Source organism: Lycorma delicatula, chromosome 7, assembly GCF_047948215.1.
Source record: "Lycorma delicatula isolate Av1 chromosome 7, ASM4794821v1, whole genome shotgun sequence".
Classification (NCBI taxonomy): Eukaryota; Metazoa; Arthropoda; class Insecta; order Hemiptera; family Fulgoridae; genus Lycorma; species Lycorma delicatula.
Window position 1 is genome coordinate 8,139,968 of NC_134461.1, and position 105,540 is coordinate 8,245,507.

General features: G+C 30.9%; 2 protein-coding genes across 4 annotated transcripts; one reads left to right on the forward strand and one right to left on the reverse strand.

Annotated features, from left to right (window-relative positions):
- Positions 1-12,824: 12,824 nt before the first annotated feature.
- Positions 12,825-17,684, reverse strand: COX8 (Cytochrome c oxidase subunit 8). The gene is made up of 2 exons (XM_075371497.1): positions 17,479-17,684; positions 12,825-13,068 (listed from the first exon to the last, which is right to left on the reverse strand). The coding sequence occupies exons 1-2, from the start codon at positions 17,587-17,589 to the stop codon at positions 12,964-12,966; spliced, it is 216 nt and encodes a 71-aa protein (XP_075227612.1). The 5' UTR covers positions 17,590-17,684; the 3' UTR covers positions 12,825-12,963.
- Positions 17,685-23,878: 6,194 nt separating this feature from the next.
- Positions 23,879-83,654, forward strand: LOC142327334 (BTB/POZ domain-containing protein 7). Of its 3 annotated transcripts, none has more exons than XM_075370279.1 (16): positions 23,879-24,286; positions 28,074-28,286; positions 30,508-30,640; positions 33,410-33,645; positions 37,397-37,579; positions 40,730-40,966; positions 42,712-42,844; positions 46,033-46,235; positions 49,745-49,932; positions 52,120-52,285; positions 52,542-52,692; positions 63,415-63,571; positions 65,109-65,287; positions 73,406-73,564; positions 75,401-75,756; positions 79,419-83,654. In XM_075370279.1, exons 2-15 carry the CDS (start codon positions 28,093-28,095, stop codon positions 75,707-75,709), a joined length of 2,628 nt encoding a protein of 875 aa, XP_075226394.1. In that variant the 5' UTR covers positions 23,879-24,286; positions 28,074-28,092; the 3' UTR covers positions 75,710-75,756; positions 79,419-83,654. The 3 variants fall into 3 exon arrangements, with proteins under 3 accessions (XP_075226394.1, XP_075226393.1, XP_075226395.1); XM_075370278.1 differs by having other exon boundaries at positions 23,879-24,203; XM_075370280.1 differs by having other exon boundaries at positions 23,879-24,120.
- Positions 83,655-105,540: the final 21,886 nt, after the last annotated feature.

The following is a 105,540-nucleotide window of genomic DNA, read 5'->3' on the forward strand; positions in this document are numbered from 1 at the left end:
CAGGCATGGCATTTCACACGCTACTTGTCATTCATCTCATACTCTGCAGCAATACAAAACAGTGGTACCGGAGGTAAAAAAAAAAGTCATTGAGAATGCTTTTGACTTGCCCAAAAATTCAGAATATAAACTCCCAATTTTAATCAAAATCAAAAAGTGTGGACAATGTAGTTTTGGCAGTTAGTGTTATAAAGTAGGTAAATAATTATTATGATCAACTTAAATCACGGCTAGTAATTTATGCAACAACCAACGTAAGGATAATCAAACAAAAGCAATATTGGAAGACAGAGAATGCTGAACAGGTTTAACAGGAATGCGCAGAAGAATTCGATACACCTCCTGCAATTAGACTATCAATTTACAGATGCATGATAAATCTGATAGGAATGGGTCCATCTGTAATATGCCAGAGTGACCGAATGTGCCATTCGGTGTTACTACCTAAGAAAATGAAATGTTAGTTGCTCAGGCATTTACTCAAAGTCCAACAAAAACAAAAAAGAGAGCTACTGTTGAGTTAGACATTTCCCATAGATCTCTGGTTCATCAAATGCAGTGTTTAGGTTTGCAAATGCATCAGCCAAGATTACCTATGGATTAACAGAGGATAATCCAGATTGCCTTTTAAATTCTACAAGATACTTTTAAATGAAGAAAGACAAGGTGATATTCTAAAAGTTTGTTGGTTTGATGAAGCAAATTTAAAACTGTCCTAACAGTTTTAGGTGTTTAGCAATTACATTATGCAAGTAGCGGCGAACGCCGTCTCTGAGATGCACAAGCTTAGGAGGATTGCTCGAAGGGATTACGGACTGTCGGGCCATCATTTGTTCATGGTGTACCGAGGTGGCTTCGAAAGTATGATCTCTTATGTGGCGTCCGTTTGGACGCATAGGTTGGAAAGAAATCGAGTACTTATTCAAAATTTAAGGAATGCTCAGCGCAGAGCCTTAATTGTATGCACTGTTGTTTTAAAAACAACCTCGTATGAGGCTACCAATGTATTGGGATAGGCTCTGCCAATCGATTTAGTGGTGCAAGTTCGGGCGGCCATGTGGAAATTGCGAAGAGGCAGGGAGGCCGAGGTATTTGGGATGCGGTTTTGAGCCAGGCCTGTACCGGAGCGAAACGATGATCTCAATACATTGGTTCTAAATTTCGAACAGTTTCCCATCTCCCTCCTGCGGAGGAGGCTTTACAGCCTCGCGATGGAAGCATGATAGCAAGAATGGCACGCCACGAATAAGGGAAGGTCCTTGTATAGATTTATACAGGATCCGGGGGGGGTGGTATGCCTCTCCTTCGTTTTTAAGGACAACGGGAGCCCAAGTACTCTCCAATCATGTAAATTTAAACCAATATTTGTTTGGGTTCCACCTGGCAGCTGTGCGTCTGCGGGGAGGTCCAGTCGAACGAACACATGATGTTCGACTGCCCAGCTTTTAGGGGGGCCAGAACTCAGGCCACCCTGGAACTTAGAGATCAAGGGAAAAAATGGCCACTCACAAGCAGCGAGTCAATGTGGCGAGAGCCGCATTGTTGGACCGTGTGGGAGTTCCTTTGTACAACTGACATCAATAGTTTACAGAAGGAAAAAGACTTCTACCGCATTGCTGTAGGAAGCTAATCGAGAGATATGGCTGGCTACCAGCCAGATTAAGGCTCCAAGCGCTGTAATGGTGGACAGGTACTTGCTGGCATTCAGCGGCCTAGGCGTGGCAGTGAATTGCTTCTTTGACGAGATAAATTAATTATTGATTAATTATTAATTATTGTCATATATGTTTTAGTAGTTGACGGGGTGCGCCTACCCATTTTAGTGATATATGACAAGTGGACGGTGGGACACACAAGCGAGTGGTGTATGGTACCACGCTTATGCTTTTAGGTTAGCTCTAGAAGCTATTTAGGACACTGGTCGCTGAACTGTTTCGTGGCTTAGTAGCCAGCTGTTTGTGGCAGAGACATTCAGTCTTAGGCTTTAGGGTGACCTAATGGGGTGGTGGCGGGAGAAAAGTCAAGCAAACCAAATGCCTTGTTCTGTTTGTCCAAACAGGTGCTGCATAAAGCATAATCACCTCGCATACACCTTTATAAAAATTTTCATTGTTTTAAAATCTAGACCCAACCGAGATGGATCACCCTTCTATTGCAGAAGAAGGCATCACAGGCCTTCTTAGTGACACTCTGAAATGGTCCTTGAATCTGAAATTCTCATCAGTGATTATACCAAAATATTATTGCAACGAAAGATAACGAATAGAGTGGCCGATCATCGAAACACGGGCTCGCCGCGTAACGACCAAACGGCCCTTCAGCAGCATCATGGTAATCTTCTCTGGGCTAAATACAATTTTGGGTTGATTGCTCCATACCTCTAGAACTCTACATGCTTGAGTTGCCCGGAATTCGATCCCGTTCCGTGAGTCTCCTTTAATCAGTAGAAGACCATCATCGGCATAAGCGATAATGACACGACATCCACTGGGCAACCTCAACCGCATGAGAGAGTCAAACTCCTCAACCCAAAGCAGAGGGTCCAGCACACTTCCTTGGGGACATCCTGTTGACAGCATCTTACTTGCCTCAGTGTCACAATCACAAAGCAATACATATCAGTTACAAAAGTAGTTTTGCAGCACCCCGATCTCGTCACGTGAACACGCCCACCGTTGTAATTTATACAAGGCCACCCACAAGTTGTTAAATGCCCCGAATATATCCAGGACATACGGAGAATCGGAGTTGGTAATGATGTCAATCGCTTTTAAAACTGCATTCTCTGTACCTTTCCCCGGTCGAAAGCCATACTGGTCTTCCATCAAGAGATTTCGCGAAACCAACCTTCCACATACAGCACCTACTCAAACACCTTACCAAGCACTGGAAGAAGCGTCAGAGGTCTGTACGACAAACTCACAATAGGATCCTTGTCACCACCTTTAAAGTGAAGCTTAATAACACCTCTTATTCAACCAACAAACCGGAAAATAACCAGCAAAAAACATTCTATTCAGAACCTTCATCATTACATCTACACTTACACCCACTGTGGAACAAGGAGTTCCACAGTGATCCTGTCATAACCAGTAACCTTATGACTTGCAAAATTGCAAACAACCTGCCTCACCAAAGGCTCAGTAATATTCAAAGAAGCTACACCCAAATGAAAAGAAGCGACCTCACGCAGATAATACTGACACTCACCTCCACATCATCATCTAGCAGTAAATCATTCAACTGAGTGCGCAATATTTCTGTCATGTCAGTCAGTGCCCCTTGCCAGGTCGAGGGAGCAAACCCAAAATCCGACAACCCAGGGAACCTTTTTTCTCTGATCCTGCACAAGAGAACGCCAAGGACCACCCTATTTTGATGTTCGAATCATACGAAAATACTGGGTCCTCAAATCCCTACACTCAGAAGTGAGTTCTACTAGTCGCTCAGGTCACCCTGAGAAATTTGCCTAAGACGATTCACAAACTGCTTCACATCAGAAAACTCTCTTGTCCACCACGGATTAATTCTCTCCCGCCCAGAACTTCGTGATGTGCAAGCTGAATTGGATAATTGTAGTGTTGAACATTCTGATCAGTTATGTGAATATGTTTTGGTTAATTACTACTATCTCGATTTAGCTAAATTTTAGTGAGCGATACCATTAAAGGTTTGTTTTGTCTAGCTTTGTGCAAAATTATCAAATTATTTTTTATTTTATACATCAAATGCTACTTTTTTATAAATTGGAGATATGAATAAAATGAAATATTATTACATTAAACATGAATTATGTGATAATTAATTTTCTTTAATTCTCCTTGTATATGACTTATTATTTGTAATGGGTGAAACATTTCAACAAGTTTTTATTACTTTTTAATATTAGAAATTAAATTTTTGCTGTTTTTTGAAAGATATTAAATATACTGTAGCAAATAAAAAAAAAAAATTCGTTAAAAATTACATCTTTTCTGAAAAACACATACCTACATTAAGGCACTGTAGAAAGCAATATTCATCACCTTCAATATGACATCCTCCGTGCTCATGCCGAGCCAGAAGCCATATTGGCTGTCCATCAATAATTGATCAGTAGTTAACCTACTATGGAGATACAAAACTTTTTCAAAGACCTTTCCAATTACAGGCAAGAGTGTCAAAGGCCAATAAGAAGAACTAATAGGGTCCTTGTTGCCACCTTTAATAAACAATATCAATTCTTCATGCTTCCAAGATGCTGGGACATATCCAGCAGAAACCATCCTATTAAAACCCCAATCACGGGACCAAGAATCATGGGCAACAAGCAAACATGGAGTTCCACCATGATACAATCACACCTGGGGGCTTTATATTTTGCCATATTACAGACCACCTTACAAACCTCCGCCACAGTAATCTCAAGAGACTGTACTTCAGTATGGAACTCAGCGATTTCTCGCTAGACATGTTGGTGATACAAAGTCTTACCAGCCTAAGTATCATCAGGAAGCTTATCATTTAACAAAATGTGGAGGACATGACCTTTGTCCATCACAACACTCTTTTTTCCTGTTTAACCTCCGGTAACTACCGTTTAGATAATTCTTCAGAGGATGATATGTATGAGTGTAAATGAAGTCTAGTCTTGTACATTCTCAGTTCGACCATTCCTGAGATGTGTGGTTAATTGAAACCCAACCACCAAAGAACATCGGTATCCACGATCTAGTATTCAAATCCGTGTAAAAATAACTGGCTTTACTAGGACGAACGCTGGAACTCTCGTCTTCCAAATCAGCTGATTTGGGAAGACGCGTTCACCAATAGACCAACTCGGTGTGGGTTATCCATCACAACACTATTCTGAGCCAAAAGAGCTGATGATAAAAGGACTTCCTTCCTATGCTCATTATGTCCAAGGACTCTGTACACAACACCCCAAGAGTAAGCTTTATTTCCTTGCTCCTGAACCAAATGAACACCAGGAATTATGCTTAAAGGATCCAGTAAAAGGTAGATGAGCTAATTAAATATGTATAAGGCACTTCATTGGATGGTAATTTAATATTACTAGATTAGAATGTTATAGCAGAAAAAGTACAAGAGAAAATGCTTGGGGAGTATGGGCTAGATCAGAGAAATAAATGAGGATTTAAGTCTTCAGAATTTTGTATTAAAATAAACTAATGTTTTTGAGTAGCATTTTTAAAAATCATAAAAGAAAAACATTTTTGAATCAAGAGATGTAGCAAGGGTTATGCAGGGATTTTGAAACTAAAACCCTAAGATTGTAAAGTGTACCCAAGAGCAGATATTGATTCTGACCATAATTTAATTATAAGAAACTGTAGACTACCAGTTTTTAGAAGATAAAAAAAAGTGACTAAGAAATAGAATACAAAAAGACTAAAAGAGAATAACAAGAAGTGAAAATACAATCAAATCATGTATACAGAACTAAATACAAATGTTGATTCAACAAAAAATTAATTGATCAGTTTAAAACGAAATTAAAAGAGAAACTTTTAGGTAGAAATGTAACATTTTGTCAAAAACCTTGGCTAATAAAAGATACAGCATGCTATAAAAAGTATAAAAATGGAGGTAGGAAACTATATCAGCTCTTTAGAAATATAATTAATAAAATGAAAATAACAGCAAAGTAAAACTGGTTGATGTAAGGGTGTAGTAAAGTAGAAAATCTATGATTATTATTAAAGTAGATTCACCTTGTAGGAAAAAAAAAAAAAAAAAAAACAGCAGGAAATTTTTTAAAACATTAAGAGTATTCCTGGCTTAGAAAACAAAAGAGAAAGGGTGAAAACAAAGAATATATTCTTTGTTATATTTAACAAAGAATATAGAATCAAAGTCAAGCACACCATCCTTAGATAAAAGGGGAGATATGATAACAGACAAACACATTAAAAGTGAAGCTGTTCATGATCTTCCCTAAGTATCAGTTAACCATAGATCGAGGCTTTAGCACCCTTGGGCATGAAGTTGTGAATTAAAGATAATAATTTAAGAAAAAAATTGGTACTTTTACTTCATTACATTTCTGTCACCATGGCAACAGAAATATAATGAAGTAACAGAATTATTTTTAAGGTAGATTTCATAAGAAAGTTACCTATTGTAATGGGTACCATAATTCGATTTCAGGAAACTTTTGACATATCTTCGCATTTCACATACCCGAGACCCCAGAACCACCGTCAGCTCAAACGTTTATATATACAGGTGATTCAAAGAAACGGGAATTTTGAAAGTTGTGTTGGTAGCCGTGGGTGATTGGTACCACTTGATAAGTGGCGCCAGCCTCTCTAACCTAACCTGCCATTTAGTTGTCATGGATCCTTGGAGTGGTGCGCAATGTGCATTTGCTATCAAAGCGTTTTACAAAAACAGTGACAGTGTGGAGGGAGCGCGTAAAGAATTTCACCGCCATTTTAATCTGGGATGGCACGACCGTGTTTCATCAGCACATGCAATAAAAACATGGATATCTAATTTTGAGGAAACCGGTTTTGCAATGAAAAAGAAACCTCCAGGCCGTGAGTGACCGTCCGTTCACCACAGAATGTTCAAGCTTTACAAGATGCTGTCACACGAAGTCGGTGAATCCGTCGTCTCTCAGCATCTTTACAATTGCACAGTTCAAGTGTTCGAAGAATGTTAGTGAAGGACTTGCAATTACATTCATACAAGTTGCAGATCATTCAGGAACTGAAACCGAACGATGCAGTTGTGCGAGCACAATTCTGTAATGTAATGCTTCAGAAAATAAATGATAACCAAGAGTTTGTTCATGAACTGTGGATGTCAGGCGAAGCGCATTTCCACCTCAGTGGATTTGTTAACAAGCAAAATTTCAGATACCGGGCACAAGAAAATCCTACGCAGCTACACCAGCGTCCGTTGCACAGCCAGAAAGCGACCGTGTGGTGTGCTATGTCATCTTACAGTGTTATAGGCCCTTATTTTTTTGAGGATGACAACGGTCTTGCGATTACAGTGACGTCGACTCGTTACGTAGCCGTGCTTGAAACCTTTGTTGTGGAACAACAAAAGAGACTTCTACCGATTCTTAACACAGCCTTGTTTCAACAAGATGGAGCAACATCACATACTGCATGAATATCGATGGCAGCTGTACGCCGATTGTTTGGACAACGTGTCACTTCACGAAACGGTGACATTGGATGGCCTCCCAGATCGCCTGATCTCTCGGCTTGAGATTACTTTTTGTGGGGTCACCTTAAAAGCAAAGTGTTCCACAGTAGATCTGCTACAACAGAAGAACTGAAGGCAAATTCCAGTTGAGATGTTACGTCAAATCACAAACAATTTAACGAAGAGACTTCGTGAGTGTTTACGTAGAAGAGGAGGTCACCTGGAAGATGTCATCTTAAAAAAATAAACTAAAATGTATGTATCCTAAAATGGCAACATTTGTACAATTACATGAAATAAAATTCATTTTCTAAAAAAAATTTTTCATTAACATTTAATTTGTAAATTTCCCGTTTGTTTGAATCACCTGTACAATAAAACTTTAAAGATAACTCATGAAAAGAGACATGGTAAAGAAAAATACCACCAAAATTGAAAATGTAGAAAATAAGAGTGATTATAGAGAAATATGATAAGCACAAGCATTTTAGAATGAATAAATATACTATTATATAATTAATATTTCAATTATACGTGAAATTGTTTGTTTTCAATCAAACTGTTTTGTGCACGTCATTATTCTACTGTAAAATAAACTAAATAGCAACATAATGTATTTGAGTACTACACATGAGCAGCTATTCATAACAATAACAAGGAAGACCTATAACAGTAAGCACTTTAGCTGAAAAAAGTATGTATTACACAACTTGTAAGAGATAAAATATCTAATCCCCATTTTTTATTTATTATTTTGATGTATTAAATTGTACAGATTATAAAATCTGAACATATAATTGGTATTTTATTAACACATGAGCTGAAAGTTTTTTCCTCACAAACTACTGTGACTACTAGTCACTGTACTGTACTGTCTGTTGTGTTTGCATTTTATATACAGATGTGTGATAGTAATCGGATGATGTCATCTAGTCAGATAGTACAACAAACCCCACTCGCCCATCCTGCCTAAACTGATAAACATATAGTATAAGATCTTATGGACAGTAGCGAGTCTGAACCTTCTATTCTTCAAGATTCTGGCTCAGAATATAAATAATCAGAAAATAACAATTCAGGTAAGTTTTTAATAAAATATTTTGACACTAACTTATTCACAAACTGTAAGCACTTTGCTTTACAATCCAATATGTTTTGTTTTACAATGTGAGTAAAAAGTTTGTAGCTCTAAAATAATTATTTAACTTGTGAATGCGTTAATGCAGTCGACCTCAAAGATTTTCCTGGCTAATGTCAAACAAAATATGTTAAATTACTACGCAACTGCACTTCAAATGGCAAAATAAACTGCAAAACAGATTCTCATAATGAACAGTATATTAATAAAGATAATAGTTTTACAGTAATATTATTATAACCATAAAAGTAGGCTATATTTCTGTAGACTAGGACAAATTGGCCCCACCCGTTTGTGTCAATAAAGATATGATAAGAGTTTAAAAGAAAAAAGTTTCAATAACATGCTAAAACTATTAATTTTAAAATATTTTTTTATTACACCAGTATTTTGAGCTAGTAACAGCTTTAAAATATTTTGAGCATCTTTGTACTGTCTTTATTATGGAATAAATCAAGTGCTAATGTGTCAATCTTATAAATTAATCTTTATACCCAAACTACTGTATTTTAATTTTACTAAAATTTATTTATTTAAATAAAAATTCTAACAGCCTTTATGTTAACAATTTTTGTTACAGATAATGTAGATTATCTGAATGTGAAGATCCAAAAGCAGCAAAGCGATATAAATGTCAAATAACAGCGTAAGCGAAAATGTAATTCTGATAAAGAGTATTTTACTTAAAGGAAAATTATTGTGATAAAATATTTTTTAATTCACCATGCCTGCATAAATTAAAGTATGGTGAGAAAATTACTGAAGTGCAGAGAAATTCCATGTTCAATGCATTTTACAAAATGAGAAATTTTCAAGCTCAAACTGCTTACATTACTGAAATTTGTCGTCAAACTGTGCCAAAAATGCATTGTCTAAGAGATGGTAGTAGAGGTACTAAACGGAATCTCCATGACAATATAAATTTTTGTAAAAAACATTTTTTAGAAGCATTTCAAATATCTGATGGCTGGTCACATTGCTTCTTTTTTTCCTTGTTTTCCGTCACACTATACGAGAGCTCATAATTCAAATAGACAATTCCAGCCAGACACTGAAAATTCAGTTGATGCATTATGTACACAAAGAACATATTACACTTGTAATATGCTCAGTGGCTTATACGCCACTGAGTGACACGGCACGTTGTCGTGGTGAAGAAGGAAGCCATTGGTCCATTTTTCTGGTCGCTTTCTTCGTATGTCATTTCGTAAACCCTTATAAAATTCACAGTTTACAGTTGTTCCCCTTGGAACGAACTCTGATCGCACTATGCCCTCACCATCGAAAAAACAACGAGCATGACCTTGATGTTGAATTTTGACTGATGTGCATTTTTAGGGCAAGGAGATGAACTGGTTTTCCATTGGGAACTCTGCATTTTGGTCTCAGGGTCGTAGCCATAGACCCAACTTTCATCTCCAGTTACAATTTTGGCCATGAAGTCCGGATCTGTATGAAGATGACCCTTCAACTCCGTGTAAATTGACACATGATTTTCCTTCTGTTCATCACTCAGAAGTCTGGGAACAAATTTTGCACTCGCTCGTCTCATTTGCAATTCATTAGTTAAAATGCTTTGAACGGATCTGTACGAGATGTTAAGGTCTTCTGATAGCTCTCGAATAGTCATTTGCCTGTTTGAACGAACCATTGTTTCCACTTTTTGCACATTTTCAACTGTTTTTGAGGTTACTGGACGTCCTGCACGCTGCTCGTCTTCAACAGACTCATTTCCGTTTTTAAATCGGTCATACCACTTGTACACAGTTTTCAAAGTTACCACATTATCGCCGTACACTGACTCTTAACATTTCGTGAGCTTCTTTGGCACTCTTTTGCAACTTAAAACAAAACTTAATGTTAATGCGTTGTTCAAAATCCATGTTGCGTGACTGACACGATAAACACAACCTCACTCTAGCGGCTCTGGCAGCTGACTGGCAAGCTCGAATGTTACAACTTGTCCCTGCCTGTCTCAGTTGATCAAGCTATTGGACAAATTACAACATATGGATGTAGCGTAGGCAGTTGCCGCTATAAAAATTTATTCACCGTATTTTTTGATCACACCTCGTATGTCTGAGATGAACAAGTAGCCTCAAGAGGGTCTCAAGAAAATAGGTTCCTGCATCGTTAAACATTTACAATCATGTTTAGCGATTGTTGCCATTAAAACTGAAACATTAAAGATTGCACTAACTTAGAACTTAACATCGTCCCATCAGCAAGCAAAAAAAAAAGTTTACATTTCATACCACCAGTTCATGGCAGATTAGGACTGGGATACAGCAGAAGGTCCCCTTTTATGTTTAATTACTGATTAGAAGTATTTTATATTTGTTTATGTTAACTTTATTTGATTATAGTACATTATTCTAAAATTTAATATGCAAGTTATTTTTCCTGCAGTGTTGTTACACGTACATGTGTTGCACCACAAGTACATGTGGTGCAACTTAGTTTTACATTAAAGAAAATTCAAATTTAAAAAAATTAACAAGATAAAACCATTAGTTTGGAAATATTTAAAATAAATAACAATATTCCAAAATAATTTTTTTATTTATAGTATCATTTCTTATAAAGGGCTATATATCTCAAAACCATGTAAGCATGACTTTCATCACTTTTCCTTTCACTGGCACATATAAACAGCTTCAGGTGAGGATTCAATAACTGTGCAGCTTATAAAGTATGATCTATTAGAAAAATTATTTGAAAACATTTACAAGACAGAAAAAAATCACACAAAAATGGCAGTCTGTCCTCCTAATTCATCCTCTACCCAAAAAAGGAGAAAATATTATTTAAATAAATACAGAGAAATTTCTTTTCTTTTAGTAACTTATATATCAGGGTGGTTTAGAAAGGGAAGATCTTGTGCGGAACAAATAGTTTGTGTAGAATTAATTATCTGAGATAGAATGGTGAAAAGCAAGAATTATGCAATTCTTGCAAATTCAAAGAGGTATATGATTCTGCGGGTAGAAATGAGAATAAATGTTTTAACTGAACAATCAATTTCCAATGCCTTTTCTAAAATTAAATTTATTTGGAATTATTAAGCTATTAAAATAAACAAAAAAAAAAAAAAAAACAAGGTAACAAGACTATTAAATGTGGTAGAAACAATAAGTTTAGGTTACAAGGAGAAAATTCGATTGTGAATTTGTGTATCAATTTGACAACTGATACAAGCACAACTGGGCTGTGCTTGTTAACTCGGTTTTTGTTGCAATATTACGAGTCACATAATTCACAAAAAGGGTCCTGCTGCCATATTACGATGCTCAGTTTTGTCCGGTGTCATAATATTATGACATATGCTTTTAGTATTTTTTTTAACCATTATTAGCACTAGCTAATTCATAGCAACAAGGATACAAATAGCTTTGTTTACCTTTAAATGGTGTAGCACATGAAGAGTTTTACCATGGTGTTCATTTTCAGTCACGTGATTATTTCTGAATACTGTTTATTTTTATTTGTTAGTGAATTATCTTATTATTGGTATTTGATGACATATTTTAGCCATCAGATTTGGTAAAACTTTTAATAAAATTATTTTCAGGTAACTTAAAATTTGTTCACCTGTCAAAGTAACAAAGCATTTTTCACACTGTAAAGAAATTTTAATTTTGGGTAAATAAAAAACTATAAATTAATGTAAATAAATGTAAGAAAAAATATTTGTTACTTTAAATAAAGACTGGTGATCTAAAAAGTAAAAAAGACTAATTTTATTTCAATATTAGAATAAGAAGGTATGTTAGGTTTATTATTTGCTTATACAAATTAAAGGAACATTAAGTGAATGTAAAAAATTTTGGTTTTTCAGATTTCAATGAAAATATCCATTTTGACTAGTTTCATCTGTAGATACTTATATATGTGCAACTCAAAAATGATTAGCTGTAGGAAGTTGAAATTATGGATTTAGTACTGTTAACATCCAGTTGTGCACCACTCCCCTTTTGATTGCAATCAACTGAACCAAAAGTGTAAAAAAACACAAAATTTCATTATCTACAGTAATAAGTCCCGATTGAAAGCTTTTCAAAAATATATCATAAGTGGTACTTATTTTTATTGATTCCAGAGTTACAGCCAAATAAGATTTTAATTAATGAAATATCTGTCTTACAAGGGGAAGGAACATGGGTTCAAATTCAATTTCTTCTCCTTTTTTTTAACTTAAATGTATTGGTTTAGTAATTATTAACCTCAGCTTGTACAAATTTTTTACAATAAATAATAATTCAATAACAATAAAAAAATCAGAAGTTATTAATGAAATAAAATTTATGTACTTCATTTTATAATAATTCAATATATTAATATTAAAGCTAAAAAAAATATCAAAATAACAATTTTCATAAATAGCTACATTTAGTGGGCGTAAAAAAAAGTACAGATAATACAACAAATTACCCTCACTATCTTTCAAAAAATACAGTACCATAGTTTTTTATAATGTTTTCTCAATGACCAATACATGATTTTAAAAAAATGACAAAACAAAAAATAAATCAACATTGTAATTTATTTATCTTTAATAAAATTACAATGATAACAGAAATATATAAACATACAGTTAACAAATTAGTTAAATTACGTACTATAATCTACAATTTCTAATAGAAATAATTTGCTATAATAGCAAATTATTCTTCAACTGCACTCTTGTTGTAGTATTTTAAATTTACAAGAATATAAGCTGGAACAATGTATCCACTTAAAACCATTGCACTGCCAATTATAAGTTTTTGCTGAAAAAAAAATTATAAAATATAAAAGATATCTAGCAAAAATTCTAACAGTTTTAGAAATACCATTTCCTTTAATTTTTTTTTTTATTGACCTTTTTTCGGCAGTGGATACCACTTTTTTTCAAAAATAATTAAAAAAATCAAATATTTCATTTTAATCAATGTAAAATAACAATTAAACATTACTGCATTTAGTTTAAATATTATTAGATTATGTTAATTCCATGTAATGATGAATCGTATGTATATCAACATAACCTACACTCGCTAACCTCATCTAATTAATGTTAAATATACAAATTATATGCAACTTATTAATAAATTATATAATTTATTTTTTTTTTAAAAAGTAGTAGTACCAGACTACTGAAAAAGGTTCTTTTTTTTAACATTTCACTTTTAATTCTGCCCAATAAATCTGTCTCAATGTTTTATTCTGCGAGGCCTTGAAGGAACAATCATATGCTTTAATGGAAGAGCAAATGGGATATTTACAGACACATTTTCCTACACAACAATTTTGTGTTCATACTATTTAAACTCAATCAAACATGCCAATTATTTAGGAGGTGGAATTGATGGCTAAACAATTTGGCCAGGCCATCAAGACTGGCTGCGATAGGGTCCTACGGCAACCTCAGCCAATAGATGAACCCTTAGGTGAACCCCTAACGAGGATCATCATTGATGACATGCGCGCTGTCATCTACTGGAGCACCTGTAATGTGTATGTTCAGGCCATCCAGGAAGCCATAGTCAAGTTATGGCAAGACTCCATGCGCAAGTTGGCCAAAGCCATTGCAAGTGCTGTCCGGTGTTTGATATAGGTTCGGTGGTCATGACCACACTAACATCTGTGGCAACTTACCAGGTGTTCCTGAATACTCTGTTTCCAGATATTCCAAGAGAGAAGCAGAGGTCAGCATTACAGCAGGTGTACAGGCTGTTGATCCCATAGATATACACAGAGTGGTTTCTCGAATGGCACTGTAAAAGGCACCGGGGATTGACCAACTTGACCCGGATATATTATTCCATCTGCTTGTCATAAGAAAGCAGCTTGGCAGGCTGTTCTCAGGGTGCCTAAGCCGGGGCTGCTTCCAGACTTGTTCAAAAGTGGCTTTGGTGAGGGTACTCTTAAAACCAGGAAAGGATCCTAGCGACATCGGCAGTTATCGACTCATCAGCCTCTTGCTGGTAATCGGCAAGTTGCTTGAAAGGTTGGTTGTGGAATGTCTCTGGGAAAACACTGAGGTGAACGTTTTCTAAATCAAGGCCAGCCAGTATGGCTTCATGAAAGGGGTTGGCACTGAGTATCTTAAATGCTATTGCCGAGGTGGAAAGTGCCTGTGTTGGAATTCTGTCCTCTATGAGTTGGAACGCCACATATTCCATAACCCTGGAGGCCGTGGTATGTGACTATTTGTCTAACCGTATGTACGGCTCAGTTGTGGAAAAATCCATTACCAGGGAAAGTCCACAGGGTTCCATTCTCAGCTGTGAATGCTCATTCCCTGCTGTGGAACCTGGTATTCAATGGATTTCTGGGACTGATATTTTCAGACGGGATCGCAGCCCAGGCTTTCAAAGATGACCGTCTCCTTTTAGTTCATGGTAATTCACGACCACAGCTAAAAGACTGGGTGCAGGCGGCCTTGTCAACCACAGAGGGCTGCATGCATATTCAAAGTTTAAAGATTTCTATGCCCAAGATGAAGTTTATGCTTCTCAAGGATACAGCAAATTGTCATACAGTTGCAACCCCCATATTAAGCAAAAGGCTGTGTAATCAGCCGGGCTAGAATTCTTAAGTACCTAGGTGTTTTGTTTGATGAGAAGTTGCTGTATAGCAACCACATTAGGAAAGTAGCAGTGAACGCCATTTTAGTGATGCACAAACTTAGGAGGATTGTTCGGAAAGATTATGCCGTCAAATGAACATGGTATACCAAAGTGGTCTTTGAAAGCATCACCTCATACGCAGTGCCCGTTTAGGCGCATAAGTTGGATATGAATAGAGTACTTCAAAATTCAAGGAATGCCCAGTGCAGAGCCTTAATTGTATGCACTGGTATTTTTAAAACAACCTCCTATGAGGCTACCACCATATTGGAAAAGACTCTCCAAATTGATTTAGTGGTGAAGTTTAGTGGATTCATGGTGTAGAATGCTGAAGAGATTGCAAAGAGGCCGAAAGGCAAAGATATTTGGGATGTGGTTTTGAGCCGGGCCAGTACCGCAGCGAAACAGTAATCACAATGCACCAGATCTATATTTCATTCAGTTGCTCATCTCCTGCCTGCAGAAGAGGCTACAAAGCCTGACAATGAAAGCATGACAGCTGGAATGGGGCACCACAACTATGGGAATATCCTTGTATAAATTTATACAGGATCTGGGGGGGATGGTATGCTTTGAGCTCATTTTTAAAGCAACATTTTTAAACAACAGGTGCCCTGCTCTTGGATGGGCCAGAGACCAGGCCACCCTAGAACTTAAGGGGAAAATTGGCCATTCACAAGCAGCGAGTCAATGTGGTGAGAGCCATATTACCGAACCGTGTGGCAATTCCTAGATGCAGTTGCTTTGTTCAACTGGCATCTGTAGTTTACTTAAGGGAAACTTACCATTGTTATGGAAAGCTAACCCTGAGTATGGCTGACCACCAGCCTATTATGGGCTCCAAGCACCATAAAATGTTGGACAGGTATTTGCTGGCATTCAGTGACTTAGGCAGCTTATTATTTTTAGTAGTTGACAAGGTGCACCTACCAATTTTAGCAAATGTATGACAAGTGGTGACAAGCCAGTGGTGTATGGCACTACGCTTAGTCCGCTCACACTGTTAGGCAAGCTCTAGGAGCTATGTTAGGATACTGGTCGCTAAATTGTTTGAGGCTCAGTTGCAGTTTCAATCATACTTCAGACATTCAGTTTATGCTTTAGAGCGACCGGATGGGGTGGTGGCAGGATAAGTACCAAGCACACCAAATACCAATTATTTGGCTACAAATAAATTAATATAGAGCAATTGTGAAGCACCCAAATTTACTTTTTGAAGGCTTTTATCTCTTCTGCATTTGAGTCTAAATGGCACAGATACTCTAAAAGAGTAGTACAGTATTAATTATGGTTTTGTCTTCTCAAATCAATTTGTATTATAACTAAAAAAATTGCCCTAGATATCAATGCCTTGATTTAGAGTATTCATGCCAATTGTTAGCATACAGTAGTGCAACGGCAATGATAAAAAGACAAATATTTCAGTGAGGTTTGCATAAGCTTAATGTCAGTAATGGGTGTCCACATTGTTAATTTTTTTTTTTTAAATCAACTATTTAAAATAGCTACAAAAATGCAGATACTTTAAATGGCAGTTACTTTTATATGGGATTTGAATACTTATTAACTAGATCTGAGATACTGATGTTCTTTGGTGGTTGGGTGTTAATCACCCATCTCGGGAATGGCAGACCTGATCATTATCATTCAACCTTCTTTAGTAATACCTTAGTGGTTTCTTTAAAATTAATTCTTTATTTAAACAATATTTTTATACCAATGAATAACAGAAATAATTTGTGGGGAAATAACACAAAACATCTTTTTCTGTTGTAGCCTCTGAAACCACTGAAAAACCTCTGAAAAAGAAGATGTTTCGTGTTATTTCCCCACAAATTATTTCTGTTATTCATTGGTATAAAAATAGTTGTTTAAATAAAGCATTAATTTTAAAACAGATTTTCTGAGATATGTTTTCACACAGATGTACCATATTTTGTCTTTTAAATACAAGCTTTTGTAATGGAAAATTAATTAAATTTTACAATGAAATGTTTTGTCAATATTATGACCATTGTCTGATTTGCAGCACGAATTTCGGAAAAAATCTTTTGAAGTTAAAACATTTTATTACAAAATTTGGTACTAGTATTTTTCAATCAAAAACTAATTAACAATTACGAAATTGGCTATAACGTAATTATTATGTAAGTAAAAAAATATAATTGTAGCACTTTCTATAAATATAAAGTAGCATGAAATAAGGCTGGTCTCCCACCCTACACACGAATCTACGCGTATCATCCGGTGCAAATCTTTTACATGGAGTTCCATAATGATATTTTAAGCCTATTTGTAGCTAACCTAAAATTATTTCTATTCGTAACCTTTTTCTCAAACAAAAAAAGGACTTTATTACAAATACCTGTACAGTACATGTACTTCACCCTACATAGAATTCCTTCCCAGATTGAAAACTCCTCTATTATTTCCAGAGACCCTCTTATTTCCAGAGAAAACTAACTTTACTTCCTCTGCAGAAAACTAAATTGTAACTATTTTAAAATAAGACAATTAGGGATGAAAACCATACTACAATATCAGACAAGGTCATATAAAATGGCTTACCGCAAAAGGCATTCTCCTAAGGGGAGGAGAATAAACTATATTCCTCCTTTGTGCACATAACACATTTCTGCCAGCAAGATTTACAGATTTAATTAAAGCACCGTTTAACATTCTGAAATTAAATAACTTTTAACCAAGCATTAACCAGTAGCTGGTAGACCGCAGAATCTGTTCAGAGAAATTAGTGGTACCAACGTACCTATGCTACTCTTTATATTTTGGAATTAAAATTTATTAAAGTCTAAAGGATTTTATTTTAAATTAAAATTTTATATATCACCGGTTATCAATGAAAAGTCTAGTAAGATTTTTCCTTACGAACATTCTCAAATATTTTTTTCTAAAATCTCGTAACTTCTATTTAACTCATTTTATATATTTCATGTTTATTGTATTTGAGCATTATTGTTTGACTTATCATATGACGTTATTACTTAAATCTGATTTGCACCAAAGTGGCGCTATTTTGGGATCTTACACTTGATTTACAAAATTGATTTATAAAATCACGTTTTAACTTTATAGGCTTACACAGTTATTGCGTACCGATTACAAAATTTTAAATTTGGGCCCATTTGTGTATTTTTGTAATCATCTAACGATGCTTAACACAAATCCGAAATAAAAGCTGAAGAAATTCAATTTAATGAACTGTTCATTGAAAACAATCTGAAGCCACATTAAATGTTAACATAAATATTAAATTCTTTCAATTAACTTAAATTGCTATAATTTACCAATATAAGTTAATTATCAGGCAATTCCTTTAGTAATTAAAGTAATTAGTAATTAACTTTCTACCTACCTGGGAATTGAAATTATTTGTTATTAAAAATTCTAATTGTTTTCTCAATCCAATTTGAAACAATCCTTAAATTTTTTTTTTTACCACTTAAAATATTTTACTAAAATTCATCCACACCATATAATTCACAAAATACTAAATTCTGTTCTTGTAAAATGAGATTAGCAAATTCCAAAGTTAGCATATTCAAGTTATGTGGTGCATATCAGTTGCAAATAGCACATCAGTTACTTCATTAATGATAAATTGTATAAATATCCTCTGAAAAAGCTATTTCTATTCCATTGTTTATAAGAGGACTTTTGTTCAATGAAGAGTAGAATTTCTTAAAAATTTATTTCATTTCAACATCATTGATGGTTATTGAAGTGGCATAAAAACGATCATTTGCAGTCACAAAAAACAATTTGCCATTTTTTCAGATTGGTTATATAACCACCAAAGGACATGAATTTGAACATCATGAGAATAACCTACAAGTTCTCTCAAATTTAGCAATTTTCTAATTTATTTAACAAAATTTATCTGCAAATACACATTTCATTTGTAAAGTATGTACAATTTTTTTGTATATAATTGTATAAAACAATGATCATGGGGGCCTGATTTCTCACGTGACAGATCCAAGCAAGCTGCAAAGCTGTGCAAGATTGAAATTTTATTTGGGAACAAGTAAAAATGTTATTTATGAAATAATTACTACTTACCTTGTTATCCCTCCATTTAATAGAATAAGTGCCAATATCACTCCGATGCTCCTATGTGGTCAATAAAGATATAACTTCAAAATTATAGAAAAAAAACTTTCTTATTTCCATACAATTTTTAAAAACCTATCAAGTTCATAAATTAGCTCATTTTGAAGGTTTCATTTGGATTTGAATACTAGATATGGATACCATATTCTTTGGTGGTTCAGTTTCAATTAACCAGGAACTGTATTTGTAAATGTCTTGAATAAACTCTGGTCAACAGTTCCTGGTTAATTGAAACTGAACCACCAAAGAATATGGTATCCATATCTAGTATTCAAATCCAAATGAAACCTTCATACAGTTACAGTACTAAAATTTACTTAAATGGAAAAAAATAAGTAGATTTGAACAAAAGTAGTCAGTTCAGCTGGATTTGGTCTACATTCAAATATAGATACCATCTTTGGAAACCAGACCACTAGTTTTGAGTTGTAAATATTTGTAAAAAAAAATACAAGAAAAGAAATAATACAACAGTAATTTTTATCTCATTTGTAATTTATTAAACAATCAAACTATTAAACAATCAGATTAGATATTTCATAGATGAATTATTTAAGTATAAGCATATCATTTTTGTTTGGAACCATTATAATATTGCAAATTGGTAAGAACAAAAATTGGAAATATAAATGCAGCCAACATACATCCTCCCCCCATCAACAGTTTTTGCTATAAAAAAGAAAAAGTTAAAATGAACAAAATTTTCAGTTCTTGAATTGCTTATTGATTAGCTTACAAAATAGTTTTATAACAAGATTATTTTTCATTTTACAAATTGTTATTCTATTATCTTTGGATAAAGACTATGTTCTGACTACAAGTTTAAGATTAAATGCACAGTATAAAGAGTAAATAAACACTAGTTAGGACTTCAAGCCCTTTCTTGAAAAAATTATATACCGAATTAAACTTTAAAAGCAGATGCAAAACAAAATTGTTTTTTGTCTTGCAATTTTGTTAATTTAAATACTTCAGAAGTCTATGCATAATCTTTCACAGCATATAATGTTACAGTAATAAGACTTCAAATGAAAATCTTAAAACAATACTTGTACATCCAACACTCCTTTCTCAGGGGCTTTTATGTAAAGTCACTGTTACAAATCATGAAATGATTAACACCATTACCTGTCTGCTCTTGGCTGTGATCCCAATGAAATCTAAGTATAGAGTAGTGATATCCATCTTGCCACTAGTTCACACAATCATAAAGAGTGAAAAGTGTAATGAACAAGGACTAATGAATAAGCACCAGAAAATATTCAATCCTATTTTTATAGAGATAACTGCTGATCAAATCTACAGATTTATTATTACAGGATTGATAACTGAGCTTTTGCGAGGAATAATCTAGGAAAGTAAGTGTGAAAGATACTAGAAAAAATAACCTAAGTACCTAGGTGTACCTAGGTGTACCTAGGTTTTGTTTGATGAGAAGTTGCTGTTTAGCAACCACATTAGGAAAGTAGCAGCATGCACATGTTTAGGAGGATTGCTCGAAGGATTACAGGCTGTCATTTGTACATGGTTACAAAAGTGTCTTAAAAAGTATTACTTTTATAGGTTGGAAAAAACTAGCAATTATTCAAAATTTAAGCAGTTCCTAGTGCAGAGCCTTAATCGTGTGCACGGTGTGCTCTGTACTGGGAAAGGCTCTCACAATTGATTAGTGGTGAAAGTTCAGGTAGTCATGTGGAAATTGCAGAGGTAGAAAGGTCAAGGTATTTGGGATGCAAATTCAAGCCAGTCCTGTACCAGAGCAGAACAGTGATTGCAATGCACCAGTTCTAAATTGTGAACAGTTCCCCATATACCGCCTGTGGAGGAGGCTTCACAGCCTCGCGATGGAATCATTGCAACAAGAATGGCACGCTACAACTAAGGGTAGGCCTTGTATAGATTTATATAGGACTTGGGGGGAATAGTATGCCTCAGGTTCATTTTTAAGGGCAACAAGTGTAAAAAGTGCTCTCAAACCACGCGAATTTGAACAAATATTTATTTCAGTTCCACCTGGCAGCTGATGAGCTGTAAGTCTGCGGGGAGGTCCAGGCGAATGAACACACAATGTTTAACTGCCCAGATCTTTTAGGGAGGGGGCAGAACTCAGGCCACCCGGTAAAACAAAGGTCAAGGGGAAAATTGGCCACTCATAAGCGGCGAGTCAATGTGGTGAGAGCTGCAGACCGTGTGGGGGTTCCTTGATGCCATTGCTCTGTTCAACCAGCATCAGTAGCGACTCCTACCACTTGCTGTAGGAAGCTACCCTCGAGAAATGGCTGGCCATCAATCAAATATAGCTCCAAGCGCTATAATATGGTGGACAGGTAGTACTTGCTGGCACTCAGCAACCTAGGCATGTCAGTGAATTGCCGTCCTTGATGGAATAATTTTTAATTTATTGAAAATAAATAAATGGCCACAAAAGGCACAGTGGCTGTTTGTGGCATGGACATTCAGTGCTTTAGGACAACCGAATGGGGTGGTGGTGGAAAAAATGCTAGGCAAACCAATTAGAAAAAATTAAATTAAATAGAAAGTAATTTTCATAAATTAAAAAATCTAAATTAAGAAAATTTGGTTTCAGAAAAAAAATGAAATTTCAAGAAAAGTCAATGAAAGAGTACTGAAAGATAAGAAAACTGACTTTTCCACTATAGATCACGAGCTTAAAACTTTTCCCAATAATGAAATAAATTGATTTAATTAAATATCACTTTTGTTAAGTTTTATGTAATTTGCATATAATGCAATTAGACCAGATTAGTGAGCATGGAATGTTATGTTGGTACATGAATGATTTGTCAATACGTAGAATCAACAATCCAAACAACCTACACTCAGTTTGCTTGTTAACCAACTAATTAACTTAATTACTGCTTATATAGTAATTTTAATACCAGATATATATAGAAATATGTTTAAGCTGTGTAGTCCTATAGTGGAAAAGATTCAAAGAAATAAAATGCAAAGTTCTCATTAAAAAATGAGATCTATATGTTTCATGAGATCTATATTCTGAGATCTACAATTCATATATTAAATTCATGTGTTGCATTAAAAATGTAACAAATTTAATACAACATAAGATTGTATTATTAATTAATGTTAATTTAAAGTCATCTCTATTTGGATATATTTTAAAATAAACTGGTCAGAAAATTTTGAATGAATGGGCAATTTAAATGTGGCAAACAGTCAACTTCTGTTTTATAAACTGAAAAATATTGAATGGAAGGGCCGTTTTTAAAACGAGAATTGATTAATTTCTAAAATGGTTAAAAGAATTTACCTTGCGTAATGCAAATTATTTTCTTTTGTATGTTAAGTTTTAGAGATTTAATAGATAAAGTTGCATAAAAATACAATCAAACAAAATTTTCCACAAATATATTTCATTTGCAGTTTAATTGCTATTATTTAACATTCAAGTAAAATAAAATCAAAAATTTCTAATTCAGTTACCAGTAAAATCCTTCTACAACCACTTTTACACAAATTGCGATATTTGAAAAAATAATGAGAATGATTCTGGAAGGAGAATGTTCATAAGGAAAGTGAAAGCAGTTTTTTTTTCAAGGTCTAGAATGTTATGACAAAAAGTAGTACTACAATTACCAAGATTGAATCTTACTAATCTAAGATTCCACATTATTATTTATTAGGGCAACTAAAATATTTATATTATTTTTTGTATGGCTACTTATAAAACTGTCCTGTTAAGCAATAAATGTATAAATCAGTCTATTTTAGTATAAATATTTATAAAATTTTTTTGTAGGAATCCAGACTGAAGAAATTACAAGTAATTTAAGTAAATTACATTTAAAATTCATGTTTTTTTTTCAAAATATAATCATGAATAATGACAGTATGAAAAATATGATTGTTATAAGAAAAAATGTTAGTAAATGAAAATTTATGGGGATTTTAATATTCAGGAAGTTACAACTAAAGTACTTGTGGCAATATGGAATTCTGGATTTTGTTGTGCATATATTGTGTATTACAGCATGTTATGTAATAAACACTGTTCCACTTTTGTACATTTTATGTTCAAGAGGTTGTAAAATTTACTTTCATACAAAATTTAACAGAATTAAGTTAACTAATTTTCATTCAATTAACTATGTAGCAAATCTCAATATAGTGTATGAATGGAATTTAGTTTTTAATGCTAATAAACATAACATATAACACCTAAAAGTTTTATTCTTTATACTGCATAATTTTTATACCTGAAAGGGCATACGAACTGTTGTTGGTGTTGATACGTGTCCAGTATAACTACTAGTGGACATATTTCTTTTCACCACAGAGACCATTTTAGTGGAAACACCACAATTTTTTAGAACAATTCCAATCATCTTGAAAGGCCCAGAAATCTTAATTGAATTGTAAATAGTAAATTTGAAAGAACAATTTTAACAATGTTTTATTTTTCTTCTTGCTGGAGAGAAGAAGAAAATCTCATTTAAGAGAACCTTACAGTAACAAAAACAGAAAAACTTAGACAAAGATTGAAATTACCCATAGCTTTTTTCAAAAACCGTAAATTGTTTTCTGACTGAAATTAAACTTGCTCATAATGGAACGCTGTTATAATTTCATTTCCGATAAATCGGGCTTCGACAGAGAATACAAAATTACTATTAACGCAATTTTTTACGCACAAAATTAAAAATATATATTATTTACATTATTTTTAAATCGTTAAAAATTGTAAAATGACATAAAAAAGGTCAATTTTTAATAGATATAAAATATCGATAAACATAATTGTCTGTGTATAACGTTCTAGTAATAGAATAGAACCATGATATCATCAGCTGTGGAAGTGGTGGTTGATGTTGTCGTTTTGCATGGCAGAGAATGACCGAGTACAGTGTTAATTGTTATTAGTTTATTGTCATGTATGAAGTGGTGCTACTTTTTCGTAATTTTTCGTGATAGTTTCCAAATAATTCATTTGAGTGCAGTTAGTTAATCGCAATCTGTGTAAATATGAAACGCTTTTGCGAATTTATATGGAAGTGGGAAATGTAAACATGGCGGTCAGCTATTATGGGTGTTTACATGGTTGGTGAATTTACTTATTAAAAACATTTCTCGAAGAGTAAGCCAGCTCTTCTGCTGTTTAAAATACATTTTAAAAATCAAAGGCGAGTAAAATTTAAGGGAAATGTTTATTCAGTCGAATAATTTTGCTTCTCGTTCATGGGATATTGATTTGTTTACATATTTGGTTAGTGTGAATACAAGTTGCTTTGGAGTTACTACTAAGTAGGCTTTATATCCATACTACTCCTTAATTGCTTATTTTATTTTATGGAATATTGCCGATTATATTTCATGTTAATGGGTGGTGATAATTTTCTTTTAGGTTGGTTTTTTTTATGTTCGTTGATTTTGGCTAGGTACTATATAATATCCATTTTGTTGACATGCACTTTTCAGCTATTAATGATTTTATTTAATTTAATAAGCTAATTTAACAATATTATATGATGGCATACAAGCAGAAATACATTATCTGTGAGAAAGACGTTTTTTAATAGTACAATTGTTACAAACGGTCCAAGAATCTGCAGATACTTAACAGTTAAACTATTAACAGTATTTATTAAAACAGTGTTTAATTTAAACCCCTAAAATATATGAATTATTAATACTTGCTAACAGATTTTCTCAAGCTGCGCTTAATTTTTATTTGATGGTATTAATATTAACAGGTTTTCTTTTTTGTACTCATTTCCTCCTGGATGAATTTGGTGATTATCTTTTATGGCATTTATCATCTGATGTACCAGATAAAGTATTTATGGCCTGAAAATCAGGTTTTATTTTTAGATATTCTTTAGTAATGATCTTACATTATTTTTGAGCAATATGCTAAAAGTGTTTCTCAATTTCTTGTTAACAATTAGGTTACTTATTTTAATTTTATTACTACTCTCATTTTTTTACCTCCATTGTAGGCTGTGTTGTATTTTACATTTTTTAAAGAAGTATGCCACATCAAATTTGTCATTTTCATTATTTTTGATTTATTTTAATCATTGGTTTTATAATTTCGTATTTTACCATTGTTATGTTTTATTTCATTTACAAATAAATAATATAGCCTTACTACATGTAGGAGGCATATTGGACACCTTTCCCGATTTTTGTTGATATTCGTATAGTTGTTCTCAACATTTTCTGCTGACTCTAGGAAACAAAATCCTGTCTTGATTAGTAAGAACTGTATGTTAAAGCTACTCAGCAACTCTGTACAGGACATAAATAACATGGAATATGTTTTGTTGGAAGTAACTTTACCAATAGGTGCACCTTGGAGGGATGTGTTAAGCACTAGAGTAGTAAAATGATACGTTTTTCATATGAATATCACAAATTAATCTCTTTAAACTGCATTCTAAAAAAAACACGTTTTTAAAGATATAATAATGATGGAGGAATTTAGAGAGTACCACATATAGCACTCACATTAGTCAACCTAAAAGGATTTTTGTTAAATGAATTCTTGTACAGTTAAGGGTATTGTTCTCTTAAGTAAGATTCACTGTGGGCTGTTTATTCAATTATAAAAAATGTATCGGTTTCAGTATTATTTCATGTTCAGTGATTTATCAGAGTTAAGCAGTTTGATATCCCTGATTCGTAATTATTCTTATTAATAACCAAAGTGTTGTTTAATTTAACACATGAATACTTTCAGATTATGATTATCTTTTTTTCAATTAATTGTAAACCCTCTGTGCCTCTAGATTTTAGTTTCGAAAACCCACCAGGTTGGTTAGTGGTGAATACACCTTCGCTAATCAGCTGATTTGGAAGTTGAGAGTTCCAGCGTTCAAGTCCTAGTGAAGACAGTTATTTTTATACGGATTTGAATACTAAATCATGGATACCAGTGTTCTTTGGTAGTTGGGTTTCAATTAACCACACATCTCAGAAATGGTTGACCTGAAACTACACTTCACTTACACTCATACATATCTTCCTCATTCATCCTCTGAAGTAATACCTGACGGTTATTCCTGGAGACGAAAAAGGAAAAAGATTTTAGTTTAGAGCTGCCACTTTAATTTCAATGGACCTGTAGGCCTTTCTATCCACTATCTGTAAATAAATTATTTTTCTCTTACATGATTGAATACCTATTTGAAAGTTTAATAGACATTTTATGTAAAATTAGACATTAAAACTTTAAAAATATGTACTAATAAACTAAAATTGATTTCATATGTCTTTGTAAATTTAAGTCTTTGAAGTTTTATAACTTCTGTCAAGTACTACAATATGAGAACTACCCTCAAAAGTTGTCAGTTCTATGGTCTCCATACATGACTGCAGTCAAGATTATTGAGTGCAGAGGAATGGATTTTTGTAGCAGCTAGTGAGTAGCTGTTAGCCAAACTAAAAAATGACTGGTAGTTGCTAGGCCTAATTAAAAAAATTATATAGCATGACCAAGGTGTATGAGATTGATAAATTAGGACAGCAGAAAGAAACTTTATTATTGTCAGTTTAATTTGTTGAACTAATTAATTCGGGCATAAGTTATAGGTATGGTAACTGACCAAAACAAATGCCTCATGGTTTATGAAGTAACTACAGAAGATCTTGCCCTGGTTGGAAAAAGACTGTACTATTTAGCACATTCAGATTAATCAGGCTGAAAGATTATTATAATTTATACTTTTATTTTAGTTTGAATATAACTTTTAATTCATTACAGCATTGTTTTCAGTAAATGATGCCTTGTAGATACTTTCATTATCATGTTAGCTCATTAATCTGATTTGCCTTTCTCTGTAAAGTTTATGTTCTTTTTCATGAGATTAACATAAATGGTCTGTAACAACAAGTATATCTAATACTTAATGTAAATTACAGCAACTGCATGTGAACTACTAAATTAATTTTAACAATGTTTGCTGTTATTTAACTTGAAATATTTACCGGTTGACAGCCTTCTCTTTATGAAAAAAAAATATTCTTGTTTCCTCAGATTCTCATAATAAATAAATAAGTAAATTAATTTACGTGCTCAGGTTCTGCTTTAATAAAAAAATAATTAATCAGAAAGATATCAATTTTCCTTTAGATAAGAAAATATTTTAAAACTACTTTAATAAAAGAGATTTCAATGTTTCAAGTAGGTAGTTTTTTGCTTTATTTAGAGGGAATGGTTTTTTTTTGTAATTTATTTCATGGGGATATGTTTTAGTAAAGTATTTACATCAAGTAATGCTCAAAAAATAAAATTTGAAACAATTTTTGTATGAAGTAGTTTTTTGGACATTTTTGACCGTTGGCTTCTTTTTGAGTATAGGTAAAATCTAGTACCCGAAGAAATATCAGATAATTTATCTGGTATAAAGTAAATAAATATTCATAATTCTATACAACCTCGAAACATTTTAATTCCATAGTAATAGCTAATTATACAAGTAAACGATATGATTAATAATAGTCATTATAGAAACCTAGAATTTTATTTTACAGCTCATGCTTTGAACTGATCTCTACCAGTTACATGGTAGCACTGATTTTAATTAGATTCTTATCTCACTTTGCATTTATTTATGGTATAATTGTTTATTTTTTATAACATAAATTTCAATGTAACTTTTTCTGTAAACAAACATATACTTTTTTAATAAGGTTCTTTAATGAACTTGAATAATTTAAATTTCAGCAAATATCTAGCATCTATTTTAACAAAATGTTTTGGAAGTAATCTTATTGTGACAGAATAATAATTCAGATTGTTTTTTCCTTATTGTTAGTATTAAATTTTTCTTGTAAGGATCTAAAAAAAATACAGTTAATGTTGCTTAAAATATTGAATTTGTATTATAACCTTACTGTGTCAGTTATTGTTACTTAAGTTGTAACGTATATTAATCTTTATAGTAAAATTGTTACTCTTGATTAATTATGGTAATACGTTATTGAGTTATGCACATATTTTTGTGTAACTGAGAATGTATAAAATTAATGATTTTTTTTTTATCTTACAGACACATCAGAAATGAGGGTATGAACATATTGGGTGCCTTGATTCCATGTGCACTTCAAAGAAGTTGTTGGCGTGGAGATGATCGCATGACAGATAGGATGGGAGCTGCTGCTTCCACACCTCCTGGTGGCGATATATCACCGCAGCACCATGGCCATGCTCCCCCAATGATACCCTCAACAACCTCTGATCAACTCACCACTGTTGTTGTCAGGTAATGTTATATATATTTGTTTTTTTCTTTTATATATCCAAACCAAGGTGATGTTTAAACCGGTATATGTGTTGAACACTATAATAATAATACAGAGAAAGTACTATGCGATTATGCTGTAGAATAGTACAACTCTTAACCTTTGAGGTTAGGTATTGGTTGAAAAATGGCAGGCCCTTTCTCAACCAGTGCCGCCCACTACTCGATTGAGCTGGACGTGGCCTCATGATTTTGGTAATGTTTCTAACATTAGATGGGTGAGAGATGTACTTCTATTCAGAAGTAAGGTAAAACGATGACCTCAATAATTTAATAAATGGAAAGGATGTTGTTCATTTAAAGACCTGAAGGATTCATCAGTTTGTTCTGAAAGAACGATCATTGATGTGATGTCAAAAATTATATTCATTGGGAGGGAAGTTTTTCATCTGTGACCCAGGAAATGTAACTTTTCTGAATTCTTTGAAATTAAATTAAACTTTTTTGTCTTGTAGACACATCAGAAATGAGGGTAATCTTTTAAAATACAAAGTTTCATTATATATTTTTTTTATGTAGAAAGCAAAAGTCTTTAGAGTTTAGTTTTTACTAATTAGCAAATACCAGTTTGTAACTGAGAATATGGGTTTTAAAGCATTTTGAAATTTGCAATCGGAAAAACTGTTTGTTAGAAGTTAAAAAATTGCAAAATATTCATATTTATATGTAATTTATTGGCAGAAACTGTGATTTCTTATTTCAGAAGATATATTTTTATTTAAGATGGAATTGCTAAATATATATTTTTATTTATTAGGCTGTATACAAAAATGATACAAAATCAGTGTGAAAACCCAGATTATCACAGAGATCTAATGCAGGCCTCTGTCTATATGCAGGCCTTAAAAACACAAAAATTACAGACGTGCAAAAGTATCATCTGATATAAACATTTGTGATTTAGCTGAATTACTTCATGACATTTAGTTTATTTTCTGTATTAAACCATTTGATTAACTCTTTCTTATTTTTTTGTTTTTATATTCAAATCGTTGAATCCTCATGGTAACAAATTATAAGTTTTAGTAGGCTTACCTACCAATAAATTCAAAATTCATTTGCCCAACCGTTTTATAACATTTTGGCAATATTATTTTTATACCTATGAGTTTAATACTCTATCATTGCTACGTATTACTGAATTTTTCTAAAAATGTTTAATTTTAAAATTAAAATATTTTAATTTCTCATATATGTTATTCAGATTAATAAAATAATGTATTTTTTTTTATTGTAATACATTTTCTTGTTTGTAAAATTCATGTACATTTCCATTTCTACCAAAAAATATTTTAATTACTCTTTCCTCTATGTTCTATAAATTTTCTATTATATTAGTATTTGCTCCACCCCACGAGCTGTAACTCCATATCTTATTGATTCAAAAAGTGCATATACAATATTTTAAACTGACTAGTTTGTAGCGTGGTTTGTAATTTAGCAAAAATATATAGTATTTACATTTACAGTGTGTTATAGATGCATTTCTCACTTTAAGCTTACATCTATATACATGTTTAACTTCTTTTTTTTGTTCCTCGAATATTATTATATTTTTTTACAGTCTGATTGCTTTCAGTCTATTCATATTTAATTTTTATATAAAGATATTCTGGATGTGTATCTGGAAGATTCACAAAAGCCGTGTAATATGTTTTATTTATATTTAATATTAAATAATTGTATCAAAATAAGTTGTTTACTTTTTCTAATTGTATTTAATTTTCTTACAAGAGTTTCCCAATCCTTTTCACTACATAGTATAGCGCAATCATTGTCAATGATATTTCACCTTTATCTAGTATTTTAAGGAAATCATTTATGTTTAATATAATAAAAAAAATCAATCCGGGTACTGTACTATACTTGCACTTGTATTACGCTTTTTGTACCTCCAGCTTTTATTATCTGACTTCTTATTTCCAAATAATTTTTTAATTAAACTTGTAATACTTTATAACCAATTTTTTCCAAATGGAAAACTTTGAAGATACTTTCTTCTGTGTTATCAAAATTCTACTTTTGTCGTAAAAGAACTATTTCAAACTAGTGTAGTATGTTATTTTACCTGTATAAGGATACTGTAGTAGTTAATTTAGAATTCAATTTGTCATTTACGTTACTTTGAATATAGTACATCTTTAAATTTTATTTTTCATTTCTTGTTTTTATTTTTTTACAGGGATAGAAAAAAGATAAAGGTGACAGGTTTTGCAACGCTTCGTAAAAAGTTTATTCGCAAAAGACGTTCATCCAAAGCTTGTGATCATGGACGTGTTATACGGGAAGTTGTTACAGACTGGAGTGCATTAGAGGTATTTGCTAAATTTCATTTTGTTATAAAAATAAATAATTTTTAATTTTTTAAAAACTTTGTATAAGTTACTATCTGAAAGTAATATACTGTTATTCTATAATATCCACAATACACTAGTTTCCATTTTTTTATCAGGCTTATTAAGAAATAAGATTAATTAATTAATTAATTACTCAACAGTAATTAATTAATTATTGTTGAGTTTTCTGTCATAGTACTTATTGGTTTAAGTTTTTTAATTATCGGTTACCTTGATTATGACATGCCATGAGAGAAAGTTTGAGAGAAAATTCCATTACCAGTTGTTTTGCTGTTGTAAATGTTAATGTGGTTGTCTGTTTTATTTCATAATCAGTATAGGATGGTATGATTTTATCTTGCTGATTTATCATGTAGTATTCCATCACTTAACGCTGTATATAGTTTACATCTTTATTCTATCAATGAGTTTCCTTTTGTAAATGTGTAAAGAACATGTATGACCAATAAGTAGAGTTAATGTTCCATAAATTGGTATTTTTATGTGGTATTTAGATAATGTAATGTTTAATGAGATAAGAATTGGTTAAGAATACATGTACGTATCTCAAGACAAGTTTTTACTATGACTCTTAGTATTTTTTTTTTTTGTACCTAGAAGTTTTAGTGAAATTTCCAAAAAAAAAATGTTGCATTATACTTTTATGATAGAAGAATAATGTATGTTTATTATAAAAGTAAATGCTGATCTGTACAGTCAGCGCCTGCTCTAGGGGCGGGCAACCCAGACATTTCTCCGGGGCACCAAAATTTGGGGCTAGTATTTTGGCTGTAAGTGTGAGAAAAATATTGATGTGTTAAATAGCTAATTAATAGAAAATTTCACATATAGATTTTTTCGTTTGCAAAAAATTTAGTGTGTAGCGTATTTATATTGAACATGTTTAAAAGCTAAAAATATTAACACCATTAACGCAGAATTTGTAAAGGGTGCTGCTTGAACTTTTTTGAACATGCATATAGTTTTCTGGACAGAATAGCATTAGCACACGAGCAGAGTGCTTATTTAACTTGTGTTTGAACATGCATAGACTTGCTTATTACCTCTAATTATAAAAGAGTGGTTTCATTACACAGTAGCATTATTCTTGCTATTACGTCGGTAGTGATATTAAGTGGAAGTTCAAAAAATTTACTTCAGTGCGATTTCTTAATTTTTAAGGGTAAGTACATCTATAATTAAACTGTTGTTTAGTTTGGTATTTACTGGTTTATAAATTTGGTTTATAATTTTGTAAATTGATTATCGAATCAAAACAGTGAAAGCGTTTTTAAATAAAATAAATATTTTATTTATCGATTGCCATTTTGGCAATTGAGCATGAAATTGCTGATCAAGTAAATTTAGAAGATGTAATAAAAGAGTTTGCAGAACTGAAAGTGAGAAAAAAGTTTTTTTTTTGTGATTTTAGCGTAGTTGATGTTACCTTGTTTTATTTTCAAAGTAATGGCATTTGGACTGTTTGTGCAATGATACACATTTTTAATAGCATTTTAAAATGTAAAAAATTGTATGGTTAACAATTTGTGGCTAGGTACAGATATTTCTTAATTAATTTCTACTATTTTGTAGTGCTTGATTAACAGTATTGTGTTATGTTACGTGTTTCTTTCTAAATATATGCTTTTAGTAAAATTTAAATAAAATGACTTGATTTTTATTGAAAACATAAACTATCTACCTTTATTTTAAAAAAAATTATATATATTTTTAAGGGGCGGCAATTTGTCTTTTTGTCTGTGGTGGATGTAATCGCTAGAGTGGGTGCTGGCAGTATGAGTGTAACAAGATGTACTGACATCTTGTCTGTGGGTAGTAAGCGACACTAATTTTGTAATAGATTTAACAAATTAAGCAGAATGATAATAATTAAAATAAGTACGAAATGAAGTTGACTATCATATCTGATTGTGGAAAGTTTAACTGGTGTAAAAATATTCCTACTCTAATAGCGATTGTAAGTACTGTTTTCAGGGATAATGGACATCACTGATTGATCACAGTGGAGTGAATACTTCGACTGTATTCTTTGTTTTTTTTTTATATTATACTTTTTGTAATGGATTACCTATTGTAATTATATTACTAAATATTACATACATACAGAGCGTTTACCTGGTGGTGATTCAGTAAGTGAGGGTTCTTAATACAATTTTAGTGGCTACCATTTTGAAATGATAAATCTTTTGAAAAATCATTCTCAAACATTGTTCAACCTAATAGCAAGAAACCTTACATAAAAAAAATTAGAATTCCTGTTTTGCTGTAACTGCAACAGACTAAATGATATAAAGGTAAGGTGAAATAGGATCTCAAGTTACTTTGTTGAAAAACTGAATATATTTTCTGGATTATTATAAATGTGATTGAAACAAATAAAGGATATGTTTATTTTAATACCAAAGGTTTTTCAGATTATTATCATTGGATAATAATCATTGTTTTCATTGGATTTTAATCCAATGATATTAATTGTTTTCATTGGATTTTTATCGTAAATGGAGTTCTTTTTGTGTATTATTTTTTTGTTGGAATATTGTTTAAGGCTGAAGTTTTTCTCTCATTGAAGAATAAATAATTTTAGGTTTTATAATGAAAATATTTTTTTTTTATAGAAAGAAATCAGAGGATTATAGCTATTTTCATTGATTATTTATTAATAGTGTCAATATTATTCTTCAGTCATTAAACTTTATTATTGTTTATTGTGTATTTTATGTATGATAGGTGGCTGCTCTGCTCGAGGAGTATGAAGCGCTAGCGGCATTAAAAGATTTATCTATGCAAGCAGAACTTGCACGTCCTCCTGCTGCCACGTTTAAACAGGATTTATCAACTTTATATGATTTTAAGTATTGTACTGATGTGGATTTAATATTTAGAAACGCTTGTTTTCCTGTGCATAGAGCTTTACTGTCTGCACGATGTCCATACTTCAGAGACCTGTTAACTGGATGTCCTGGGTAATTAAAATATTTATTTTGGTTTTTGAATAAATCTTAATTAAATTAGTCGTCGTGGTCTACTAGGCTCATTCGGAAAGTGCTCGGCCTGACACAGCGGTGGGGCAAGTATAACCAAATGACTGTTTGAATATTTTTCAAGTATATGATTGTTTAGATGGTATGCTGCAAAGTTTCAAATGCATATGTGTAATTTCTTGTTTGTGGCAATTGAGGTAAAGCAAATAAATTTTGATGTTTTCTAAATAATGAGTAAAATTGAAGTTTGAGCTTTTATAAAATATTTATTTTAATTGATTGACATGAGTAAAGGTTAGATTCCACTTAAAAGGATTCTTCTTCCTTCATTTATGACGGTAAAAAAGTGGGCTACTGAATTTAAATATCATAATGCATTCAAGATGATAAACACTTGATTCGCCCAAAAACTCCTACGACTGATGAAATCATAATAAAACACCTTAATGCCATAATAAATGATCGCCGACTGAAGGAGCAAAAACCTGCTAATACCATAAAGATTTGATTAGAATTTTTTGGGTATAATAAAAGCAGCCTTCATCATGCTGAGGTGCCAAGTTTATTTAACAGTCTACTAAAAACTACATCTGATTGAACTGTTCTCAAGGGTGTTTAGATTTATATGAACACAATTCTGCTGATTTCTTCAGCATTTTATAACAATAGATGAAAAAGTAAATCATCATTTTATACCAGAAGTATGGGTGTAAGTGAAAGTGCACCAAAGAATGCAAAAATGGTTCCATCTGCAGGAAAAGTCACGACCAGGGTTGTTGGGATTCTTTTGGTGTATTGTTCATAGACTACTTGAAAAATGGCTGGATTTTCACTGGGAAGTATATTTTACTGCTGTACCGATTGAAGGGTGCTATTCAGACTAAATATCCACACTGCCAAAAAAAAAAAAAAGGTGCTCTTTCATTATGATAATGCACCTGCATACATGTAACATGTTGCTGGAAAACTCCATGACCTATGCTTTCAAATGCATTCACATGCTTTAGATTTGGCTCCTTGCAATTACTTCATATTTCCAAACCTGAAGAAATAAAGATTAATAAAGAAACCTGAAGCTCAATGAAGATTCACTTGAAGTGATGAGATCAAAGCTGAGATAACCTCTTATTTTGATGAGTATGACAGATTGCATTATACTGAGGGAATTATAAAATTAAAAAATTTCAGAAAAATTTTTTAATTATAAAATTAAAAAATTTCAGAAAAATGTTATGTTTTCTTCATTAAGCTAAGAACTTTCAGAATGATCCTAGTACTTTATCAAACAGTTCTCCCCATTTTGTTTTTTTTATAATTCTGTTTTTATTGATTTTTAATATTGATTTATTTTATTATTTTGCTTATTATTTGTTTATTTCATCAACAAAAGACATGCAATCAACTATTTTATTAGTATTCTGTTAATTTATTTTGTAGTCTAAAAAAATATATTGTCATTAAATAAAATGAAGTGAAGTGATTTAAAAGCAACTTGTTTTTAGATCACAACTTTGTATTTAAGCACAGAGTTTTTCCTTTTTTATTAATGTAATAGTTTAAGTTTCTTTTTATTGTTTTTTTTATCAAAAATTATGAATTTTTAAGGGAAGTTAGATCACGTAAAAGATTCTAAATGTCAAGTTACTGTCAGAAAAAATACCTTAAATACTGTCAAAAAAAAGAGCTTTAATAATTTTAAACATCAAGATTTATGAATAAATATCAAAATATTTTTATCTGAATAACTTTGATTACCAAACATGTGTGTATATTACATCAAACCTATTTCAAGCTTTCAAATATTATTTTTAAGTTGGCATAACTACTTTTTTTTTATTGTGAAGGTTTTCTAATATTATGGTTTATGCTTTTGCAAAAAATTATGAATTTGATGTTAAGAATACCAATTCAAAGGAAGAAGTGTTTAGGTTCAGAAATGGGATCTGGTTTTAGTGTGTGACATTAGAGCTACAAGCTTGCTTTTTAGTTGTGACCTTCTGATAAAACATCAAATTTTACTTGTACACAAAAATAAAATTTTATAATTTTTAAAGAATAAACTTTTAATAAACAAAAAATAAACTTACTATTGTTGGGATTTGCGAAACAATGCACTAGGACTATGTTGCTTATGCTTCTCTCTTGAGTTTTCCAAAAAAAATTACAATAACACAACAAATAAAAAAATATTACTAACAGCGATGAATAATACACAATACTTATAAAAATAAAGAAAAATGACAATAAACACATTTGACTCGGTACTCCCATAATTAGTCTACTTGAGATTGTAGAACCACTATTACGTAACTACTTGTACACATCAGAACTTAACAAAATGTCTTATTAATATTATAATACTATGGAATAAACCAATCCAAAATTAATTTTAAACATAATTTGTCAATATAACATGTTACATTTTCAATAATAATATTTTTTAATGTTATTAAAAAAAAATCGACGGATAAGCAATCTTCTGATAAATTCATGATGTGTTTTTATGTAAAGGCCTTTGACATTAAATTCTCATACCTGTAAAATCATAGTTGATGAATTTCCTGATTACTTTTCTTAATATAATCGCTGCACTAAACTAACCATGTCAAAATTCAACAGAAAACTGACGCTTTCCGATGTTCTCATCGGTGTAACCCCACCACTTTTTCTCAAAATTATTAAGTCTGTTTGAGTATGTGTACTCACACAAACGTAATGCGGTTTGTATAGAAAACATTTGTTCATTTTTCAACCATGATGTCATATTTCTTAAAATTCTATTTTTAGAAGGAATTTTTGATAACTAATGACTCATGCTACTATTAATTTAATTTTTACGTTTCTAAAAAATATCATCCGTCAACGTATTAAGAAATCATATAATAAAATAAAATACAAATAAATTCACCAATTTAAATAAGCAAATTCAATTTAATTTAAATTTAGGTCAGAATTTACAATGGTTACAAAGTCTAGCTTACTAGAAACAAAAGTCCTTCTACAGTGCTACCCCAATAAGCTGCAGAAAATAAACATTTGCCCTGCTCCTCACCAGAATATATTGATATCCCTAGTATGCAAAGAAGGGATAAGAATCCCTAAGACACATTTAATAATATCATAGTAAACATTTTAAATAATCCAGACAATTAGATGTATTAAAATGATTACATGGAGATATTAAACAATCCGTAAGTCGTATTAAATGTGTTCTTGTCTCCGTAGTAATACTGGTGTTATGATTACAATTTTAAACTTTTAAGTTAAGTCAAAAGCAACTTTAAGTTTTAAAATTTAGTACCAAACTATTTGTATGAGTATCATTTCCTATTTTTTTCCCATAAAATGAAATTCCAGTTAAGAGTCAGATATTTTACTCTAATAAAAATGTAAAGGATTAAAATAGGTACCAAAAACTAAACATCATCTGACTTTCAGAGTGCTTAGATTATAAAAATTTGCTGGAATCATCATTATACTGTATAGAAGCCTGAGTAAACTACTGTTAAGAATTTAGTAGAAAATCTGCATTAAATTTAATTATGTTTTTTATAACCAAATTCTGTGAAATTTGGGTACCATTATGTATTGTGCTGTTTCACATTAGTAGTAATGTTTATTGATTTATTAATTTTAATTGAATATTCTTCATGATAATAATAAATAAATATATTTAATTATCTTACACATATCTTATCTTATATTAGTACACATATTTTAACTGTTTTAACAGGTACGGTGCCCGCATCTGTCTAGAACTGAGAACACCTGGTGTTGATGTGGAAATGTTCTCCGCATTGTTGAGGTATTTATATACAGGTGATATCAGTCCTCGTGATGGAAATATTGATCTCAATCTGCTTCGAAGACTCGGTGAAGAATTTGGTACACCCAATCCATTGGAAGCTGATTTAAGGTAAACTTATTTATCTTTAAATAAAAGTAATTTGTCTTTATCAACAAATTTAATTTGATGATTCGAGGTCTTATGTATATGTTTTAGTATGGGATGACCCAAGATAAACTGAACCCAAAGTAAGCGAAGAACACATGAACTGTAAGGTGATATACAGATAAATGAAAAATAAAAACCTACTTACATGGGTTCCTCTGTCTTTACAAATCTGTACGGCTGGAATTGTTTACCGCCACAATCCAGGCACAGTTTCTCCCGATAAATCACAATCAGTGCAACATGCTGTAACTCGTCCCAATTTGTCAAGAATTCGTGGATTATTCTGGTAAACCTTGCCCTTCAGGTTACTCCATAAATAAAAATCACAACTGGACAGATCAGGTGATCATGGAGGCCATAGATCCTTCAAGACAGTCGACAGTCCTGTCAGGTGTGAAAACAATGCACTGCTTCCAAGGAATCACGTGCTGTTAACATGAACATGCTGTACCGTGAATCCTTATTACCAGCACGGTAATATGTGAAATGTTGTTTGTCTGCCATTGTTTATTCTACAAACAGTTGGAAGATATCAGCAATGTAACACGCAGAGTTCTCTGTGTCTCTGATGAAAATTGGTCCAATGATTCTTACCCCGACAGCACACCACACTCCAATCCATTCATCATGCAACAGTAGCTCAAATATTTTTTGTGGTTTTTGCCAGACCAATATTGTGAATTTTTCAAATTAACATAGCCACTGAGATGGAATCATGCCTTGTCCATCATGAAGTTTGGATCAAGTAAACCACTTTCAATTTCCTGCAGTAGTTGTGTGCAATACTGTACCCATATACCATGGTCTTTCGGCTTTAATTCTTGTTTGGCTTCAGGTACTTTAGGATGCACTGGCCTGTTGTTCTCGACACTCCTACCTGATGTGGCAGACGCCTCATGAACTTAGTGGGGCTCTGCCCCGGAATCATCTGCGAAATCCGGTGTGAATATCTTCCTTCTGCACCTTAGTTCTTTTCCCTGGCCAGTATTGATGCTTCTTATCAAGCACAGATCCAGTTCACTCAAACTTCTGTATGAGCTCATGTATGGATGACTTAGCAAGTGAATCACTATTGGACTGCGTGGAATTTTTCTTGGACTCCTTTGATCAGTCTGCTCTGTGTGTAATATTCCTTGATGATGAATATTCTGGTATCCTTCGTCAATGACATATTTGTGTGTATGTGCACTGGTAGGTGGTTAGCTTTATCTGAACTATATTTCCTTCACAGATACAGCTTGTGTTCCCCTCCCACCTGTACTTTTCTCCTCTCGCCGTTCAAGGTCAATGTGCTTAGCTCACTGTGAGGTATTCAAAATGTTATTGCTTGTTGCTGTGTTGAATACCCTAGTACTTTTCAGTTTCTCCTCTCTCATGCCTAGTTTGGGTTATCTTGTGAAATTTATCTTGAGATATTAATTCAAGATATTAATTTCTGGAGTACTATTACTGACTGATGAAATTCAGTTGGTGATGGGTATTAATAGAAGGAGCTCATAAAAGTCATTAGAGACAAGGCAAGTTAGTAAATGTGTAGAATAGTTTGAAGTCTAATAGTAAGAGAAAATTTTAGTTAGAATCAGAAGAGTGAATCATCTGAGGGGGAAGATTGAGGAAACCCTTGTACATGATCTTTTTTGTTGTCACTGACACAAGTTTTTCTGTTTCTTTAGCTCAGTAGTAAATGTTGATGGGCATGTTAATAGAACGTTTATTCCTGATGCTGTAAGGTTTTTTAACAGATTTTGTTTCTACTCTGGCAAAAAGTCTAGAAGTAAATATATTACTTCAGATTTTATAATATTACTATCATTTATTTTAAGTCAGGGTCTCCACAGCACCTAACAGTTAAACATTTAACTTAATGATGTAAAATAATATAAAATTTTATTTAATGAGGACTATTTATTGGAACTTACGTATGTTTGTGTTATCTTGATTTCTCTTTACTAAATTATCTTTTTTATGATCTATATGTTTGTTTTCAGTTAAATTGGTAGTAGTGTTTTATTTTAATTTCAAGTATTATGTTTTCAGTGTAACAATATGGAAATATTATTTGTATATCTAACTGCATATTTCCCATACAGCCTTGTATATATTATTAAAATTTATTAAAGTATGTCTAGGAATTTGTTAAATCATGATGATTGGGATTAGCACCCAGACAACCAAAATGTTGTGCTAGATGCAAGCTCCTCAACATCTTGGCTATGAAGCTTTGCACAATATTACATATGCTGACCGCCTTCTGAATGTTATTATTATTTTTACTTTATTCAAATTATAAACAGTTATTTTAAAATGCCTAGGATTTAAAAAAAAAAATAAAACATTTATTTCTACAGTAAAGATAAATATTTAAAAAAAAATAATTTGAGAGAATTACTACTTGTGCTTTATCAGTGATTAAGTTGCTTGCCAAATTGATGATAAACCTTTTAAAAGCATTATAAAAGCCCAACAAATATAATCGAAATGATTAATTATAAATAAATAATAAAGTATTGAGAGTCTGGTGTTACCGAGAATCAAAGTCGCAGAATCTCATACTTTCATGGATATATATTGATAGGTTTCTTTACAAGTAAGAAATTTATACGTGTTCACAATTTATCAATTTTAACACTATGTTTTAGTAATGATAACTTATAAAGTTTAGAAATCTCAATTGATACACAAGTTGGTGATTTAGACACCTCAGATAGAACTACTGGGCATCTCTATGCTTACTCCTCCTAATGTAATACAATTTATATTAAATTCTTTTTCCCGTTATAGATAATGTTATACAACCTATAAACAATCTCAACAATATGTAGGAAAATAACAGTCTTTGTTTAATGAGAAGTATTTATTGGAACTTAGCAGTGTGTATTAGTTTTAATTTTCTTTCGCTGATGGTGTTCTATCCTTTGATAAATTAAGGAACTTGTATAAGTTACTATATTAATTAAGTTACTTATGTATAAGACAATTTGTGTTATAAAACCTTACGACCTGACATCTTTCTTGGGCCACTCTGTTACTTGATGATTCATGTTTCTCTATTGGTTTTTGCTAAAATTAAGTGACTGTATTAATTTTTTATTATATTCATTCTTTCTTTAGATATTTACTAGAAACAGGTGATTATGCAGATGCAGCGCTTGTGTTTACTTCAGATTCTGCTAATGATTATCACCGTCCAGATTCTGGAAGTTCGGAGTATGGATTTCGTCCTAAATTGGAGTTGCCTTGTCATAAAGCAATCCTTAGTGCCCGTTCTCCATTTTTCCGTAATCTTATACAAAGGAGAACTCGTTCCGGTGAAGAACATACTGAAAGGGCTCTTCATATTCCTACCAGGTAATTTTACTTAAATGCAGACACTCTGTTTTTCTTCTTTTGGTTTTTTTTTTTTTGCTTAAAAGAATTAATATAATACAAATCAAGATAATATACAGATTCATATTGGTGTCTAGTAAACAACAATTCATACCTCTATCAGGTTTATTTATTATATCATATATTATCTGTGTTTACACATAGATCTGTGCGTGCATGTGTGGTGTATGTGTGTGTGAGTGAGTGAATTATTAGAGTAATTAATAAACAGTACTCATTAAATGAGAGGTTCTTTTCAATCCTTAGTTTTTTAACTCTATTATGATTTACATTTATTATTAAAGCATAAAGAAATAAAAAACATTTTTATAAAGAAAAGAAATTGTAATAATCGGTGAGTAACTGTTGGTAGGCTGGACATGGGAATAATTCCTAAATAAGCCAACATTATTACTAAAATAATTAGTAATTTTTAACTTTTTTGTATTTTGACTTGTACATATCTTCTATTTTATATTCAATAATTGTGATCTCCTATTGTAAATCCCAACTTATGTCATGGCACTGGAAAGAAATTAGTCAAATAGCCTCTGATGCGTTTATTTATTGGTGGAAACTCTTTAGTTCAGTCTTATCATCATCTTCATATCTTTCCTTTTTTTAATTATTCTGCTACGAAAAGCTTTGACAGTAGCATCATTGCTGAAGGGATCTTTAGTTAAATTCTGATTGTATGAATTTTTTGTTCTACGACAACATGAAATGGAACAGAATGCAAGGGTAGCAGGAGTTAATTATCTTCCCACTAATCGCAGAACCTGGACAAATGTCCCTTGCTACTGTGTCTTTCTTTTATCGGTTGGGTCAGTATTTATTTAATGGCGGTTATTGATTTTTTTGTTTTATTTATGGACAGTTGATTTTTTCGTTCCGAAATGCAAAATAACTAATAACTGGGGCTGATGGTAGAAGACTAAGCACATACGAGCCTCGTATTCCAGTGTGGTGGGTAATTAGTAAGGAGAAGTTAGGGAACTTCTTCATTCTGGTTGCTATTTGTGCTGCATCTCGGCTGGGTTTGGTCAGCCAACTTCAGCCGTGGTGGTGACTCGCTTCTTGATTCTCCGTTCTTCTTTCCTTTTTGGCCTGTCTTTCTTAAAGACAGCATTTTTCATCAAGAAGACATTTGTAAAAAAAAAAATATGTGATAATGAAAACAAATAGTTATAAACAACATCTCAAATTATTTAAAAAATTTATAAATCTAACAAACAGATGTAAAGACTCATTCAACAGAATTCTACTTAAACACAATTAACTCAAGAATTGCAGTTTATCTTTTTTAAGATACTTGCAATGTCTTTTCTGTATATATTTCTGTTATAAAACTGTTTACTAGTTAAACAATTAAAAATATTATTTCAGTACAATAACTAGAGATAGAATTTTTGTTTTTAAACATACAGTTCCTAAGATAATTCATGAAATGATGTAAAATTGTATGAGAATAAAAATTAAAGTGACTTTAATTTTATTAGATATTTTGTAGAATTTTTGTCAGAATTAAAAAGCTCATTTATTGTATGTATGAAAAAAATACAAAAATCACTATATTTATCCGAAAATATTAATAATGATAAAATAATACCCCAAAACTTTGATGTCTTTTTATTAGCCAGATTACTCTTATCATATTAACTCTACATAAAGAATCATATTGGTGTGTAAAGTATTTATGATATAAGAAATATTTTACTTTGTTTCAGAATTGTCTTGGATGAAAGTGTTATACCAAAACGGTATGCGAGAGTTCTACTTAATGCTATTTATCTAGATACAGTTGATTTATCACTTATATTAAGAGGTGGATGTGGCAACAGTGCTGGTAGTTTAGGAGAGGTGGGTTGAAATAATTATAAAGTGTCTTATTTTTGTTCTGAATTAAACCTAGAATGAAAGTCCTGAATGTGGCAAGAAAATTTACATTTTTTTATAATTGTAATTGAGGCATTCTTCATTGAGTGTCTGGGAATGAATCACAATAGAAGCTACAGGAAAGGATGCTGATCTTATAAAGGAACTTGAGTACAATTTTGGAGCTGTTTAGATAATTTAGTAATAATAATAAAATCTCCATAAAGTATAAAATATAACCTAATATCTGGAAGGAGGAGCTGGACTAGAAATAGATGAAGATAAGTCTAAATAAAACAAAAGCGATGGATGAATGCTTCCATTTAATTTACAGCATTCACTAAGTAAAAATACATTTCTTTTACTTTTTTTATTAAAAATTTAATTATCATATGGAACAAAAAGTTAACTGCTGTGTAATATGTAACAATTGTTGACTCAATTTATCGTAAAGGAAAATTTTCAGAATGAAATGCATTTGGTGTTTTGAAATTCAGAAATATTTAAAAAATAATAAATATATTAATCTTGAAATCAGCTGTTTTCCTTTGACATCCTTAGTAGAGTTCATGACTTAAATTCATTTAGCTTTTGAGTACGTAGTCATCTTAAGGCCCACAGATGAAAAAATGCACATTGGAACAATGCACCAAGTAAATATGTCCAGAAACCTACCATTTCTAGATTCCAGCAGCTTTTCATGTGATTGAATTAGTTTTTTTTTAAATTTGTGACTGAATTTGTTGTGTGAAGTTGAATATTTGTATTTAGTTAAATACATTTTATATAATAGGTGTAATTATGTTATGATAAATTCATAATTAAATATAAGTTTCTTTTTTTTGTCATTAATGAATAAACCTTTTATTTTTTTAATAGTTTTATCATATAAAAATTGTTCTAAATAATAATGATTGGTCATTTTCAATCATTTGCAACTAGTAACATACTACTATGCAAGCTGTTAAGATAATCCATCCTAAGTTTAATCCCTTGCTTTTGTATGTCGCACAATAAATTATGAAAAAGTGGGAATGCTATTAAAAGTACAGAATTAGTAAATAGTTGCTAAAGTGTTTTTAGCTATGTAAACAATAATAAACTTATTAGTGAAAGTGTAGGGTTTTGGCAGAGAAACATCACATATTTAAGTGGTTGTTCTAGCAGCTTGTCTAAGGAAGTGAAGTATGTGCCCTTCAGTAGTCTGTCTATGTCATTTCAGTAGTCGGATATGCAGCACTGTTGTTTTCTCTATTTTTTTAATGACAATTTTGTCAAGGGACAGCATTTATTTCCTTGCAATTTTGGATTTTTATTAGTTGCCTTGTTGTGAAAGCAGTCTTGTTCTAGACTAACACTTCATTTACACTCATACATATCATCCTCATTCATCCTCTGAAGAATTATCTAAATGGTAGTTACCGGAGGCTAAACAGGAAAAAGAAAGAAAGAAAGGTAGAAAACTTCAGAATATGTTTGATATTGAAAAGAAAACCTCCAGGCAGGATGGCAATCAATCCATACGCCATAGTATATTAAGCTTTAAGATTGTCAGATAAGATTTCATCATAAGGCTGTGTTTCTTCCTGGCATGCTAGAAAGAAAGAGTTAGGGATCTCAAATTGCAGTGTTTGATAAATTCTGCATTTTTATAAAATTATTATTATTATTATTCACCAATTAACTGCAGTTAATTGGTGAATAACATTGAATGAACACATTGGTGAATCACCAATTGTAATTGGTGATTACATGCATTGTAAAACATTTGCTGTAAATATTTTGGCACAGTCGATAGATGACATAGAGGTATTCATGAGTCATGAAGTGAGTCGACTTTACTGTTTCAGGGTGTTAGGAAACAGTATTTTTGTTATTAGACTATTGAAAGTCTGCAATCTTTTTCATGAAAATGTACATTATGATGTATTTCTGTTTCGGTATCGTGCGGCAAAAGCTTTATCATAATAAGTTTTTATTTATTCAAGCATGAAAGTCGGTCGGTTGCTCTTTGTCCAGTTGCTACTTGCTGTCCTTTCTGTAGATTTGGGATTGACACATAACTTGTAGAAACAGTGTTTCCTTTGTCAATCCCGCTAGATGGTATACAATGTTACACTTATGTCAACAAGACGTTACACTTGCGTGCAATAAAAATGCACACCAACAAATTCAATGGTTTATAACGGGAAATATTTTTGGGCATGTAATCTCCTAATGTATGATATTTCATGGTCTCAGTCACAGATTTGCCATGTGGAGCTGCTTCAAAAGTAAGATTTTAATTCTACCTCATTTGAAATACTGAAACCAGTTCAAGATGAAATTGCATCTCTTTTCCACTTAAAAGAGATTTGTAATAGGAAGTTTTAAATTTAGGCTGCAAGGTAGGCGATGAACTTTGCAAGATAATATCGGATAAAAATTATAAATGGTATGGTTTTTCTTTTAAAATTATCTATGTAAATTTTATTACAATTCAGAATTGGCGTGGCTTTAATAATTTCAAAAATATTCTATTTTCCTACTGAACCTTTATCTAATATTATTGTATGTAAAATCTGGACCATCCTTGCAATACAGATTCTGATGAACTAAAATCAATCAATTGTGTAAAAGTAATTAATGTAAATATTTTTTCAAAATAACACCATTTTGAAAAGTATATTTACATATTCTCTACTTTATTTAGTCAGTTCAGATTTTTTGTATTGTTCAACGTGTACTCTTGATATTTTTTCAGTAGCTTTCAGTAATATTTTTAATCTTGAAGACATATTTTGTGTTAAAAATTTATAAAGAAACTCTTTTTTCAGATTTGTTGAAATTTGCTTAATTTTTATTTGATTATTAAACCTTAGGTTTCTAAAATTTAAAATTAAGCTTAGTCATGATAAAAAAGTAAAATCCATGTGGTTTTGTTTTATTTTTTTTTGTCACAGTGCTATTACAAAATGATAAGTATGCTATTGTAGGGTTGCAGGTTGTAAAACAAATGAAATAACTTGTTCAACATACAATCGTCTGACTACATGGTAGATGGTGATTGTAGATGTACAGACCAATAATCAGGTTCGTCGATCGGAATAATGTGATTGAAATCAATTGTATGAACTAAAAAGTAAATTCATATTGCTTAAACTCTGATTATGAAATAATTTTCTTTTTTTCAGGTTGAAGCTTTAACTCATACAGGAAGGGCGAGACCTAGTCCATTAGAAGAAGCTATGGAGTTATATCAGATAGGTAGATTCTTAGAACTGGATATTGTATCACAAGGTTGTGAAGATGTTATATTAGAATGGTTGAATCTTGAATCACTTCCTGGTGTTTTGCGATGGGGTAGCCAACCTCATGGTTCTGCTTGGGTTCACAGGTCAGATGTTTATCTCAGTTAAATCTTCTTTTTTTTATTAAGGAAAGGAAATAATTAACAAACTTGCAAAGCTGTCAAAATCTTCTGTAATATAAACATTTCTCATGAGTGGAATTTTTGTATTTCAGAATATCATCCTGTTCATATTGTTTTAGGAGTAAGGAAGGTGATATTGCAGCTTAATTATTTTAGCAGAACAGCTGCAAGTATATTAAAGTGTAAAGTCTGATGAATCATGTTCAGCGCAACTTGCTCTAATTCATCCCATTGGATGTCGGTGATGGTGTTGCAGTGTATCAAGAATTCATGGATTATTCTGGTAAACCTTGCTCTTCAGATTGTCCGCAAATAAAAAATCAGTGGTGGACAGATCAGATGATCATGGTGGCCGTAGATCCTTCGAGACAGTCCTGTGAGGTGTGAAAACTGAATGCACTGCTTCCAAGGAAGTGTGTGTTGTCGTGCTGGTAATACATGAAGTGTTTGTCTGGTGTCGGTTGTTCTACAAAGGGCTAGAAGATGTCAGCAATGTAACACGCTGGGTTTACTGTGTCCCTGAAGAAAATGGGTCAATGATTCTCGTTCCGACGTAGCGCACCACACTTCAATTGTTACATCATGCAGCAGTAGCCTGAATATTTGTCGTTGGTTTTCGTCAAACCTATATTGTGAATTTTGCGAATTAATGTAATGAGGTGCAACTACGCCTCGTCCATTATGAAGTAGAGATTTGGATAGAGTAAACCACTTTCGATTTCCTGCAGTAGCTGTGTGCATGATAAATACCGTTCACATTTATTGTGCTGTCTAGGCTTTAACGCTTGTAAAGCCATTATCTATAAATTGACTGTATGAATCTATCGATGTTTTATTATCTTCTTTTTGGAGATTTAAGTAGCACATTCCAACTTAATCATAAAGAAATTTCTATACTTAATAACAAAAATAAATAAATCATTGCTATTTCAATTGTATTAAAAATTAACATTTGTTTCTTTTAAGTTCAGGAACTAGCTATGTTTCAGAAGACTTGACGTTCACTGCTGCTAATTTTGTAACAATCATATTAATTTGTTACTTCTTCAAAAATTGTCTGTACTTTTTACTTACAATTATATCTCCTCCTCTGTTTGGAAATATTGTAGTTGTTCTTGAGGTAAAGTATTGACCGGAGTTTAACTTTGAATTTCATTTCAATATTAGAAAGAACTTTTCTCATCTTCTTTTCTTGATCATTTGTAGAGTCATGCTACAATCCTATTATTGACATTTAGCAAATTTATAAACTTTTCACTCTCTACTTAATGTGGATTCATTATGTAACTGCTGAAGTTTCATTATTTTCACTGTTTTCAATCCCTTAATCAAGTGGTCTTTGAAGTTGGAATTAAATAAATTTAATGATCTCTGTATTGATTTGATGTTCTTCTCAGGCATGTGTTGAAAATTCTTTTTAGGAACGGTTTGTTGGGCGGGCAAAGATTTTTTCTGATATTATAAGAGTTACTTTCAGAAATTAATTCTAGGTTATATCATCTCAAAATATACAGGATCTGTTAAAATAAAATTTTTTAGCTGAGATAAATTAGAAGCTTCTATTACAAATAATGAAAATATATATTTCTTAGAGAATACAATTTTAATTTACAAATATATAAAAAATTTTACTTAAACATGAAACTAAGTAGATTTTACAATTTGGTTTCAGTTTTAGCCCTATTTATCACTCTAAGGGTGGTTTTACAGGAAATTCCTAAACTTTTAGAGTAAATATTATTGGAGTGAATAATCAAGACTGATTTCATTATTTGATTTTAATTATTGTGAAGTAGGCTGGTTTTGAAAAATTAGTTTTCTCGTTTCTTCTCCTTCAGATAACAGAGAAAAAAGTCACTTTGCTCTGGTACTTACCCCCAAATTGGTAGTTACCTGCAAGGTCTCGTGTTTGTAGCATTTCCAATCTTGGCATCTTGTTTCAACCCCGTTTTTATTTAGTAGCTCCTTACAGATTGCTGAAAATAATATTTTCTTACTTTTTCTAAGTACCTACTATAGAATAACTACACCGAACTTCAGTACCTTGATGCTTCTAAAATAGAAACATTAATGATAATGAATCTGTGAAGATTTCATGTATAAATTATATCTACCTATAAAATGGTAGTGAGCTTTTTCTGTTCATGCAATTAATAACTTTTTCTGAAATTTTAAAAAATGACAAAATTCTATTCAGAGTAAGCGAATTATCACTTTATTTTAAATGATTTTTGAAAAACCGTAAGTATTTGTACAAGGGTCCTTACTAAAATTACAGATAAAAAATAATGTTTTTAATTTTTAATTTAATAAACACTGCTGTTGTATTTCCTTTTGCAGTTAGGCTTAACCGGTTAATTAATATATAAAAATTTACTTGTGCTCTTGATCACAAAATAATATAAACATTATTATAGTATGATTCCTGATCCCCTAGGGAAAGACATCCTCCTCCATACCTAGCCCTGATGGGCTTTACTGGAGGTTAAGCATTGTAATATATTTATATGTATATGTTTTTTTTACATGACCTGACACAAAGAAAAACACATCCTAAAAATGGAGTAGCCATTCAAAAAAATAACTAACACCTCATCCCAGAACCTTGGTAAGTAACCACCTTAGTAAATTGTTGCAAATGATTTCCTGTTCCTTTATTCAGTAACCAAATAAACTGTTGCCAGCATCCCAAACGTACTGAAGTGTAGGAGATGTTCTATCCTTCTAAGTAGAGTGCAGGTATTACCTTTTATAGCTGAATTTCACTTTCACTTCCGTGGATTTATCATGCTGATATTTGCCTCTTCAAAGAAGGCAGTAAGAAACTACTTCATTTTTCCTGTAAGCTTGTCACTGAATGCTTTTTTATTGAGAATGGCTGATGTCATTTTCAGGAGTGATTTTTGACATATTTTGGGTTACTTGATGGTTACAATTGTGGCATTTAAACATGCACCATAGATAGAATAACATCTTTGAAACATCATAAATTTATTTATGAAATAAAGTAAATTATCAATTAAAACGGAAAATTATATAAACAACTAACCCATTAAAGTAATAAATTTTAAAAACCTAGTTACCTCAACATTTTCTAGAAGCTGAAAAAATCATATTGTATTTATAAATACTAAACTAAATAAAATTATCGTTTATCAGTAAAATTGTAATTTTTAAAATGATTAGTTGCTACTTCACGTAACCTGTGAACTGTGCAATTGAAAGTAGTTTTATTTTTATTGATTTAGCTTTTTATGTAATTATTTTGTTTTAGAAATTCTTTGCTGTGATGAAAAGAACTTTTAATATTCATCATTTATTTGAGTGATATGTATGATTTTCTTTTTAGAGATGCTAATTAATAAGCAAAAATATCATCTCAAGTACGTTCACTGAGATAATATATAATAAATCGGATGGATTGGTCAAGTAAATAGAGTAACTGTGAAAAAAAATGTTTTAATCTATTTCAGACAAGCTAAACACTTTTTAAGGGAGGAATTTCCAGCTGTGGCACAGTCAAATGTTCTGCATCAGTTGGATAAGTCACATCTTATAGACGCATTACAATCTCATTTCCTACAGGCTAGTGAATTGGAAATACTACAAGCTGTATTAAAATGGGGTGAACATCAATTAATCAGAAGAATGGAAGACAGGGGTGAGAATGTACATTTTTATTTTTATATAACTTTGTGTTTGTGTATATTTTATTTTCTGTTAATATTATCAAAAAAGTTGTAGTTAAAACTAACTGATAATACAAAATTGTTGCTAGTTTTTAGTAGAAAGCATTGGCCTCTAATCGATGAAATTTATTGAAGAAAAACAATTATTATTTGTCCTACTAACTTCAAATCTAATACTCTGTTAAATGAAGTGCTTCATGGCATTAAAATTCGTACAGATCAGTTTGGGAAGGAAAACAAAATCATCTAATAACGCTTGAAATTATTATTAATGATACTGAGAGGAGAATCCTAAAACATGTTCCTGTTAAATAAAATTCTTTATGAATTAGTTTGTCCATTTCAGCGACAAAACTAATCTAATTGTAAATCATATCTCCAGTTGTTTTAATAAGCTGGAGAACCATTGTATATGGTTGGTTAATATTAGTTGCCTTTCGAATGAACCAAAAATTGAAGATTAAATTAAATTTCATTAAAAAAATGTTCAACATCCACAGTTACAGTAATAAATGTAATAAATATATTTTATTGTAAAAAATAGTGTTGTAGATCGGATTAAATGCATTTCCTATTTATAATTTTGCCCATAATGAAAGATAATCGACCTGATACTGTGGAAGAGGATGTCTACTGTAGTTTAGGATACTTTCTTATTCTGATCGTGTAAATTTATGTGATTAACAACTAGTCCTGACAGTATCTGTTTTGGATTGGACTTTTTCTATATGACCGCTAATTTTTGCTTTAGTGCCTCAGGAGTATCATCAGAAATTATTATTTCATTACGCACCAGTTGTAAAAGGTGTGCTTAAATTTTTATTAAACTAAACGTAAAAATATCCATTTTTTCCTATTTCCCTAGATAAGTTGAAAACTGTTGATTATTTTGATTGTTATTATTTGATTTTTAAAAAAGTTTTGATTCATTAATTATCTTTAGAGATATAGCCGATCAAAGTAGACCGCCATTTACAATGAAACAAAAAGTGCGGAAGGGCTGTTTTTTCAACAAATACCTTTAGCTTTCAGAGTACTTTCCAGGTGTAAATTTTCAAAAGTGTAATAATTTTGATATGCACTATACAAAATATGCATTTGTAATAATATTTTTTCACAAGAATATTTGATTTGTGTCAGCAGTGCCGTGCTGTAAGTTTCAAATTCAAATACCATACTGATCTTATCAGATAATTTATTACTTTTTCAAAGAATTTATTATCTTTTAACAACAAAGCAAGCTTAGTGTCTACTTGTTTATCAATAATTCTAGATATTTAAAAAAAATATAATAGTGATTGTGGATTGTAAAAAGGGTAATTTGAAAAAGTAAAAGGCAAAATTTATTGTTATTGGGCAGAAAATGTGTGCTGGGGAAGTAAGGATAGTGTTAAGTACATTAAGTCATATCATGACTGAATGACAGTATATCTCATATGTTCCTTGATCATTTTCATCCGTGACTGATAAAATTGTACATATCGCGTATAAATTTTAATATAGATATACTGAAGTGACAATTCCAGACAATACCTTTTTGTTCTAAAGCCTATTAAATCAAAATAAATTATTAATTGAATTATATAATTTATATAATGAATTGTTAAAGGTTTATAATTTATTTCAGTGAATATTTTATTAAATTATTATTTGCCGTGATGAGAAAATAGTAAATATGAATGATGATATCCTATCAATAAATGCGTTTCATTTTTTTTTCCAGTAATAATAAGTGCTCATAATATTTATTGATTCATACTTTACTGTCATTTTATGATAAAAATAGTTTAATACAAACAATAATAAACACTTATGTATATTCAAATTGTTTCAAAAAAGGGTGAAATGGTAAATTTGCCTTATTAAAGAAATAAAAAACTGTTCGGTTTGATTAAAAAGTGTTAGTTTGTTACATTTCATGTAGTGAAGTGCTTGTTGCTATGTAATAAAATGAACTTGTTTAATGAATGTGAGTTGAGTTTAGAGATTTATAAACAGAATAATAGAACTATTACGCTACAAAGCTGGCCTTTACGATTCAATAAATGTCTGTGTATATGCTTTGGAAGGGGCAGTCAATGTATTCATAAATTATTAATAATTTTTTTTGAAATGTTAAGTTATTAGTTGTCGGATTAAATTGTTTTTATTCATTTTAGAACCAAATCTTTTGAGTCATACTGCACATTCGGTAGCTCGTAAAGGAGTCAAAAAACGAGATTTGAGTGATGTTGAATTGAGGGAAATATTATCCGAACTACTACCTTTAGTTAGGATGGATCATGTTGCACCTGCAAATTCAGAAACTTTAGCACAAGCTATCAGGTAATTATGTTTTAAAAAATTAGTGAATACGATTATGCTGTTATTTATTGAAATCAAAAGCCATGTGAATTAGTAATAGTTGTAATACAAGAGTGCAATTGTAAACTTTTATTTATGTAATGATGATAAATAATGATGATAAATCTTAAATAGAATTTATTTAGTTATTTTTTTATTTTTAAGAAAAAAATATCAATTTAAAGTAGGTGGTATTTTTCTTTTACCAGTGTTTATTTTTGGGATTTTCTTATTTTAGACGAGGCCTAGTATCAACACCTCCCAGCCATATGATTGGATCAGATCAAAGAGATTCCGTTCGATTAAATGCTTGGGTACGAACAGGACCAAACAATAATGGACTGTTTGTGCGACCACGTCTCTTCATGCCTTATTATGAAGAGATTAAGGTAAATCTTTAACCTAATTTTTTTTTTTGTTTCAATGAAGTACAACAAGATTGAGTTTGTTTTTCAGTAGGCATTTCTGTAGTAATTTCATTTTTACTATATGTTATAAATATATAACATATCCCTCCGTAAATCATGAGACCTTGCCGATGGTGAAGGGGCTTGAGTGCTCAGTGGTACAGATTAGCTGGACCAAAAGTGCAGCCATATCGGAGAGGTATCTGTTGAGAGCCAGACTAAGGAATGATTCCTGAAAGATGACTGCAGCTCTTTTAATAGTTGTTAGGAGCATAGGTCAGGAGGACTTAAACGGCCTTATCAACATCACTCAATCTTCTGAGTATTGCGCATGTGAAAGCAATGGAAAACTACAGCTGCTTTTTTTCCATGAAAATGTAGCTCTCTGCATTTTCATGTAAAAAAGATGGAGACGCCTTCCTTGGTAAAATATTCCAGAGGTGAACTAGTCCCCTGTTCAGATCTCTGAGTGGGGACTACTAAGGAAAAGATCACCGGAAAATTAAAAAATAACATTCTTAAAGAGTTGGAGTATGGAATGTTAGAAGTCTAAAAAAGGTTGGTAGGTTAGAAAATTTAAAGAGGGAAATGGTTAGGTTAAATGTAGAGGAATTAGTGGGTTGGGAGGGAAGAAGAAAAAGACTTTTGGTCAGGTAATTTTAGAATAATTAACTCTGCGTCAATTAAAGGATAGGCAGGAGTAGGTTTCATAATTAACAAGAATATAGGGAAGAAATAGAGTATTTCAAAAACCTTAGCAATAGAATCATTGTAGTAAGTATAAAATCAAAACCTAAGCCAGCAACAATTGTTAACGAGGTAGAGTATGTATATGAAGAAATTGATAAAGAAATTAAAACATAAAAGGGGATGAAAATTTAATAATATTTGGAGATTGGAATGCAAGCACTAGATAAGGCAAGAAAGAAAATATTATGGGTGAATACAGGCTGGGCAAAAGGAATAAAAGAGGGGACAGACTTACTAAGTTTTGCATAAAGTATAATTTAGTAATTGACAACTCCAGTTCAAAAATCGTATCAGATAGGTTGTTATATCATGGTTAAACAAGGATTTAGAAATCAACTCGTTGACTGCAAAGCATATCCAGGAGCAGACAGCAGACATTGATATCTACCATAATTTAGTGATAATGAAATGTAGATTAGGGTTTAAAAACCTGAAGAAAAGGTGTCAGATGAATCGGTGGAATTGAGAGAAGCTTGAGGAAGAGGAAGTAAAGATTTTTGAGGAGGACATCGCAAGAGGTGTAAGTAAAAAAGGTAAGGTAGAAAATGTAGAAGAAGATTGGGAGAATGTTAAAAAGGAAATTCTTAAATCAGCAGAAGGGAACTTAGGCAGAACAAAAAGAACTGGTAGAAGAGCTTGGATATCAGAGGATATATTGCAGCTGATGAACAAAAGTAGAAAGTATAAGAATGCTAATTTTGTGGTACATATATTAAAATCTAATGTGTTAAATGAAGAAGTTACACCAATTTATAATACAAAAGAAAAGGTCGATAGGTTGGTGGAATATAGTGAAGAGTTATACGAAGGAAATGAATTAGAAACTGGTGTTACAGAGAAAGTTGAAGAGGATGAAATGCAAGATACAATACTGAAATTTTAATTTAATAGAGCATTAAAGAAACTGAATGGTAGAAAGGCTCCTGGGATAGACAGGATACCTACAGAATTACAATTTAGTGCAGGTGAAGAAGCGATAGGTAGATTTTACAAACTGGTGTGTAATATTTACGAAGTTTCATCAGACCTTCAAAAAGAGTGTTATTGTCATGATACCAAAGGAAGCAGGATCAGAAAAATGTGAAGAATGCAGAACAATTTTTTTTTTTTTTGTCTTCAGTCATTTGACTGGTTTGATGCAGCTCTCCAAGATTCCCTATCTAGTGCTAGTTGTTTCATTTCAGTATACCCTCTACATCCTACATCCCTAACAATTTGTTTTACATAATCCAAACGTGGCCTGCTTACACAATTTTTCCCTTCTACCTGTCCTTCCAATATTAAAGCGACTATTCCAGGATGCCTTAGTATGTGGCCTATAAGTCTGTCTCTTCTTTTAACTATATTTTTCCAAATGCTTCTTTTTTCATCTATTTGTCGCAATACCTCTTTATTTGTCACTTTATCCACCCATCTGATTTTTAACATTCTCCTATTGCACCACATTTCAAAAGCTTCTAATCTTTTCTTCTCAGATACTCCGATTATCCAAGTTTCACTTCCATATAAAGCGACACTCCAAGCATATACTTTCAAAAATCTTTTCCTGACATTTAAATTAATTTTTGATGTAAACAAATTATATTTCTTACTGAAGGCTTGTTTCGCTTGTGCTATTTGGCATTTTATATCGCTCCTGCTTCGTCCATCTTTAGTAATTCTACTTCCCAAATAACAAAATTCTTCTACCTCCATAATCTTTTCTCCTCCTATTTTCACATTCAGTGGTCCATCTTTGTTATTTCTACAACATTTCATTACTTTTGTTTTCTTCTTGATTATTTTCATGCGATAGTTCTTGCGTAGGACTTCATCTATGCCGTTCATTGTTTCTTCTAAATGCTTTTTATTCACGGCTAGAATTACTATATCATCAGCAAATCGTAGCATCTTTATCTTTTCACCTTGTACTGTTACTCCGAATCTAAATTGTTCTTTAACAGCTAGATCCATGTAAAGATTAAAAAGTAGCGGAGATAGGGAACATCCTTGTCGGACTCCCTTTCTTATTACGGCTTCTTTGTTATGTTCTTCAATTATTACTGTTGCTGTTTGGTTCCTGTACATGTTAGCAATTGTTCTTCTATCTCTGTATTTGAACCCTAACTTTTTTAAAATGCTGAACATTTTATTCCAGTCTACGTTATCGAATGCCTTTTCTAGGTCTATAAACGCCAAATATGTTGGTTTGTTTTTCTTTAATCTTCCTTCTACTATTAATCTGAGGCCTAAAATTGCTTCCCTTGTCCCTATACTTTTCCTGAAACTAAATTGATCTTCTCCTAACACTTCTTCCGCTCTCCTCTCAATTCTTCTGTATAGAATTCTAGTTAAGATTTTTGATGCATGACTAGTTAAACTAATTGTTCTGTATTCTTCACATTTATCTGCCCCTGCTTTCTTTGGTATCATGACTATAACACTTTTTTTGAAGTCTGACGGAAATTCCCCTTTTTCATAAATATTACACACCAGTTTGTATAATCTATCAATCGCTTCTACACCTGCACTGAGCAGTAATTCTACAGGTATTCCGTCTATTCCAGGAGCCTTTCTGCCATTTAAATCTTTTAATGCTCTCTTAAATTCAGATCTCAGTATTGTTTCTCCCATTTCATCCTCCTCAACTTCCTCTTCTTTCTCTATAACATCATTTTCTAATTCATTTCCTCCGTATAACTCTTCAATATATTCCACCCATCTATCGACTTTACCTTTCGTATTATATGTTGGTGTACCATCTTTGTTTAACACATTATTAGATTTTAATTTATGTACCCCGAAATTTTCCTTAACTTTCCTGTATGCTCCGTCTATTTTACTAATGTTCATTTCTCTTTCCACTTCTGAACACTTTTCTTTAATCCACTCTTCTTTCGCCAGTTTGCACTTCCTGTTTATAGCATTTCTTAATTGCCGATAGTTCCTTTTACTTTCTTCATCACTAGCATTCTTATATTTTCTACGTTCATCCATCAGCTGCAATATATCATCTGAAACCCAAGGTTTTCTACCAGTTCTCTTTATTCCGCCTAAGTTTGCTTCTGCTGATTTAAGAATTTCCTTTTTAACATTCTCCCATTCTTCTTCTACATTTTTTACCTTATCTTTTTTACTAAGACCTCTTTCGATGTCCTCCTCAAAAATCTTCTTTACCTCCTCTTCCTCAAGCTTCTCTCAATTCCACCGATTCATCTGACACCTTTTCTTCAGGTTTTTAAACCCCAATCTACATTTCATTATCACCAAATTATGGTCGCTATCAATGTCTGCTCCAGGGTAAGTTTTGCAGTCAACGAGTTGATTTCTAAATCTTTGCTTAACCATGATATAATCTATCTGATACATTGCAGTATCGCCTGACTTTTTCCAAGTGTATATTCTTCTATTATGATTTTTAAATTGGGTGTTGGAAATTACTAAATTATATTTTGTGCAAAACTCTATAAGTCGCTCCCCCCTCTTTCATTCCTTTTGCCCAGCCCGTATTCACCCACTATATTTCCTTCCTTGCCTTTTCCAATGCTTGCATTCCAATCTCCAACTATTATTAAATTTTCATCTTCTTTTACGTGTTTAATTGCTTCATCAATCTCTTCGTATACACATTCTACCTCATCATCATCATGGGCGCTTGTAGGCATATAGACGTTAACAATCGTTGTCAGTTTAGTTTTTGATTTTATCCTTATTACAATGACTCTATCGCTATGTGTCTTGAAATACTCCACTCTCCTCCCTATCTTCTTGTTCATCACGAAACCTACTCCTGCCTGCCCATCATTTGACGCTGAGTTAATTACTCAAAAGTCGCCTTCCTCTTCCCACCGAACATCACTAATTCCTACTATATCCACGTTTGCCCTATCCATTTCCCTTTTTAAGTTTTCTACCCTACTAACCTTTTTTAAGCTTCTAACATTCCACGCTCCGACTCGTAAAATGTTATTTTTTACTTTTCTGGTGACCCCTTCCTTAGTAGTCCCCACCCGGAGATCCGAACGGGGGACTATTTTACCTCTGGAATATTTTACCAAGGAAGGCGCCTCCATTATTGCTTTTGAAAATGCAGAGAGCCATATTTTCTAGGAAAAAAAAAAACAGCTGTAGTTTTCCATTGCTTTCAGCTGCGCAGTACTCAGAGGACTGAGTGATGTTGATATGGCCGTTTAAGTCATTGTGACTCACGCCCCTAACAACTACTGAAAGAGCTGCTGCTCTCTTTCAGGAATCATTCCTTAGTCTGGCTCTCAACAGATACCTCTCCGATATGGTTGCACCTTCGGTCCAGCTACTCTGTATCCCTGAGCATTCAAGCTCCCTCATCAACGGCAAGGTCTCATGAGTCATATAGCAGGAGGAGGACAGAACAATTAACTTAACTATTCACGCACCAAAAATTTTAATTGTATTTCTGTTGAAATAGAAATAGAAGAACAATTGCTAACATGTACAGGAACCAAACAGCAACAGTAATAATTGAAGAACATAACAAAGAAGCCGTAATAAGAAAGGGAGTCCGACAAGGATGTTCCCTATCTCCGCTACTTTTTAATCTTTACATGGATCTAGCTGTTAAAGAACAATTTAGATTCGGAGTAACAGTACAAGGTGAAAAGATAAAGATGCTACGATTTGCTGATGATATAGTAATTCTAGCCGTGAATAAAAAGCATTTAGAAGAAACAATGAACGGCATAGATGAAGTCCTACGCAAGAACTATCGCATGAAAATAATCAAGAAGAAAACAAAAGTAATGAAATGTTGTAGAAATAACAAAGATGGACCACTGAATGTGAAAATAGGAGGAGAAAAGATTATGGAGGTAGAAGAATTTTGTTATTTGGGAAGTAGAATTACTAAAGATGGACGAAGCAGGAGCGATATAAAATGCCAAATAGCACAAGCGAAACAAGCCTTCAGTAAGAAATATAATTTGCTTACATCAAAAATTAATTTAAATGTCAGGAAAAGATTTTTGAAAGTATATGCTTGGAGTGTCGCTTTATATGGAAGTGAAACTTGGATAATCGGAGTATCTGAGAAGAAAAGATTAGAAGCTTTTGAAATGTGGTGCAATAGGAGAATGTTAAAAATCAGATGGGTGGATAAAGTGACAAATAAAGAGGTATTGCGACAAATAGATGAAAAAAGAAGCATTTGGAAAAATATAGTTAAAAGAAGAGACAGACTTATAGGCCACATACTAAGGCATCCTGGAATAGTCGCTTTAATATTGGAAGGACAGGTAGAAGGGAAAAATTGTGTAAGCAGGCCACGTTTGGATTATGTAAAACAAATTGTTAGGGATGTAGGATGTAGAGGGTATACTGAAATGAAACAACTAGCACTAGATAGGGAATCTTGGAGAGCTGCATCAAACCAGTCAAATGACTGAAGACAAAAAAAAAAAATTGTTCTGCATTCTTCACATTTTTCTGATCCTGCTTCCTTTGGTATCATGACAATAACACTCTTTTTGAAGGTCTGATGAAACTTCGTAAATATTACACACCAGTTTGTAAAATCTACCTATCGCTTCTTCACCTGCACTAAATTGTAATTCTGTAGGTATCCTGTCTATCCCAGGAGCCTTTCTACCATTCAGTTTCTTTAATGCTCTATTAAATTAAAATTTCAGTATTGTATCTTGCATTTCATCCTCTTCAACTTTCTCTGTAACACCAGTTTCTAATTCATTTCCTTCGTATAACTCTTCACTATATTCCACCAACCTATCGACCTTTTCTTTTGTATTATAAATTGGTGTAACTTCTTCATTTAACACATTAGATTTTAATATATGTACCACAAAATTAGCATTCTTATACTTTCTACTTTTGTTCATCAGCTGCAATATATCCTCTGATATCCAAGCTCTTCTACCAGTTCTTTTTGTTCTGCCTAAGTTCCCTTCTGCTGATTTAAGAATTTCCTTTTTAACATTCTCCCAATCTTCTTCTACATTTTCTACCTTACCTTTTTTACTTACACCTCTTGCGATGTCCTCCTCAAAAATCTTTACTTCCTCTTCCTCAAGCTTCTCTCAATTCCACCGATTCATCTGACACCTTTTCTTCAGGTTTTTAAACCCCAATCTACATTTCATTATCACCAAATTATGGTCGCTATCAATGTCTGCTCCAGGGTAAGTTTTGCAGTCAACGAGTTGATTTCTAAATCTTTGCTTAACCATGATATAATCTATCTGATACATTGCAGTATCGCCTGACTTTTTCCAAGTGTATATTCTTCTATTATGATTTTTAAATTGGGTGTTGGAAATTACTAAATTATATTTTGTGCAAAACTCTATAAGTCGCTCCCCCCTCTTTCATTCCTTTTGCCCAGCCCGTATTCACCCACTATATTTCCTTCCTTGCCTTTTCCAATGCTTGCATTCCAATCTCCAACTATTATTAAATTTTCATCTTCTTTTACGTGTTTAATTGCTTCATCAATCTCTTCGTATACACATTCTACCTCATCATCATCATGGGCGCTTGTAGGCATATAGACGTTAACAATCGTTGTCAGTTTAGTTTTTGATTTTATCCTTATTACAATGACTCTATCGCTATGTGTCTTGAAATACTCCACTCTCCTCCCTATCTTCTTGTTCATCACGAAACCTACTCCTGCCTGCCCATCATTTGACGCTGAGTTAATTACTCAAAAGTCGCCTTCCTCTTCCCACCGAACATCACTAATTCCTACTATATCCACGTTTGCCCTATCCATTTCCCTTTTTAAGTTTTCTACCCTACTAACCTTTTTTAAGCTTCTAACATTCCACGCTCCGACTCGTAAAATGTTATTTTTTACTTTTCTGGTGACCACTTCCTTAGTAGTCCCCACCCGGAGATCCGAACGGGGGACTATTTTACCTCTGGAATATTTTACCAAGGAAGGCGCCTCCATTATTGCTTTTGAAAATGCAGAGAGCCATATTTTCTAGGAAAAAAAAAAACAGCTGTAGTTTTCCATTGCTTTCAGCTGCGCAGTACTCAGAGGACTGAGTGATGTTGATATGGCCGTTTAAGTCATTGTGACTCACGCCCCTAACAACTACTGAAAGAGCTGCTGCTCTCTTTCAGGAATCATTCCTTAGTCTGGCTCTCAACAGATACCTCTCCGATATGGTTGCACCTTCGGTCCAGCTACTCTGTATCCCTGAGCATTCAAGCTCCCTCATCAACGGCAAGGTCTCATGAGTCATATAGCAGGAGGAGGACAGAACAATTAACTTAACTATTCACGCACCAAAAATTTTAATTAGATTTCTGTACAGAAGAATTGAGAGGAGAGTGGAAGAAGTGTTAGGAGAAGACCAATTTGGTTTCAGGAAAATTATAGGGAAGCAATTTTAGTGCTCAGATTAATTATAGAAGGAAGTTCAAAGAAAACAAACCAACAAACATGGGTTTTATAGACTTAGAAAAGGCATTCAATAACGTAGACTAGTATAAAATCTTCAGCATTTTAAAAAGTTTAGGGTTCAAGTATAGAGATAGAAGAACAATTGCTAACATTTACAGAAACCAAACTACAACAGTAATAATGAAAGAGCATAAGAAAGAAGCAGTAATAAAAAAGGGAGTGTGACAAGGATGTTCCCTATCCCCGTTATTTTTTAATCTTTACATAGCAGTTAATGATGTTAAAGAACAATTTAGATCTGGATCCTTTATCAAGGTGAAAAGATAAAGATCCTACAATTTTCTGATGGAATACTAATTCTAGCCAAGTGTAAAAAAGATATAGAAGAAACAATGAATGCCAAGGATGAAGTCCTATGCAAGAACTACTGCATGAAAATAAACAAGAACAAAACAAAAGTAATGAAATATTGTAGAAATAATATTGATGGATCACTGAATATAAAAATAGGAAGAGAAAAGATTATGGAGGTAGAAGAATTTTGTTGTTTAGAAAGTAGAATTACTAAAGTTGGAAGAAGCAGGAGCAATTTAAAATGCCGAGTAGCACAGGTGAAACAGCCTATCAGTCAGAAATATAATTTGCTTACATCAAAAATTAATTTAAACTTCTGGAAAACGTTTCTGAAAGTATATATTTGGAATGTAGCTTTATTTGGAAGTGAAACTTGACGATTGGAGTACCTGAGAAAGTATTTGAAGCTTTTGAAATGTAATGCTATAGGAGAATTTCAAAAATGAGGTGGGTGGATAAAGTGACAAATGAAGTAAATGTAAATGGATAAGTTAAACTCCCCATATCAATTCCAAGAATATATGTTTGCAGGATCTTGCATCTTCAGTTTGTATTTAATTTTATAATTACATTAAAAAAATTGTTTTTATAATTTATGAATTTTGAATTTGTTGCTGGAATCATTTCAGTACTGGACAGCAGAATTTACATATTCGTCCATAATATTTTTAAAATTTATAAAACAGCAACAAATTCAAAATTATAGAAACGGTTTATTTCAGTGTAATTTATGGAATTAAATACCAACTGAAGATGTGGGATCACACAAAAATCTATTCTTGCAATTAATATGGTTCGTTTAACTTGTTTACTGTAATTTTGTGGTTTAAATTTCATTTAATATTAAATTGTATTATTGCAATGGTCAATATGTTAATAAATTATTTTAACTTAAAAAAAAAAAAAAGTTGTTATATGTCATAAATTTGGAAGGAAATTTTAGTTATATTATTAATTACTAAAAAAAAAAAAAAAAAAAAAAACAGTTGGAAATGTAACATTTAAATTAAAAAAATCTTGAAATTTTTCATTGACAGGTAGTGCAAGTTCTAAAAACACACATCTTAATCATTAAAAGATCATCCCTTCCACATTGCTGTAATGTAAAATATTTATGAAGTTAGCTTACTATGTAATGCACAGTGATGTGTAATGCTTTAATTATGTGTTTCAGCTACCCCTTATATAAGATTGACTACAAGCAAAAATTGTAACTATATTTTCCATAAATCTGAAATTTTTTTTCTATCTGAAGTAAAATAGAATATCATCATCAAAAGTTTTAAAAAATATGAATAATGGATAAAATGCCACCAGTTATAGCCATTTTATTAAAGCGATTCTCATAAATATCCAAGACCTACGGTAATGGAAATAGTTTGCTTTTGTATTTTACCTCAAACTGATTGAAAAAATAAATATTAATTATAATAGATAAACTTTTATAGTAAAAATGATTTTGCACCAAACATTACTGTCATTAGCCGCCAAATTTTCAAAATTTACTCATTAACATTTAGATTTTCTCGATAAATTTAGATTCTAAGATATACTATCATTTTTTGCTTTGGGGAAATTTATACGCTGTATACTTCTTCCAGTTACTAACTTGAATAATTTTAGATACGTTAATATCAAGTAAATGGTATTAAGACGTAGTTACTTTCTCATTACTAGAACAACGTATAAAAAGAAAGTAAGCTAGCTCTTTGATCTCATCAATTCCTAGGAAATTGTCTAGAAAGAAACTGAATCCTTAGACACTTCTGCAAATTTTCAACAAGTTTCATTAAAAAAGCAGCTTCCCTACTACCAGAAGATGCTGGTGCGACGTATAAGTGGAACAGGGTGATCGACCTGGTTCCCATAATGTTTGCTAAAAAAAGAAGGAATAAAGGATAAGATAAGAGAGGGAACAGGAAGAGGATGGTCAACCGTAGAACACTGCCTTTGATCGGGATGTTTACAATCATGTCTGAGACTAACTTATCGGGAGATTTCTAACTTGCATATTGTGAGAAGGTGATAAAAAAATCTTATTAATCAAAAATTATGTTTTTTTTAATTTTATTTATTGACCTCTTCGACTGCAGGATGTCCAGTTACAGCTATCCTTCTTTCGATTTTTGGCAATGATGAGATCTAAGTTTCTAGTGTTGAAAAGTGCAAAATATGACTTGTTTTTTACACATCCATTTTTGTGTTTTATTGATGATCAGGCGATGTTGGAGGACCAGCTGGTGCAGGAGGTTGAACTTTTACGTATGAGAAGAGCTAGATATATACCGGATATACCGGACACATTATACATGGTTGAAGATAAGCCCAGACCCTTAGGTCCTGCTGGTGTTGATGTACTAGCAGCAGCGATACCAGGTCAGTTGTTTTTCTTTTTTTAGTAACTTTTTTTATTTTAATAACTATATTAACTTATCAGTTAGATGTGCTTGGAAATGTTATAATTTCTAATGTATAATAGAATTATAGTATATATTAGAAAAAGTGAAAATAAGGTGTAGGCTTTAGGCAAACAAGTGTGTAATTTTTCAGCCGGTCAGAACACCTTATATCATGTACCCTGATTGTTTAATTTTAAAAAAGCAAGCTAGTTAGCTGTGACTCATTGAAAAAAAAGTGTAAATATCACATCAGTAGACTTTATAGATATACAACTAAATAAAAAAATTTGTACATTCCAATGAAATATGTGGTAATTTAAGATGTATATTTACACATATATAAACTTTTGTCCACAGTAAAGACCAAACTGGAAAAAGTATCTGAATATAATACTGTGCTTTCATCTATTATGGTGTTGTTTATTAAAGTCATGTGACAAAGAGTGTTATGTTAGCAGTATATATGCCACATTTATATAAATTACTTGCGTACATAAGTATTTTTTGGATAATTCTTGGTCAACCAAACCTGCAGCTAACAACTTGAACACATTTTACTGTTGCGAGGTAAAATTTCTTTCTTGTAAGTTCACTATTTTAAAATTATACTCAAGTGTTTTCCTCCTTTGATGTTTTGTTGAGAGGACACAAACATCAAACAAAACATCTCAACAAAACATCAAAGGATGTTTTGAGATGTTTGAGGATGTTTGTGTTGAGAGGACACAAACTGGAGGAAACACTTTCTTTACCATCCTGACCTTGGACCATCTGATTTTCACATGTTTAGTCCCATAAAGATGACCTTGCAAAGTAGCAATATCGTTTCCATCACTAAAATTTCAGAAGAAATTTGAACTTATGAAGTTTTGTCTTGGCTTTGATTGAAAACTGAACATGTATATCCCATTGTAATAAAATTTATACGGTTGTTCCTGATAGATGAACAAAAGAAAAGTTTGTCTGTGGTAGCAAGGTTGTATTGTTTTTCTTCTTTTTTTTGAAAGCAGTCATTCATCCTTTGAACTTTAATAGTCAGTAAAGACATTTTTTTACCAGTAATGCAACATTTGAGAGGCAGTAGAAAAGAAGCAGCAGGAAGGATGAACCAACAGTTTGTGAATGCTGCATCATTACCATGCACTTGTACATTATGTTGTTACTTATCCAGCTTTTGTTCATCAATTCCCTATTCTCATTTAACTCTTGTAGATTATTTTTCTTATTTAAAAAAAATAACTCTACCTTGAAAGTTTGCTGTTTTCAAATAATATCAAATATGTAAGAAAATTCACTGTTGTTCATATGCACTATTCTACATACTGAATCTCAGGAAGCATTCAAACCATGTAAAAGCCATTGGAAATGGTGCATCGAATTTTGAAGGAGGTAAGACAAAATAATAGCTGATTGGGAATGATGTTAATGTCTCATAACTAATAAAATTAGCATTTATTTGTGTATACACCTATTTTTTTCTGTGTTTAGTGATTTTTTAACAATTTTTTTTATAGTACCTAATTCAGCAACAATGTCAGCAATGTTGAAGCGAGAACAAAAGTTAAGACAATCTCCGAGTTGTCAGCGTGCTGTAGCCCTCCCTTTGTCATCAAGGCATGAAATAAATAGGCAGATAAGATTAAGAGTAGTGAGAGAATTTAATTTGCCAGATGCAGTGGCTGATTTCTTAGAGGTAATAAAAACTATTAACAGATAATATTTATAACATTTAATGTTATTAAAATGTCTTTACTCTTCCTCTCATTGTATATTAAAATTTAAACGTTGTATATTTAAATTTAAATGTTTTAGTAAACATTTTTTTATGTAGTATTGGATCTAAGTTGCAGAATAATCATGGTACAAGGTTTAAAGATTTTATATGCCTTGACATCTGTATAACCAGATTCTTCAAATCAGCATCTGTTTATCTAAGTAAAAAATCTAAACCTGTATAAATTAGGTAAGCACTTGCTGAGTTGAGGAGTTGCTGCAAATGAAATTTTTCAGCTTTAATGAAATAGTGATGGATTCATGATCCTTTCCTACTTGTAAATTGAGCCTAATAAGAAAATATTGTTTGTTAATGTGATATTGTATTATTTTAGAAATGGTAGCTGAAATGTAATACACACTGGATTGCAATTAGAGAAAAAATGTTTCACAAAGCAACAGGTTCTGCTATCTTGTAGTTTCATTTTCCTATTAGTAACATTCCAAAACTTGTTGAACCATGCCCTCTCATTTTTTGTTAATCGCCATTGTTATGGAGTGGAGTATGCCTTCTATGTTAACTTGTAGTGATTGAAAGTGAATGCTAATGGCATTCATCATCATCAAAAGGTTTGCCTTAATCAAAAAAATTCAAAACATATCCTGCAAAAAAATTCACTTGACATTGTTCTGGGATTCCAAATACATGTGTATAACCTATAAACCAGATCGACTGTAAATTCTGTATGATACATACAGATGTGTATGTTGTGTAGTTTAGGAGACGTGTGTGTTGTGTTTGAGAATCCATTGAATTGATAATTCTGCAATACGATAATGCTTGGTCACACATTTTTTGCAACCACCAAAGCTCTTGTGAAGTTGAAATTTCAACCTGTTTCACACCCCCTATATTCACCAGATTTGGCACTCTCTGATTTTCACCTCTTTCCACTATTAAGGATATTCATTTCACCAAGGATAATGAACTGAAGGATGTAGTGAGGTTGTAGATCAAGGAAGACTTTCAATATTCTTCATTGATGGAATGAGAAAACTACCTCATCATTTATAGAAATGTGTAGCTGTGTATGATGACTGTGTGGAAAAATAAATAAGTTTTTGCAGCAAAAAAAAAAAGTACTTTTGTGCCATATTTGTTTCATGCGACTATTCTTTTCATTTGTGAGTTATGAGCGACTGAAATAAATACATTTTAGCCACCCCTTGAATTAATATATATATATATATATATATATATATATATATATATATATTGTTGGGTAAAGTTAACAAAAAACACACAGCTCGTATTTGCCAAAAAAAATTGGACTTTAATTGGAAATAAAACAAATGAACTTAAGTTAAATCATAACCTTAAAAAAAATAATAAATTATGAAATTAACAAAACTTAATGATACTTAATAAATATCAGCTGAATCAACATATGAATAATGATATTAAATGAGAAAATACATGAATATACATTTTTCAAATACATATTTTGAAAATCTACAATTTAACAAAGCCTGAAAACAAGAGAACATAAAACAACTTATTTGCAATTATATACTTAGAAAAATATAACATCAATGAACATAGTATGACTGGAAAACTATTGAATTACTGACATATCCTGTAATATTGAAAAATTAGCAATGAACAGATCTCATTAACTTAGAAAAATAATTTACAGTAAATCTTAATTGGCACTGGCCTTTCCTGATTTATGAACAACAAACTTAACATTAAATAATTCAAATATGTAATTCTAGTTTAATGTAGCAAAAAGGCCACAATAATATTCTAGTACAAAAAGAGTTAATTACAATAATCAAATTGAAATAAATAAACATATAAATAGAGTTCCTTTACTAGTAAGCTTTCTTGAAAATATAAAATTACAAAGAAGTCCTAAAACATAACTGCACATCAGGAGTAATTTGCTTTAGGTTAATTTACGAGAAGTATTATGAATACAGTAAAGGATTAATCTCGGCCATTAACAAGTTACAAGAATAAATTGTAGAGTTAATTACAATAACAAATTGTAATAATTAAACACGTAAAAATAGGTAAGCCACCTATCATGATTGCACTTAAGTGAATAAGTGGTTTTTTAAACTAAACTTGAAATCGAAAGGCATAAGGTATGATGAACGGAATGTTCCACAAATTTTAATGATAAAATAACTGTTTAACGTAATAAATAATGAAAATTGAACTTGCCAGTAGCACACAAATATTAGCAAGAGACGAACTCGTGAATGAAGGTAAATAAATACATACAGTAATCCCGGGCGTAGTCCGCAGTGGTGTATCAGGAATACAGGGGTGAAACGTGGTTTAGAAGCTGAACAAGACGTGGCGTCTTAGATTTGTAGTAATGAGTTTGGAGAGAAATACTGCATTGATGAAAATGTAATCAGCAGCTAGAGAAGCTTCGCCGTCGATAGAATTGGCAGTTTGTAGTAATTGAAGCACTTTCAACATAGACGTAATATACAGAATTTGCAGATTAAACTTGACAAAGAAACGAGGCAAAACCAAACATAGAGATCGGTGAAGTTACAAGACACTGCCGAGTAGAGCTAGAAAATATTTCGACAGAGAAATACCGCAACATTTATGCGAGTATGAATGCGATGAAAATATTTAAACAATTATTCAAGAGAGACAATTGCAAGCTGATCCATCCAAGGCTGGAAGGATCAGCGTTGCGGAACCGCACCATGTGAAAGTCAGGACTAGAATGACCAAAGCTGGCGTGGTGAGAGGTAGGGGAAGCGAACAAAGCAATGGACAGAAGAGTGTGTGTGTTGACAACAAGAGTAGTGTAAGTAAAATACACGTAGATAAGCCTTACAAAAATGCAAAATAAAATTACCAAGCCTGTAAACTACAAGACTCGACCATAACCTTGAATTCATTGGAATAAAACGACTTTACGCAAATGGCATAAACATATATATATATATTTTTTTAAATTTTATTTATATTAAAATTGGAGAATTATTATAATCACATAAAAATGGTTGCATCATATGATTTTAGTAAAAATAGATTCACGTAATAATTTGCCAACTATAAATTCATAAAATTTATTATTACAAACCTATAGCAGACCCGTTCTAGCAAGGCGCTATTTCCTCTACTTACAGCCATTCATCTACTCCCCTCTGCAAGCGTCTTGCTATAACTGCTCACCTGTAACTATTTTCTACAAACAAATAGCTGTATGAAATTATTTTTATTCTCTAACAGTAAGAATAAAAATTAAGCCACATATGTTATCGAATGAAAATAAAATTTAAGTTCAGCCAGCCAAGTTAATCTTATATCATCAAACTAAAATTTTTTTGGTTGAAATGACTTTAGTGTAATAAAAACAATATGTAAAATGAATAGTATTTTCTTAACAATTAATTTTTAAAAATGGACTAATCCTAATAGATTAAATAGCAAATAAGTACCTAAAAGAAAGAACAACTTTATAAGATAAATGAATGCAAGTATAAACATTTATTAATAATTAATCTTTTTCTTTTAGAAAAACTAACCGTTTTTTTATCTATCAGATGTTATTTCCATTCCTTTATCTTCTACATTATGTAAAACGATTTTTATTTTCCCCTCGGTATGATATTTTGATGACATGAGCTTTATGTTGTATGTCTTTGAAAAAAGTGAATAGCTGTATTGAAGATACTACCTTGTCACAATAAAGGGTAGATATTTGCAGAGAGACCAAACAAAAGGAGTAATTCATGAAAGGACAGCAGCTCTTTTAATAGCTATTGTTAATGGTTGAATCTAATTTATTTTCTTTGGCATTATTTATGTCATTATAAATAATATAATTACTCTACAATGTTAAAGTAGATAGCAAATGCTGTATTTATTCTCATACCTAATATAAGCCATAAAAATCTTTTTGCCATTATTGATCTCGCGTTTGATTTTTTTTCCCGTAAGTATACTAATTATTTAGTATTTAAAAAAAATGTATACCATATTGCTGTTAAGCTCATTTTCATCATAATTCTATTTATGACATTTTGTAGACCAAATGAACTTTATTTCATCACTACTTGGGTTACACTTCAATATCATAAAAAATGTTTAACCATATTTGCTAATAAATCAGCAGTCGCACAATGAATTTTTAATAACACTATTACTATCCAAATTCAGTTTACTGTATAATCTGCTGTGATGATTTACTGTATTATCTGCTGAGATGTTTTATTCCAATTATTGAATTACGTTTTTATTTATTTCATTATTAAGAAGAACAGTTTCCTAAAAGGAGGTATATAACTTTTAAAAAAAATAAGTTCCATACTTATTTAAAAAATGTCAGGACAAAAAAGTATGAAAAAATATTAAGAAAAAAAGTGAGGCAATAAATATACTTTGTATTCCTTGAAGAACAAAAAACTTCGTTATTATGTTTCTTTTATTATCCTCACCATGAAACTCTTCTACAAGCTATATCTGCTCCTCTAATATTATATATTGGTCTTCAATATATTCAGAATAAGTTGCCTTATTGTTATTTCTTTATTAGTGTTATTAAAAAAGTTTTTAATTACTTAGACGTGCAATTTTGTAATATACAAATATATATTACTAATATGTTTTACCTCATTTAGGTAAAAAATTCAGATAAGTTATTGCGAGTAGTGATTGTTATATATTTACTCTTTAAAAAACAATTTTATATATTTGATTGGAAAAAATTTAGAAAGCCTATTTATTCAAGAAAAGTAAATTATGTAACTGTGTAACATTTTTAATTTTTAAATTACTATTAAAGTATAGAAATGTTTTTACAGTCAACAATTCTCTAACGCTACGATTTATGCCGTGACAAAAACCAATGTCGTAAGATTTTTGCCACAGTTTGGTATCTTACTACTAACATAGAGATGTAAAAGTATGAAATGACTAGTTATTTTTTGGTTCATACTATCAATTTTAATCATTTAAAATTATTTTATTCATGGCCCTTGGAACTGACAGCCATTAAATTCTGCAGAAAAGAATTGAAAAATTATTTACACAAGATTTGTGAAATGTTAACCTACCCTGCAGTTAGTGTAGGTTCTGGTTAAGTTATTGAAATAGATTAGTCATGTATAAAGAATTATATAATTTCAGAACAGTGTTCAGCACTAATCAAATAGACAAAAAAAAAGTTTCCTGTTTATGGTTCCAGATCGTAGCCATGCCTTTTTTTATGAGGTTACAAGTTCAACTGCTATGGTCATTAGCCCAAATGGAAATTTGTAACGTATGAAATATGCTATGCCTAACCGGGATTCAAACCTGGGACCTCCAGATGAAAGGCCAAGCAGCTACCATTCTGCCACGGAGATCAGCAAACCATGATGCCTTATTGCCAATTAAGAAAGTAGTGGTCTTAATAAAAAAAGAAGTTTATTAGTTTTTTCTGATATTCTAATATAACTTTTTATCATATTTGTTTTTTGTCGATGTGAAATAAAAGTTTAAGACTTCTTTAATTATACATTCCTAATAGCTACAGGCCAGTTGTCTGATTTCAGTTTATTTTTGTGATTATGAGTTGAATGTCATATATAAGTTATGATATATAAGTTTTTTGTTATGATATATAAGTTTTTTGTTTTTTTTTAATTATACACAGAATTTCATATTGCACAGAAATCTCTTGGGAGATGATTCTGTAGCCAAAAATTAAGAAAAATAGCTCATATAAACATAGATCAGAAAACAGTTCATGAGTGAGTTTCAGCTAGTGAAAAATTTAGCTCTGCTTTCTGCTCCCTCTGTGAAATTAAACCATACTAAAATTTTTGGGGTACAATTTGATGGGATAAATTCGGTCCTTCACTATTATTTTTCATCCAAGAAATTGAATGAAAGTGGTCTCAGACCTCTATCTCACTTAGCGTTTAAGAAAAACAGGGTATAACATAAAAAGGTTTTGTCAGAAAATACACTTTTTAGGTTTGGAATAAAATATTTTTGTTAATTTACCATTAAGGAAATAAAAATCTCTAGATAACTTTATAGAGAATTTAATTCTGAGAAATTTGATGTAAATTATACACAAATTTGAAAAGTTCAACTCTAATTAGAAACAAACCCACCAACGGAATCGGAAAAGTGATACGAGAACAATTTACATAGAAATCTGAAAAATTATAAAAAAATTTGAAAAACATATTAAAGATTTTTTTATAGGTTGGCAATAGCAGCTGTTCAACAATTAAGTTTAGTATCTAGCATTGAATATTCACTTTAGCAGTATTTGTGCGTTATTGTTCAGTAAATCATCCAGATTGGGTGATACCACTAATTTGTTTTCATGTGGAGAGTTGACAGACATGTTGTTTGTTAATTTATATGTTAATTTATTATTAAGTAAGTAATAATGGCTGCTGTGTGTGAATACCAGGAAAATTATCGTAAAACACGGGATCGTAAAACATTTGAAGCTTTGGAAAGACGAGTTCGAGAAACAGGTTTGCTTAAATCTCTGAATGTTTAGTGAGAAATACTAATGCTGAAGAAGCAATATTGAGTGTATTACAATGTATTTCCCACCTCAAGCACCGAAGGTTATCACATCGCTTTCATGTTTCACAATCGTGTGTGGTGAACAGGAGCACAACAATTATACCCATTCCATACAACATTTATACAAGAGTTATTACCACTTGATTTTGATGAACAGATAAAATTATGTCAAAGTGAATTTGAAAATGTGAACATCATCCCAACATCCTAAGTTATATTGTAATTAGTGGTGAATTCTGTTTTACAAAATATGGCATTGCAAATTATCAAAACACTCACGCCTGGGCAGAAGAAAATCTCCATGAGACTGCTACAAGTCATTTCCAATGGACATTTTTATTTATTGTGTGATGTGTGGTCTTGGTGATAATCTCAAGGCTCTTTTCTCATACTGCCAAGGCTAAATGGAGAGTGGCATTTGCATTTTTTGCAAACAAATCTGAAACCCAGAAGATATTCCACTTGCAGATAGAGAAGAGTTGTGGTTTTTCAATGATTGCGCACCTGCTCACTATTGCCATGATGTGATGAATTATTTCAATAACACATTTAATAGGCAATGGATTGTTCAAAACTGACTAGTAAAATGGCCACCTTGATCTCCCAATCTCACAGCAGTGGACTTTTCCTTTCGGGTTGCATGAAGTCGTTAGTCTGTTCCACTTGTATTGGCACATAAAAAGAATTGAGAATCGTGTAATAGAAGCTGGAGCTACTATTAGGAATAATAATGATGCTATTAGATATGTCCATCGGTTAGCATGCATTCGCTTACCTGAACTATGCATTGAACAGAATGGTGGCCACATTGAGCAACTCGACTGCTTTGAAGAAATATTTGCTGCTTTATCAAGTAACCGTTTTGATATTTAATAATTTTTAGAAAAGAAACAAAACCTATGTGATTTTTATTTTTTAAATCTGATTTTTATTCATTTTTTTCTGTTATTGATAAGCTTTCTACTTGTTTTCATGTACATTATGTTGTTCAAACATCGATGGAAATTGTTCTGTTTACAATCATATCACTTTTCAAATTGTGTATAATTTACATCAATTTTTTCAGAACAAAATCCTCTTCAAAGAAAAGTAGAGATTTTTATTTGTTTTATTAGTAAATTAACAGTGTTATTTCATTCCAAACCTAAAAAATGTATATTTTCCGACTAAACTTTTTTGTGCTTTATCCTGTTTTTCTTAAAACTTAAGTGAGTTAGAGACTTGGATCACTTTTATTCAATTTTTTAAATCAAAAACCATAAGGAAGCACCAAATTTACCCCTGATTTGTACCCCAAACATTTTAGTACAGTTTATTTCACAGAGGAAGCAGAAAGCAGGGCTAAATATTTAGTGAGCCAAAACTCTCCAATGGACTGTTTTCTGACCTACATTTATATCGAGCTTTTTTTTCTTTTTTTGGCTATAAACTCATTTCCCAAGAGATTGCTGTACAATTTGGAATCAGTTATATAAATATATATATATTTGATGATGTATATCCTCATTATGAATTATATGTTTTATTTAGAGTACTGCTGCATGCTACTGCACAGAGGAGGATGAAGCTGTTGGTGGTGAATATCCTCGTAATAGTATGAGTTATTCAAGGCCATCACCTGGTCCAACACCACCCCAGTTGCCAGCCATTATTACTGAGGGTGACATTTATCGCAGTATACCTGGAGAAGTAAATAAAGTTATTTTTCATTTAGTTGTAATTATAGTGGTATGTAAAATTTAAATCCATTATTAAGTCAGAATACGGTATTTATTTTAAGTTTAGTACGGTATTTATTTTTTAATTTCGTAGGCTGCGTTCACAGGCCGCAGCATATTTTTCACAGTTGACATACTCATGGCATACTTTATTTGAAGATAACATTAGGTATTTTCCAGATATTGGAAAGTCATCGGATACACAACAAAAGTGAAATAGTTAAGCATTGCTGCTCTCTCTTCATTGGTTTTATTATCAAAATACAATTTAAAAGACAAGGAACATTGTTTCAGACTTAAAACATACCTTTTTATAAAAGATTTTCATGTTTTTTTAATAAGGTCTTATGTTTGTAATGTATTTAAGAACTCTTTTAATGTTCCGCATAATTGAGTTCCTAAAAAATATTTTTATAATTACCTTTAATGGTGTTTATTGAGTAAATTTTTAATAATTTAGATCTTTGTTGTAGGGTCACTCCATACCAATCCAACCAATAATAATTTCTACTTTTATAAGATTTTTACTTTTTTCTGTCTAAGTTTGTGAATGTTTTAAAAGGCTCAAAAATAATCTTTTAAACACAGTTTTACTTTATATTTTATTGAGTAGTCATATTTTTTATTGGTAGTAAAAAACATTTCTGTGTTTGCTGTAAATCATTGCAATTTACTTTTTCTCCATCCAAATTCAAATAAACAAAGTACAATTTTAAAATAAATTTTTATTTCTTATATATTTTTCTTTCGGACTCATACTTTTAATGTATTTGTGTCAAATCATGTGGTTGCCCATAATGGCTTTATTAACTTTTTTGATAAACGACAAGCAGTTATTGCTTTTAGTTTGAATGATGAAGCCAAATATGTTTTTGGTATCGGATTACAGTTAACTTTCGATTTCTACAATTATTTTTTTAAGTATGGAACTGTTTTAAGATGTTCTTCATTTTTTAACAATTTTAAGTAATTTTTGTTGTTTTATTTATTCTGAATCTTTTAACATTTATAATAATTAAAAGTAATTTTTTTCTCTCATGTGCTATCTTACCTCTTTTTCTTTTCTCCATCTTCAGTTTTCTATTATTTTTATTTATTTATGGATTGATTTATTTAGTATTGTATGTATTTTAGAATTGTTATTAAAACTTTATAGAATTAATATTAATCTATATTTTGGTATTTTAGAATTAATAAGTTATCTTCTATCAATATTTCAAATTATTTATTTCCCCAAACTGATAATTGCAAATCTCGTAATAAAAAATGCATGATTTTTTCGTGATTACATGCAGCAGTTATAATGAAAACTGATGTCAGAAAAGTTATTTTCGCACACTTTCATCTCAGGTAGAGAACAAAAACAAAGTGCTATATTTGAAGAACTTCTTGTTTTGAAGATAGTATAACAAAATGAAGAAAAAAATTTAGCCCAAAATTGATTAGGTAATGATGATTTTTTTTTTTTGTAGTCTTTATTAGCTTGTCTCTAATATTTAGGTAATTATATAGCTTCACTATGAACCTAGCAAGATATATAATATATCATCAGGTGTAAAAAATATTATTTCATATCACTGCATTTAGTTAATTAATAAAAAAATATTTCCACCACAGTTCTCATATTCATCCTTTTAGATTTATTCACTCATTTACATAATTTTGGCCAATCCTGTGCTCACATTTACAAACAAAATCAAGTTATTAGATTTGAATTTTTTTAATTTTAATTCATTTTTTTATCCATCATGTGGTTTAAATTAAATTATACATGTTAATTAGAACGTACGTTGATTTTTTTTTCCAGTGTTGCCTTCCACCTGAAGGCGATAGCCACTTGTCAGAAATAATGCCAGATGTTGCAATGGCTACCGCATCGTTAGGACAGTTACAGTTACAAGAACAACTCGAATTAGAATTGGATTTGGGTGATGGACCGCATCCGTCGCATGCACATTCACATACGCATTCGCATCATTCCAACAGCAGTAGCCACCATAATACTGTACCTGGTGGTCATGTTATGTCCAACACCTATAATAGAAGGGCTGCAGTGTCTTACGTTCCACCTCCATATCACAGGCCACATCCACCACCTCCTCACAGGTTTATATAGCATTGTAATACGTGCTGATTGCAATTTTGATGATTCATTAACACCAGGTGAGTTAAGCAGAAGAATTTCAAACTTCTTTTTTTTTGTATTTAGCATTTCAGATCCTAGTTTGGAACTATGTTTGGTTAGTATTAATTGAAAATAAATGTATGTAATACGTCCAGTTCATTACTTTCCTGGCCGATCCACTTCTGCAATTCAGACATATGAGGAAAATTAAATAAATGAAATGTTAAGACTGTTCATAGTGAATAAAATTAAGATCTCTATCTTACAATAATAAATATACTCCTGCATTCCCAAAAGGGGTACGTATCTTAAAATGTTTTTCATCAAACTTATCCAGAATTTTGTATTACGCAGTCCAGTATCGGCTGTCTTCTCACTATGAAGTTCCCATTCAGTTCCAATGTTTGTCAGATGTCATCTGTTATTAGTTATACTTCATTGTGTTTCAAACTGATTAATGGCAAATAAAAAATATTATATTGTTCGCACACTATTATATAATATATATTATATACTATTGCTAGAATTTTATACTATCGCACACAATTTTTTAAACTTGCGTGAGTTAAATAATATTTTCTGATTTCAATTTTTATAATTGCTACTTTTTTCTGTAACTCCATAACTGGCATTTCTGACAAACTACTGACATTTCACCTTTACTGCATATTATCAGAGTAATTTTAAGTTTGAAGATGATTCTAGTGATATTTTATTAAGCGACAACTGTAATAAATATGTATATAGAAAATAATAATATCTCGGCTAGTGATAATCATTATTAGTCATAAGAAAACTGAAAAACATCATTTTGAAAATGGCTTTAAATTTAAAATTATTAACATGATATATATATAAAAATGTATTTTTTTTTAACTCGCATAGAAAAAAAATTTTATTTGAACATATTAATGTGCAAGAGATGCTCAAAAGGTATTGTTAATTTTTTATTTGCAATGTGCATTTAGTAGGAAAAATAATAAATCCTAGGATAAACATGAGATTTTATTTTTTTCATTTTCCTTTATGTATTAGCAGGAATCAGATAACCACTTAACTCTGCTGAAAACATTTTTTATCTCTCTGTAGAAGTTTTCATCAAATTCCAATAAAAATGTATTAACTGTTTATTTCACTTCTTCATTGTCAGCAAAATTGAATGGTTTTAGATGTTATTTTGCAAATCATATCATTATATAGAGAAAACAAGGTTAGGACTGTGTTGCAGTTGAGTTTGGTTTCTCACTGGTATAAAAACTGTAATGGTTTCTGTGACAAGTAGGTGTGCGTTGTCATATTAGAGAATGTTCTTTATGAAAGTCTGCTGGGATGCTTGTTTTCAAGTATCTGATAAAAATTTCTGTAAATTTCTTTATAACGATGAGCATCAATAGCATTCTCTTCTTGGACACAAAATAACGAGGAGGCGCTTTTTAACATGTTATCACTCTGAAATGAAAACTAATATTGAGGCTCGTATGATTTTATTTATCACAGGAGGAATAGTATTTCTCTCTCCCCCGTAATATTTGTTCAAGAACAATTCATCAATATTCATAATGGCAAATTTGAAATAGACATTACTTTTAGAATATTCCTCATACTTTCTTATGAATGAGGACTATTTATGAAGTAACCTCTGGTGAAGTAATAAAAATAAATTGAATAAGATTACTACGTATAAAAGTTACATGCATATATTATTTATTAACATAGTCAGTGTGCAAATTTAAGCACTTGCAAAGTAACATCAGCTTGTTTATTCCCTCTTCGAAGAACACTGCCGCTAAAGTACTCATCTGTTAGTTCATCATTACTTTTGAAATGTCAAATAGCCAACCAATTCTTCAATCTTGTAAACCGATGAAAATCAGATAGTGCCAAATCAGGACATAAGAAGAAGGATGGTTAAAAATTTGCCGCTTAAACTTGTTTAGTACATTCTTGGTGTTAGCGGTGGTGTGAGGCTCTGCATTGTCATAAAAAAAAAACAATCACCTTTGTTAGCACCCCTTGCAGTTTATTCTGCATTACTCATCTAAGCTTTTTCAGAACATTTCATAATAAATGTCTGTAGTTATTTTTGCACCCAGCCTCTTAAATTCTGCCAACAAAATTCCTTTAAAGTTCGCTAGCTATAATTTTTTTGTTAAAATTTTTTGGGCTTGTTCAGTGAGCGTTTACATTCAGTGTTTGGATATTTTTTTGTTTCAATATTGATGAGCCAAATCCATGTCTTGTCATTGGCTAATAATAATACTGTCAAAAATTCACTTTATTCGGGTATCGCTGAAGAAAAACCACTGCTCTCATTCTTTTCATTTTGTGAACATTTGTCAGTTTTTTTGTACCCATCATGAACAATACGTACCAAAACTCAATCTGTCAAAGACATTGAAATTTGAGGAAAATTTTCATTAAGTTCAGTAATTATGAAGGGATGTTTATCATGATTGACATGTTCAGTTTTTTTGACATGTCTTTTTCTTCTTTGTCACGTAAATTAGTTTGCCTTTCCCTGAATTTTCTGTACCATTTTCTTTTAGAATCATTACTCATTACATTATTACAATAGATCTCTGAACAGCCAGTGATGAATCTTAACTGCAGATGTTTCTTTTTCCTTCAAAAAACAAATGATACTATTTACCTTATAACAATCACCATTTATTTCACCATGTACTTTTAATACTGTACGAAGTGACGACTGACTGTGTGTGACTATATTTAAGCTTAGATGTCCACTGCATATGCTTTAGTTACTATAGAAACTGGTTTGTTTATAACACCTAATAGGTGTTAATTTATTTATAGAGGTTTATATATGTGTTATATTAATGAAACCATTAGCAAGACAAATAAAATTGAAACAATTATTACTAGTTATAAGGCCTCTGTAAATCTCACAGATTCATCAGCAGTTATTAAAATAATTAGTTATTATTGGTAATTCAGTACTGTTACTGATTTTCAAACAAGAGTAATTATAAATTTTAAAGAAATAGTGTCTCATACAGCTTAAGTAGGTCATTTCACTCAAAAATTTCTTATTGGTTGACTAATTTACATTTTTGTGTACTTCATGTCTCCATTCTCAGTTCCTTGAATAAAATCAGAAGTTAATGTGAATTGTGAATACCTTTATACATATAATTTTTTTAAATATTTTTCAACATAGTCACCTTTTAAAGTAATTCACCTAGTACATCGCCTTTCCAGCTTATTTTTCCTTCAGTAAAATACGATTTCTCAAGCTCTGCAAAATAGGTGTCTGTCTCAGCCATGACTTTATCATTTGAAACAAATCTTGCCCACCAAGCCATTTCTTCAAATTTGGGAACAGGAAATAATTACTAGGAGCTAAATCTGGCAAATATGGTGCATGTGGAAGCAATTCGAAGCACAGTCGTGTTTCGAATCCAGAAATTATTGTAATATTTAAACCATCTATTACTCTATATCTGCTGAATCTGGAACTGGCTAATATTTTCTAATCTCAACTTATTTCTTGTCATTATTTCTACCGTATCGCAATCATTGTTATTGTTTGTATTGTGATTTTTTTTTTAATTTTCCTACATTTGTACATACAGTTGAGTTAATTATTGTAGATCTTTTGTATGATGTATATAAATAAATATGTTTTATGAATATGTTGCGATCGTGAATAGTAATAATTGTTTTTTCCGTGTCATTTCAGATCAACCGGTAATATTATCAACTGCCATTATTTTTATAAGAGGAAAGTTATTGCACATGAAGATATATGTATTTATCTGCTTTGGATGTGTGGACACACTTTTGTGTGTATGATGTATATATGTGTGTTTGTGGAGTGTATGATTTCCATACGTGCATAATACAATGTAAGTAAAACGTACATCAAATGTAAATTGAGTGTTCGGTGAAGGAAATATTGATGTGGACCACTGATTTATTAAACAAAACTAAAATACTTTTTTCTCTGTCTTTATTTTTTTTATCTCAGTCATACATTGTATTTTTCTCTTAACCGGCTGAATGAGTCATCATAAAACAAATAAATAAGGACTATATTTTTGTTGAAATGTTATATTAAATGAAAAATAAATTAGGGGAAAAATAATATATTGTGTACTTAATAATTGTGAAGCGTTTAAGAAATACTTAATAATGTATTGTTATTATTATTATATTTTTTATTGTATCGATTATAATTTAGTGATTATTGTTATTATTATTATTATAATTATTATTACTACTACTATTATTATTGCCCATATTCAAACAGATTTCTTTCCTTTGATTTAATTTTATTATTTTTAATTACATATTGTAATATTGTAAATATGAAACGTATGTAAATAAGAATATTATATATACACATATTACATATATTATGTGATATGCAAGCTATGATTAAAAAAATAATGAAACATTTTATGTAATGTAATTGATACAACACTCAGATTTTCCCATTATTATAAATAGAAGCATTCCCAGAAATTATTATGCAGTAGACTTACTGTAACAATCTAATTGATTCCTGGGAAATGGTTGTAAATTGGGTAATTATAAATCAAGCCCTTAGCATTGCACAGATTTATCATTGCAGTTCCTCCTTCAGAGACTTTTTTTTGGGTTAATTTAAATAGATATCTTTACTTTAATTAAATAATTTGATTATATGTTTCTTAAAAACATCGTTAACAAGCTTTCTGAGTTGAAATCAGGCTTTATGATCTTTATTCACATACATCTACGATTACATATACTTTTTTAAGTATGCCTGTTTAATCAACAGTGTGAGTGTTCATTTTATTCTATTGCTTTAGCTAACATGTTTGAATAATCAAACATTATTAAGTGACTGAAGGACTCTGCAGAAAAAGATCTATGCTTACAGATTTAATATTTTGATATCTGAAGTTTTCAAGCCTTTTTTTTCTAATTCAACCAATGCATCCTTTGCTGACAAAGAGTATTATTTCAGTCTCACCTCATTGTTGCTTTTGTGTGAAGTACTGACAATGCCTTTTTCTACATACAGTTAACTATTTAAGAGGAGATGTGTGAATTGATTGCATTTGGTAGTTAATTGATTCAGTGAAAAGTTGCTTCTGCTTTCGATGTGATCCTATCATAACTTGTTTTCATCGTTAGAATCTTTACTTCTTACTCGATTTAGTATAGCTATTTTATTTTATTTTTTATTTGTTTCTTGTAATTTAAAATTTTGTTGTTTCTTGTAAGGTAACCCCTCTCTTAAATTTTTTAAGAGACATGATTTACTTTTTGTTTTTGGTCATTATAATGTAATTTGCCAGCAAAAGTATATAAATTATTCTAATTATACCAGTATCTGTTTTATAAAAAATAATAATTATGATAAATGTAAGTTACTTAAAATTGTTGATTAATAACTGTATACTAAACAACATAATGCAAATTGCAAACTAGTAGAAATCACAGACTTAAAGGTTGAGATATTTATTGTAAATCGGTTTACTTAGCAGATCAGGAATAAAACTGATATTTTAAAGTCATTAATCTCCCCTCCATTCATTTGTTTTAAAAAAAAATTAGGGTATAAGAAATTGTAGTAGTTAAATCAGCACAGGAATGCTAAAGCATTCAGTTATCGGAAGAAAGGGAAGAGTTTAAATTTTGCAAAGTACTGTTTAATGACTTTCCCTGACAAGATAAAGCAAGATACATGATGTATTGTTTCACAGTGAAAAGGGATATAATATTGAAATATAAATAGAATATTAGATATTAAATATATTTGATTTATACTACCTCTTCCAGTTTTTTGTACATTCATGACACGTATAAAGCATCTAATGAGATACAAAGAAACATCTATCGTAGTCGCTTACTGTGTGGTAATAATTTCCATTGTATACACATTCACTTCAGGTACAACTTGACATACTGATGTGCAGTTATACTGTCAGTTCAGTGAAGAAGAGAACATTTTATTTTTCATTTTCTCTAACATCGCATGCACGACATGCAATGCTTGTTATTGTTAAGAATTGTATTTCATACTCCTATGGAGTATTTTTAGGAGTTAATGACATAGGAGGGGCGACTTGACACAAGTTACCCGCAACTATTATGGTAATGGCGCTTGTAAGAACTTGTAAATAAACTTCAATAAATATCCCTTTACCTTTAAAACTGGAATCTTTGGTCATCTCTAAGAATAGATCTTTGTTAAGCAATCTACCAAAGACAGGTAGGTAGTTGGATCTCATTTTTTGGCAGGTTTCAGTAAATGAATGCAGTTATACTGCTCCAGCAGCATTTAACACTAAGGTCATTGCAGAAGAGCCAACACATAGATTACTGTAAGTGTCACCGCTATTATAACCAGTTCATTCATTATCGTTTGACCTCTGACCATTTGTGACATTTGAATAGAGTTGGTAAATAAATAATAATTGACAATTTCAAAATTTCATCAATCTTATTAAATTTTATATCAAGTTTTAACATAAATATTTTATATATAAATGTGAGTCATAATATGAAAATACACTGTTTTAGATGTTATAAGTAAATTGCAGTATTACCATGTTTAAGTGGTTTGGTATGTGATAAATACTTCCAGAGGTCAGGCTAGACTAATTCACTTATAAGAACTGAAATATTGTGTTGTAGTAGTGACTATACACAAAGTGTTACATTATTTTTTGAACACATCTCTTTGTGTGTGTGTGTGTGTGTGTGTGTGTGTGTGTATGCACTTAATAATGTATAAATAAAATATGTTGTATTTATGCAGTATCAAATATTGTATAAAAAGTTGTGTATTATTTTTATTTTTAACATCCTATCATCATATTTCATAAAATTGAGGATATTATTTATTACATGCTGTGATCCGTTGTCATGTAATTATTATTTTATTGCACACTTTTAATTATGTCTATTATCATTATCATTGTATGCATTTGTAATTTTATGAAGTGCTGTTTTTCCATCAAATTTCTATTATTATTTTGTTATTAATTGTTTTCATGGGAAAAATGATGTATTTGCAACTTAATAATTCCATCTATGTAATTAAAAGAAAAAGGTTGTATATCTGTTATGAAAACAAAATGTTTCTCGTTGTGCTTTGTAAATCTTATTGTAAATAGTCATTATTCCCATTTTATTTGACTTTATTTTGCTTCATAATCAGCAGGTTTGAATTTTACAGAGTACAAAACTGTAGTGTTTTAATAGTTGTGGAGGGGAGGGCAGATGTAGTTAGGAATCGTTGTTTTGATTTCAATAAAAATTTGTTGCATTTTTGTATTATTGTTGTTTTTTTATTTTTTTATGTTGAAAGAACAAAATATACATTATCGTTAAAGAAAAATGTAATCTCAGTCGATCGATGACAGAGAATAATAGATATATTATAAATAATCTTGGAGTAGTTCCTAATTTAAATGAAATGAAAAGACAATGTATCTTTGTATTTTTCAGCTTACTGTTAAACATTATTGTATATTATGTTAATGAAACTTTAAAAATTTGCTTCTGTTATATAGTTTTTATCCAAATGTAATAAGTTTATATAAATAATTGTTATGCAATAATTATTATATACTGTACGATAAAGAAACTTTCTCGATGCTTGTGTCAGAAGTTAAAAAACCATGGTTAAACTTTTTGCAGGGTAACTCAACTTTAGTACATGTTCTTAAAAAAAAAAAAAACATTTCTTTTATTCTACAGTACTAAAAACCAATTTTCATTGTTCCGTGAAATGCTGCACTTGTATAGCAAATTTTGAAACGCTTAGTTTTAAGTTGATTTTTTGAAATTTAAGAGTTCACATGAAGAACTGTTTCTGGTTATGTTATTATTTATTTTGTGTTTTCTTGATGGTTTCATGTAAGTTGAGCAGTATTTCGTACCACAGTTTTTTTTTTTTTTTTTTTTTTTTTTAAGAAAATAAGCTCCATAAAAACAGTAGTAGTACTTAAGTTGTGTTTAGAAATTTTAATTTTGTGTTCTTTAAAATTTTCATTGGCATCTGACCTCAATAGATTTTAAAAAATGTTATTAGTTGTTTGGGTAAGTTAACATAATAACCCTTGCAGCAATAATTTTGTTTTAAAGAAAGTATTATTTATCTTTTTTAAAAGTTGACTAACTTCATTCCGTTTCATGTGCATATATTATCATTTCTTCTTCTTATATTTATTTATTTTGAGAACTCAAATTAATGAAAGGTTAATATGAAGCTACATTATACTTCATCTCTTTCTTCCAAGTGAATTATTATACAATAAATAGACTTCTATTGACACTTAATTTGTTTGTTTTTTATAGTTTGCCATTTTTTATTGGTTTATTCCTCTTATAAGTATAATGAAAAAAATTCATATAAACATAGGTCTGGATACAGTTTGTTTTCCAAGTTACAACCTTCAAAAGATGCTCAGATTCTGCTCTAAAGAACAAGTAATGGTATACTAAATGTTTTGCCAATTAAATACAAAGTTACTAGTTTTATGTGGAATGTTAAATGAAAAATGTTTAAAATGGGTTCCAAAACTTTATTTTGTCATTTCCAAAAATGTTGTTGTAAAACCCAGAAAAAATTTGCTAAAAAGCATGTCTTTTTAGGCATGTCTTCTTTCCAAATATTGATTTTTCTCCTAAAGGAAAAAGATTTATTGAGAATTTAATTTTACAAAAATTTATGTGATTAAATTGAATGAAAACCAAATAAAAATTATTTTTACTGAAACCCAAATGCAAACCAATTTTGAAAACTACAAATTACAAATTAAAAGGTAGGTGTACCTACTTTTTTCAAAATAATTCTTTAACAGAACCATATTATTATTATATTAACTTACTGTTATAATATTACTTAGCTGTTCAAAATGGAATTTTCAAAGTCAATGAACATTTTAGTTCAGTGATTTCTGGGTGCGACTACTCTCCAACATTCTTGGGTGATAAATATTATACTGTGTAACAGTTCATTTTTTTGTGGGATCATTTAGCGTATAGTTCATGTGTCTTGAACAAAGAAATTAAAGGATTTGAATCTGGGGATCTGGCTGGTCATGCTCGAGTTCCTTGGCTAGTTTGACTATTTGTAAATGTTTCATTGAGTTGAATTAAACTGTGCTCAAAATGATTTGAATTCATCTTGCTGGAAATACAAGTGTGTTTGCATAAGAAATTTTCCTATCAGAACATTTACTGTTACACCACATCAGACATTTATCGAAAAATAATGTTGGAGGTTTGATTCAGAAATTGTGCGAGAAACCGTGTATGACTGGTTCTTCTGATACCGTTATGTGTAAATATTGCTTCATCAGTGAAGATTATTTGCATGGCTAATGTATCATTTTCTAATACTGTTGGCAATAATTGATTCTCTTTGTAATTCATTCTTTCAGTTATACACATTGAAGATGATATGGTACTCCATTGTATTGCAGTACCCATAGATTAAATTGTATTATGTTATTATTCTGTGTTATATGCCAGATCACTATCTGTAATTTTAAAATATAAAAAATAAACTAATATACCAAAAAGATTAATAAATGTTTTATACTTTTCACTTCTATTTTGCATTGAACTTTGACTTAATTTACATGAGTCAAGTACCACACTATTTAAAAAATTAACATACACCATGCCCAGTTTGTAGTGTAAGATTTTCAGAATTTCTTTTATTGCCCTAGATTTTTAATAAAAATGGTTTTTTTTAAAAATTCAATTTTATCACCTTCTCAGATTAAACCCTCTAAAAATTTTGAGTTAAAGTTTTGTTATTGTCAATTTAGCAAAGTAAGATCACTCAAACCTAAAAATAAAGCATACTTTTAGTCTACCGTTTTTGGGTTTTACAACAATTTTCTTTGAAAATACTGGAGTTACAGTTCTGGAACCAATTTTTAAACATTTTTCATGTAAGACTGTATATAAAACCACTCATTTTGATTAATAATTTGTGTCCATAGAGTTTTAAGATATTATTACTTGACCTTTGGAACAGAAATATAGCAAAATATTTAGCTAGTTGTAACTTGTAAACGAGGTGTTTTTGAATTTATGTTTATATGAGTTTTTTTTCATTATTTTGATGAGTATATTACATTATTACTGCATAGTTATTATGTAGTAATTTATAGTTTAAAAAGGACATTATTTAATTATGTACTATTCTTTTTTTTGTTTTTATTTATTGTAGTTCAAGTAATGTTTATTTTTATTTTAGTTATATGTTGTACAACTTATGGATTCTGCATTCTCAATTTGCGATTTAGAAATTCTTCAATATTTAAAAAGAAATAATTGTTATGAAAATAAAAATAATTTTTCTGATGAATGTCGCTTCTTCAGCAAAAGATTTGCTTGTCAAACCATCTCCACAAATAAAGAAAAAAAATTATCTGAAGTTGTGTCTCCTTGTGTAGAGAAAATGTGATGTATGTCCATCAACCATCCATGAGTATAATTAGAAAATATTTCTTTGTAATGATTTCCTCAGAAATCATCTACGAATAAGAAATATGAAGAATCAACTGGCTTTGAAACACAACTGTATCGAAGAATGTATTATTATATTATTACTAATAAAAAAAAAGGTTTAAAGGGCAAAAAAATATGTTCATAGATATTCTACTATTCCTCATATACGTTTTTGGAAGATTATCATCTTGAAAAGGAATAAATTTACATAAAGATTATCAATTATAACTGATGTATGTATTGTTTTGTTATATATTTTGATAAATTTATATTAACATATTGAATGACACCAGTTATTTCTTTCTATGCTCTTTTAAGCATCAGGCATGTACATAAAACTGTGTTAGGATCATAAGACGTTATTTGTTTATGTCATTTTAGTGAAATTTAAATGTGATATTCATTCAAAATATAAAAAAATTTTTCACATTTACCTAAAAACTGAAAATTACAGAAAATAGTATCACATCAATTCTGTTCATCATTTCTATCACATACTAATCTATTCCCATATAAATTTTTCAATTAGAACATTTTTACACAAAATCATGATCAACAAAATTTCTATCGTAGTTTTTATTAGAAAACAAAATCAGTCAATCCATTTCACAAAGCTTGAGTGAGCTAAGCTGAAGCAATCTGCAAAAGAAGGCATCACACACTGAACACTTTGTTTTTACAGTTTTGATAGTTTTCCTGAGGTTTCACTATCTTCTGCTTGCCTCTTCATTTTGTAGCAATCACTCCATCTTGCTGTTGAATTAATACTTTCAACGTTGATCAGCCTGTATACTGTGCATCCATCTCTTTTGTAGATCCATCTTGACTAACTTCAATATCTTCATCTTGGTAAAACATCTGCAGAAAATGGAGAGCCAATTCTTCAATAAATGTTGTGATTTTCTTAAATAGGTTTCTGTCCTGTGTTGACAAGATTGTATCAAACCTCTGACAATTGATGTTCCACACAGTAGTTCAAAAATGGTCTTTCAATACCACTTGATTGTACATTGAATGTTGTTGGTGGAATATGAGCTCATCTGGTCTGACAAATCTATAAATGCTTCTGCACTGTTTTTGGCTTGGATTTCATGATGCCCTTCCCTCTGCTTTGTTACTGATTTTTTATTATTAAAATCATTAGCATATCCCTCATTTCTTTCCATTTCAAGGCTGTTATTCTTTTTACCAGAACTTTGGGCTGTTACTACTTCAACTTTTTTTCAGTTTGGATTCTGTTACTTGTTTTGGGTTTCCTTTTCAATTAGTCCTTAAGGTGCCAACAAGATGTGTACATTGATTAAACACTTGTGTACCAATTAAATGTTTGTCCAGCATCAAGTAATGGTCGAGCAAGCTCAGTAACATACTTTTCTAGAACCTCTTTGCCTAAATAGCTTCTTTTCCAGTATAGACATTGAGATTCCATGTGTAGCCACTGACAAGTCATAATTTGATAAGTTTCACCTAATGAAATTTTTTGTTGGATAGTATTGACAAAAGACAAGCTGTTCCCTGAAAGTAATTATTGTTTCATTGATGCACATCTATTCCTGGGGATTGATTACATCTAGAAACTTTAGGAGAAGCAAGTCTATGAGTTGTTGAACTCGCACAATTTTTCATTATTTGAAGCGTGGAACATTCTCAGAATCTCGAATCAGTTTCGACATTAGCTTACTAACTTGGGTAGAATAAACAGACATGCTTTCCAATATGACTGTATATTCAGCATTTTAACAAGACCCATCCACAAAATTATCCCATATCTTTTCATTCTATTTATATTAACTGAATTCCATTTCTTCAATCTAGAGCGTTTTGTTAAATTTATCGTTGGTTTTCATCTTATCTAATTCAATTTTTTGTTGTGCATAATGATTGCCTGACTGACTAATAAATTGAAAACGACATCAATTCAATTAAAAGTGCATATGCTTCTTCAGGGCTGGCATTCTGTACCTTTGCTGTTATTTCATTATTAACTAATGGTGGAAAGACATTGGGAAAAATAACTGGATTGTTACTGACAGATTGCAATAAAATGTCACATATATCTAAATTATTTACTGCAGTTACATTAGATTCATTATCTCCTTTACTGTTATCATTCATTGTCTATATCCAATGCCGAAAAAATTAGTGTTATAAGCTCCAATGGATGCATACTTCAAGATACTCTCAGTTTGATTAGGAATACAAGAAATGTAAGTATTGCTGATATTACTTCATCAGCTGAATTACTATCTGTGTGAATCGGACAGATTCATAGTTCCATTGTAACTTTTTTTGAATCGCTCTATAAACCTCTGATTTTTGTCTTGTCATTTATAATTTGGTTCATTGAATTCTGGTCTGATTCAGGTACTTTATCAGAATCAGGGCCAAAATCAACATTATCACTAGAATCACATAAATCATTCTTCAATAAATTTATCTGAGTGAGGTTCATTAGCTTAACCGTTCTAGGTCTTATCAGTTCTTGTAATTTGCTACTTGTTAGTGATACTTGATCCATCGTAAAGGTTAAATTCAATAATTTCAATGTTTATCGCATTAAATCACAATGTTTATTCGTGTTAAGACATGATGTAGACATAAGCATTCATTGTTTCACGCATATGTAAACAGCTGAATTCATCATCTCATCGTTGCTGCCAGTATGAAGTTTCTGGAAAGTTAAGATTTGTACAGCTAATTTTGAGGCTGCAACTACATATTCCAATATATTATTTTGAATGCTTAAAAAGCATTTTGTTTTATCGTATGAGGTTCTCAAGGCCTTGTAAGAATATGCATTTGAGCCATATGTGGTTCGTGTGATCTCCAGTTCAAAGAATCTGTGAGCCAAGGGCTCTCTCACATGGCTTCATAGACAAATTTTATATAAGCTACATATGACATAAGTGGCAGGAAATCAGTATATTAAAAAAAAAACCAGAGATGCCAATCTTAGAACAGTTCATCAGTAATAATGGATTATTGAAAGATAAGTAAAGCCGGATCACTGATCTATTAATGAAATGATAATAAAACATTATTGATTTTCAACTAAATGTATTTACGTAAATCATAGACATGTTATACAACCAAATTTCAAGCAGTTAAACACATTATATACTTGTAAACGCAGTACTTTATTGTAATAAAATAGTAATATTATACAATTAACATAACCTTACTTTAATTATGATTCTTAAACATTTGAATAGATAAATTAAGATATGAAAAATCAGCTAAGTAAATATTTTTTATAACAGCTTATTATATATACATGAAATAAAAATTATTCCCAAATTTTATGGAAAATATAAATTTAAACTATTACATGAATTTCTGGCAAAGCTCAGCATATTAGACATAATAACTTCCAAAATTTTACTAGGAAACTGTTTTTTAATTCAAGGAGAGAACTGTGAATTTTATTAAAACCCAGACTGGGTTTAAAATGAGTTTGAAACAAATCTTAAAGCCCTTTTAGAAGCAACATTTCTGTAAGGAACAAGAAGAGTTGCCAATATTAGTTTTGAAAGAGCCCTCGTACTTTTAAATCCAGTGATATTATCCATAATTTGACCAGTCTTATAATATGCATTCTTTACTATCAAAAGAACTACAGTAATAAGCAAATTCTTTCTCAAAAAAGGTTTTTTTAAATTTTTAAAACATACACTTTGAGAATAAATATGTAAATGAAACACATTTCTGCTTTATGAACATCTGTTTCAGCATTTTTAATTAAACAGTGGAAAATTTATGATAATGTTTATATCTTGTACAAAGCACCCTAACTGATGAAAAAAAAATTGGTTACCTAATACAGTCAGTAATTTTTGGTTCTTACATATGTAAATCCAGTGTAGGATTCCAATCACCATGAGTGCATCATCTTCCTGATTTAATTTTTCAAAATTGATTTCTGATATTGATATACATTTATCGCAAAGACAAAATCTGTCAGAAGGCCATTAAGTTTTAAATATATCTTGTCAATAACCGGTTATATTATGCAACAGCAAGTTAACAGATATAAATATCAATAACATTAACATAACAGAGAATTATGGAAGACATTATTCTGAAGTTTTTAAGGTATGCGAGTCATAACTGAATGATTGACTGCTTGTCCTTTGTAGATCTTGCACATTTTGTAGTTACCCGATAAAGTAAGCAGTCAAAATTCCATTATGTAACAAACAACTATATATTGTGTAAGAGGAGAAAAGAAAAAGATGAATCCATTGTCTATCAGATTGTTTAATAAACAGACCACAACCGTTCTTATTTATGGTTCAAATAGGAGTGTATAGCAAATAATTTTTAAATCCATTATTAGATGATGAACTTCTGCAGCCTTCATCTAATTTAACAATTTTAGAAGTCCTGAAATCCAAAAAAAAAATAAATCCCTCCTGAAATGTTAAGCTCATGATTCGTGCTAATACATGAATCTTTGTATTGACTTGTATCAATCTAGTTTGAAATCCTTTATATGTAACAAATGAAAAAGCCAGTTAGTTATTTTTGCATTATCATACAATTTACTATAATGATTTGATCTGTTTGTTTTGTGGAACAATTAATATTGCTAATTTTAATACTTGGATTATATTCATTTGCTGTGATTCCCTTATGTTGAAAAACCTTTATCGTAAAAAGTTACTTATTGATATAGGCCAATCCCTTGGTTAATTATTGGCTGCATAAACATTTGTCATTTCCTAATATTTAGCGATAAATAAAAATTCATTAGAAGAAATATTTAGGGTTAGAAGATAATAAAAATCACCATCTGTAGAAAACAAACTTCAAAGCAAAGAACATCGTGCCAGACATTGCACTCAATCTGATTAAAATTAAATTTTGTTTTATAGTGCTTGAAGTTTTTGTCATTTAGTCAGTGTAAACATTCAATCAATCTTTTATTTATTATTACATTCACTAGTAATGTAAGCCTAAATGTTACATAATAGAGCAATAAAAAATTCATTTTTCCACTTATCGCATGATTTTTTTCTTTATTTTTAGTACTTACCTTGATAGAGATTTTTCTTTCAGCAGGATATCTTTATTGATTTTTTTTTTAACATAAATATCTACAACCTGTTCCCTCAGAACAGTGAATAGATCTGATCAATGTTTGCAACTGACTTGGAAGAGAAAAAGTTGAACAGGATTCCTGTTCTGTTTATTCTGGTTGGAATGCCGTACATAGCCAGGACTTAAATCTAGAACTGATGGATGAGAGTCAGAGTTGCTACCACGTTGCCCTGAAGATCTGTTTGTGAAAATTTAAATTAAAAATCTAGTTAAAATGTTAAGAATAAAGAGAGATAAGTTTATCATCTCATCAGTGAAATAACTACATTTATTTACAATAAGAAGTAGTTAAATTAACTGTTTTTTTGCTATACATAATGGCAAATAGTGGAACTTTTTTGTACTATAATTTGAATTAATATTCTAAATTAATATTTAGATAGTTAATGTATTATTACAAAGTCCAATCATGTTAGAATTTCACTTTTACAGTAATTACATTTTCATTGATATTTGGTGTGTACTTTGTCAAGGAGAAAGTGAAAATAGAAATTTCTTATTTATTTTTGATATTTGGATGTTCACTTTACTTGAAAGTTGTGTTTTTATCAATGTAATAAGCATATTTAATTATATTTATATCATTATAAATAGTATTGAAATTGTTTGTCTGTTTTTCTTATGTAGAATTTTTTATAAATTTTCTCCACATTCTGTATTATAAGGTATTACTTTTTTATAAATATAATTAGATTTGTTATTAGTTAATTTTAATATCAGTTAGATGATAAACATATATATATATATATATATATATATATATATATATTATTCTTTTTTTAAATATTTTAAACAGAATTTCACATTTAAAATTTTAATCTACATTTCCATATAAATGTTCTAATGAGCAAAAATCTTCATGTGAAAATACAGAATGTTAAGGAGAAAAAGTAGTCGGTAGAAAAAATAATTTTTATAAAATATTATATTCTGCTGCAAGGATGCAATTTTCCAGACTATTTATTCAGTTCAAATAAAATAAGCAGTAGTAAAATAACCTAACAAAAAACAATTTTAATAGGTAAGTAACAATTGTTTAAGTTCTACATTAAATATACAGGGTCATTGAAAAAGGTTGTAGCAATTTAAAAAATCTTATCTCGACTACTAGAGATAATCAAACAAGTATTTTTTTTTTAAATTCAGATTCAAAAGTATTTTTACATACCTTAGAATGTTTCAGTATGAGCTGTGTCGTTCGCTCTGCAAACATCCAGCCGATAATTGACTTTAGCCCAGGTCTGCTGGATCATTGCAGGCGTAATTGTTGCAATAGTAGTGTTGATCCGTCATCTTAAATGTTGTACATCTCTGATTTATTATAGACGATGTTTTTAATGTACCCCCATACAAAAAAGTCTAGGTGTGTCAAATCTGGGCTTCTTGGAGGCCAAAGCACAGGACCTGCTCTACCAATGCAACGATTAGGAAATCTTTAATTGAGAGTGTGTCAAACACCTAGGATAAAATGTGGGGGTGTACCATCGTGTTGAAACATTACAGCAACTTTACTTTCTTGTTCAATTTGGTCAGCTTGTGGGAAAATGTACAATTGCATGTCTAAATAAACATTCCCTGTGATAGTAAGTTCATGAAAAATGAATGGGTCAATTACACAATCAGACATCGAACTGCACCACACGTTTATAATTTTTGGGGAATCTCTGATGTACTCAATAATTTCAGCGGGTTGCTGAGATCCCCATATCCTACAATTATGCTAAAACATTTAAGACAACAGATCACCCTGCTGCTATTGCCACAGTTACGCCTGTGATGATCCAGTGGACCTGGGCAGAAGTCGGTTGGACATTTGTAAAGACCGATGGAGCTCATATTGAAACATTCTAAGGTATGGAAAAAAGTCAAGTCTAAATTTTAAAAAAAAGCTCATTTGATTATCTCTAGTAATTTTTGAGATACATTCTTTTTAAATTGCTGCAACCTTTTACAATGACCCTGTTTTATTAAAAGAAAAAAAAATTGGTTTATATTTTCTTAAGTTTATACCTTAAAGGAATAAGTTTTAAATAAATAAATTAGCAAATTTGTAATTTTACTTACTGTTTTTAGTTCTAGTGTTAATTTGTAAAAATTTCAAATTAATTTTAAAACAAAAATGGCAAACAGTATAAATTAAATAGAATTGAGTTACACAGCAAAAAGCTAAAAAATTGATTCAGTATTGAATAATTATTTATTTTTTTACTTTTAAAAGGTACAAAACTCATTGATTTTAATAAGCTTCATTAACAGAAGTTTTGCGATTTGAGATGTGTGTAAAATTTTGTTATGATATATGTTTAACCCGTACTCCTAATCAGAATGGTTAATTTTAATTTTTTTTTTTGTCACAAATACTTTGTTTTTTTTATTATTGAATCATAATGAAAAACACCGATTTCATTTTCATCCATAAGGTTTTTTTTTTTTAAATTGGAAAACAAAGTAAAAAATAATATATATTACTACATTCCTAAGAGGCTTAACTCATGCATATTAGTATCTCGTTTTTCTTTTCTTATTTTTATCAAAACATAGATTCCCCTTTACATTTCTTGCTGACTGTTTTTTTTTTTTTTCATTTATAGGAATATACAAAATAAAAAAATATGAGAATAATTTTTTTGAAGAAATAAAACAAAATAGAAATTTGCGCAAAAAATTGAAAAGTAATACCTTTTCAATTTGTTAAATTTTGGCTTTTAAATGCAGAGCCAAGTTAAGGGTTTTTAAATTGATATTATTTATTTATAGTAATTGTTTGAAATTTAGTGCTGATTTTTTTTTTTTACTGTGATTTATTTATAAATAGTTGATTTTTTAATCAAAATTTTAGATCATTATTTTGTCTTTTCTAGTCATATCTTCAATCGCTAATTGATATTTACCATATGGTAACGTTATATATTGCTGCTTTTAGTTCTCTAGAAATAAATATCAGGAGAACATAGTGACCAGAAACATTCTAAAATGACTCAATTGAGCTGTGTGTAGTATCATTTCATTAAAAGTAGGTACCCAAGATTTCCTTTTCATTAAGCTGTATTATAAATGAATACTCTAAAAGTAGTAGGGATTTGTATTTATTATATTCATGGGGGAAAATAGACCTCTGAAGTTCAGGCTGTTATGTACATAAACATGTACATAGTTAAATGGTTAAAGTCTGAAACTTTTAATAACTAATTTTTATCTGAAAACAAACAAAAACTACAACAATGAGTTTTCTAGTAAATAACAAATTTTTAGGAAAGAATGATAGCGTGAAAAATTTTGATCAAAAATACTGACACTTGAAAATTTATTAAAACATATTCATAGATGTATATGAAGTATGTTAAGATACCAAAGTATGTTATTAAGATAGTTAATTTTTTAACGAAGCGGTTAAAAAATTGATAAGTTGCAAGTAAATTTTTATTTTTTACGTACCTGCTCTTTCAACCTTAGCATTTGTGCTTTCCTATTTACCACTCCAATATCAACTTAGTATATCAGTATATCTATTATTATAAAATTATTTTTTTAAATTTATCTTCATTAAAAAATTAGACAATAAATTCATTATCTAACTATTCATTTATTTACGAGTTAATGAAAGAGATGAATTATGATTTTAGGTTGTACTGTACAACAAACGAGTAAATAGTTTTTTGTTTAATTAAAAAAATGTGTTTCAAAAATTTTCTGATGTAGTTCATCCTTATGTTATATTGCTTTTATGATAAAAATTGAGAGGAAATAAGAAAGTAAATAAATTCCCATTATATATCTATTTAACAATTGATCAAATTACCCTATAAAAAATCATTGAAAAAAGCTAGTAAAAGATAAATAAAGTAAGTAAAGAGTAAAAATACAAAAACTAAATCATTTCATTTTGAAGAACGGCATGATGTATTAATATCATGAACTGTGAAGGGTTAAAGAAAATTTATACATTTTTGTAATTGGATAAATAGAACTACGCATCTATTCATACAAAATGTTACAGCATTGCTTCTCTTATCTGTTGTAGATTTTTAACAACTACCATAATCATGGAAAAAAGTGTGTTGTTATGCAAGTTCATAAATGATAAATTTTTGTGCTAATTTTTTAAACTGTTAGTTAATCATTTAGTTTAATTTTACTTGATTCAAGTGTTTGTCACTCGTTACAAGCGCTCTATTGAATTCGATCTATCAAAAAAATTAGATTTTCGTAGTTAAAAAGTAGAAAAAACTTAATAAATCATTGCAGTAAACTGTAATTCTCATTGATCACAAATTATAAAAAAAAAAAATATTATGTTGAGCAGAATCCTGATACACTTTAATTTCCATCGATTACAATCATCCATATGTTTTTTTTATTTTTAACTAACTTTTTGATTGCAAGATGATGAAACGTGCATCCAGCATGTTTGATCTTTTTAAATGATAAAAGTATCAAATATTTTTGTCTATCAACAGACTGAAAACTGTGTGTACTATTGGAGCCTAATGAAATTTTCTTTAGAGATTTATTATTCATAAATATGAGAAGTAGCTTTAGCTATAAAATATTATTGATTTTTAAATATAATTTTATTTAAAGTGAGAAAACACACTTTAAATAAAATTATATTTAAAAATCAATAATATTTTTGTCTAATGGCAGGATGTGAATTCTTCGTGAAAATGCATTTTATATGAATATATTTGCTAATCCAAATTTAGTCCAAGCTATTAATATGCTACTGTAGTATGTTATGAAAACCATTTATTTAATAATTGTGATACCTAACCCGTGATAAGCAGAATGTGAATTGCGCTTTTAGTTGTATTAATGAAATTAGAATTAAATATTATCACTTATTAGTTTAGATCTTATTTGTACCAAACACCATTCAAGACATCTTGGATGTTAAATTAAATCCATCGATTTGATTTTTTGTTAACAAAACTAGAAAGTTGAAAAGTTATAAAACTTGACTGCATTATACATAATTTTAACATAAATAACCTGTCTGAGCTACAGCATTTGTACAAATTAGTTTTTTTTAGAGATTGCAGTTGAATGGGGTACCGATTTTTTAATTAGGTTTTGAAGGATCTTTGTTGTAAATAATGTATTCGAAAGGTGTGTGTGATTAAAATTTGTCCAACAGTACCACAACATTTGGTGCTCACAACAGCAATCTGAAGAAAAGTAATTTATTTTATGATAAAAAAAATAACCGATGTGAATAATGTTTTTATAAGTTACAGAGTCTAAAATACATCATAACACTTTTAATTTTTTTCTTTAATGCTTGACACATCACAGATATCAAATATAGACTTTCAGAATAATAATTAACTTCATTTAATTCAGATAAAATTAAATTTTTGCTTTGATATATGACCTTATTGTTTCCTAACATGATAATTATCAAACGATGTTTTATAGAATTTCTACTGCATAAAAGTATAATGTAGTTTGATGTGTGCTCATGTGATTTATACTAAATATTGTTAGCACAAGATTAGTTACAATTTAGAAGAACTTTGAACTCAGTAGATATTTACATGCCAGCTTTTTCCAAAATGCTCTGATGAATGAATGATGACATGGCTGAAAATTTATTAGATCTTGAACTGTAATTTCCTTGAAATAAGTGATATATCTCTCTTTTAGTTCTTAAAATTTGCAGTTCAGTATAACTTTTTGAAAATAATTTCTGTTATTAATTATTAAAACATTTATTTTGTGATTATTTATAAACAAAAAAAAATAGTTCAAAATTATTTAACATTATAAATTGTGATCAAATAATTCTAAGATCAAATCTGTAATAGTACCTGTTTTAAGAATTTGGCTACCGTACCTGTTGAACTAGTCACCTTTGCAGTGATGTATTACTCTCACAACATTTCTCACTGCTGGAATTGACTGAGAAAATAAATTCTTTAACTTTTGCAACTCATACGAGATCTGTTTATTGTCAACACAGTACTGTTCCCAAAAGATGAATTTTTTGTACGCATTTCAGATTAGAAGAAGAATTCACAGAAGGCCTAATTAGATGAGTAAAGGGAGTGTGGCATGATAACAAGTAAATGAAGCTAAAAAAATTGAATGTTTTATAAGCCGTACGATAATCCTATCGTATCGATCGCTGAGTTGTATCATTGTACTACAGTTTAAGTTTATCGCTGAAATTTTTCTTTTCAACATTTCAAAGCATTGCTGTAGGACTCAGTACGGTCATCTCATGAATTAATTCACTACGTACAGTCGCAGGAATGTTGAAAAATATATATGCAACTGTTGATTGCATTCCTGACCTGTCTCGCGTTGTCTTGAGAGTGCAGGCATTTCATATTCATAACATCTTCCTTACCTCATCGCCTCACGGTTGTAGGTCTGTATGATATTTTCAAAGTTTCTCCTGCAAATTTCTTGAGCTTGATAAAAGATCTTTGCTAGACTGCAGTTTATTATGAAATTACAAATGCACTCGTGCACATAGTTCCAAAATGCTCGTAACAAAATACAAAATGACACCATTTGGCGTGCTGACTCATGAAAGATACTAATATCCTCTAAATTATTTTTATAAGTCTGGGATTTCTTGATCACACATCACATAGTCAGAAAGAAACTTATAGGAAATTGCAAAATGAGTATTTATTTACAGGTTGTATGCCTTGAAAATTAAAGTGTTAAAAACAAATATGGTAAATGATATTTTTAAATCAAGATTTATAAGAGATATACGTATTTTACAAGTTATGTGCAGTTTACACCGTACTGAGATGTTACAATGTCTACTATCACATCTTGCTGCTGTACATTGCACACTATAACCTTTTATGACAAATGCAATACTGAGTAGGCTTACAAAATAAGTTTAAATCATTTTAATGATTACTGACGGTCTTATGAATTAGTATAATTTTAAATGAAAAATAAATATCAGTATATTCAGCAAATGATGAGTCGGTTAAAAATGCAATATTTTTTTGTACATCGGTAGCTTTTTTAAAGTATATTAATGAGAATATAACTTTTATTGATATGACTAACTTATTACTGTACATAAAAACAGTTGTATAATTTCTGTCCATAAACAAAAAAAAATCTTTTAGGGACCATAATAAGATGATAATCCAAATCCTCAGTAATTGGAAATCTCCCCTAATTAAAAAGCAAGTCCTCTTATTATAAACTAAGGTGGATTATTCAAATATGAACTGTAATAATTAAAACAATCTAAGAATAATTTTAGTAATTACTAAAAAACTATGTATATTATTATGTTATGAATAAAAAAATCCATATGTCTTTCATCAACAGTAACACCTGTTTAATTAATGTGTACCACATTTTGTAAAATCTGACTGGATGATTCATTTGGCTCTATTGTTGTGTCGTTCTTAACCTGGAAAGACTAGTCGCAACTGTCAATTGCATTATTTTAGTTATCAGTACCTTGTTTTGTAGTTCTAAAAATTAGTCTCCAATTTTCTTTCTCTCCTATTCACGGTTTATCTTTGTATTTTCCAATTGTTACTAAATAAAAATGTATGATATTTCATTACGAGAAATGAGTAATACTTGGAAAACGTAAACAAAAAATGTTAGAGTGTAACTGATGTAGCTGATAAACATTTATTATAGAAATTAACTGTTGAAGGAATAAGTAGAAAGCTGAAAATATTTAATTGTTTTGCCCTAAAATGGAATTTGATCTACTAAAAGAAAACCCTTAAAATTAGTAAAAATCCAAGTATTAAAGAATATACACATGTTTTTTTGCAAAAAAAAGAAGAAAATTGGTCTTATAATACACATTAAAATTGAAAAGCAAAATTCTTTTGTAAACAAATTTTAAGGGTAGTAAGGTTGGCTGGAAAAATAAAAAAGATTAATGGCATTCAACTTCTAAATGTGACAGTTGAGAAAAATTCAAATGAATCAATTTTAAAGAGAAATTGTCAAAGAAATTCAAAATCATATACGGGATCAAGTGTACAATACTGAAAAGTCATTTTTTACTGGAAAATATTGCATTGTAAAAAACATTGGTTCATAAAAAAAAAACTACGGCTCTTCAGGGAATAAAATTTATGGAAAATTACATTTGTTTTGTGTAATAATGTTGACAGGAATATATTAAGTTAAATTTGTTTTTGGTATGTAAATAAAAAGATGTTTATTTAACTAAAACTATTTTACCAGCAAAATATTATGATAAAAAAAAAATTGGGTATGACAAAATTAACATGAGAAGTATTTTACGATCATTTTTACTTAAAATTTGTATAGGAAGTAATGGAACAACTGTAAACATGTAAAACTTTTCTGTTTTTTTTAATCTCTAAATTTGTTACCCAAATCCATAAGTCAGTTATATTTTCAGATTTCTGCAACTGTACTGTATTTGTTACATTGTAAAATTTATCTAAACATTTTATATGTCAAAAGTATTTTTAACAGGTGGAGGTTAATTTTAGCTGTTGTAAAAAAACAATTTGTTACAGATTATCAAGATTATATATATAGGCCGAATTAATGTGAAGATCATTAATTGTGAGTCAAAAACTAGTTTTTCCATTACAAGTATCGCACACTATCCGTCATTATACAAAAAAAAACAAGAAACTTCTACCAATTTTTAATTCTTCTACTTATACAAATCCTTTATATTTTGCCTGTATAAAAAGCAAAACATAGTATCATGTTTTAAAAAATTGCATAGATCATTGATTTTATTGAAATATAAAAATTATTTTTTTTCTTCAATATAAAATTTAAGTTTATTTTATGAGTATTATGATGATTGCAATATATCATATCGATCATAGCTATAAATCAATTTACTTTTGATTGCTCTCTCATATAGAATTATTACTGGTTTATTTAATTTTTAATTATTTATTTAAATTCTGCTCATTGCAATTGTAACTATGAAACGGTTTGAACTAATGTTAATATAACTAACTTTAAATATAAAAATGTTACAATATGTACTATTTATTTATACATAAATCAGTTTTTGTTTTTTACATATATATATTTTGTTTAATATATGTAATAATATGTAGAATTACAATATTATGTTAAAACCGATTATTTTAACAGTTATTAAAAGGGAAAATTATGCTACAGTTTTAAAATTGTGTTCAAGCTGTGGTGTTCATGTACCAGTAGTGTAAAAAAAAAATGAGTATATAGATAATTATGTATCTTAAATGTATCATATCTTCAAATTTCAAAATTATGTTAAATTGCAGCAGATTATATCTACTGTTGAGATTCCTTTCTTTTTATATACATAAAGTTCATTTTCAATAAGTGAACAAAAAATTAGTTTTTTTGTATTTATTTCAATTGTTTTTTTGGGAGGGAAGAGGGTAATTAATTGTACAGTAATTACATTACTCTTAAAAATTACATTAAATAAAGTTATAGTTTTTGTAATTACCTTGTTTTCATTTCAAATTTCCTGTAGAATAAATATTTATATTTTATTTCTTGTGGCCCTTTTTAAGTAGAATTATAAATAAAATTTATTATTCTGAATCTGGATTTTGATGCTAAACTGCCCGCATCCTCTTGATAACAGTGAATGCCGGAAGTGTGGTTATAACCAGACAACTTCTTCGTGTCAGAATGTAGTTTTCAACTATGTCACAAAGAGGTAACAGACTCAACTTCTCACATCAGAGTAGACCATTAACACTGGGGAACAAAAAATATTTTTTTTTGTCTCGGCAAGAAAAATATGTGATTATGATAGTATTTTTTCTTCTGAATTCAAATATGATATCGGTTTTTTCACATCACACAAGGTTTCCGAGAGACAGGCATTTTTAATTTCAAACAGTTTAATACTTCATGCATTCTTAACTTCACAATATTCGAACATTTTACACACCTAGAAAGTAAGAAATTACAATTTTCTGCTATATTTCACCTGTGGAGCATAACTCTTGATGGTCCAACATTAATCGATCAGCATGTTAGGATTCCGTTTGCCTTGATACCTCTTTTCCATAGGTGAAATCTCCTGATGAAGGTATACCCTGTGCTTATTGCTCACTGCGCCAAGATTTTCCGGCAAGAAATCTATGTGCGAGTGTAGAAAGTGTACTTTTAAGGACATATTACAACAACCCAAATTTTTATAAGATTGTTGACAATGTCACAGTAATTTTCCGCCTTTTGATTTCACAAAAACTGAGTAACATTTTTGAATGCTTGCCAAGCTGCTTTCTACAGTGGATTCAATAGTTCCTCACACTTTTCATCAAACTATTCCCACTCTTCAGTCACATTTGTTTATTTATTTTATAAAATCATTTGTGAGCTAGTGGAACAGAATACAAGCCAAAAATTATATACTCCTACCTATTTGAATTTACATGGCGATAATGGTACGTACAATAATGCTGATATTTACAACAAATAATACATTCACTTGTACAATTCATCAAGCCTAAATTTACATACCGGGTGATTCAAAAAGGACTTCACAACTTTAAAAGCATATAAAAATCGATTGAGATGATCTACAGATTCAACTGTGGTCTCATTTCAGAGAAAAACACATCAAATTTGATACACAACATTCACTTTGGTTTTCATTTGGACTCGGATAAACTGCTTTGTTCAAAAGTTGTACCACCAGAATCTGTTCTTTTTCTTCCTTACTTCCATCAGTAACTCAGTGACTCTGAGCTCCCTTCATCTAATCTCACATGTTCTGGAGGCTTTGGTATGGGCAATTCATTGTAGTGTGGAACCGGTACACTACCATTAACCATTACAGACTGCAAGTTAGGGTACGCCACTGTATATTTTGATTTTGACATAATTGCTTTAATGTTTATTAAGTAGAAATAAAGAGAGAAGAGTGATCTTTGGGTTCCCTCCAAATTATATGGATAGCAAATGGCATGTGTCATGTGCCATTTTTCCATGCAGTGAAAAGCCTAGAACACAATAAACAACAGATATGTGGGGCACAAGTCTTCGTTTGGTTCCCAACTTTACACCCAAAATAAAGTTCATAATACCTTTTTACTAATGGAGTAAGGCCTTTGTGATTTTTGAGCGTCACTTCACCACATACATAACAGAAATTGTTAAAATGATTTTAAAAACTCTAGGCATTTTGTAACTAACTACTAATTAAAAGAAATAAACTTGTAAATATGTAATACACAATAATTCAGACTCTCAATGACGTGTTTACTGCTTCATTACTATCTCAAAACTGGCATCGTTCTGATGAATGTGTGCTACACCAGATCACATTTATACATGTCTATAAACATCTGAACCTGCATAAAATAACAAAAAAACTGTGGGTGATGGAGAAATTCTGAATACATATTTGAAAACAGGATAAAAACTGCATTACATACACCTATTGGTATTTGTGAGACAAAAATCATATTGACCAATGTAATCTGCAAAGTCAAAGCGGCCATCAACCCAATCTTAAATAACAATCCATCACTGAGATTCAACTTCAATTTGCCAAATGGAAAAGGTTTAAACAAGCGATCGATGAAGAAACCACCAAGATAACTCCAAACGCTGGAGAATTACATCCTGTTTAATGTAGTTTTCAAGAGAATTTCCAAAGAATGTATACCATGAGGAGCAAGGAAAAAGTATATCCCTAGAATGAAGTCTTACCCCTGCAGGTGCAGTAAAAACATGGATTTCTGTAAAGTAACCACAGGATGCGTAGCTATTGAAGAAACTAAACAGCAAAAAAGGTCAACAAGGCAACTTCATACAAATGGTCAATCAAACCTTTTTGGCCACCAATTACTCCTGAATGGGATGACAAAAAACCAAGGGGAGCTGAAGAAACTTAACAGATGTTATGTTTTCAATGACAAAAATTTTTGCTACCCCCTTACTAAGGATGAGATAACTGCCAGTCCAAATAACAAAAAAAAAAAAAAACAGGAAAACTGCTGGGGTAGATAATATCTTTATAGAGCAGATTGAACAATTAAACCCTAAGACAATAACTTGGATTCAGAAAATTTAAAATGCCTGTATTGAAACCTTGAAGATGGGACCCAAACTACAGCGACAAGCATATATAATAGCTTTACAAAATCCAAACGACCCAAAGAAAACTACCTTCGAATCACCCTGCTGACGTCATTACAAGATCTTCGAACGAGTTGTTCATAACCACATGGCCTACAGATTGATACATGCCTAATTCAGCAACAAGTTGGCTCAAGACCAGGAAAGTCCTGCACAGGCAAAAAATCTTGAACTTTATGCAGCAGATGAAGATGGATTTGAAAAGCTTAAAGTTACCGACCCGTATTTATAGACCTCACGTCAGCATATGACACTGTTTGTCACCACACACTCTATATAAAGTGTAAAAGCTAACAAAGGATTACAAGTTCACAGAAATGTAACCATGTTTCTGAGAGATCGACGGTTCTATGCAACACTAGATGACAAGGATAGCAATTAGAGACTGCAGAAAAATGGTTTATCGCAGGCCAGTGCACTGTCACCAGCTCTTTTTAACATCTACACTAACAACCAGCAAATAGAACACATTCATCACTTCCTGTACACAGATGATCTCGCGCTAACAGCCCAACATGAAACCTTTGAAGCAGAGGGGACACTAAACCGAGAAATAGAGTAACTCAACACATACTACAGGGCTAAATATTTGAAACCAAATCCATCAAAAACAAATAGAGACCTGCTCATTCAAACTCCAAAACCACGAGGCAAGATGACAGCTAAGAATTTGCTGGGCAACACAGAACTGAAACACTCAGATTATACTAAGTATCTGGGCATAATCCTGGACTTATCAATCACTTATAAGCAGTACTATGAAGTGACCAAAATGAAAATTGTGGCAAGAACATACATAATTCAAAAGCTAACAGACAGAAAATGGGACACTAAACCACAAGTCCTGAGAACATCTGCATAGGCTATATGTTACTCTGCAGGAGAATATGCATATGCATGCTCTTCTGCAGTCACTCAGCATATGAGGGGTACGAGAAAAGTAATGAAACTGACGTTTTATTTACCAAAGTTTTTATTTTTTTCAAATAACAATATTATCCCCTTCAAAGTGGTTCCCTTGAGCAGCTATACACTGACGGAGTCGTTCCCACTCCTGGCTGCAGCGCTGGAAGGCTTCAACTGGTAGGGCTTTTAACTGGTCAGTCACAGTCTTTTGAATGTTCTCCAGAGTTCCAAAATGACGTCCTTTTAAGACGGGTTTCAATTTCGGGGAAAGGAAAAAGTCACAAGGACTAAAATCAGATGAATAGGAGGGTTTGTACAAAGAAGGTTTGTACAAAGAAAGGTTTGTACAACTTTCTCTGCTTTGCCCATGATAAATATTTTTATTTCAAATATGCTACAGGTTTTAAATATTATTAACTTAATTACGCAGTAGTGCTAAGTAACTAGTAATATTAGCGTTAAGAGTACAATTGTGAAAAGAAATAAAAAGTTTAACATTCAGTAAAAAGAATTAAGTCCAATTTGAATTTCTTGATCAAATAACATTTTTACATTTAAATTTCTGCAGTATTAAAAGTATAATTGAGAAAAAAATCAATATTCTATAAAAAATTTTGAGTAGTTTGGTAGACCCTCTTGACCAAATTATGTTTTTATCAAAATTACATTACATTACATTTAGAGTATAATTACTAAAAAAAAAAATCAAATTGTTAGTAAAACAATTTGAGTCCCAATTGACTCTCTCCCTTTGCTTAAGAGCTAGCTCATACAACACTTTTAATAACACTGCAACATTTTTAAATTCTTATGTCAGGCACTTCTTTTTTTAAAAAAATTCTATGTTGTCTACACTAATACTAAAGGAATCTTGAAAAATTAAAGTTCAAAAAATTGATGTTTTAAGTATCAGCTAGCTGCATTGTTTTTAGAGCTGGAAGTTTATTTATTGGAGCAATTATTTATTTCATTAAATTAAACAAGGCAAAAAATATGGGTATCATGATCCCTCTGTTTGGTAGAATGGAAAATTATCCCAAAGCTTAATTATGTAGAGTCGATCCGGGATATTAATGACGATACAGGCTAACAATTGTAAGCACATACTGCTTCTAGAAATTTCTATAACATTTTTGTGTTTTTTGGACTAAGGGGTTCTTAAAAGAATTATATTTGCAAAAACACTGATATCCAAAATTTGGACAGATTGATACTTTCCCTTTATAGTTATGCTGCAGCAGAAG

Excerpts from the sequence above, each read along its gene's own strand:
- COX8 (XM_075371497.1), bottom strand. The coding sequence starts at position 17,589 with ATGTTAAACGGTGCTTTAATTAAATCTGTAAATCTTGCTGGCAGAAAT. Across the intron at positions 13,069-17,478 it reads TTAGGAGAATGCCTTTTGCG|CAAAAACTTATAATTGGCAG; the intron begins GTAAGCCATTTT and ends TTTTTTTTTCAG.
- LOC142327334 (XM_075370279.1), top strand. The coding sequence starts at position 28,093 with ATGAACATATTGGGTGCCTTGATTCCATGTGCACTTCAAAGAAGTTGT. Across the intron at positions 28,287-30,507 it reads CTCACCACTGTTGTTGTCAG|GGATAGAAAAAAGATAAAGG; the intron begins GTAATGTTATAT and ends ATTTTTTTACAG. Across the intron at positions 42,845-46,032 it reads GTGCTGGTAGTTTAGGAGAG|GTTGAAGCTTTAACTCATAC; the intron begins GTGGGTTGAAAT and ends TCTTTTTTTCAG.